At 40.9% G+C, this 144,179-nt stretch overlaps 1 protein-coding gene across 3 annotated transcripts; it reads right to left on the bottom strand.

Annotated features, from left to right (window-relative positions):
- Window positions 1-307: 307 nt before the first annotated feature.
- ABCA5 (ATP binding cassette subfamily A member 5) lies at window positions 308-62,124 on the bottom strand. Of its 3 annotated transcripts, none has more exons than XM_060763033.2 (40): window positions 61,966-62,124; window positions 53,464-53,570; window positions 51,954-52,071; window positions 49,399-49,603; window positions 48,175-48,336; window positions 46,415-46,512; window positions 45,333-45,562; window positions 41,013-41,154; window positions 39,812-40,000; window positions 38,516-38,663; window positions 35,054-35,222; window positions 32,934-32,992; window positions 32,346-32,456; window positions 30,982-31,157; window positions 30,609-30,728; window positions 29,258-29,396; window positions 28,918-29,008; window positions 28,429-28,568; window positions 27,045-27,164; window positions 25,425-25,626; window positions 24,597-24,766; window positions 23,322-23,494; window positions 21,590-21,727; window positions 20,575-20,688; window positions 19,943-20,113; window positions 18,379-18,492; window positions 17,667-17,804; window positions 16,092-16,157; window positions 14,714-14,805; window positions 13,455-13,578; window positions 11,800-11,917; window positions 11,617-11,708; window positions 9,307-9,482; window positions 8,810-8,885; window positions 5,147-5,241; window positions 4,613-4,732; window positions 4,348-4,497; window positions 3,177-3,256; window positions 2,286-2,341; window positions 308-2,068 (listed from the first exon to the last, which is right to left on the bottom strand). In XM_060763033.2, the coding sequence occupies exons 3-40, from the start codon at window positions 52,056-52,058 to the stop codon at window positions 1,964-1,966; spliced, it is 4,974 nt and encodes a 1,657-aa protein (XP_060619016.2). In that variant the 5' UTR covers window positions 52,059-52,071; window positions 53,464-53,570; window positions 61,966-62,124; the 3' UTR covers window positions 308-1,963. The 3 variants fall into 3 exon arrangements, with proteins under 3 accessions (XP_060619016.2, XP_060619017.2, XP_067320330.1); XM_060763034.2 differs by having other exon boundaries at window positions 61,925-62,124; XM_067464229.1 differs by lacking the exon at window positions 61,966-62,124 and adding an exon at window positions 59,163-59,210.
- Window positions 62,125-144,179: the final 82,055 nt, after the last annotated feature.

Here is a 144,179-nt window from a genome sequence, read left to right on the forward strand (position 1 = left end):
GTTCTCGAGCAGCCTTACAGAAGTGGAATTCTAGCAAAGCAAAACAATAGAGTTTTATCTTTGGGTGCATTATTGTTGGACCTTAGCTGCACAGGGATTTTATTTGCATGTACAGTCAACCCTTCACATTTGTAAGGGTTAGGGGTACAGGATCCCTATGCAGACAGTCAACTTGTGCTGGAAACTAGCCACAAAATTGCACTGAATTGCACTTCCAAAATAGAAGAATGTAAATGTGGTCTCTACTTTCGCCTTTTAAGGGGCTCCATTCTCTTTACATCTTAGTTTGAAATGAATTACGTACAAATTTGACTATATCAAACATAAACTTTTATTTCATCTCTCAACGATGATGGAACAGATTCATTATAGTTTTCCTATATTTAGTTATCAACACCACAAAACTAAATACAAGGTTCTGCTGCATGTAGCTACTATTTCAGTCCAAGAAAGAACTTGGAAATGGAACACGGAAAAGGACAACCCATCAAAGATATGGCAGATCTTTGTTATATGGAAATTCCACAAAAACTAACCATATGATGCAATGGGTTTACATGCTATACATGATTAAGGCATGTATACAGGGATTTACATGTTTGGTTTCCACAATTTGCATTTGTAAAAATGGAAGAAGAGCATTTGTGCAAACTTTTCAAATATACCTGTGCATGCAGTATAGTCTTCTGTGCAACTCGCAACCATGACACAACATAACCTTACCATTCAGAACAAACAACTATATAGTTGGTAGTCTCAGTATATTTTACATTAATGGGCTTGTATTTGGAGTCTGTCCAGTGACAAGCAGGAATTCCAAGTGGCTTAAAGTGCATGTACAATGTATGTTTGTGATTTCACTCTGGCAAAAGTATGTGTTTGAACTTAGAGAAATGCTGATTATATATTTTACTTCTAAAATTGAAAAATATGTGATTAGCGTTAGGACCATATAAGATTAAATGGAAGGGTCTTGGTAAGGAGGAATACAGGATAAATGCATTAAGTCACTTATTCTCATGCACAATTGCTTCAAAAAAACATTGCAGCAAGTAAGTTGACAAGTACTTCAAATATTGACTCCAACTCAAATAATGCATAGCCTCATTAAAAAGTATACAAAGGAAATCCCCATTAAAATTTCCACCAAATTTTGATTAAAGTTTCAAAATGAAACATACAGATTAAATTCAAAGTATACTATTTAATGTCTCATTAAAGTTAAAGTGTACCTAAACTTTGAGCCATCTAAATAGTGATTTCTAAAAGACAGGTAGTTTCAAGTTAAACATATATAAACGCATTATGACATAAAATTTATGATTAAACCTACATAAAAATTGTGATAAAATTTGTAGGGTAACTGTAAAACATGACCTTTCGCAAAATGTTATTGTGGAATATATCCATAATGAACCAATTATTATAAAGCTGCAAATATCTGTTAAGTGATATCACAAGATAGTCTTCCTGTTATGTTCCCTGAAACTCCATAAAATGCAGCACATATAAAGATATGTAATACGATTATTGAACCAGTTGTAGGTTTATTTAGTAATAATATTGATGCCACACACTGTGTGCCAATGAAATATACTACATGAGTTCCTAGGATAGAAAACATATATTGCCTTCAAAATCAAATCCTATGCTGCCCTCTTTCTGCTATTATTACAAAATGTTGTACCTAAAAAGAGCAAGTCAGAAACCAAAACTATTTACTATGTTGGTGTATGTAAGGCAAATTAGGTGAACAGGCTCAGTTTTGTTTTTGTTTTTTTTTGTTCTTAGATGGTGGAATTAGTGTCATTATACTCTGCATTGCTTGGGAATATGTTTCTATAATTCATAGTGCTCAGTGCACACAAAACAAAAAGAAAACAATTGGAAATAACAAAAAAATATTCTGGGGAAAAAAACTGTAGAATGAATCAATTTAATCCTACAACAGAAAACAGACCAATCAGAAAACAACTCTCTCTCCCTGGGCTCGTTCCCACCAAAGTGTGCTGTTTAGGGTTCCAAAATTGTCGTCTTCTTCCTGCTCTTTAGCAAGCTCCACAAATACCTAAAATGAGCAAAGATTTCATTAAAAATTTATAAAATGAGCAGTCCTGGTAAAGTCTGCTGAGCTGCAGACAATTTAGAAAAATATTTCAAAAATTAACAACAGTTATAAATCAGAAATGTAATTCAATATAGGATATAATATAAACTGGGAACTTAGATGCTAATGACAAACAATTTAAAAATATAAGACTTAGAATTATGTTCTGTGAAATTACCTGTTCAAGTGTTGCTTGGGAGAAGCTGTATTCCTCAATATCAAAGGCATGCTTTGCTATTAAAAACACCAGAAAGAACTGTTAAAAGAACTCTCAACAGTACAGGTGCAACTATATGTTGTTATCTTAGCATAAATTTTAAAATAGGGAATTATTCATCCTGATAATGTCAGTAAAAACTATTCTGCCTGGTGCTCTGCAGGCATTGTAATTTAGCATTAAATTGCTTATTTTCTTATAGGGTGAATGTCCTGATGGAGCTGTGTTTCGGCCTTTTGGCAGGCCTCATACTGCAGCTTTTCTAGAAAAAGCCATTTTGATTTATACTGCTCTCTTGTAATCCTTTCTGTCTGTATACTATCATCTTGTAGTTGCATCTGCATGCGCTCTCTCTCTAAAATATTTGGGAGCCCCTGCCCAAAAACAGGGTGGTTTTTTTAGTTGAAATTCCACAAGTAATTTAAGTTGGATAATTAAGAATAAGTGTGCCAAGTTTGGTTCAAAACCACCAAGCCACGTAGGAGGCTTTGTGGTACAAATAAACAAACAAACATATTTTGATTTTTATATATAGAATCATAGAATCAAAGAGTTGGAAGAGACCTCATGGGCCATCCAGTCCAACCCCCTGCCAAGAAGCAGGAAAATTACACTCAAAGCATGCCCGACAAATGGACATCCAGTCTCTGTTTAAGAGCCTCCAAAGAAGGAGCCTCCACCACACTCTAGGGCAGAGAGTTCCACTGCTGAACAGCTACCATAGTCTAAACTAGACAATTATGAGATGTGAAGTGATAAGGTGCAGAATATAGGAGAATTGAATGATTAATTGAGAAACCTGATAAAGGAGATTTTGCAAAGATCAATTCACTTAGGAAATTAGCATCTCACCTTCCTCTAGTTTAGAAAAACACAGTGCAAGAGAATGGACATCCTCCTTTGGAATTTTATATGCCAAAATTGAGGCAAAACTGCAACATGAAACAAAGTACACATTAGTGCAAAAATGCTTCTTTCATGGTAATTGCAAGTGTTGTAGAGTAATGTTACAGGAGATTGGCATTTTTACATCATGTAATTTTACAGGTGAACAAACATTATTTCTTTGTATCTGACGAGAGATTTTACACACTCGATATAGTAGGGATTTAAGAAGGATCTAAATATTTTAAAGCAGCACCAGCCATGGGAGGAAAGTTGTAACATTCAACATTGTGTGATGGGGTATCTGATTATTCACTAATATTTGAACAATTCCTCCCCCAAATATTAAGTTTATTTTACAGAAATGTTCTCGGAGGAAATCACAAACCATCACAAATGGTAGCATCTGTTCCTTTAAAACACAGGAAAATAATCAGTGAAAAAAGGTGAATCTCCCATTGAGAACTGAGTTTAAAAGTGAGCAAATTTATTGTATTAATTCTGAATACTTTTAGCTAAAGTTGTTCATCTACATGTACAGTTCTGATTTTTGTAAATTTGATTACTCATACATTTCAAGAAAAATGTCCTTGCTAGCAATCTCTAGATCAGGCATGGGCAAACCCTCTTGGGTTCTTTCCTCCAGTCCTCATATGTCTCGGCCCTCCTGTGGCCCCAGGCTTAGAGGAGGGCCAAGGCAGAGACACGTGGCTGCCAAGTGCTCCCTGGAGAGCTCTCGGTAGCCCCATGTCTCTCTATCCTCTCAGCCTGGACTTGTGGCAGGCCACCACCTCTCTCTCCTGCTCCACTCCGCCTGGCCAGGACTGCACCCCCTTACGTAAAAAGTTTGCTCATGCCTCTTCTAGATCCTCCAGTGTGACTCTATGGGCAAAATCCTCCAGTCATACTGGCGGACCTACAGATTTCTACACAGGATACTTTTCTAGGAATCTTTAGATCCTCCAGTGTGAGTCTATGGTCCACTTCCAGCATAAGTAGACCACAGAGCTATACTGAAACTTCTAGAGGGGTATTCTTCCAATGTCTTTATTCACAATTTTTCATTTTCATGGGGGTCCTGGGCCCTTACCCTCATCAAATGTGGAGGGTTGACTGAATTGCTATATATATTTTTTACCTTTCCTGGTGACTTCCATTTGGAAAAATACGCATTATCTCCCTCTGAAAATACTCCTTCTTCTGCATATCAGGAACTTCTTTTAATTTCATTTCTAAGAAATATCCTTTGCCAAATTTACTCTTGAGATGCTGAACTGTCCCAATACACCTGAGTTGTTGAGGTGATAAAAAGGGAGAGGCATGGTGGGAAAAGGTCACTTTAACAGAAAAATCTGTACAGTAGTTTTGAAGTTTAACATAAATACTGCAATCTGAAAAGGTACCTTAATTTTCCAGAGACCAGGATTGCTACCCGATCACACACAGCTTCTGCTTCTTCCATATAATGAGTTGTCAGAATAGCTGCTCTCTGTTTACTTTTAAAGGCTGCTCGAATTGCTTTCCTATGAAATGTAACAAACAATAATTCAGAAAATTATACTGGATAGATCACGTTACCTCTAGTTTCTGATACAGAACATATGCCATCCAGTAGTCACCATCTGCTCACGCACAGAAAACCATATTTAATAATCTAGAACTGATGTGGTAGTAGTAATCTTTTGTGGATAGTCAGCCTCTCCCTCCCAACATCCCCATTGCCTCTGCAGTATAAGAGGATTGAGCAAGACAAGTTGCACTCATTGCTGCATGGTTTCAAAGCAACAGACCATATTTTCATTCTTCTGTTGTAAATTTTCACTAGATATATATATATATATATTTCACTGGATATATATAATTATTTAAATAAAAATGATATTGTTAAGATATTTTACACCGAAAAGACTGTCCCCAAATTATTTGGTGGAACTCACCACATGTGCTGTTTTGCTTTAGGGTCCATTCCAGTAGATGGCTCATCCAACAAGGTAATATAAGGGTTCCCAAGCATACTTAAGGCGAAACATAACTATAAAAGATTTTTTTAGAAACACATTAATTTGATAATATTCTGAAGAAGAGCAAGCAGATACTTTGTAGTCCAATATGCTTTGTAGTCCATGGGGATTAAATGTGAATGCTCAGCAATCTGATATCTCATCTCCTTCATCCAGAGATATATTTAAGCATAGGAAAGTGAGAACACATAATGAGCAGCAAGGGGCTTCAAGAAATAAAAACACAAGTTCGTATGTGCTGGAATGTTTCTGGGACTTTCACATTTTCTGAAGATCTTAATGGAGCTTTCGTAGTCCAGAGGGGAAAAAAAAACATGTAGAAAGCCTAATTACAAGCACTTAAATCATTGCAGGAGTCTCTGTCAATTGAGAGGCTTGGGTTCTTGTATCACCTGACCTCCCTTCTCAAAGTCACAGAAGTTTACACTCAACCCTCTTGTCAATCTTCTCTCTTGCATGTTAATTTCTCAGATACGATAACTATGGCCCATATTCAGTTTCTACAATTCTGTATTGAAACGTTTTCCCATGCATTTACTATTTCCATCCTTGCAGCGCAAACCCAAACTAGTATGAGGTCTTTGTTCATTAGTTTCTTATTTTTGTAAAATCAATGGTAAGAACAAACAAGGCATCTCAGAATACTGAACCACTTGCCAACACTGTAGAGAAATCTTAGAGAATGGTTTAAGTACCAAAGGACTAGAGCTGAGCCAACATCATTTCCTTCTTTCAAAAGGGAAAAAACCCAAAACGATCCAGAGAACTACACACAGGACAATCAGCCTGATTGCAATACCAGGAAAAATACTGAACTGGATTATACAAGAGTCTGTTTGCAACGGTATTGTTAACAATGCAGTAATTAGCGAGTGCCAGCATGGGTATCTCCACAGCAAACTAATCTAGTCACAACATTTAATGAGTTAATCAGTTATAACTGTGATATTATGTGTTAAATTTGTGTATTGTATATTGCATTGTATGTTGTAATTGTTAGGCATCGAATTGTGCCTTTTGTAAGCCGCCCTGAGTCCCCCCCTAGGGGGTTGAGAAGGGTGGGGTAGAAGCACCCCAAATAAATAAATAATAATAAATAAATTTAACTGGGTTACTACTTTAGTAAATGGTTGAAATAACATGGATGTAACTTATTTGAATTTCAGCAAAGCATTTGATAATGCTATTTCTGATAATGATATTTTGATAAACTAACTAATGATGAAAGAGATGAAACACTATCTGGTAGATGGATAATTGTTGAAAAATCATGTACAAATAATTATCATCACTGCTTCGAACTGGAAAGAGGTTTCAAGTAGAGTGCTGAAGGGTTTTGTCCTGGGGCCAGTGCTCTGCAATATTTTTATCCATGATCCCCACAACCATGAAGAGGATGTCACCCTGGTTACGTGAGATGGATGAGATTTCTTGGCAAATGGATGTGTCAAACTGATAAGATCAATCACACATTTGAACACACTCTCTGTGGACACCAGGAGGCTTGTCCCTCTGTTCTCCATAGTAGATAAGCAGTTCGGAGAAGTGATGGAGAGGCCCAGCACCAGGGGTGGTCCCGGGGGGCGGGGGGCGGGGGGGGGGAGATATTGGTGTTTTGCCATGTCATGTTTAAACTAATAAAACAATGTTCAAACACTCTGATGTAACATATAAATAGCCCAGTGCTAAGTCCTTGGGTTTTCATAATAAAGAACACACCAACTGTTGAAAGTAATACAAACTCTCAGTTCCAGGTCCAATCACCATAGTTATGCTGAGAGACTTCCAGCAAAGCCAGTCAAGTTGAAGATAGAGTCCAAGGTTAAAGCAAAATCCAAACACAGAAGTCAAGATACAGTCCAGAGTCCACAAAACTGATAATTCAAAGTATCCAGATTTTCACCGCGAAACGAGACATTGCCTCCAGCAACAGGACTGCAAACTTGAGAAATGTTTATTCTCAGGCATTGCTTGTTTGAACCCAATTTCTTTGCTAATTGCACAGACATACAATTAGCAGCACACTCCCATCTAAACCCACTTAACCCTTCATCAGTGTGCCGTGATATATGGGCCTCTGCTTGCACCTCCTGCTGGGAGGTTGGCAAATTCTGTTGAAGGCTCTTCTGCATTGACTAGGGAATGTTGAGAGGGTTGCTGAAGACTTCTGGTCTCCAAATCCAACACTGGCTCTTCTGACAACCTCTCGCCGTCATTGTGAGAGCTGTCCAGGATACTTTTGAAGGGAAACAATGATGTGTAAATCAAGAACTGCAGCTACTACACAGGGACTGAAAGTGGCAAGCAGACCAGGATGTCTTGATTTTGGTGGTCTCAGAGAGAGGTGTGGAGGCTGAGGAACAGGTACGGATTATTCTGCAAAGCCTGCAGAGGTGGGCTGATTGTGGAAGGCTATCCCATCAAGTGTTGGTCAGTTTGGAACATTCTTCTGTAACCAGCATCTTCTGGACTGTTCTTCTGTGTGGCTATGCTTATTAATAGCAAGCAAGGATGAAGAGCTAGGCAAGACTGATTGTCAGACCAAGGAAGTCACTGGCACCTCTCTGAGGTGCAGACTTGTCCTTAGCCTCTTTACCTTAGAAACAGCCACTGAAGCAGCCATGCTCTTCTTGTGCCCCTTACTTGACTTCGACTGAATGGAGAGGGATCTGTTAAGAACTTACACCATTTCCAAGCTAACTTGGGCTTCTGCAGTGGCATCAAAGGTATAAGCCAAGCTAATGGTAAGGTATAGCAATTGAAGACATAAATAGGATAGTGAGAAGCACTGAAAGTGGCTGTTGCTTACAAATAGCGACAGACAGTTTAAAGCAGCTGATTGTATGCTGCAATGTTAGTGGCTTTCAAAGGCTGCACCAAAAAGTACATAAAAAAACACAATACAGTTTTTAAGTCCTTGACTGCTCTGCAAATAGAACAGGACTCACATTGTGCCCCTAACCAAGGGAAAAATAAACTCAATCGATAGAATTTCACTCCCTCAGGATATAACGATTCTGAAACAGAACCTTGGAAACCATACAAAAACTAATGGAGTTAGGAAAGAAGCTGTAAGACAATGGTTCTCAACCTATGGGTTCCCAGAAGTTTTGGCCTTCAACTCCCAGAAATCCTAACAGCTGGTAACCTGGCTGGGATTTCTGGGAGTTGTAGGTCCAAACACCTGGGGACCCACAGGTTGAGAACCACTGCTGTAAGGGAGAAGCAACTTTCTGCTATCAGCTCAACCACTATTTTAAAAATGTTGACAAGGAAAAAGACAAGACAGAAAACCAAAAAGGCACTTGAAGGGCTAGTCAGCACCAGTTATCTGAGGAGTGGCTGTTGGTCCTATTTATATTGGTGAGATGTTCTGGAACAGTCCAGAAGGCACAAAACCCAATTGTGTGAGAAACAGAGACAGTAAGGGAAAACCTGCATTGAGTAGAGAAGTGGGCCCAATGATCCAACTCTATAATTCTATGCAAAGCTAGGGAAAGATGGCTGAAAAAGAAACTACCGAGGAAGGAACTGCTGCTACAAACAATGACAAAACCATATGCACAACAATAGAATTACCTTCCTTTTGATGCCTGCCCCAAGTTTCTTTGTTCTTTTCTGAAGATGTTCCTTAAAGTCAAGGGCACTAGAAACGCTGTAGAGAACCAAATTTGAATTTTGTCATCTTGAAAAGGAATGTATTAAGCTTGTACCACAATGCAACTTTAAAATCTCAGTATTTACTTCACTTCAAGGTGCTAATGTATTTATGATTTACATGTACAGAAGATATAGAATAGTAGATGGTGAAAAGGAAGAAGCGAAGAAGTGGCATGTTTAGCAACTTTTAGTGAATCCTCTCTCTTTTGCCTAGAGAAAAACCCAAGTCTTCTCCCTAAGTCTTCCTTCCAGGCACAGCAACCTTTACTTCTAGTATTCTTCCAGGTAATTATAGCACTTGACACCACTGCCCTAGACATAAGGATCTGCACTCTAAGGAATTTGATATGTAATCTGTACAGTACGAAATTCTATAATGAAAAATGTAAGCAAGACTGTAAATATGAAATACTAACCATTTTACGATTTCCTTCATGTCCGGTTCACTCATTCCTTTGATCGCTCCAAAAATTTCAAAATGCTCCTGCAATGTGATATCAGGCCAAAGAGGATTTGTCTGTGGACAATATCCCACAAATCTCATGGAATTCTCCTCATTATTCTCACCTAAAGAATAATCTCCCATCAGCACCTGTGAATATACCAGTCCTTACTCAATATTTTTACACACATTTTGCAGTGAACGTGTAGGAAAAATGGTTACAATTATTTAGCAAACCTACACTGAAATAATGACAAGAAACACCAGCTTAAGAATTTTAGTTTGCTGTTACTACATAGTTAGGCTTTCATATCACCACCTCTTTCTTATTTAGTAAGGTCTGTTGGAACACTTCAGTGTACATTGTCAGAAATATTAAAAATTAACTGGGCATTTTGGATTACAAAAATGTGAGTCAAGCACTGAGTTAGTAGGTCGAAGCCTGCTAGAGTTAATGGGCAAAGCTAGTGTTGTCCTGAGGAGTGTGTGGTAAACCTCTGTGTGAGAGAAGCCTTGTGTGAGAAAGCTCCAGTGTTAAGGGTGCTGCGTGTAAAGCTACTGTGTATTTGTTTATTTGTGTTGTGGAAACCTTGTTGTTGTAAACAATGCAACTATATTATTTTACTACAAAGAAAAGCCTCCTGTGGAATAGGTAAAATTGATCTGTGTGTTTTTGTTCTTTGTGTCACTTTGGTCTACACTGCTGCTTATAAGTTACTCTGCTGTACATTTATAAGGAAGGTCTTTTGTTATTAAGCCCACTCACCCAACATACATTCCTGATATTAAAGCAGCCATCATATAGTTCAGATTTATTTCAAAGACTACATGCAGGAACAAAAAGATTGCACCTAAACATTAGGAAGAATTTCCTGGTGGTAAGAGCTCTTTGGCAATGGAATTGGTTGCCTTGGGGTCTCCTTCCCTGGAGGTTTGAAAGCAAAAGCTGGATGGTCATCTGTCAAGAGTGCTTGTGTGTTCCTGCATAGTTGGACTGGATGGCTCTTGGGGTCTCTTCCAACTCTATGATTGTGCTCTAAGTTATATACTGTGTAATCTACATTATATAGTGTGAATATTCTAATTTGTGTTAAACTCCACTGCAACTTTCTTTTCCAAAGCTGTCTACATCAAAATGAACATGAATCTGTTCATAATACTTAATGCAACTTGATTCAGTGTATTAAAAACAATTTTGCAGTAATGTTATATTATACAGGGTGAGGCAGCATAACTTCTTTTTTTTAAAATGCGCGCCATTCAGTCGGTTGAAGACGTAGCGGAGTGCTAGTGGTCTCGTTCGAGCGGCAGGAGTATAAAGCTTTGTCCTGACACAGTTCAGTCGCCATCATGCGTTGGAACAGTGAGGAGCGTGCTTTTGCCGTTGAGGTCTACTTTTTGAGCGGATTTGGAGTGGCCGGCCCGCTCTCCAGATTTGGCCCCTTGTGATTTTTTTCTATGGGTTTTTTTTGAAATCCTGTGTTTTTAAGTGAACCATCCAAGGACCCTACAAGATTTGAAGATCAACATTCAGGAACAAATTGTCAACATAACGCCTGCTACGCTGGCAAGAGTCATGGGAAATGCCAGAAATCGGTTTACTCAGTGTACGGAGACTGGGAGACATCACCTACATAATTTGATCTTCAAATCTACGTAAAACAAAACTTTAGGTATGCACCTACATTATATAAAAAAATCTGATTCATACAATGGGTTTTATTAAGTTTTGAAAAAAGGAAGTTATGCTGCCTCACCATATACATTTTTCCCATTCACATAAATGCCTATTCAACTCAAAACATTGATAACTTATATGCAAAGACATTTCCAAAATAGAAATACTATTCCATTTGTATGGTTTTTGCCATGTACATGATGATTATTTGATCACTTATGTTTCCCTGATAACGACTTTGTTATTCTGCAACTACAAACAGCATTCAGTAAAATAGAAGTCCCTTCAAGTCATTCTTGATGTATGATAACCTAAAGCAAACCTATCATGGGGCCTTCTGGGCACGAGAGTTCACAGGGGGTTTGACTTTGCCTTCTGCTAAGAGTGTGACATCACCCAAGATCACCCATTGTTTTCCATGACTGACTCTCTTTTACACTGCACTATCTCTCTTTTATGCAAAACATCAATTTCATTTTGATTTATGTGAACAGCAAGACTCTGCCTGGACTGGGAAATCTTTTCTAATGAAAACTCTTGCAATGGTTATGTAAAAAAAGAAAAAAGAAAAAAAGGGACAATGGAGCTACATTTCAATTTGAATACCTGGCCTGAGGTTGGTTCCACCTCTCCCGCCAGAATATTAATTAGTGTGCTCTTCCCAGCTCCATTGGGACCTAGCACTCCCAGGATTTCTCCTGAAAAACAGAAAATAAAATGCCAAATCATCACACAATGATCCATTTTTTAAAAATGTACAGATTATCTAGTAAACAATTTAACACCAACCTCTTTTTACACAAAGAGAGACATGATTAGTTGCCACTTTCTTTATTTTTCTTCCGAGAAGAAAATCTTTCTTTTCATCGTATTCTTTATGTAAACTGCTGACCAAAATCGCTGGTTTCTAAGAGAACAAAAGATGACATTTATCTTAACACTGTCATAGTTTTATTATATAATTCAAAAATAGCCCTATGACGGTAAAAAATTCTATCAATCAATATCGAATAGACTTCCCTTGACTATTTCCATGGCACATATCTCCATTTAAAAGAATGCACAGAGAACCTTCCCACAGAGGATCATGTGGATCAGGGCTGTAAAACTAATTTTCATCAAGGGCACTTCAGACTTATGATTCATTGAATCCATGGCTGGAGAATTTGTGGATCAGAGGGTCAACTATATTGTATTTTCCATAGCAATTGATAAAAAAGTAAAGGTAAAGGCTTCCCCTTGACATTACATCAGGTCGTGTCTGACTCTCAAGCATGTTGCTCATCTCCATTTCTAAGTCGAAGAGACAGCATCGTCCTTAGCCGCCTCCAAGGTCATGTGGCCAGCATGACTGCATAGAGTGCCGCTACCTTCCCTCAGAAGCTGTACTTATTGATCTACTCACATTTACATGTTTCTGAATTGCTAGCTCGGCAGAAGCTGGGACTAACAGCGTTAGTTCACCCCACTCCCTGGATTCAAACCATTGATTTTTTGGTCAACAAGTTCAGCAGCTCAGCAGTTTAACCTGCTGCGCCACAGGGGCCCCCATAGCAATCGGTACTCTTCAGTTTTTACTCAATTTGGATCCCCAGATGTTATTGAACAACAACTTCCATCATTTTTCATTATCTGCCAGGTGAACTGGGGATAATGGTAATTACAACTCAACAGAACTTGTGGCTGAGGACAGGTTAAAGGATATTTTAAAGTCAGGTGTCATATCCACAAGGCAGTTCCTAATTTACAGACATCCGACCTATATCTGATTCATGGTCAATAACGGGGGTGAGACAACAGGAATAGAGAAATCTGCCCCTCAGAAGTGAAATCCACTCCTGAAGGAGTTATCATGGGAAACAAGTGTCTACAGTGAACTTCACCACCAATCTGTTTCCATAACAAGCCAGATTTTTCAAAGTCCAACTGTTACTTGGATAGTAAATGAGGTGAAATCTTCTGAAGAGGAGCACAGACAGCAAAACAAACATTATGGGGATGTTAACCCTCCCCTATATTATCCAAAACTAAAAATAAATATTTTTGGTTGGATTTAATCTTTAAAAATGTACCAGTTCTGATGTACATATGAATTCAATTTAAGAATAACCTTACAAAACCTATATTTTCTGTAACGCAGGGACTGCCAAACTCCACTATCTTGACTAAAGAGAACAAGCTGCAGTCTTCCAGGTGTTACTGTATTACAACTCCCACCAGCTCTAACCATGATGTCTAATGATGAGGAATATAGGAGTCATAGTCTTAACATCCGGAGGGCCACATATAACGATATGGAGGGCAAGATTCAGCCCATGGGTCTTGAGTTTGACATATGTGATGTAGAGAACCTCACTGCAACACAACCTATACATCTAGGAAGATCTAATGACAGTACACACACAGGTTTAAAACACAAGGCTGAAAGCAAAGGAAGAATTTACCTCCTCACAACTTTGGCAGGTTGTCATCTCTTTAACTCTCAACCTTTCGGCCATAACATCTTCATCCTCATCCTCATCATGTGGCACATCTGGAAATTTCCAGGGCTTAAGTTTCACAGGACTTCTGAAGACACAGGAATAAGTTCTTTTTGAGAGACCTCTGGGACATGCAACAGCAACTATGGTACACTGGAAAAGGCCACTCATGTCAATGGGTGTATCTAAACTGTGCAATTAATAAAGGTTGTCACCACTATAACTGCCTTGGTGCAATGCTATGGATTCATGAGAGTTGCAGTTTTACAAAGGTTTTAGTTTTCTAGGATGACTGGTACCTCACCAAATTTCCTGGATTCCTTAGCATTGAGTAACAGCAGTTGAAATGGTGTCAGGATGTATTAGTTCTGCAGTGTAGATGCACCCAAAGTCAGTGGAAACCCTTCCTATCTTTCTATGCTCTTTACACATCTGCTCAAGGGTGTTGTCAAACGGAGGGCTATAGTGGGTAGCAAAGAAAGGACACAATTCTTGGATCATAGATGTCATATTATAAGGGATTTTAAAGCATAACTGAAAAATTTAATGTGGCTCCACTAGCACTTTGAAAATAGACCTTTTCTAAGTGACTCTTCTGCGGTCAAAATCTTAACTATCGGCGTGCTGTAAAGACACCTCTTTTCTCCATGGACCAAAGAGTATTAAGTTATTTCAGTATAGTAATGGTTGGAGGGTAGGGATCAATACACTTTGGAGGGTAGGGATCAATTTGACTGCATCCTCGCCCAGACCATTTTAGGTTAGGGAAATGCCATATTTTGAAAACAGGAAGCAAATTGCAAGCTGATTTTTCAGTTTTTTCCCATCCCTAGTTGATTTTATTCTGGTATGTAAGAATAATTTCAAAAGTTTTATATTAGCTGATGATTTTAATGATTACATTTTTTTTCATTTGGGGGGATTCCAGTGAAAAATTCTGTTGTGCAGCAAACCTCAGTGGTTTGGACAGAAAATGTGTAAAATATGCAGCTTTCTATGAAAAAAATGTGATATTTCACAAAGCTCTGGAATGTGAAAAATATAATATGTGGCACCTTGATCATAAGCTCTACAGAGTGTCTCAGAATGTTCTAACCAAAAGCAAGGAAATTTGCAAATATTCTTAATATTGCTCAAAAAGTGTCACGAGTCAGGAATGTCTTGGTGCATTTTATTGTTGGTGACTCTGCCTTGATGTAGTCATGCAGTACAAACATGCTGACCTGAAAAATGGGTCTTCTCTCATTGATCTGCCTCCACATTTCACCTCAAGATAGCGCAGAAGAAAGAGCCAAATCACACATTGTAAATAAGGCTAAAATGAAGAGAAGGAAGGTATACTGATTACGTTAAAACAGTTCTGCTGCTCTTCTAACTGTATTTGCAAAAGACTGAAAATTGGCTCAATGCTGCAGATAAATGCTTGCAACTCCTTATTAGAACACATGGCATCATGCCAACAATATAGTTATGATACTATGACACTGCCAGGCAAATATATTACTATAAACCTTTATGAGTAGGACATAGTGTTTACAGTAAATAAATATACCGAGGCAATCTGGCAGTGGAACAGAAATTCCTGATTTCTAGTTTCTCACAAGCTTTTCAATTATTTTGAAATGCAAACCCCAGAATCAGTGGGTCCCCGGGTGTTTTGGCCTACAACTCCCAGAAATCCCAGCCAGTTTACCAGCTGTTAGGATTTCTGGGAGTTGAAGGCCAAAACATCTGGGGACCCAGAGGTTGAGGACCATTGCCCTAGATGATTTGGGACTGACATTATTGAAAGATTTGTCCTCCTACGGTAACCTCTTAATGGTTTACTTCAATTATTGGAGCCCCTGTTATGTGCCCAGCAAGCTAGAATTTGGTAAGTTATTTGGGACTATGGAGAGTACTATTTTGCTAGTAGTACACTTATTCTGACACTCCTTTCGAAGTGAGGATAAGAGGGATCCTTCACGATTATTCTTTAGACAGGTACAAAAGAGTTCCTTATTCTATCTCAGTCTTAATATTGTTTGACATCATTTTTGACTGAGTCCTACAATTGGCAAATGCCTAACTATTATATGACCTCTCCAAACTCACCTTTTCTTTTCTGCAGCCTGGTAGTTGTGTGTTTGGTACAGCTAAAGGGTGAATTAGGATGGTGTAACTCTTCACCATTGTAACTCACTAATCATCGTATTATTATATCCCCCCTTTCCTCCAGTTAGCTCAAGGAAGTATACATGGTTCTCCATCTTTTTATCCCTTTAAAATCCAGTGAACTAGATGAAGCTGAAAGTGAGTGTTTGGTCAAAGACTACCCACTGAGTTATGTGGTAATTCAAACTTGAATTATCTCAAATTTCAGTCCAGCAATCCAATCATTATCCCACAATGGATCTTTACATGACATTATAAAACAAAAAAAGATTGTTGGGCTCCTGCCAGTCAGGAATCTAACATGGATTGGTCCTCCCATCCATCCTAAGAATGCTTCTACACTATCTTTTGTTTCAAGAATGCACATGGACAGTCTTTAAAAAGATGTATGCAAATTTATATGAACAACAACACTTTGGCATTGCTTTCAGTCAACATGATGCTTACCGCTACTACTGAGACCAACAATCTTTCTGAATTTCTTTCCATCTTGTGATCAAGCTTCCGGGCTATCTAACAAAATAATAAAGATTAATTTCTACACTTTTTTCTCACTGGTGATTATGACACTAAAATTGAAAAAAAAATGCACCTACAACAGGTAACAGTCAAACTGAATACAGTTAACGATGCTAGTTTATTAAGGATTATTTGGAAGTACAGAATCATAAAATCCTAGAGTTGAAAGAGACCTCATGGGCCATCCAGTCCAACCGCCTGCTAAGAAGCAGGAATATTGCATTCAAAGCACCCGACAGATGGCCATCCAGCCTCTGTTTAAATGCTTCCAAAGAAGGAGCCTCCACCACACTCCAGGGCAGAGAGTTCGACTGCTGAACGGCTCTCACAGTCAGGAAGTTCTTCCTAATGTTCAGATGGAATCTCCTTTCTTGTAGTTTGAAGCCATTGTTCCGCATCCTAGTTATTTATAAATAATTTCAGCCACAAATCCTGATAAGGGAGAGGGGGAAAAAAGCTTCTGAATGAAATATGCCAGCATGAAGCTCAGAATAATAATCTACCCCTCTTTTTGTGAAGGTATTTCTGATTGGGTGAAGTTTGGAAAGGGCAGGATGGAGCGAAGGAGAGTAATTCTGCTTATCGGCAAATGAATGGATTGTCAAAAAGCAGGGGGTGCTACCAGGTGGCATCCAGTGGCAAATCCATGTTACACTGAATTACATGAACCTTACTTAATAAACCTTTTCCATGTTTTTATGATAGAACCAATTAGGAAATTGCATTTATAACCCAAGAACAGAAATTGTGTTACATAGTGAAATTGCCTTTCCCACAGCAATTTCATAAATCATTCCACCCATAAAACCATTGCTCAAAAGACATCTCACCCTCATCTGAAGCCAGTCATCTAAAGCAGGGCAGAGTCTCTTAAACATTTTCCCTTATCGACCCCATTCCACCCATGGAACTTTTACATGACCCCAGGTATATAAAGCATGTATAAAATCAAATACTTGCTGAAAATAAATCAGCATTTTCAAGGTTTGCTAAATAAGCCCGTTTTCCTTTTTATTAAGTACAGCTGAAGCATTTTCTGCAGAGTTATCTGTAAACCAGTAGTTCCCAACCCTTGGCCCTCCAGGTGTTTTGGACTTCAACTCCCAGAAATCCCAGCCAGCTTACCAGGTGTCATGAATTGTGGGAGCTGAAGTCCAAAACACCTGGAGGACCAAAGGTTGGGAACCACTGCTGTAAATGCTGCATGATGTTGCTAAAAGATTCATGTAAATGTCAAAAACAGCCCATTTCTTCATGAGTCCAGGACTGATCTAACGGGACCCCATTTGGAGTTGGGACCCAAAGTTTAAGAAGCAGTACTGCTGCTACAAGGTATTTCTTCTTTTCTTTGTGGTTAGTGCTGCTGCTGGCTTTTGCTTCATGTCACTGCCACCAACATCAGAATAATAAGAACTTTACTAATATCTTTGAACTCTCCCACCCATCCCTACAACAGAGGCGACATACAAAATCTATTCACTTTTCAACTTTGTGCAAACCTACCTTTATAAAAGAAATCAGGCATCCAATAAGAGGATAAATTGGAATAAAGATTGAAAAACAGGTATGTAGAATAGCAGCTGCTGTATAGTGCCACATAAAGAAAGCTATTTCGATGACAATTGAACAAACCAAGGCTGCCTGAAAAAGAAATCAAAATTATCAATTGTGATTTGGAGTCATTCAGGGGTTTCCCATCCCGATGGAGGAACACTATCTGCATATATGTGGTGCCTCTTATGCTGACACTAAACACATGGTGACTGGTCATGAGGACAGATATTTATTTATTTATACTATATTTATACCCCGCCCTTCTCAACCCCAAAGAGGATTCAAGGAGGTTTACATATATAGGCAGCAAGTCAATGTCATGAAAACACACATAATAAAAACATATAAAACCTTAAAACCACTTATTTAAAATCATGCAATCCAATATCATAGTCTGGGCCATTCCAATTTGTCACTGCACTATTCCATATTTTCTTACTGCACTGATAGATTACTCATTTAATGCTTGGTCATATATCCACATCTAGATAGCCACATATTTTTACTAGTCCTTTAATGAATTTAGTACAAGTGTGTAGAATACCTGAATAAGGGCTATGTGTTTGCAAAAATGAGCCATCCGAACTGAGAAGAGAAATATAATGGAAAAATATTTCTTCATACAACCATTGCTAATCGTATAATTGATATTTTAACTTACCACTGAAAAAACAAATGACCAAAATTCTTTTGTGTTCTGTATAGTGTTGAAGGTGAAGGAGACAACGTAATTGAACAGAACTACTGATGGTACGTAGCCAATAAGGCAAAAAACCTACAGGAAAAACAATGACATTGTTCACTGTTTGCAGTGCTGCCATGTAACTGTTATGGTTACTGCCCCACTGAAGATACACTTCGTTTCTGTTAATTATATCAAGTGCTTTGTTTAAGATCAGAAATGGAAGTTCTCATTTATTTAATTCTTGCATGAAATAATCAATTTCCGTTTTCTTCCCATGGAATAAGTTTACATGACTTTTTTATGCATTTTCAGAGAAGTTTTTGCCACTAGAATTTTTTTCCAGCTTGAGGATGAATATTATTAGACACTTTAAGCATATCTCACCACCTCTGATATCATAAGGAGGCAGAAAGGATATTTCTCGGGAATTTTTTAAGGGTCCACCAGTTGAGGACTTGATAGATCTGAGTACCTCCAGTGATTAACCATTATGTTTTATATTTTATCTAAGAAAATACCTAATAAACTCTCATCTTCAGTAATTCTCTTTAATGCTAATTGGGATAACTTTTCACAAACTGATGATAGAAAGAATATTTTTGGGGACATTTATGAGAAAAATTAACACTGCTAGACAGTTGTGATACTGCCTCAAAGCAGGATCAATAGATGGCTCCATTAAGGCAAGGTTTCCTGGTGGAGTTCTTAAGGGATAATTATCACCAGAAAATCATATGGAGCCTCCGGTGGCGCAATCGGTTAAACCAGTGGTTTTCACCCTGTGGGTCCCCAGATGTTTTGGCCTTCAACTCCCAGAAATCCTAACAACTGGTAAACTGGCGGGGATTTCTGGGACTTGTGGGCCAAAACATCTGGTTGAGAACCACTGGGTTAAACCTTTGTGCCAGCTGAACATCTGACCGAAAGATCGGTGGTTCGAATACGGCAAGCGGGGTGAAATCCCATCTGTCAGCTCCAGCTTCCCATGCGGGAACATGAGAGAAGATGGTAAAACATCCGGGTGTCCCCTGGGCAACATCCTTGCAGACGGACACTTCTCTCTCACAGCAGAAGCAACTTGCAGTTTCTCAAATCGCTTCTGACATGAAAAAAATTGGAACTTCATAATGTCATCAGTCAAAAAACTATGAAGGTATGTTGAGGTATGACGAGAAAGATTTTTGTTCCTGGATTATAAATGTCATTTCCTAACTGGGTCTATCAAAAAACATGGGAAATGTTTATTAAACTGCAAAAACTTTGTTTTTTACGTGACATCCTGCAGCATATTTTGCTATTGTTTTTCAATGATTATCTCATAAAGTCTCAACCAATTCAATATAGTTTGTGGCAACCACAAAAATGAAGTTTTTGGAATAGAACAAATACTTTCAAAGTAAGTATAACACAATTAAATTAAATTAAAATTTATTCTTCTGTAGTTTGCAATTCTGGGGAGAGACGATTAAAATCCATATACATTAACAACAAAAAGGCAGGAGAACAATAGGAAATCTATCTGTAATTCCAAAAGACTTACCACAGCAAGAAACTTCTCAGGAAAAAGATAAACTCCATAGTGGAATACAAACAAGCTTCCTATCATCAGGAGAAGAATGAAGTAAAACAATGGAATGTCAACTAGTGCCTGTCCACACCAGTAAGCGGAAGGATAAAGGCCCGAAATCTTCAACTGAGTGTAGGCTTTGATCTGCAAAATGGCAAAATCAAATAATTCAAACACATGCCAATTACAGATACACACAACAAACCTAACATTTCTCTCTTTTCAGTTGGTTGAAACAGTAATAGACAGGTTAAAGATTTCTTAGGTTAAAAGGGTGCAAAATGACACTTCCCTACTCTAAATCACAATGAAATTGTCAAACAGGAATTTTTCATCTTCGGCATCTGGAGACTGTCCTCCCCACCAAAGCGGTACTTATTGATCTACTCACATTTTGTTTTCGAACTGCTAGGTTGGCAGAAGCTAGGGCGAAGAGTGGGAGCTTACCCCAACTTGCGGTCAGCAAGTTTTTTTGCAGCTGGTGGTTTGACCTGCTGTGCTACCATGGCCCCAGTAACAAAATAACATATTTTGGGCAAAGAAACAATTGTGGTGATCCACTATTGCTACTCTTTCTTTTTGAATGTTATGATTTGATACATTACCTTATGATTCTCCGCATTCTCCATGGCAAAATATGGTGGCATCCCAGTTACAATGACTCCTAGTAACAGTGCTTCAATGTATAGTACTAATGTGAAGACTATATCTGTAATTTCCTGAAAAATTATAAATTTTAATATGAGAAAAAATTTTAAAATCCCACAAAAAACCAATTTGAACTTGAGATATAAAGCTTACGAATATTGCGAAACCAAATAAAAATGATTTCCCTGGTATTTTGTAAACATGAGATGTCTGGGGAAACTCTTATATTGAAAACCACTTTGTACAATTAAGTACATACAGTGCATTATTTATTTATTTACCATGTTTATATACTGCCTCTCTCAGCCTGAAGGCGACTCGAGGCGGTTTACAATCAGCAATCAATGCCACCAACAACATAAAAAATATTATTAAAAAGATTAACATATAATACTTTGTTTTGCATAAAACTATCATGCTTGACATATTAAAATATTTGGTCTTCATGAGTTCTCCATAGTATGGACATATTGTATTCATTCCCATACAGAGATCTCCGAAACGGAAACCAAGACATGGTACTTTACGTAGTCTTAAATAAGAAATGTCCACTTACATGCATTTTAGAAATAATTAGGGGTAAGTGGGTGGAAATTTAAATATGTTACCATTATGCCTTATAATTAATTCATCATTTGAAAATATTCATTAATCAATTTTCTTTAACTACTATGGAGGTAAAATTTCCAATGGAGTAATATGGAACCCCTCCCCCCTCCTTCTACTCTTAATATAGAGGGAACAGAGCCTCATGAATAGAGATTGATAATGGACTCAATAACTGTCTTTTTCTTTTACTTTTCTCTATTTTTGGCCTTTAAGAAAATGCAAAAAATAGTGAGATTATCTTATCAGTCATAATAAAGGGTCCCTCAGTTGTCATAATTTTGTATATATGCATTGAAAAACAATACAATCTCAGAATCCTCCCTAATTCAATTTCTCGTCAATTGGGCTTTACATTCTACTTACTTGAAAAAAAGGGTTACTCCAGACATGGATACTTTCAGTCACATTTAAACTGTGCAGATACAGGTTGCTAATGATATTCATCATGACAGGTAATGAATGGACCATGGTGCGGTTAAAAGCAGCTGTAAAAACATAGTTCTGTAAGAACAAATAATATTTCATAAATAAGATTCCAGAATCAAAATTACACATTTTGGAATTTCTATAAAAACACAAATATTCAGAGGGCATCAGGCACACAGCTTTTCCTAAAGTACAAATAGCTTACTAAATTAGATGTTAAAATTCCTGAAATAACACTGAGAGTAAATAATGGAACAGAACTGCATAATTATCTATGGTTAATAACTCTAAAAGTAGTCGCTGGCTATAACAATATTCCCTGTGTTCCTTTCAAGCAGTGATGTCTCTTATTTGGGCTACTCTACGAAAACCAACTAACTATAAAGAAATGCCTAAAGTTGGTAAGCGTCATACAGACAGCAGTAGTGATAGAAGCACAGGTTCTTTCAGAATAGTGAGAAACAGACTAGAGGAAAAGAAAAGGGCTGGTGTAGATATATAAATACTTGTTTCTCTCATTCTTGCATGTCAAAACAAAAAACAAACCACATATGTTGTCAAAGGCTCTCATGGCCGGAATCACTGGGTAGTTGTAGGTTTTTTCAGGCTATATGGCCATGTTCTAGGAGCATTTTCTCCTGATGTTTCACCTGCATCTATGGCAGTGGTTCTCAACCTGGGGTCCCCAGATGTTTTTGGCCTACAACTCCCAGAAATCCCAGCCAGTTTACCAGCTGTTAGGATTTCTGGGAGTTGAAGGCTAAAAACATCTGGGGACCCTAGGTTGAGAACCACTGATCTATGGCAAGCATCCTCAGAGGTAGTGAGGTCTGTTGGAACTAGGAAAATGGGTTTATATATCTGTGGAATGACCAGGGTGGGACAAAGGACTCTTGTCTGCTGGAGCTAGGTGTGAATGTTTCAACTCACTACCTTGATTAGCATTTGATGGCCTGGCAGTGCCTGGAGCAATCTTTTGTTGAGAGGTGATTAGATGTCCTTGTTTATTTCCCCTCTGTTTTTTTTGCTGTTGTAATTTTAGAGTTTTTTTAATACTGGTAGCCAGATTTTGTTCATTTTCATGGTTTCCTCCTTTCTGTTGAAATTGTCCACATTATAGCTCCAACAGACCTCACTACCTCTGAGGATGCTTGCCATAGAGGCAGGCGAAACATCAGGAGAAAATGCCTCTAGAACATGGCCATATAGCCCGAAAAAACCTACAACAACCCAAACCACATGTTTTTTCTCACTAGCAAAAATGCTTCCTGACTTTTGGACAGAAGCTACCATCTTAGTGATTGTCTGTTGCCATATACACTAGTGTGCTCCTATTCCTATGACATTATTTTGAACATATTGTTCACAGAACCTGATATACTGAGGCACACTTTTGTATGGGTGCTAGCTATATGAAGAATATCTTCCTGAGTAGATTCTCCCAGCATCTTCTTTGATATCCATAATCCAACATGTCAAGACATTCATATTTCAGAAGGTTTTTTCAGATACACAAAACCTTGTGTGCTTTACCTTCTTAGCTGCTAGTAATATTGGTCTATATATACTTCATTGGGACACTCTACCACCAGACATACCTAACCAAACTACATGAACAACAGCTTGTAGGAGTCCTTTATATTTCCAGAACATAAATATCTCTTCTTACCTTGTCTATGTTTAACACTTTCAGTGCTGCACTGTGTGGGGCAAATGACACATAACCACTGCTATTTAATACTGTACTCGGGGAATCGGCTGATCCATAATCACTGCCATTGACTATCTCTGTCCGTATGTTCTGGTTCCTGAGAGAGCTGATGATATCATCTATGTTGGCTTCTGCATTAAGATAGTGAGAAAATGGCATGTGAGAATCATAAAATGAGACTCCTCACATTCAAATGTATTTTAGTGAACATAAAACACATCAAAATGCAGGAAAAAAACATTTTATTTGCTAAATCAGAAGAAACCCTATAAATATAAACCCTTTGTGTTTGTGCATATGTATATGTTCCTCAAGTGGCCTATTGACTTATGGGAACTGTGTGGATTCTATAGGGTTTCTCCTAAGGAAAGAATGCTCAGAGGTGGTTCTGAAATATAGCCTTCAGCTCCAGGTATTAGTACTAACCAGGGCTGACTTTGCTTAACTACCAAGATCAGACAGGATCTGCTATCTGAAAGGAACTGAAAATGGAGGCCTCTGATAAACAATAGGCCCAATAACATCCTGGAATATATACATCGTATATTGGATTGCGTTCATATAATTATTCTATCATTTATTTCACTTTAATTTTAACTCAGAATATATATTTTCCATAAATAATACATACATAAAAGGTAAAGGTTTCCCCTGACATTAAGTCCAGCCGTGTCTGACTCTGGGGGGTGGTGCTCATCTCCATTTTTTAAGCTAAAGGGTCGGCATTGTTCATAGATGCCTCCAAGATCATGCATGGAGTGCTGTTACTTTCCCGCTAAAGTGGTACCTATTGATCTATTTATCTACTCACATTTCCAGGTTTTCAAACTGCTAGGTTGGCAGAAGCTGGAGCTAAAAGCGGGAGCTCACCCTGCTCCCCAAATTCGAACTGCCGACCTTTCGGTCACCAAGTTCTGCAGCTCAGCGGTTTAACCTGTTGCACCACCGGGGGCTCCAATACATGCATGGGCACAATAAATTAAAGTAGAAGTCACTGGAAACTTCTTGACGAACTTAATGGATCTCATTTTACTATACTTCCAGAGAAGGCTGGGTTATCTTTGCTGTATTGGCCATATAAAAGCCTGACCATTTCTCAACCTGTGTGCACAGATTATACTTTCAATGTATTCCTCTGTATAATACATGACATAAATTTGGAAATGTGAGAAATTGAAATAAATAAAACTGATATATTGTAGTTAACATGTACTTGCCATTTTAGCTACTTACCAGTGGTGTTTTGAACGAGGAGGCTAGTTTTGTACTTATGATGAGTTTCATTAGATTTAAGAAAATATAGGTCTGGGGAGAGTTTTATAGGAACCACAGCATTTTTGAAGTAATTATGTATAATAAACATAGAAATCTGCATAACAAGAAATATTGTGAATAGCAAGAACCTGAAAGAAAAGAAAAAGCATAAGAAAAGCTGGTATAAATTTTATATGAAAGACCATTTAAGGTCTGTCCTTTGGGTCATTGTTGAACTAATTGCCTTGAACAGTCTTGAATCACAACAGTTCACCAATCTGTAAATATGAGTACACAGGCTCAGTTAAAAGCTAAGGTATATCTAAAGACAGCAGTTCTGATAGTTGTAATGTGTACATCACAAACATAACTCTAATAGGAAAAAAAATTAAAATCATGGTTTTGGGATCAGGTCTTCAGGCAGTAGAAGTAAATGTATGCAGCATTTCGGAAAGACAATGACTGGAATGGCAATTCGACAGACAAGACTGTTTTATTGTTTTAATGATTGTTTTATTGCTCATTGATGTATTTTTTAATTTGATTTATGTCTAACTGTAGTGTATAATTGTAATTGTTTGTACTGGCTTTGAATTTTTGCCATTACTTATGTGTAAACTGCTTTGAGACCCTCTTGGGGTGAGAAAAGCGGTATACAAATACTGTAAATAAATAAATAATAAATATTATTGAGTATTTTGATCACTCAGGCTATAAAATAAAGTACTATATGTTTTCCCCTGCCTTAGTGTAGCAAACTACTTTCCAATATTTTGTTTAAAATAAACACAAATAAAAGATACTTACACAGCTGTCACTGACTTAATTTCACGTTTCAAGTTAAGGAAATGAACCTTTGCCATTGTAAAGACCTGCTTTTTCCAAAGGGATTTATTGCTCAGTGCAGCAGATTTTGTCCCAGACAGCATGAGTAAGCTTTGCTCTAATTCATCAATAGATGTGGTATCCATTTCCTCTCCAGCTTGCTCTGGGCTAAATACACTGAAATCTAGAAAACAGATGAGGATAGATTGGACAATTTAGAATGCATTCCTTCTGACTAGATCAATGATCTATAAAAGCTTGTTGATATTTTTTCTGCAGTTGTCAGGGAAGTGTGCCGCAGACGTTTTGGGGATATAAACTCTTCATGGTAGCACCAAATACAAAAATAAATTGAGAAAAAGAAAATGTACAATGACTGTGTTGTCGAAGGCTTTCATGGCCAGAATCACTGGGTTGCTGTGAGTTTGTCCAGGGTGGGAAAAAGAATGCTTGTCTATTGGAGGAAAGTCTGAATGGTGCAACTGGCCACCTTGATTACCATTGAATGGCCTTGCAGCTTCAAAGCCTGGGGGGAATCATTTGTTGGGAGGTGTTAGTTGGCCCTGATTGTTTCATGCCAGGAAATTCCCCTTTTTTTTAGTGTTTCTCTTTATTTACTGTCCTGATTTTAGAGTTTTTAAATACTGGTAGCCAGATTTTGTTAATTTTCATGGTTTCCTCCTTTCTGTTGAAATTGTCCTTTTGTTTTATTTTCATAAACAAATAGAGGAGAGAAAATGTGTTTAATAGTGACTTAGTAGAAAGCCAAGTTTATCCAGAGGAGCATCAGTGTCAGTGGTCTCCCATTGGCTCTTAGACTCAAGCTACACTGCCATGTAATCCATTTTCTGAATCCAGATCAGGCCTGTAAACAGGGGGGGCTTAAGGGGCTTCAGCCCCTCCCCCCCGAAATTCTCAGGGTGTCCGCGAGAAGGCCTTACTGGTACATTATTTTAACTGTTATGTTTTATCATGATCTGATCCCCATGCTCAATATATCCCATATGCATGGGGGTATTGAGATAATGATACAAAAGGCTTTCTAGGGTAGATCCTGACCCCCCCCCCCACCGAACCAAACTCAGACCCCCTCCCCAAATCAAAATCCTGGCTACGGGCCTGATCCAGATTATCTGCTTTTAATTTGATTTTATGAGTCTACACTACCATATAATCCAGTTCAAATCAGATAATCTGGATTCAGAAACTGGATTAAATGGTAGTGTAGATGCGGCCACATTCTGAAATCCTCAGCTATCTTGTTGCTTACATGGGTCTTACTTGATAACAAGTCTCTTTAGCAGGCATCCTCAAACTGTGGCCCTCCAGCTGATTGGGCCTTCAACTCGCAGAATTCCTGACAATCGAACAAGCTCGTTAGGGTTTCTGGGAGTTGGAGGCCCAAACAGTTGGAGGGTCGCAGTCTGAGGATGCCTGCTCTTTAGCATGGTGGTCTTAAATATCTCCCATTGCACGTACTTCATTAACGTGATCTTTAACCAACAGTATTTTAAAAGTTTCATTATGATTTTAAGTAACATTATTATGATTATTACATCGTTTGAGGAAACATCTTCAGGAGATTATGTAATGGCTTCTCACCTGCTTGGTCAATTTCAGCTTCAGCTTCCAGCTTGAGAAACACATCCTCCAAGGTTGTCATGGAAACTCCGTAAGAAATAACACCCAAATGGGAATGAATGTCTAGATCAGCAAATAGTGCTAGAAGAACAAAGTTAAATAACTGTTGATAAACACAGTTATATTTATTTATTTATTTATTTATTTTATGCGCTTGTATACCGCTAATATCTCAGCCTAAGTCGGCGACTCATTGCGGTTTACAACACTTAAAAAACAGTATTCAGTTTAAAAGCATAAAACACATATACAATACAAATTATTGGGCCACCATATCCTGCTGCTCATGAAACTGGCTAGGATTTCTGGGAGTTGTAAGCCAAAACACTTGGGGACCCACAGGTTGAGCACCATTGTGTTAAGGGGAAGGAAACTGCAAGCCTCCTCTGAATGACTCTTGCCAGGACAATCCTATGACAGGACCATGCCAAATCAGAGTCATTTTGAATGCACATAACAGCAACAAGCTTACAAATTTCAAAGTACCCCTCATCCCAATTTTCTTTTCAATCACATTGGAAACAAAATGTTCCATTGAATTTTTTCTAAGGTTAAGATTTTCTTTCCCTTCCCAAAACTTACTTGTAAAGAAGGGAAATAATAATGTTCATTTAATGTCAATATACAGAAACATCAGCTTGCCCCCGGTGATGCAATGGGTTAAACCCTTGTGCCGGCCAGACTACTGACTGAAAAGTCAGTGGTTCGAATCCGGGGAGCGGGGTGAGCTCCCATCTGTCAGCTCCAGCTTCTCATGTGGGGACATGAGAGAAGCCTCTCACAGGATGGTAAAACATCCAGGCATCCCCTGGGCAATGTCCTTCAAGATGGACAATTCCCTCACACCAGAAGTGACTTGCAGTTTCTCAAGTCGCTCTTGACATGAAAAAACCCGACTTGCTGTCAAGTTATTTCAGAAGATTCTTTTATTCCACATATTACAACTGACTATACGGATCATTATTTGCAGTCAAAAAAGAAGAAAGCAAACACAAATATAAAAAATCTTGAGATGTATCAAGTCCTCATTATTACAGTAGTATTTTTTTACAACTTAGAAATCCCATGGATGCCAAGTTAACTATTATGATTATGTTTTATCAAAATATATGCTGATCTTTAATTATCTGTCAATAGTTTTTAAAAAAGCAGACCTCTAGAATCTCATACAGAAAACTGGGATATAGATTAACACAAAATTAAGATCAACGTATATTTTGAAAAAAACAGATAAAGGTAACACCTTCTTTAATTTATGCCTCTTCAACTTTGTCTCTCTTTGCTGTCACTGCTTTCCCCATCTGCTCCCCACTTTTATTCATGTTCATAAAGAGATTACTTGTACCTGAAAACTTGTCCATGTCTTTGAAAGGTAAGGCATATACAAGTTGCTCTTCATTCTGCTTTAACAAGCTGGCTTCAGGAATGTGCTGCCTGATCAAAGAGGCTGTGCCTTCGATGTTACAGTACCTGTCTATGTGCATACTAAGAGAGGGACAGACAAAAATAAAAAAACAAGGTTATACGTGTGTATACATAGGCACATCCATTGATATCAATCAAGGCTTTTAAAAATAGTGTGATAGAGAAGTTCTCACGGGGTGAAGCTAGCACTTGAGCTAGAGTTTCCCTAATTCGGATTTATAGGAACAAGAATCAGTTTAAAGATTAATTTATAAGTACAAGTTCATATTTGATTTTTTTCCAACAGAATACACCTATATGTTGGTCACAAGTAATTGATTTCAATGACTTTGAGAGAACCTCACACTTTAATGAGATTTTGGGCATTATAACATATAATGAAATGGTTCTGCAGATGACAAAAAGATACCTCAAGCGGTAGCCAATTCCCCATTTTGATTTAAGGAAGAGTGAAGAGCCAAGACATTTCAGCATTCCTTGTGAAATCACAGCTTTCCGATCTAGAAACAGCAGAAAGAAAGACACTTTTAATCATTTCAGTTGTAGAAAAGAAGTGGAAAACAGAGTCCTCTAGATGTTGGATTGCAACTCTCAACAAGCATCACCATAGGATACAGTGGCTCAGTTTGCAGGAATCTGTAACCCAAAAATATAAAAGAACTCCAAAATGTCTATACCTCCCAAGTATTTTTTTTCATGCTACCTATGACTATGATACATTTAGCAGGTAAGCGCCTAACTGAACTTGCCTGCAATAATGTCTGCTTCGTCCATGAAATGGGTACTGAACACTGTGACTCGATTGGCTTTTCTGTTTTTCAGGAGGTTCCAAACTGTATGTCGAGAGCATGGATCCATGCCAGCCGTTGGTTCATCCAAGAGTAATACCTATATATTTCACAAGGAAAATAAAAAAATACAACGCTAAGTAACCCTTTCGACCAATACAAATACTCTTTGGCTGTGAGATTATTGGAAGTGCAAACTTAGCCAACTGTAATATCACTGTTGTCACTTTAAAAATACAGATTAAAATAATTCTGAAGCAATCTACCTATTCTTATGTACACTACAATCCACACACAATAATAATAATATACTGAGAGGACTCGGAATGGATTACAGGTACACATATGGCAAGCATTCAATGCCGTTATACAATTGACAATTGAGAGGGGCAGACAGTACATAAACAGAGGCAAGGCTTCCCTTTTTTTCATCTCTGGCATCCGGCTGTGCTTGACTTAGCCATGGGGAGGTGCTGTTGTTTCATTTTCCACACTGAGGAGTCTGTCATCCATGGACGCCTCTCCTGGTCGGATTTTTGGTGACATGTTTTTTCAGGGAGCCTTTTACCTCCCTGCCAAAGCGGTATCTATTTATGTCCTTACATTGGTTTCGAACTGCTAGGTGAGCAGAAGCTAGGGCTGACGGCCAGGAGCTCACCCTGACCTGAGCTTGAAAAGCCAACTTTTCAGTCAGTGGAATCTTCTATAGCAGGCAGTTTAAGCTGCTGTGCTAATTTGGCCTAACAGAAGGCTATGTCATAGAACAGGTGTCTGTGCCGCCAACTTCCAGAAGCTCTTGCCAGCTTGTCCAATTGCTAGGAATACTGTGAGCTGAAGTCCAAAACCTCTGGAGAGCCACAAGTTTGACATCACTACCATAGAAGATAATTCAAGGCTGGGTAGCTTGAGTAATCTGTCTGTACCTCAGCAGTCTGTCAGTAAATCTGTGTCCAGTGAGTAATGAGTGCACTCAAGAGATTTCTCAGTAGTGGACACAGAATACTACCTGAATGCTGAAGAGAACAGAAAATTCTAATCTAAGGGATGTTGTATGTATGGGAAACAGGGCTGAATGGATTGACTGGTTAATTCTTTCCATGTAACAAACAGCAAATTGTCTCTTTACACTTGAAAGCTGGAATATGGATCCAACAATCTCCAAAGCACAGTCTGGATTTTAAAACATGAAAAAGTAGTACAAAATACAGGGTTAGTCAAAATGCATAGGCCAAACATACATACAATTGTATGTATGATTGGCCTATGCATTTTGACTAACCCTGTATTATATCACCAACCAAGTGCAGTTTACCTTTGGATCTCCAAGAATTGCCATTCCAATTGACAGTTTTCTTTTCTGTCCTCCACTTAGCTTCTTTGCTTGGTTATCTCTAATGGGCTGCATATCCAAATCTAGCAAAACCTTCTGAACCTTGTATGAACACAAGATATATTTAAATGTAATTAAATAAAGTCATATTTTAATTTACTTAGTTAATAATCATGATATGGTCTTGAAGTTTTTAATGGATTAAAACATTTGTATATCCTCTGGATATTTAATAGATTAATAGATAATAGACAGGACCCAGAATTCCAACTATATCGGTTTCAAAAAATAATTTGGGGATTTCAAATTTTAAAAATTACACGAACAGTATAGAATTATTATCTGATTTACTCACTTCTTGTATCATATCATTAGGAGGTATCCCTTTAATTGAAGCAACTATTGATAGATTTTCTTGTACTGTTAGGACATCAAAATATATGTCTAACTGCTGGCACACTCCTGTTATCTTTCTTGCATCTAGCATTTCATCTATTTCAGAAACTTTATATCCATAGATTGATGCAAATCCTAATGGGGGGAAAAGATTACCACTAAGATATTTGAAAGAGACATCAGATAAAAAAAATAAACATAACCATAACCCAATGACAGAAATGTCAATATCAAATAGCCACTTAGATAAGGTGATAAAAAGCATCCTTATGTATATACTAGGAATTCTTAATATATTATTCCCTGTTTCACTATGTTAGTGAAACATTTCAGGACATTTTAAAAATCTAAATGGCACCTCCAACACTAGAATCTGTTCCTCTCAATCTGTAATTTCACAATTTGCATAGAAGATAGAAACCATATAGATATGCTAGCACCCTCCAAAAAAGACGACAAAAGGAGAATGCAAGTATTTATTCTGCTTTTGAAGAAACTGGATTTTGTTTTTAATCCCCCCCCCCCTCCCATTCTGTATGGTATACCAATGCAAAAAGACACAGTTTTAAACATTCAGATGGAGAATAAAGATAGTAAGGAAGGTGAGGTGGAAAAATCCATTATTAATATCATGGAATTATATTTTCTTTCTGGAAAAGAATTGCAAAGGGAACAAAAGAACTGTGTGCACATTGTATCCACAGTCTTAGGCTCTGCAGATTCAACCCATTGCAGATTAAAATGTGCAATAGTAATAATAATAACTTTATTTATAGACCGCCCTCTCTTAACGAGGGGACTCAGAGCGGTTTACATACAAAAAGGAAAACATTCAATGTAACAGTCAACAAAGACACAAAAATAAAAAAAATACAAACTAACACTGGTGAACTCACATCAAAAGGAAAAATACGAATATTTAAATAAAACATAATTACATATCGCACTAGAGGAAAAAAATCAATTTAAAATTCAGTTTCGGTGTCCTGCAGAATTCTGGGGTTTGTAGTTTAATGAGGCTGTTAAAGGCTCCTCCCTAAACTACAAACCCCAGAATTCTGCAGGAGGCAGAAACCGGATTTTAAGTGGATTTTTTCTCTAGTGTGATGAGGCCCATAGATACACATGTGCCCCAAAATGCATAAAAAAGTGCCTAACATATCAGTAATGATTTAAAATGTACCATAGTGGCTTATAAGATGAGAGTAGATGTGCCAGTCTCCCCTATGATGAATGAAGGGCACTCTCCTCCCACCAAGACAGCTGGAACTTCCCATTCAAGAGGAGCAATTTGACTAACTGAATATATTTGATGCTATTTACCATCGGAAGGTGGGCACAATCCACAAAGAATGTTCATTAATGTTGTTTTTCCTGTTCCACTATGTCCGAGCAAGGCTGTGATCTGACCTTCATATATGTCAAATGTTAAACCTAGCAGAAGAATGAAGTGATAATGGGGTGAGAGAAATCAACATTAGAAAGTGCTGATACAACAACATAGTCATGAGGCATATGAAGGATTAAGCAATTTATAACAGCATGAATTTTAGGTATTATTATATAAACCCATATTATGAGAAACATATTAGTTTTGTTAGACTATTTCTTGTTTTTGCTACAAACAGAATTATCTCTGTAGATCTAGTTTAAGCATTGCTATCAAATACTCATAAAAAGCATATTTCACCTTTAAAGAGTTATCATTGCTTTATATGATATTTTATACCTCATATAACAAAACACTGAAATGAATACACACTCACACACACACATATATATAGGGAGAGGTAATAGAAAAGTGCACACATGGTACACCGAAACGGCCAATCAGAAAGCAATAAACAGGCAACACTTGAAGTACAAGAACTCCCACTTGTGGCAGATAGTTGAAAAGCTCAAAATTCTTACTTTTCAGAGCCTCCACAGTTTCACTCTTTTTAACAAAAGATTTCTGGACACCATTGATTCTGAAAGAAGATAAACTAATTTTATTTTTTTTAAGTGATGCGGCAATCTGACAGAATTTCCCTGGCAAAATGACATCATACAACCTGCAGCAATTACATACTTATATTAACATAAAATAATACAATGGGGGAAGGAATGAAAGAACATATGCTTTAAGGCTTATTGTTCACAAACATAGGGCAGAATATTTTTCCTCAACAATAATTTATTTATTTATTCATCTGAAACATTTATATTCCGCCTTTCTTACTCCGAAGGGGACTCAGGGCAGAGCACAACATATATACGGCAAGCATTCCATGCCAGGATATCAATAACATAAATATTATCTCTTCAATACTGAAATTTTCTTATGTTTATGATACATTTTTCACATTCCAATCATTACAAATATGCATTTGTGCACTAATCCAACAGAACCATTGTAGTGAAATGAAACAACCAGGATCAGATAAGCCTTGCATAACTAAAGAAAAACAACATCTGGAGGCCAGCATGACACCTACCCCTGTTGCAAAATATACAACATAAGAGAGCTTCCAAGATATCTATACCTCCCAAGTGTTTTATTCATGCTAACTATGACTATGACACATTTAGTAGGTAAGCCCCTAACAGAATTTGCCTGTAAAAATGTCCACTGGAAAGGTTTTTTTCCTCCCTAAAATGTGTCATGGTATTATTGTTTCATCAACTGCCACTTTTTTACAATATCCATTTTTCCATCTATACTTTTTTTTAAAAAAATGTGCTAGAGGGAGTTGGTAAGGCAGACATGCCCTTTAAAGAATTCTAGAGGCAAGTGCCGTTTACTTTTTCCATTCTAAAAGATTTGCAAAGCTGGAGTAAAATTGGCTACAGCAAGATGACTTTTGTCACATTTTAAGCTTTATTGTAGTGTTTACTGAAGACACAATACTTTCCTCTAATATTAAAAGTCTTTCTCCATCTCTCCTTCATCATCCTCAAAGTGCTGATCCTAATAAAAAGAATTTCAACTAGACAGGGCAAAGTGAGTAAAAAGAAAAAGGACCATATTAACTGAGAAATGCTTGTGAGTTTCTAATATTTCTTGGCTCCAATAAATATTCCCATGTCTCCCCTGAATAGGAACAATCTAGTGACAAAAAGAACACATTGTTCTGCTTCATTAGATTGTGGCTCACTGAAAAACAGAATCACCTTTCCTTGATAAAAAGCATTAGTTTTTCTTTCTTTTTGTCCCATCTAATTTTGGTTTGATAAAAACATGTCTGTACTTTGCAAGTGGATAGAATTTAAGGAAACTGTTTACTACAATGCAGCATAATGTCTTAATCTGTAGATATTTTGCCGTGTTAATTCTACAACAAAATATGACTCTGGGAGAGTAAAGTGTCCCATTCTAGTGTGGGACGGTTAAGTTTATCTAAAAGTGTCTACTCCAAGCATGACTAAATCTGGGTCAACACATTGTTACAACTAAAAACACAGAATGTAAACAATAACTTTTCCTAATTATACTTTTTTTGCCTCTATGAATATTGTACAAAGTATGGCTTCAAAAGAAATGGCCTATACCAGGGGTCCTCAAACTAAGGCCCGGGGGCAGGATGCAGCCCTCCAAGGTCATTTACCCGGCCCTCGCTCAGGGTCAACCTAAGTCTGAAACAACTTGAAACCACACAATAACAACAACAATCCTATCTCATCAGCCAAAAGTAGGCCCACACTTCCCATTGAAATACTAATAAATTTATATTTATTAAAATTGTTCTTTATTTTAATTATTGTATTGTTTTTAAGTGTCTTTTGCACTACAAATAAGATATGTGCCATGTGACCTGGCCCTCTGTTTAAAAAGTTTGAGGACCCCTGGCCTATACTGTACTATATGACAAACATTATTTCACACCACATTACTTGAACATGCAGATTATTACAACATATAATTGTTGCATATACAAGACATAGTGAATTATTACTACTTGAAACATTCCCCCTTACATTGCACTACATATTTTAATAGCTGAGATGATATAACACTAATTATTGAGACTATATAACATAAACAACCATACCTGATAGCTTCCTTTCCCTGGAATTCGGAAGATACAGGTTCAATTATCTCACTGAAATCTAAGTTTCCATTAATGCTGCTCTCATTTAATTCCTTATAATTCCTGGTTCGTTTTGCCCAAAATGAAGGCTTTAGGAAGAAGAAAATACTTCGCCGCAATCCATATTCTCCTGAATAACAAAAGAAAGATTTGTAATGTTTTAATAGTCATGTTTTGCTGATATTGGATTGCTAGGGAAAGTCAACATAGGAGAATAATTCTGCCAGTACAGGTCCTAACAAGAGTCTAGTCACCCAGAGTGGAATCTGAATGTGAAGATACTAGACTAAGATGAAATAGCAGCCACGTTAACAGAATATAACTAAAAATACTAATGTTCAGCGAAGTGGAGAAGCTCAAGGAGGAAACGAATTTGGGGGGCAGCAACAATGTGGGATGCCACTGGCAGACGATCTCTTACAGAGTACATGAGTGGTACTTTAGCTACTGTGTCTTAATGCTGCACAAAATGAAGCATTGGTAAACATTCATGGAAGCATTTTTGTATTGTATTGAAAACCCTATGATACAAACCAACTGAAACAAACTTTAGTCCTGGGAGATGAATGAGACTCCAGTTACTGGAGAAGATCAAAGGAAAAGAATGAATATTGCTGTGTCTAATGGACTCAAGCCAAAAGGATGCTCGGTTACTGATAAATGCAGATGTGAACAGAAAGTATGGAGTACCAAAACACAAACACTAAGAACATGAAATGTGAGAAGCATGAAGAGAGGAAACTAGACATTGTAAAACAAGGAATGGGATGCATAAATATTGCAGTACTTGGTGAACTAAAGTAGGTGGGTATAGGAAATGTTCAATCAAATGATGTCAAAAAGGAATGGAGTGAGTGGTATTAATAGTGAGTCATAATGTAACAAAACAGTCAGAAGCTATAATTCAAAGTCTGACTGAATAATAGCACTGCATAAAAACGTATCAGAATAAGCAAATTCCAGTTTATGCTTCTACTAGAGAGGTAGAAAAAAAGCAATTGAAATTCTATGCTGACATCTAAGAAGTGCAAGAGCAGAGTGAAATGGATAACACAGAACACCAAACAATTGGTTAGAGATCAATGCAAGCCTGACTTCTCATTAGAAATGACATGACTAAACTGAAGCTATTGAACTATGACCATATTGTGACACAAAGTGACTCAGTAGAAATGATAGTTAATAAAGCTGAAGCTAACTAGGAAAAGAGGAAGATCACATTACAAATGAATTGACTCAGTGAAGCTTGCAAGACCCTGAGAACAGCAAGATATCTTGGGGGTGTGGGAGTGGGAAGCTCTCATTGATAGGGTTATCATAAGTCAAAAGTAACTTCACAGCACATAACAACTGCAATAAAGACTGTGTATTCGGACTCTGATTAAGACTATTCCCTTAAATATCAGCATACGTTGAAACATATTCACTTTGCTAAAAAATACCAGTAGTGATAGTTGGCCTAACTACTATTTCTGAATCTAAACAGTATAACTTAATACAACTTTGGAGACTGATTTTGAACAGAGGCCCAGGACATTTTGGTCACAATTTTCAAATTATTGATAGTTTTTTATAAACAAAACAGACTGGCTTGGTTCAGATGCAACACAAAAACCAAAATTGACAGTATATTAAGTAACATTACCCTGAAGCAAGGAATTATACGTGCAATACACATACACATACTTCAGTCCTATGTTCTCACCAAATATTGTATTTAAACTAGTTTATTTCATTTTGGACAAAATAGTAGATTCTGATCAACTGAATGTCTAGAATTTTTAAAGAGGTACACTAGAATATGTGAAGGAAAGGAGTGCAGTTGATAATTGCCATTATGTCTGTGCCAATCCACTGTGTGAAAAACTATTAACTACAACAGACATGCAACTGTTGCTTTTCAAATCAACAGCTTCAAATACAAGAGAGATGATACAGAAAGCAGACATACATTTATGGGCTGAAATGTATGAAAATCCATGTCACCAGTACATGTGTGGGAGTGCTTCATATATTTGGAATGCTTCATATACTTGTTTTGCCTTATGTAGCCATAAAATAACCACATTTGCCATGCCCCCATGCTTTGTGTAAAATTAAGGTTTAACACAGGTTTAAACCATGTTGTTACTCCAGATTAAAGGATTGCCTTTGAATTGGTTAGATTTGCCTATGAGGTGATCCAAAAGATCTTGGAGTCCTCGTGGACAACAAGTTAAACATGAGCCAACAATGTGATGTGGCGGCAAAAAAAGCCAATGGGATTTTGGCCTGCATCAAGAGGAGCATAGTGTCTAGATCTAAGGAAGTAATGCTACCCCTCTATTCTGCTTTGGTTAGACCACACCTGGAATATTGTGTCCAATTCTGGGCGCCACAATTCAAGAGAGATATTGACAAGCTGGAATGTGTCCAGAGGAGGGCGACTAAAATGATCAAGGGTCTGGAGAACAAGCCCTATGAGGAGCGGCTTAGGGAACTGGGCATGTTTAGCCTGAAGAAGAGAAGGCTGAGAGGAGATATGATAGCCATGTATAAATATGTGAGAGGAAGCCACAGGGAGGAGGGAGCAAGCTTGTTTTCTGCTTCCTTGGAGACTAGGACGCGGAACAATGGCTTCAAACTACAGGAGAGGAGATTCCATCTGAACATGAGGAAGAACTTCCTGACTGTGAGAGCCGTTCAGCAGTGGAACTCTCTGCCCCGGAGTGTGGTGGAGGCTCCTTCTTTGGAATCTTTTAAACAGAGGCTGGATGGCCATCTGTCAGGGGTGATTTGAATGCAATATTCCTGCTTCTTGGCAGGGGGTTGGACTGGATGGCCCATGAGGTCTCTTCCAACTCTTTGATTCTATGATTCTATGATTCTATGATTCTATCATTGAGCTCTTCCAGATAGGTCCAAAAACATGGGACATATTGTGCTTTTACCTGAGACATCCAAATACCGCCTCAGGTAAAATCAAATTAATTTGGAACAAAGCAGGGTTTACCTGCTTTGTTCCAAATTACCTGCTTTGTTTACTGTGTTGCTTTGTTAACTTGTTCCAAATTACCTGCTTTGTTTACTGTGTTAAGATCAACTTCTCAGCCTATACAGTATTTTCTTGGGGGCTAAGGGGATTGTATCAGCAGGAATTGGCACGAGTATCAATGTGTAAATGTCAATACTAAAACAGCCAATCACATTGTATTGTTTTCATATTTGAATTTGAATTGTTTTCATATTTGAATTTACTTTTTAAAACACTTGAATGTATTAACCTACTTAAACATGAGAATGGAAACACCTGTGCAGAAAGACACTGAGCCATCATGATTTTGTCCAGTTGCACGATTCTTTTGACTTTTGTATTTAATGTACTTAACAGACTCTGAATGTTAAATACTTAATTATTTTTCTATTACAGAAATACAAGCATACCTGGAATAACCTGATCCAGATATATTGCCAGGAGCAGGTAAAGCATACTATCAAGGGCCAGTAGCATAAGAGCAATAACTAATGGATATGGACCATGAGTTAAATTTGAGAAAACAGCTCCTTCCTCATAATCTTCTAGATGCATAACCTGTGAACAAATATGAAAATTGTAATTACATTACCTTATAAAAATAAGAGTTGGGGGGGGGGGGAAATCTAATAATACCAAGATAATTCTTACCAAAAAACAGAATTTACTTGATGTAGTTTGCATGGCAGGCATGGATTTTATGGACACTCTGCCATTTATTATACATTCTAAAATGTATTTACAAGAAGCAAAAAAAAAAAAAAGGAAAAGGAAAATAAGGTCTCACCTGAACTAATGAAGGCAGACAAGAAAACAAAGAAGGTTAAAGAAAAGGTTATGTACTTGTAAGTCACTTTACTATAACACCAGTATTTATGTAGTGGATGGATGCATGAATATGGATGCTAATTAGTAATCTATTAATAGTAAAGAACATTACTACTAAAACAAAACATAGATTCATGAAATCTTTCATAATATGTTTCAATTCAAGCTCTTCCTTAATGGGAAAATAAAACACATACTTAACGGGAAAATAAAAATGCTACACATTTCAAACAAGATAAATATTTGTGATATATTTTTTATTCTGGGATGAAATTTTTTACATTATAACATTAAGTGGTTTGAGCCAGGGCCGTAGCCAGAAAAAAAATTCAGGGAGGGTTGAATTTTTTTGGGGGGGGGGGAGAGAGTTTTGAATTTTTTGGGGGGGGGGGTTGAAATTTTGGGGGGGGGGGAGTTAAAACCTGCCCCTTAGCTCACGCTGAAGCAAAGAGCACAGCAGGGGCAGAGCAGCCTTTAATAGCCTGCAGCTCCACTTCTGTCAACCACCTCCACCAAGTTTGGCCTCCTTAATGAGAGCATTCAAATCCCCCCCCCAACTTGGTTGCTTCGCTACATCTGCTATTGCTGCAAGTAATGACAGTGTGAATAAATTGTCAATATTTGCTTGAGATAGTGCTTGCAGTTCTGGAGGGACTCTCAATTTTTTGCGTCTCATAGACTTAGCATGGGGATTTGGTTAACAATTAAAATTCATGAGTAAACCAGGTTTTTTTTTTTACCTGAAATTTTTCAGGGGGGGGGGTGTTGAACACCCCCCCCCCCCCCCCCAGCTACAGGCCTGGTTTGAGCTACAGTGGAATTATTGTTCTTAGAATCCTGTACGCAATAACAGTAAGTAAGTAAGACTCTTTACTGACCTGTGCAACACCAACTAAAAACGTGCATTGACACAGAGGGCTTAGGAACCACACAAATGACTTTGGGAAATCCTCCATTAGGACAATTGTCAGGCCCACGAAACCAAAAGCCAAGGTTGACAAAAATTCCACCGTACCAACATGTTTTGATCTTTTAAAAAGAGGAGTCAACATAAATGCAAACAAAACCTAAAAATGAAGAGAACAATCATTTCAATGCACAGCAATGATTCATAATGCTGAAATCAATCTTTACACAGAACATTTTTGTTATCACAATAAAAAAAATTCTGATGTAGGAAACCAAAAACCTTTCTGGGAATGCTTTGATCTGATACACTGTCTCATTTTGGCCATGAGACCAGAAAAAGACAATAAGGAGTATATTAGATGTGGCAATAATGAAAAACTGTTTGTCTTTGCAAATGTAACATTTGCATAAAGACTCTAGGTCAGAAAACAAATAATGTAAATTACTGCGACACAATCTGAGTCACATAATTTCAAGTGTATGAAATGTTACAGAAATACACATGCCTAGAGAAGATGCTCTGGAACGATATCATTCGTTTGGAGAACCGAGAATCATAATTAATGGACAAGAAATGGTGGACAAAAGAATTCAGATCAGAGAACTAGATTGCACAGGAATACAGATCTTAAGTGCCATGGATTTGTCTAAAATATCCTCATGGCATTACAGTAACTGGGTTACTTAGTACCCAAAAGACTGCAAGCAGCTGCTCAATCGCTCACATAATGGACTGCCTGAAATCATCATGAAGCATTAACTGCCTGAAGTCAAAAGACTGAGATTTTTTAAAAACTCTTATGAGCCTCTCAGTCCACTAATCAGTGTAATTTTGCTGAGATGAACTACAGCCTTGTTACTGCTGGAGAAAAAAAATTAGAACTTTTAAATATAGAAAAGGAAGGACACAATCAGCATTGTGGTTAAAGCTGGAACTAATAGAAAATATAATGCTGCTAACAGTTATTTCATTATATTCGATGTTAAAATCATAAATAAATATCTGCTAAAATGTAGTGACATTTTTGTGTGGTATCCACTACTACTCAAGTGCAAACAGAAAAGGATCAGAAATTAGATATGCCAATGTTTAAGTCCAAATGTCTAAAACACAATACTCTGAGTACCAACAGTATACTGACAATGATACACAAACACGCACACACTTACGGAGGATGTTCCATATAGGAAAAAAAGAAGAAAGATCACAAAGCTGCTACTTTTGGGAAAGAGCCAAGAGTATGTTGCAATGACCGACATGAGAAGGGACATGACAAATATCAGACTGGTGTACAGTAGGACCCAAGAAAGCCTAGAAAAAGGGAAAACACCATGAAGATTCAAAGTTATCTCTGCAGCTAAAGACAGATTATTTGCAGGCTATTTTGGAAACAGTATAGTCTCACAACTGGATCCTGCACACAAGAAGATTAAGAACACAAACCTAACTGGCCAAGATGGCCATGGATCAGTTAAGTCAATGTTAAATGGATCAGTTAAGTCAATGTTAAAACAGCTGAAGCTGTGTGAATCCAGTGTCTCGGCTGTGAATTGCTTTGCTGAACCTTGGTCTAAGATGTGCTATGTCCCTGGGAAAGGTAACAGAAGATATCTAAATCTAACATAATCCTTCTCAAATCTACCCCTTTTTCTCAAATCTACCCCATCACTGCAGCTTTGTGGACTTTTCTACCAGTAGACCAGTAGCCACTCAAGGAGATCAAGTATTAGTTGGTCCCTTTGAGTGGCTAGTAGAAGAAAGTTCTGCCAGCAGAAGAGGGATCTTTGTTAGGTTTGTGAATGGATGACATCACGCATCAGACAAAGTCAACTCTAGTTAACATAACATTATGTGATTAAAAAGCTTAGATTTTAAAGCTACATAAGAGTCTTGGCTATTTGTTCATTGCTGTAGACCGGGGGTCCTCAAACTAAGGCCCGGGGGCCGGATACGGCCCTTCAAGGTCATTTACCCAGCCCTCGCTCAGGGTCAACCTAAGTCTGAAATGACTTAAAAGCACACAACAACAACAATCCTATCTCAGCAACCAAAAGCAGGCCCACACTTCCCATTGAAATACTAATACGTTTATATTTGTTAACACTGTTATTCAAATTGTTTTAAAATGTATTGTTTTAAAATGTTTTTGCATTGCAAATAAGATATGTACAGTATGCATAGGAATTCATTCATGTTTTTTTTTTCAAATTATAATCCGGCCATCCAACAATTTGAGGGATTGTGACCTGGCCCTCTGTTTAAAAAGTTTGAGGACCCCTGCTGTAGACTTTTGGCAGTCTCTGATGTGTGACTCTGGATCATTACAGTGGCATTTATGTCCCAGCATTTCCTCTTGTGGATCAATGCAATGAAAATATCAGCCAGACGGACAAATCTGTAAATTTCAGCTACCATCAATTTGCTTGTTTTCCAGTTGTAAATTTACCCTATCCAGTTTACGCATCAGACTTCAAACAAATGTATACTTCTGACTGTGTCTTTCCCAATATTCATTTTATGTCTCTCATTCATATATATATATATATATATATATATATATATATATATATTCTATGTTGTTTTAACTAGTATGAACAGTTTTATGCACCTGTTAAAATATGCACATTTTGTATGAGAACTGAATTAATAAGTGATAAAAGTGTTCCATTTATTTATCGTACAGGAAATTTCAACTGGATAGATCCCAATTAAAATACAAACAAACCAAATTTATCTTCCAGACATATTGAATGAATCTCTCTCTCTCTCTCTCTCTTTTGTGGGTGGAAAAGAGGAAGAAAGATGATAGTCTGGGAATTACTCCAGCTATCTACTGGGAGACTAGGAGACACAGACAATCCTGATTAATCAATGTGAGAAACATACTATCAAAGGAATAGTACTTAAAAAAAGAAAACCCACAGTGCCTCAGACATGCAAGAAAACAAAACCAGAAAAGTAACACAAACAGGGGGAGGGGGGATGGCAAAATAAAATAACTGTAGTACAGCCAGATAAACCATGTATGGGCAAACTTCAGTCACCCAGGTGTTTTGGACTTCAACTCCCACAATTCCTAACAGCTAGTAGGCTGTTAGAAATTGTGGGAGTTGAAGTCCAAAACACCTGGAAGGCTGAAGTTTGCCCGTGCCTGAGATAAATCAATAGAAAAAGGAAAGAATCTCTCCCATATTAGAAAGTCAAAGATTACGGGTTCACTCGCTATGCCCACTAACCCTATGACGGGTTCACTCGCTATGCCCACTAACCCTATGACCTATGTTCCATGGAACAAAATGGGACTTATTTACAAGTAAACACGCATAGGGTTGTAGGAAGAAGTATCAGTTTCTCCCATAAAACTCTGGAAGATTCTGAATGCGCTATACATTCACTGCACCTAACAGACCATGAAAAGGAGTAAGATAAAGCCAATTGTATTAAATGTCATTCAGTGCTGTATGAATGAGCCCTTGTATGAATTTGCAAGTGAATGGAATACAGAAGTACAGCACAAATCCTAAAATAAATTCCTTAAAAATGTTATGCATATGATTAACCAAAACCCTGCAGAAATAGCAATCGCAGTAATTATATCAATTTTGCCATAGGATTCAAGACTCTGGAGAAAGTGAAAAACATGGTATATTTCAGGTTTATTGTCACAAGGGAGCATGAATACTCACAATCACCAACAGCCAGTGGATCAAGGGAGGGGGTGGGGGATCTTCCTAACTATTTTGCAGTAAAGGTCCTTGCTGGTCTATTGTATCAACTAGAAATGGATTCATAATGTACCAAGAAAATAACAATCTTCTGAAAATACTGCTTGAGTATGGAGGGCGCAATTCTTCCTTTAAAATCATGCCCAATATGTAGTAATGTGAACGTATGTAAGAAGAGATTGAAATACTGTATTTACTTGAGCCTAAAACGCCATGGTATTTAAAGCGCACCCCAATTTTCAAAACTTAGAGACCTCCAGCATCTTAGGGTGCTTCCAGACAGAGCCAAAATCTGCATTTTAAAAGTGTGTTTAAAAATCTTGGGACTGACAACGGGTCCACACATAGAACTGTCCCCGGGATTTAGCCCCCTACTGTCCTCACAGTCTTCTTTTGAAACGGATCGAGATAATGGGCAGACGGGGTACAACTGGCAGAAGTTTTTTTTTAATCACTCTGCTATGTGTTGGATTGTATATGCACACATGAAAATATCTTAATATATGCAGATTTGCATGTGCACATTTACAGTCCAATGCATAACAGAGAGTTAAAAAATTGTGGGATCCTTCTCTTTCCCCAAATTGTTAATTCAACCTCTACTTAAGATTATAAAGTATAAAAGAAAAAGTTTCAGAGAGTTTCAGAGATATAGTGTCCCTTAAGTAAATTAATTGCCCATCCTCAACAGCGAGAAAAATGCTCGCCCTGGCAATTTGGTCTTGCTTTTTTACCTCTTACTTGAAGCTGCTGTAGGTGGGGTCTCAACCACAGACCATAAATCTTCTTTTGCCCATCCAAGCTTTACAATAACCAGTGATGACAGAAATTCAGTTTTAAAAAAGAAAACAGCTGCCATTTTTATCTCAAGAATGCTGCAGTTATAATATGACTTCTGGGTCATTCTGTGATGAGAACACGGGGTTGCCATGTGTAATTCAAACCACCAACACTGACCAACCCCCTGTGTGTGATATCAGGTGGGGGACTAACTCTCCCCAGTGAGTGGCCACTGAGGGAAATTCCATCAGAAATTAATCAACATATTTTAAAAAGAAAAAGTGCTACCTCATCAACAATCAGACCAGACTGTAAAGGCCTCACTCTCCACAGAACATGAAAAATTTCAGGATCTCATTTTCAAGCATGTTCTCATGTTTGACATAGAAAAAATACCACTAGTTCTTATGTCATCATCTTTGGGAGAACTGAAAACACCCTCAAAAGGGATCCTAACAAGCTCAACACACCCGGACAAAACATATCAAAGACACCAAGAAAATTAGATGGCAACGAAAAGGTCTATGGGCATGAAAGAAAATATATACAATTGTATGAAGAAAGCACCCTAAGTAAAGTGTTGTAGCATAATGTAAAACACATGCAAGCGGATACTTAAATATTTAACCTCCACTGCTATGCAAAACTTTACACACATTAAAAAGCTTACTGTAACCAACACATATACATACAGTAAATATGATTAGTGAACAAGCACTGCAGGGTGCATGATAACCTTTTCAAAAGAAGTGCAGAAGCTAGGCCCATTTACTGCTGCATGAGAACCCATTTTTTTAAAAGAGGTAAGACTAGCAGATGTCTCTCAAAATAACATCTTGCATTGCTTTAACAATAAGGCTGTTACAACATGATGTGCTTTCTTCCCCCATAACTAACACAGCAATTAGTGAAGTAAACAGATAGTGTTATGAGACAATATATGCTTTGTTTATGTAACATCAAAGAAGCAGTGCACATACTTACCAAAAGGCAGTGTCATGAAGCCCCATAATCATTAAAAATTCTTTCAACTTCTTTTCTTTCTCTGCCACAATATGAATTGCCAAATAACAGCCAAAGGGTGAAAAGGCAATTACAAGATAAATTAAAATGATAGCCCGAGGAGAATTATCTATTTCCATAATGGCAGATTCTCCCATCATGATAGCTTTTGTTTGTTCCAGGTCTTCCAAAACTGAGTGATTAGTTTTCAACTAAAAAGAGGAAAATAGTTTAAATGTGATTTTGTACTTTTCTTGCTATCATGCAGAAATTATTTCCAAGATCACAATGACATATACTCCTTACCTAGATTACATTACTAATCTAAACAAATGTTTAAGAAAACATTCTTCCAAATGCTTGCTTGTTTTTTTTAAATTTAAATTGATTTAATTTTGTTGTTGGCAGTTGAGTGTTCTTCAAGGAGAAGAGATGGAGTCATATAAAACATGGCCAGATTCCAAATTGTAATGTCCTGCTTTCATTAAAGATTCCAAGAGGCATGTTAGAACAAATTATTTTCACTATATAAAGTAGCTTCATCAATTAGGGTTTTTTTGTGTGCCAGGAGAAACTGCAAATCGCTTCTGGTGTGAGAGAATTGGCTGTCTGCAAGGACGTTACTCAGGGGATGCCTGGATGTTTGACATCCTGTGGGAGGCTTCTCTCATGACCCTGAATGGGGAGCTGGAGCTGACACAGGGAGCTCAACCCTGTCTCCGCGGATTCAAACCACTGACCTATCGGTCAGAAGTCCTTTCAGCACAAGGGTTTAACCCATTGCACCACCAAGTTAAAAAATCCATTTGTTAATTATATTCAGATAAATATTAGTATTGATAATTATTACATATCAGTCACAAAGGCAACTATTGTTGCAATTACTATTGGAAAAAACATAATGAAAACGACACCTCTTTCTTTGTATTGTATCATCTCCATTCCAAACCTAAACATCCCCCTCTCTTTTCTAAATTCCTTATCAAGCCTTTGGTGGCATGTATACAGTCCGTCTATTATAATTCCAACATATTTCAGTTTCCTTTCTGATTGTTTACATATACCTGTATTATTGCTGCATCAATGCACATCTGTAGAGCTGTGAATCCATAGTGCCAGTATTTTTCAGCTTCACATATCTTGGAAGGCCTTGGACAACTAGCTGAAGAAAATCAAGTAATAAAAGGACAACCTAAACTTAATTTTGCTTGATAATTCTTCACAAGCATTAAGCCTGAGTTTACATTAGATCTTTGTACTACAAATTCAGCTAACCAGGCTACTGGCTATGCTGGCGTAGATCATTTGCCCTACAATTTTGTGCAAGAGGTCAAGAATGTAGTGTCCAGACAGTATGGAGGATGGGACGGAAGGGGAGGAGGTGAGGAAGGTTATAATTCAGGCAATTTTAATAGAAATGCACAAAATCAAAAAAGCTTGTCAACACAAATTAGCAACCTATGCTATACTACAGTTTGCTTTGTCAAACAAATTTAAGTATTTAACATTTTAGGTACTTAGTGAACTGCACTACCAAACTAGAGGGCCTCAAACCAGAGGCGGCCCTAGGTAAGTTTCAATGGTAAGCAAACAGTATTTTGGCACCCCCCCCCCCAAAACCAATCACTGATAAAATATTTTCTGTTCGTCATGGGAGTTCTGTGTGCCATATTTGGTTCAATTCCATCATTGGTGGAGTTCAGAATGCTCTTTGATTTTAGGTGAACTATACATCCCAGTAACTACAACTAGCGTATGTCAAGGTCTATTTTCCCCCAAGAGCACGTCAAGAGCGCCCCTGGGCAAAATCAACTATACTGCAAATGCTTACTTCACGTAATGGGTTGAGCCGCCCCTGCCTCAAACTTAAGGAGAAGGCTAGTTCAGTCATGCTTGCAAGGGGGGTGGGACCAAGAGCAGGACCACCCCCAACTATTCTAACCTCCACGACAATTCATAGAGGGAGATAGGTTCAAAAAATGTACGTACAATTGTTGCATACAGCAAGTTCCCAACCACAGCATTTTCAAGGAAGAAAATAATACAGGTTTGCCACCTGATCAGTACTTGTGAGTGATCAAGTGTTTCAATTTGGAATGAAAGCTAAACAAGTGCAGACCTATCACTGAAGTGTTAGTATCAAAGATGAATTAACTGATTATGCATTTCGTTGGTTTCAAGTGGGGAGGGTGTTAGGTTCAAAAGTATTGTTTTCTATTCCACATCTGTTATTATTGGGCATCAATACACTCTAGTTATTGTCTTATTTAGTTCACTTGATGCGTATTGAAATTTGACCATTACCTGAAATAAATTCTTATACTGTGAGTCAAGAATAGGAAGTAGAGAAGCACAGGCTAGAAACATGTAATTACACATAGCAATAAAAAAATGTCCAATATACAGTGATGCTTAGAGACACATATCGTCGCACAGTAGTATCAACACAATGAGGTTGTATAATCAAGTGTGGTCTTGATCTGATGAATGGCTGTATCAATACATTGTCAGTGGTTGAATGGACCTGAGTCACAGAATGTTGAAGATAACTGCCTTAGAAAGTGGGGAAGAAAACGAAAAATGCCTACTCTTTCTGGAGATGTGTGGGAAGGAGCATATCCTCTTAGTTACGAAACACTCCCACCACTCACAGTGTATATGTAGCAGTAAAATGCTACTTCAAGGTTTTTCAGCATAGCACTGTAGGAAAGGAAAAGTTGCATTTTGCAATGTTCTTTTACAAACTGGCTGGCATCCTGAATTAGATAATTGCTGGATAGGGGTATATGCCACAATTTTCTTTTAGTACAGACATAGAGATTACCTCTCGATTCCACATGAATTGCAGATACAGGAACCTTTTCAGGAGGAAACCTGAGCTGGTAGGACGTAGAATCCATGAAAATTACACCCACAAAGTTTCGAGGGCTACGGACACTAGCTTCTTGCATTTCTTGCTCACTTAGAAATTCTTCTGTAATTATTCCTAGAAAAAAAGAATTTTGCTTAATTACTCTATTTTCTGAAGATTTGTATCAAGAAAAGTACAATCCTATATTTTAGATACCTCCTCATAGATTAGCCCTGTTTATGCTTTTGTCCTAGGTAGATATATATGCCTGTTTTGCTAAATGGATGGGAGGTTATAAAATTATTTCTGCACAGCAATGTTAAAATAATAAAGGATATCAAGTCCTATGAATTAACATAGTTATAATATATTTCAACACTAGGAAGCTTTATTTGTTATTTTACCCTTTTTTGGAGCCTAATCCTATTGATTACAGCTCTCTGCTCTCCATGCACTCTGCTTACCACTCAGTAAGTCAATTAGCGGGAGTAATCTTTACCCAGTTGCAATGGTAAGTGAGTCAAACAAATCCTGAGCTTATTTTCTTATTCTTGGAAAGTATAAATCCCATCTTGCTTATTCCTGTGATTAAGGCAGTGGCAATGTCAATGAAGATGCCTGGCTTGTTATAAAAAAAATACTGCTCAATGGAAAGATCTATGCTTTGACCTCTAACCCTTTTTCTCATATCAAAGCCAGGATGGGCTGTGGAAATGAGCTTTTAACCAGTCACCAGTTATAGGCAAAATAGGAGTTAAGTTCTATTAAGACAACTGAAGTTTCCCTACTTGGACAAGAATAAGTGTCTATGTGTTGCACAAATGAAAAAGGCACCCCTTTCTTTGTACTGTATTCTCTCCTTTACAAACCTAAATATCCTCCTCTCTTTTCTAAATTCCTTATCAAGCCTTTGATGGCATCTGTTAGAAAGACAATGAATTCAGGAGGAATCAAATGTCCTTATGTGACCAGATGCTTGTGATTAAGGCAGTGGCAGTGGAATGTCAATGAAGACTCCTGGCCTACAACAAAATAGGAATAAAAAGTCTTTGAAAAGGAAAATATTTTCCTTATAGGGAACATATTAGATCATTGATTCCAATATCTATATTTCAAATGAGTGTCAGTAAAAGGAACACACTTCTAGTAAAAAGAACACACTTCTAGAAAGACAGAACAGCATAAAATTCACAATACCTTCTGTAAAATATTCTGCAGACATCTTGTGCATGATTTTTCTCGTCATTTCGCTCGCTGGTGTATAACCAACAATAAACTCAGATATACTGGAATGGTCCACAGAATAAGCATCAGAATCAGGAACCTCATCATATTTCTTATTTGGATACATCATGCTCATTAATATTAGCCAAAACAAGAAGAAAAGTGGAAGCAAGACTTCCTGTGTAAAATAAATGCATAAGTTACACAGTTAATAGCAAAAAAAGAAAAAGAAAGAAAGAAAGATCTATCTAAGGATGTATTTGTGCAAGAAGAATAACCACCACAAACTCCAGATGGCAACTTTGTTGCTAATTTTAAAATGTAAATATAAATGAGATTTTACATCATGCACTGTAATTTAACTGCTTATGCTAAGAAACCAATATTGGCATTAGATAAGCCTCCACTTTTGCTTCTATGATGGGAAAGGGGCAGTTTTCCATTATCCAAAGTAAAGTCTGAAGAGAAACCAAACAACCTTCTGCCTTAACCCTATATAAGATGATACTGCCTTCACACAGAAATATGTTTATATGCTATTCCATATATATATATATATATATATATGCAATTCCTGAGTCCCCTTTGGGGTTGAGAAGGGCATGATTTAAAATTGAAAAATAAATAAATAAATAGTCTGGCATTTTAACTGTACTCATCATTTTATATCACTCAGATTCGATACCATATTATCATACATTAACATATACAAATATATTATGCAGTTTTGACATACTTACAGTCTGTACAAATAATGCATTTTAAAAAGAACTGAAAGTTTTACTGATGCAAGTCTGACCTATCAGGTAAGGGCATCAAGCACAGGTCAAAGGGCAACCTTCTCCCAATCCTGACTCATTTTTCTATTAATCTTTGGTTTAGGCATCGAGAGCTCACCCCAAGTGGAAAATCTAAATGTGTGATAAATATGTGTGGATTGAATGAAATTGGATAAAAGATGTATGACTGATGCCTATATAACCTGAAGATATACCTCACTACCTCTGAGGATGCTTGCCATAGATGCAAGCGAAACGTCATGAGATAATGCCTCTTGAACATGGCCATATAGCCTGAAAAAACCTACAACAACCCAGTGATTCCAGCCATGAAAGCCTTGGACAATACATGTGTCAACAATAATTGTGATTTTCCATCTACACAGAGATAGCTCATAGATCCACAATGGAAACAGCTCCCAAAGTAGTAGTATCACTATACCAAAAGCACAGTGGAATACTTCTACATTACATCAACCGTAATGGCACAGCCAGCAGCAACACTGTTACCCTCCAGTTCACACCTCCTTAGCATCAACAACAACAAATCTTGTAGGGTCCTTGGACGGTTCACATAAACACGGGATTTCAAAAAACCCCATAGAAAAACATCACAAGGGGCCAAATCTGGAGAGCGGGCCGGCCACTCCAAATCCGCTCGAAAAGTAGGCCTCAACGGCAAAAGCACGCTCCTCACTGTTCCAACGCATGATGGCGACTGAACTGTGTCAGGACAAAACTTTATACTCCCGCCTCTCGAATGAGACCACTAATGCTCCACTACATCTTCAACCAACTGAATGGCGCACATTTTAAAAAAGGAAGTTATGCTGCCTCACCCTGTATATTATTTCAGTCAACGTCCAACATTGTACCACAACTTTTCTCCTTCAGTTCTTGGCTATGCTCCCATCAATGGCCAAAGACTGAAGGCAAAAGGGTATGATGTCAGGTGTGCATCTCCCCTCCACATTTCAGCTATCCTGAAAGCTTATTTTTACTAGTGGAGGAACCACACCAGTGGCATGAATCTCAGTGGCAGCTTCCAAGTCAATGGGACAATGAATCTGTACTGGATTGCAGTTTGAATTTTAAAGAAATTATTCAAGATGATAAATATAAACCTAAAAAAATATTCAGTATCTTGGATAGCCCCCCTAAAATTCAGACTAAAACTTGGAATCACCATCATCACTGATATGGAAGCCACCAGCGGTCTCTCATTTACCTGTCTGATGCTATAAATGTGGGATTTCTGGCAAATTCTATGGTCCAACACTTTGCAAATGACAAGTTCAGGATTCTACTCTAAATGAATCCTAAAGTTAGTACTACCAATAATAAAATGAAGAACATTAGCAGTACAAGCAAAGGAGCATCTCACTCTTTTGGAATGTGACAATAAGGAAATGATGCCACAACTGGAGCAATGATCAAGATCAAGCTGTTTCATGCCAAGCTAATTCTAACTGTTCTATATAGTCTCTACATTTTCAACTATTCTATTTAGAGGAATACACATCATGTAGAATGGAGGTAAATAATTAATCACACTTATAAATTCAGTTTTTGATAAAAGAGTGCAAGCATATTATAATTCGAAAAGGTCTAACAGACCACCAAATAACATTTTGTATAAATACATTAATGTTCTCCCAGCATCCATTTTTTTAAAATGCTGTTTTTTTCCAAATTAAACTGCTTTTTACATTCCAAATACAAAGGTTGGAATACAGCCAGTTAACTTACCTGAACACTGCTCTTTTTAGTCCTCCATTTTACTAGGCAATTCTTATATAAAAGAGCTCTGGTTTGTCGCCACACACCTTTTTGTCTTGAAGTTTCTGGAGACATTTTTCACACGTAACTTGAGAAATCAAGTCAAATATAGGAAAGAGAGAGAAAGAAAGTAGAAAACTAGAAAATACTGAAATCAAAATGGCTCTAACATACAATTAAATCAGGGCTGTCCACTATTTATAGATTTGATTTGCCTTAAATGTCCATTTGAGACACCTATTGAAGCATGAATAATGAATGAAAGGATACCTTTACTATTGTTATTCATGACTAAAATAACAAACTAGGATATTTTTTTAACTCTCAACAAATAAATGTGCAATCTAAACTCTCTGGCCCTCACCAAGTAACTCAAGAGGAGACATGTAAGTAGGCATCTAATAATGTCTTAATTTTATATTAAAACAATGTATTTGAAAGCCTTATCAATACTGGTCCTGTGACACATTCTGTGATAGTTCTTTCATTGGTCAGAAGAACTGGTGAAAATCACAACTCATAAAATTAATGCTGAAACTGGTTTGTGTAACAAACTTCCCATTTGAGGCTAACACAATTCAAATGGGGTATCTTTAACTCAGTCCACATTACAGTGAGGAATAGTTAAATTCATTTTCTTATTTGCTGTGATTCCACTTCAAATCCTTCCCTCTGTCTTTTATAAGTAAGTTAAATACCACTAGAAAGTCATGTATGCATTAAAATGCATCAGCTAGTACAGCCCTCAATCTGAAAATCTAGAAATTCAGGCCACAACCATGTGTCCACTTATTTGAGAATACACTCAAATAACACAAAGGGACTTGACTCTAAATAGATCTTTACAGAACTGTGCTGAAATCAAGTAAAACTTTCAGTAGGAAGTGAATCCTTATTACCTTCATAGTTATGTGATTATACACACATAATCTTGTAAATTTGTACACATGTACATATATAACTAATAAAGCAGCCCAGGGCCCTATCACACAGCCATATAACCCAGAATATCAAGGCAGAAAATCTCACAACAGGCCCATAGCCAGGATTTTGATTTGGGGGGGGGGGGGGGGTGAGTTTGATTCGGGGAGGGGGGCTCAGGATCTACCCTAGCAAACCTTTTGTATCATTATCCCAATACCCCCATGCATATGGGATATACTGAGCATGGTGATCAGATCATGATATGAATAAACGTAACAGTTTAAATAATGTACCACTAAGGCCTTCTTGTGGACCACCCTGAGAATTTGGGGGTGGGGGGGTGAGGCTGAAGCCGCTCAAGCCCCCCCCCCCTTCAGCTACAGGCCTGTCTCACAATGTGTGCTTTGAACTGGTTATCTGAGTCTGCACTGCCATATCCAGTTCAAAGTAGAAAATGCAGGATTTTATTCAGCTGTGTGGAAGGCGCCACAGCAACGTCACCTTAAAAACTGTAGCCAGTTTACTATGATAGGCCTGAGAGAGAATGGACAAGTACCTGTGTGGGCTTCAACTGCTATACTAGCAGGAAAATTATCGCTTTTGTTCCATTATTGTGCTGTGCAGAAGGTAAATCCTTATTTTCATTTAATCCAATTGCTGCCACTGCAGTAAAACACAAGAAAAGACAAGAGAAAGAAACTATTATTTTTCACACATGAAAAATGAGGATCTCACCATCGACACAAGCAGACAATACGTTAAAACTGTAACAGATGTGAGTCATACTTTTTGCCTTGGTTCAGTAGATGTGGTGGAAAAGTTTTACTAGTGGAAAGGATGCATATCTGAGTGTGTGTTAAAAAGGGTATCTCATTCAAAGCAATGTCTGAAGGATGAACTACACTGGCACTCATAAATCTGGTACCTGAGAAACACCTAATTAAATATAAGTATACCAAAATAATCATGCAAACATCTCCTTCTCTAGGCTGAATATTATATGTTAAAATATATAAAGCCATCATATGTATACATTTAGCATTTGCATGGATCAAAAATAATCATCTAAAGAACTAACATGTAAATCTATATAGAAAGATTACCCCATCTATAGAGAAACAACATTACTGTATTTGCTGAGTAATCTTTCTTCCTTTCTTTGTTATTATATTTTTAAACATTTATAGAATGGGGGGCTATTTATGTCTGAAACGCACTTGAGTTATCTGACAGACATTCCCACCCTGTCAGGATCTAGCCTGTCACATAACTCAATACAGGATAATGAAAGGGTTGAACTGCCCAAACTGTCAACACTGGCTGTGTTATACTTTAAGAAAGAGAAAGAACACCCAACTGTCTGTCACCCCAACAGCAATGCAGTGGATCAGAAAGATATGATGAGATAAGCATGTATGAAATGCATCTTATGAGTCGCCCTCACTGATAATGTTTTAGAAATCCAGATATAATGTCATGGGCAATTTACAAGTTCATATTATGAAATAGCAGTTTCATCAGTAGAAGCATCACAGCATATTTTCCAATTTCTCAGTTCTACAGAAATTGACTCTCTGAAACAGGAGTCCTCAAACATTTTAAGCAGAGGGCCAGTTCATGGTTTCCCAGGCTGCTGAGGGGCTAGACCATAGTTTGAAAAAAACATGAACGAATTCCCATGCACACTGCACATAACTTATTTGTAGTGCAAAAAAGATGAAAGAAATATACAATGCTTAAAATGAAGAATTTTGGCTGATGAGATAGTTAATTAGGATTGTTGTTGTGTGCCTTCAAGTACGAGGCCTTTGCAGAATGATGGGTGAGACCGATAATCGGCCAAAGTATTGACCACAACACATGGACTGAATATACGGACTGAGTTGAACATGTTTTTTATCTTGGCGAATGGATTTTGTGTATTTATTTTATATGTATTGTTAATTTACTGTTGTTATATGTTGTTTTAGATTTTTACTGTTTAGCATTGAATTCTTGCTGTCAGCTGGTCTGAGTCCCTCTACGGAGGTAGAGAAGATCGGGATATAAAAGTTATAAATAAATAATAATAATTAATAATATAATTTCAGACTTAGAGTGATCCTAAGTCTAAAGTTTAGGGTTGGAGTCAGATAAATGACCCTGGAGGGCTGCATCCAATATGCGGGCCTTAGTTTGGGCACCCCTGCTCTAACACTTAATCTAGGCCAACACACTACACAAAACAGATAATAACTATCAAGAGCTAACATATTTCCCAAAAGGCTAACCATGCTAGTCTTCTGTAGGAAAAACAATGAGATCTTGTAGTATCTTAATGATGAATATATTGGGGCCTATGCTTTCACAGTCACAATCAAATGTGTGTAACACACAAGGCTATAAGCAAGGAGCTTAAAATGAAAAGAACCAAAATAAATACAAACATGAACATACTTGTGGAATGTAATGTAATTTATAACCATTTTAATGATTAAAATGTTATAGTAAATAGACAAAATGCAATGGAGATGATAATACAAAACCCTAAGCATGCTACTTTCACACAATGTCCTTTTATTCTTCCAGTACAATCCTATCTACATTTACCTTATGACCTGCACCAGTGGAAAAGTGGAACACTGATTCATGACTTGACATGCTAATGCAGAGAAACGAGTGAGAACATTCATATATTTTCCCTTAGGGTCCGTTTTGTAGCCTCTCTTTACCATAAACACTGTTAAACTCTTACAGCACAAATATTTAGTTACATAACTATTTAAATGAAAACTAACTAAACTAGCTACATAAACCAGCTATGTGAAAATTAAGAGCAAATTGTAGCTCCTTTTTCAGATTGAACAAAACCCTTCACAGAGGTAAAGACACCTGTTTCTATTTTCAAAAAATCAATTTGTACCGCACGAATGCATTCAGAAATGACGTACAAATGCATCCATAATAATCTAAGAACAACAGCTACTTGCAGTAGCCCTTTTAGGCAAAGTCTGAAGCTTTGTTACGGACAAAGCATTTTATTATTGGTCATATCTCAACTGCAAGTCACACTCGTCATCTTGTAATCAAACTGAGGCCTCTGGAAGGTACATTTGTTATTCAAGCAGCACCTGATACAAAAACCTTCCCTCTTGGATGTATTTCGGCATTTTCTTTCTCTTCCCCCAGTCAACCCCCACCGATGCAATGCACATTTCATTGTCTGTAGAATTGAAACAATATCAGCTTTTTGTCTAATAATATATAGCACAATAACATTCTGGAAAGATAAATACTGACTCTGCAAATGATGAGTACAAAAGGCACTCTACTGTCTATGCATGAATGCACAAAAACAAAAGTACTCTGTTTCAACAATCAGCTATAGAGAAATATGTTTGTGTGAAAGTATGTGCCTTCCAGACACTTGTCACCATGTATTTCATAGGGTTTCCTGAGGCAGGAAATATTCAGATGTGGTTTTGGTACTATATCCTTTGAAATAAAGCCTAAAGAAGTGAGTATGTAGACATATGTATGCATATGCGCCTGTCAAATTATGGCGTTGCCATTAATTTCACATGGCTTTCTTAGGCAAGGAATACTTAGAAAAGAGACCACAATGACTCCCCTACAACTCCCCCAATACACCCTTCCCCCATAACAGCAAAAGGCAAGGAACCAACAGGCAAAGAAATCAGATACTGTTTGGCTTTCTTCTAAATTATTGACAGCTCCGGGTTCATGCACCTGCACCCAACCTTTATCCAAGCGGCTGTCACCTAGATAGGAAAGGTATGTGCTATCATGTCTCCATCATCATCCAAACATGAAGAAGCCACTCAGCTTCCTGACACACACATTACCCATCTTTTTCAAGTCAAGGAGGATGGCATCTTGGGGAGAGAAAGAGGAGGATGAGAAGAAAGTGATGCCAGACAGAAACAAATTATATTCTCTGACATAAACATATTCCATATATTCAGGGCTCCCAAGTCAAGGTGGCTGGCCTTTTGGGGAGAGGAGGAGGAGGTACTCGAAGGAGGCAGCTTACATTCTTTCTTGCGTATACATACCCCATATATACAGTGCTCCTCAAGCCAGGGAGGATGGCATCTTAGGGAGAAGAAGAGGATTATATTCTTCTTCTCGCAAACACAAATATCTCATCCATCCAGGACTTCTCAAGCCAAAAAGAATAGCATCTAGGGCAGGGGTCCACAAACTTTTTAAACAGAGGGCCAGATCACAGCCCCTCAAACTGTTGGAGGGCCGGATTATAATTTGAAAAAAACCATGAATGAATTCCTATGCACACTGCACATATCTTATTTGTAGTGCAAAAACCTTTTAAAAACAATACAATAATTAAATTGAAGAACAATTTTAACAAATATAAATTTATTAGTATTTCAATGGGAAGTGTGGGCCTGCATTTGGCTGATGAGATAGGATTGTTGTTGTTGTTCTGTGCTTTCAAGTCATTACAAACTTAGGTTGACCCTAAGCAAGGGCCGGATAAATGACCTTGGAGGGCCGCATTCGGCTCCCGGGCCTTAGTTTGAGGACCCCTGATCTAGGGGAAGAGGAAGGAGAAGACAAAGAAGACCCTAGAACAGTTTTTCTCAACCTGGGGGTTGGGACCCCTGGGGGGGTCGTGAGGGGGTGTCAGGGGGGTTGCCAAAGACCATCAGAAAACACAGTATTTTCTGTTGGTCATGGGGGTTTTGTGTAGGAAGTTTGGCCCAATTTGGTCATTGGTGGGGTTCAGAATGCTCTTTGATTGTAGGTGAACTATAAACCCCAGCAACTGCAACTCCCAAATGTCATGTCTATTTTCCCCAAACTCCACCTTTGTTCACATTTGGGCATATTGAGATTTTGTGCCATGTTTGCTCCAGATCCATCATTGTTTGAGTCCACAGTGCTCTCTGGATGTAGGTGAACTACAACTCTAAAACTCAAGGTCAATGCCCACCAAACCCTTCCAGTATTTTCTGTTGGTCACGGGAGTTCTGTGTGCCAATTCCATTGTTGGTGGAGTTCAGAATGCTCTTTGATTGTAAGTGAACTATACATCCCAGCAACTACCACTCCCAAATGACAAAATCAATCCCCCCCAACCCTAACAGTACTCAAATTTGGGCATATCATATATTTGTGCCAAATTTGATCCAGTGAATGAAAATACATCCTCCATATCTAATATTTACATTACAATTCAAACAGTAGCAGAATTACAGTTATGAAGTAGCAATGAAAATAATTTTATGGTTGGGGGTCATCACACCATGAGGAACTGTATTATGGGGTCGCAGCATTAGGAAGATTGGGAATCACTGCCCTAGAAGAAGGCAGGTTATATTTTCTCTCAACACAGACATACCCCATATATTTAGTGCCCCAAGCCAAGGGGGATAGAGAGGAAGGTGGTAATGCTAGGAGGCACGTTACACTGCAGACACATAAATATTCCATATGTCCACGACTACTCAAGCCAAGGAGGCTGTCACCTTGAGGGGAAGAGGATGAGGAAGAGGTGGTACTTTAAGAAAGCAGGTTATATTTCTTCTGAAATACACATACCCCATGTATCCAGGGCTCCCTAAGCCAAAGAGACTGGCACCTTAGGGGGGGGGGAGGGTGGTGCTAGGACCACCCTCCTCACGCACACATTGCCTATCTATCCAGGACTTCCTATGCTAAGGGGCCTGGTATCTTTGGGAAGAAAAGATAGAGAAGAAGGAGGGCAATGTATTTGTCTTATACACAAATACCCCTTATATCCAGGACTTCCCAAGTCAAAGAGTCTGGCATGTTTGGGAAGAGGAGGCAGAGAAGGAGGAGGAGGTGCTAGATGGAGGCAAGTTATATTCTCCCCCACACAGACAAATACCCCTTATACACAGGGCTCCCCGTGGCAAGAAGGCTGGCATCTTGGGGGGGGGGGGAGGGAGGTGAAAGATGTCGAGTGAAAAGAAGGCATATTTATATTATCTCTCATACACACATTCCCTATGTATCCAAGGCTCCCCAAGCAAAGGGGCCTGACATGTTGGGGAAGAGGAGATATTGAAGAAGGAGATGCTAAAAGAAGATATGTTTCTCCTTTCCCTCACACGCAGGCAAATACAGATCATATTTTCTCCCAATTCTGAATCTCTCTCACACACATACACACAAATACTCCCCATATCCAAAGCTTTTGAGACCTCTTTGGCAGAAAAGGAGAAGGGGGTGACGTTAAAAGGAGGCAGGTTATAGTTTCATACATACATTCCCTATGTATCCAGGGCTTCCCAAGCCAAGGAGTCTGGCATCTTGGGGAGAGGGGATAGAGAAGAAGGAGGTGGTGCTAGAAGGAGGCAGGTCATATTATCTCTCATGCATACATTCCCTATGTATCCGGGGCTCCCTAAGTCAAACAGCGCAGCATCTTGGGGAAAAGGCGATAGAGAGGAAGGCAGTGGTGTTTAAAAGGAGGCATGTTTCTATTCTCTCTCATACACAAGCAAATACAGATCACATTTTCTTCCAACCCTGAATCTCTCTCACACACACTCATACACACAAATACTATATCAATGACTCCCTAAGCCAAGGAGAACTGGGATCTTGGGGAGAAAAGGAGATTGAGGTGGTGTTAAGAGAAGACAGGTTATATTCGCTCTCATACATATATTTCCTATGTATCCAGGGATTCCAAAGCCAAGGAGCCTGGCATCTTGGAGAAATGAGATAGAGGGCCCTTCCACACAGCCCCTATCTCCTCTCCACAAATATCCCTTATAGCCAGGGCTCCCCAAGTCAAAGAGTCTGGCATATTTGGGAAGAGGAGATAGAGAAGGAGGAGGTGGTGCTAGAAGGTCCTCTCTCAGCCCCCTTCCACACAGCTGAATAAAATTCCACATTATCTGCTTTAAACTGGAATATATGGCAGTGTGGACTCAGATAACCCAGTTCAAAACAGATATTGTAGGATTTTCTGCTTTGATATTCTGGGATATAGGGCTGTGTGGAACCCTCATACATACATTCTCTACATATCCAGGGTTTCCCAAACTATGAGGTCTGGCATCATTGGGAAGAGGAGATAGAGGAGGAGGAAGTGGTGCCAGGAAGCAGGTTACATCCCCAGTCATACATACATTCTCTACTTATCCAGGGCTTCCCAAACTAAGGGGTCTGGCATGTTTGGGAAGAGGAGATAGAGAAGGAGGATGTGATGCTAGAACAGTGGTTCTCAACATGTGGGTTCGCAGGTGTTTTGGCCTACAACTCCCAGAAATCCCAGCCAGTTTACCAGCTGTTAGGATTTCTGGGAGTTGAAGGCCAAAACATCTGGGGACCCACAGGCTGAGAACCACTGTGCTAGAAGGAGGCAGGTTATATTTGCTCTCAAACATATATTCCCCATGTATCCAGGGCTTCCCAAGCCAAGGAGCCCGACATGTTGTGGAGATGAGCTAGAGGGCCCTTCCACACAGTGCCTATCTTCTATCCACAAATACCCCTTAGATCCAGGGCTCCTCAAGTCAAAGCATCTGACAGGCCCGTAGCCAGGATTTTGAATTGGGGGGGGGGGGCTGAGTCTGAGTGAAAGAGGGTCTACCCTAGCAAACCTTTTGTATTGTTACCCCAATACCCCCATGAATATGAGATATATTGAGCATGGTGATCAGATCATGATATGAATAAACATAACAGTCTAAATAATGTACCAGTAAGGCCTTTTCGCAGACCACCATGAGAATTTGGGGGGGGGGGCTGAAGCCCCCAAAGCCCCCTCCCCCCGGCTGCATGTCTGGCATCTGACATCTTTGGGAAGAGGAGATAAGAGGAGGAGGTGGTGGTGCTAGAAGGAGGCAGGTTACATCCCCTCTCATACATACATTCTCTCAGTATCCAGGGCTCCCCAAACTAAGGGATCTGGTATGTTTTGGAAGAGGAGATAGAGAAGGAGGAAGTGGTGCTAGAAGAAGGCAGGTTATATTCTCCCTCACACAGACAAATACCCCTTATACCCAGGGCTCCCCATGACAAGAAGGCTGGCATGTTGGTGAGAAAAGTAGGCGAAGGATATGGTGTTTAAAAAAGGCATATTTATATTTGCCTCCATAGACACATTCCCTATGTATGTATCCAAGGCTCTCAAAGCCAATGAGCCTGGCATCTTGGGGAAAAGTAGATAGAGAATGAGGAGGCAGGTCATATTATCTCTCATGCACACATTCCCTATGTATCTGGGGCTCCCTAAGTCAAACAGTCTGGCATCTTGGAGATGAGGCAATAGAGAAGAAGGCAGTGATGTTTTAAAAAAGACATGTTTCTCTTCTCCCTCACACACAGGCAAATAAAGATCACATTTTCTCCCAATCCTGAATCTCTCTCACGCACGGACATACATACAAATGCTCTCCCTTCCACACAGCCCTATATAACAGAATATCAAGGCAGAAAATCCCACATTATCGGAGTGTGGACTCAGATAACACAGTTCAAAGCAGATATTGTGGGATTTTCTGCCAAGATATTCCGGGATATAGGGCTGTGTGGAAGGGCCCCTATATTTATACCCCCCTTCTCCCCCCTTCCCACAATATTTGCTTTGAATATCTGAATATTCGAATATCCCAGAATATCTTGGAGCCCATTTGGGCAGAAAATAAGGTGGTGCTTAAAGGAAGCAGGCTATATCCTCCCTCATACATACATTCCCTGTTTCCAGGGCTCTCTTCTCCCTCTCACACAGGTAAATACAGATCACATCTATACACTATCTAAGGCTTCCATGCAAAGGAGCCTGGCTTCTTGAGGGGAAGATGGTGGGGCTAGAAAGGGGCAGATCCTATTTTCTACCCCTTCTCTCTCTCCTCCTCACACAAATATTCCCAAGGCTTCCCAAAATCAAGGAGACTGGGCTCTTGGGGAGAGAGAAAAAGGAGAAGGTGGTGGTGCTAGGAGGAGGAGGCAGGTGATAATTCTCCCTCACAGAAACAGACACACACATACACAAGCAAGCAAGAGCGCGCGCACACCACTACCCGGTGTCTCGAGGGAGGAATCTCCCGTTCCTCACCCTCAGCTCGCCCGGTTCCCTCTCCTCGCGCGAGACGTCTTCGCCAAAGAGAAGACGAGGAGGAGGAGAAGCCTTGGCGGCCCTCCCTGAATCCCGAGGAGGCGTGGACCACGACGACGACGACGACGCAGCAACTTTGCCTCAGGCCGGAGAGAGGGAGGAGGGAAGGAAGGAAGGAGGCGCGTCTTGTTCCTGAGGCGCCAGGCCCAGCTAGAGCCGCCGCCTCCTCCTCCTCTCGTTCCTGTCAAAAGCCTGGTTTGGCTCTCAAAAACCGTGTCACATATGTACAATAAGGGCCCTTTCCACACAGCTGAATACAATCCCACATTTTCTTCTTTGAACTGGAATATATGGCACTATGGACTCAGATAACCCAGTTCAGAGCAGATATGGTTGATTATATGCCCAGATATTCTGGGTTATAGGGCTGTGTGGAAAGGCCCTAGATCAGTGTTTCTCAACCTGAGGGTTGGGATCCCTGTGGGGGTCTTAAGGGGGTGTCAGAGGGGTCACCAAAGACCATCAGAAAACAGTATTTTCTCTTTGTCATGGGTGTTCTGTGTGGGAAGTTTGGTCCAAATCTATAATGGGGTTCAGAATGCTATTTCATTGTGGGTGAACTATGAATCCCAACAATTACAACTCCCAAATGACAAGGTCAGGCCTGTCATGGTCTGGGGGTGGGGGAGGGGGTTGAACCTGACCAAATGGCAAGGTCAGGTTCAACCCCCCCCCCCCCCCCCCGAAATATTTCAGATTTTTTAAAAACCTGGTTTACACATGAATTTTAACTGGTTAACCCAATCCCCATGCTAAGTCTATGAGATGCAAAAAATTAAGAGTCCCTCCAGAACTGCAAGTACTATCTCAAGCAAATATTGACAATTTATTCACACTGTCATTACTTAGCCGGGGGGGGGGGGGGGGGGGCTTGAGGGGCTTCAGCCCCCCCCCCCCCCGAAATTCTCATGGTGGTTCGCGAAAAGGCCTTACTTGTGCATTATTTAAACTGTTTATTTATTTATTTATTAAAAATTCAGTGCTACAGTATAGAAACGGTTAACAACCTAACACATTACACAATTAATAAACAGTTACTACAATACCCATTCACTGTCGTCTCGTCATCAAAAACATGTTCCAGATTCGTCATCCATTGTTCCATTCCAGTGTTCATTAACCAATCATTGCACTAATTATTCGAACGCCTGCTCAAACAGCCAGGTCTTCACTTTTTTGCGGAATACCATTAGAGATGGTGCTAGTCTAATGTCCATAGGAAGGGTGTTCCAGAGCCGAGGAGCCACCACCGAGAAGGCCCTATCTCTCGTCCCCGCCAGCCGAGCTTGAGAAGCAGGCGGGATCGAGAGCAGGGTCTCCCCGGAAGATCTCAAAGTCCTGGTGGGTTCATAGGCAGAGATGCAGTCAGATAGGTAGCTTCTATGTTATGTTTATTCATATCATGATCTGATCACCATACTCAAGATATCCCATATGCATGGGGGTATTGGGCTAATGATACAAAAGGTTTGCTAGGCTAGACCCTCTTTCACTCAGACTCAGCCCCCCCCCCCTGAAACTCAGGCCCCCCGAAACCCCCCCTGAAAAAAATTCCGCCCCCCCCCCCCCGAAACGAAATCCTGGCTACGGGCCAGCTTACAGCAATAGCCGATGTAGTGAAGCAACCAAGTTGGGTTGGGGGGGGGGGGGTGGTGAAGTTGAATGCTCTCATTAAGGAGGCCAGACTTGGTGGAGGTGGTTGACAGGGGCGGAGCTGCAGGCTATTGAAGGCTGCTCTGCCCCCTGCTGTGCTCTTTGCTTCAGCGTGAGCTAGGAGGCAGGTTTCAACCACCCCCCATGAAATTTTCACCACCCCCCCCCCGAAAATTTCAACCCCTCCCGTAATTTTTTTCTGGCTACGGCCCTGGACAAGGTCTATTTTCTCCATATTGGGCATATTGAGTATTTGTGCCAAGTTTGATCCAGATCCAGGCATGTAGCCAGGGGGAGGGGGGGCTTGAGGGGCTTCAGCCCCCTCCCCCCGAAATTCTCAGGGTGGTCTGCAAGAAGGCCTTACTGGTACATTATTTAAACTGTTATGTTTATTCATATCATGATCTGATCATGCTCATTATATCCCATATGCATGGAGCTATTGGGAATGCAGATTCAAACTGCATGATATGGTCAGTGTAGATTCATATAATGCAATTGAGTGCAGGTAAGCTGCATTATATGGCAGTGTAGATCCAGCCTCAGATTTTCCTGCCTGCCATTAGGCTTTATCCTCTGGGGGTTGGACTGGATGGCCCTCTTCCAACTCTATGATTCCATGAAAAACAAAAATAAAGGGAGAACCTCAGCTCTAAGTACATTTGTCACTGATCCACATATATACCCCCTTTCTCTCTCTGTGTGTGTGTGTGTGTACAAAACTGGATTGACCTTTTATTTGTGTATGTGTGTGTGTATATATATATAGGCATTCATACAGGAAGTGTGTTGTCAGGACAGTTCCACTGCCATCAGTTGTTCACAAGGCAGAAATTTCAACACATCAGACAATCTTGCATACAAAGCAAAATTTAGAAACCCTTTTATAGCTATGGTGATTATTTGAAAGCTAAGTATGTATATATGTATATATATGTAGAAGTATTTTAGATTTCAGGTTTTTTTGGGGATTTTGGAACTATCTGTTTTTACAATAACCACACAAAATGAGATCTCATGGAGATAGCGGCCAAGTCTAAACATGGCATTCACTTATGTTTCAAATAATATATACTCATATATGTATATATATGCACACACATACACATATATAGACACACACATCTTATACACATAGCCTGAAGACAATTTTATACAATATTTCAAATAATTTTGTGCATAAAACGTTTTTTACTCTGAATCATCAAAAAGCAAACCACATAAGTGGATTTTGTTTCACTCTTTAGAATTCCAGATAATGCATTCTCAAACCTGTAATAATGATTTCTTCCAAGTTACAAATGCAATCTTAAATCACAATTTTATGTAAAGGGTTCCAATGGTTATCCCTCTGTGGACCCTTTAAAACCAATAGTGCCTATTGTTATAATTTGAAGGTTAAGTATATTTACAGTGAACTATCTATTTGCTGGCACACATAGGAATTGATAGTTCCTGGCTGCTTGAGAGTTACTATTAAAAATTGAGCCCCCTGTGGCTCAATGGGTTAAATCCTTGTGCCAGCAGGACTGAAGTCCAGGTCGCAGGTTTGAATCCGGGGAAAGCGCGGATGAGCTCCCTCTATCAGCTCCAGCTCCCAATTGCGGGGACATGAGAGAAGCCTCCCATAAGGATGATAAAACATCAAAACGTCCGAGCATCCCCTGGGCAACATCCTTGCAGATGGCCAATTCTCTCACACCAGAAGCAACTTGCAGTTTCTCTAGTTGCTCCTGACACACACACAAAACCTATTAAAAATAGGCCTAATCAGCACTATATATCATACTATACTATTCTATGCCCATAACTCTGTATTGAATTTGCACAGGAATGTCTAAAGTCAACCCTGATGGTTCTTGCTCCCATATAAGTATGATTCAACTTTACTTTTTCCCTTCATGTCCTGTGGTACTGTCCTATCTTCTGCAATTTTTTGTGCTTATTTGTTTTAAAGCATTCACAAGTTTACAGTTTAAGACTTGCTAACCAACCCAGATCCATCTGACAACATAACCAGGACAGGCTTCTACTAAAATATTGTGCACAGAACAAAAGCCTCCTTGTTTTCTCCTTAATCTGAATCCAGGCTCTTCCCTTTCAGTTTCCATCCAGTCATACAGGTCACCCCTCTGCCCTTCTAGTTTGTTGGTTTTTCAATACAGTTTTGATTTTAAAAAAACTTTTTTCTAAAATGCTGAAGGAAGACTTTTTTTGACTGTAAGAAAACTCCTGGCCTAAGGATGTTTTGTGAGAAAGATGAACCTAAACTGGGCTCTGCAGGCCAATGGATACTCCACCACAGACATCAGAAGAGCTGCAGGACCAAGAACAAGCCATGAGAGTAAAGACAAATAACCACCCAGGGGAAAAGTGTTCTTACCATACATCAAGGGAAGCTGATGAAGAAACACAACCTACAAACTATCTACAGACCCACTAAGAAAATTCAACAAATGCTACATCTAACAAAGGACAAGAGGGTTCCTCTCAACTCTACAGGAGTCTACCGTATACCCTGCAGCTATGGACAAAGTCTACAGAGGGACCACCAAGCACCACTCAAGGAACATGAAAGGCACTGCAAACTAATTCAGCTTGAGAAGTCAGCCATAGCAGAGCACTTGATAAATGAATCTGGACATAGAATATTATTTGAGAACACAGAAATGCTGGACCACTCTAAAAACTACCATGTCAGACTACACAGAGAAGCCATTGAAATCCACAAGCATGTGGGCAATTTCCACAGAAAGGAGGAAACCATGAAAATGAACAAAATCTGGCTACCAATATTTGAAAACTCTAAAATCAGGAGACTAAATGAAGAACAACACTCAGAAAACAGAGGAATTCCGGACATGAAATAACCAGGCCAGCTAACACCTCCCAACAAAGAATTCCCTCAGGAAGGAAGCAGCCAGGCTTTGAAGCTGCAAGGCTATTCAGTGCTAATCAAAGTGGTCAATTACAATATTCACACTTGCCTCAAACAGACAAGAGTTCTTTCTCCCAACCTGGACATTCCACATATACATAAACCCCACTTTCCTCATTTCCAACAGACCTCTGAACAAACCTCTAAGGATGTCTGCCATAGATGTGGGCAAAACATCAGAATTAGAATGCTTCTGGAACATGGCCATACAGTCCGGAAAACTCACAGCAACCCAGTGATTCTGGCCTCAAAAGCCTTTGACAACACATAGATATGTTAGACTATGGCTTCGTAAACTTTTTCCACATACAATCCCTTTCCGACTGAGACATTTTTACGTAACACCAGATATATAGGTATATAAAACAGGTATATAAATCAAACATTTACTGACAATAAACCAGCATTTGCATGCTAAACAAACAAACCGATTTTCATTTTTATGAATTAAAGCTGAAGCATTTTCAGCAGTGTCCTCTATAATCACTGCATATTGTTGCTAATGGATTCATGTAAATGGATGACATTCAGAAACCTTTACTGTTACCAAATGTTTTGCGACCCCAGCATTGTGCTAAGGTGGATCCTGACCATTTGTGGTCAGGATCCACAGTTTAAGAAATAATATGTTACTACAGTCATATAATTCGATGTAGTCCAGCCCATATAGAAGACACCAGGTTGGGGAAGGTTTGCTTATGCCAACACAAACATGTTAGATTTTAAAGTGCTATTAGAGTCTTTTTGCTTTATGTGCAACTGAGATATATCTGTTTTCCCAACAATCCAATGAATGTTCACTGCATAAACATCCTAGCAGAAGTTGTAGTGAGGGGAAAATAAATTTAAGGGAAACGATTCCTGGTTTCAGTGCCAGGAATTGCAACTATATCTATATCTTTCAATAAATTACATGCTGGCAGAGGGCATATTTTGTACTCTTTACTTCTTCCAAGAAATTGTAAGTATCTTCATAGTTACGTTAAGATGACATCAAAATATCTCTTGCAACCACCACCCAAATGAAGTCTAAAATTAAAAGTCAGTTCATTTCTGTAAATTGGAAAACCATCCCTATAGCACAGTTTTTAAATGATTGTTAAATAAACCCTTAACACTTAAGTGTTTCAAATATAAACCAGGAAGAGTAGACATTATTTAATCTGAAGCAAAGTAAGAGGCTGGAGGACTGCTATTTAATAATTCAATTTGCTAAATGCAATTTGTAATTGTATAAATGCTAGCTTGGGTGCCTGGTGTTTCCTGGGTTATTTGAAAAAGTCAATTTTTAAATTGTACAAAATGCATAAGGTTGTGAGTAAACTACAACTCACATCATGCCAGGTTAACCCAGAAAAACTCCATCAGTACTTAAAGTTTGCTATGCTGGGAAAGTTTGCTCTAGATGCATCATTGGTATGCTCTCTGGCTGTAGGGTAAACCACAGCCAGTCCCCTCAAATCCTTCCAGTAGACTTAGCTGGTCATGGGGGTTTTGTGTGCCAAGTTTGGTCCATCATCGGCGGAGGTCACAGTTTCTCTGGTTGTGGGTGAACTACAACTGACAGAAAGGAAGTTAGTCCCCCCCCTCCAAAAAAACCCCCTCCAGTAATCAAATTTCAGCATATCAGATATGTGTGCCAAGTTTGGTCCAGATCCATCAGTGTTTAGGTTCACTGTGATCTCTGGATGTAGATGAACTACAACACCCCCAATTCAAGGTGAATTTTCCCCGAAGACCTCCAGTATTTTTTGCTGGTCATGGGGGCTGTGTGTGCCAAATTTGGTCCAATTCCCTCTTTGGTGGAGTTCAAAGTGCTCATTGATTGCAGGGGAACTAGAAACACCAGTGCCCACAACTCGAAAATGTCCAGGACAATTCCCCTCAAAACCCACCAGTTTTCAAATTTGGGCATATCGGGTATGCATGCTAAGTTTGGTCCAGAACCATCATTGTTTGGATTCATAGTGCACTCTGGATGTAGGTGAACTACAACTCATATAAATCCCTCCACAGATCTCCAGTATGTTTTGTTGGTTAGGGGACTTCTCTGTGTAAGTGGATACCCCAGCCACACACATAATACGTATTTTCACTTTTATTATGGATATAGATATAGATTTCATTGATCACAGGAAGCTTAATGTTCTACATAAGTGCTTCAAGAAGCTGTGTCCAAGTGCCGATATTATCTTTTATATTATAGGTGAATATAAAAGGCTTTCAAGGCTATCCCTACCAGGACTATCCTTACCAGGCCTGGGTAACAACGCAAACATTTGTTTCTAAAATCGATTTGTAATTGGGGTGTTTTTTTGTTTCAATATTTAAAATAATTACAAAATTTTCCAAAAAAAAAAGTTCGGTATTTACGAAATTTCGTAAATATTTACAAAACATTTTGTAAAGATGGCGCCCTTTTTTTTTCAATATTTTTTCAATATTTTTTAAATTTAATTATTAATTTAGTAGAATAGGGAGGAGAAATTATTATTGAGGGAAGGCAGGCACTCACTCTGGCGGGCACTCACTCTGGCGGGCCCTCTCGCCACTCGCCCTCTCGCTCGCCCTCTCGCTGGGATGGGTTCCTTCCAGGAGGGGCTCTTTTTCCCAGGCTGCCAAACTACAACTCCCAGGATGCTACAGCATTGAGCCAATGAAAGAAAGAGGAGACCTCCCTCTCGCCCTCTCGCTCGCCCTCTCGCTCGCCCTCTCACTCTCCCTCTCGCTCGCCGCTCGCCCTCGCCCTCTCGCTCGCCCTCTCGCTCGCCGCTCGCCCTTGCCCTCTCGCTCGCCGCTCGCCCTTGCCCTCTCGCTCGCCGCTCGCCCTTGCCCTCTTGCTCGCCGCTCGCCCTCTCACTCGCCCTCTCGCTCGCCGCTCGCCCTTGCCCTCTCGCTCACCGCTCGCCCTCTCACTCGCCCTCTCGCTCGCCGCTTGCCCTCGCCCTCTTGCTCGCCGCTCGCCCTCTCACTCGCCCTCTCGCTCACCGCTCACCCTCGCCCTCTCACTCGCCGCTCGCCCTCTCACTCGCCCTCTCGCTCGCCGCTCGCCCTCGCCCTCTTGCTCGCCCTCGCCCTCTCGCTCGCCGCTCGCCCTCTCACTCGCCCTCTCGCTCGCCGCTTGCCCTCGCCCTCTCGCTCGCCGCTCGCCCTCTCACTCGCCCTCTCGCTCGCCACTCGCCCTCTCGCTCGCCACTCGCCCTCTCACTCGCCCTCTCGCTCGCCGCTCGCCCTCGCCCTCTCGCTCGCCGCTCGCACTCTCACTCGCCCTCTCGCTCGCCGCTCGCCCTCTCGCTCACCCTCTCTCTTGATCAGCCGGCGCCGAGAGAGGAGAGCTCCCAGCAAGCCAGGCGGCCATCTTACGTATTTCCGAAATGGACGGAAATACAAAATTTTTTGGCGCCTGCCGTTTCGATATTTAAAAAGACTTCCAGGTTTAAAAATAAGTTTTGTAATCGTTTCGTAATTCAAAAATTAACGAATTTTTTAACGAATTACAAATTAACGAAATGAATTGCCCAGCCCTAATCCTTACCCTTTCTACCCTCCCCCACCCCATTTACCCTTTCTACTATCCCCCCCCGATCACTTTAAAGGCTATGACCCTCATCCTCCAGACCCCAGATAATCACACCCTCAACCTCCACGTGCGCTGCCTATGGCCACACTCTCTCGCCCCCCACCTCAACCCATTCCAACCCAAGATGGGCTCCCTCCTCAGGATCCTCCTCAGCTCCCTCACCCAGATTCTGAGACCATCGATCTTGAGTCTACCAACGACACTCCCATCATCTTCGATCTACAACCTCAGCTCAACAGATAGACGACTTCAAGAAATTCTCTGCCCTTTTGATCAGATTATCCAGAGCTCTAAACCTCTCCACTCCAGAACCCTCTGATACTGTCCAAAATCCATGTTTTACTTCCTCTGAACAACAACCACCTACATCTACCACTCTACCCACCCTGCTTTACCTCCTTAAAATATTAAAAACAACCGGAGTTGCTCCAGCCCTTGTGCCAGCAACCCCCCAAAAGAGCACAAAAATTATACTTTATTGACCTTATCTCAACTTCTTGGCTAGCTAAGATGCCTAAAGCAAATTCAGTAGTAACAGATGCTCACCCAAAACCCATACAAAGAAACCAAACTTCTCCTTCTGACAAAGAGGGAAAAAAGCTGGATGCTATGGCCAAAAAATTCTATTCCTCAGCATGCCTCTGCTCGCATGGCTCACTATGGGGTTTATATGAGTGTTTACCAGACCTTTCTATGGAACAAACTCACCCCTTATTTAGAACTCTTACCATCAACTGACCAACCTTTGGCCAGAGGCTTTAAACAAGAGGGACTCCTTCTATCCAGCCTCCAAAAATATCTTGCAAAGCACACTGCCTGGATCCTTGACATAATAGATAGAGGCTATACCATAGAATTCCACACATACCCCTTCCTGGGAAAATCCTCCTCACTCAACCCTCCCCAACTCTGGGAAGAGGTCCACTCCTTACTACACAAAGGGGCCATTTCCCCTGTCCCCCTCCATGAAGCATCCTCATGCTTTTTCTCCCACTGCTTTCTAGTAGACAAAAGTAGACAACATTCTCGATCTTCACAAAGTCAATATCTTCATCACACAGCGGAAATTTTGCATGGTCACACTCCCCACTATCCTTCCCTTTATTCCTAAAGCGTCATGACTGGCCATGGTGGACCTCCGTGATGCATATTTCCCTTGACAGTTGATGTCCCTCAATGGTCAGGTCCCTTGATGATCAGGTCCTTGACGGTCGGTGACCCTTGACTGCCAGTATCTCTTGACAGTTAGGTTGCTTGGCGGTTGAGGTCCCACTTCTTGCTGGGCACCTCCAATCCAGGCCTTGTGACCTCAATGAAGTTGGTAACCAAGGCAAGCAGAAACTCCAGGAACCACATCTCTAGGCAAGTGCTGTCTCTGATGTGGCTGACGATCCCGCAGAAGGCCCACATTGCTCTTGCCTATGCATTGAAAGAAGGAGGTTTGGGCTTCAGTGCAAGGAGGGCTCCTGTTGATGGCCATGAAACAAGGCCCCTCTGCTTCCTCAGCGCCACAAAGACAGAATGGTTTAGAAATAGGCCCTCTTGGAAACTATCCGGAGGAAGGGACCTTTCATAGGCCCCTTCCCTTCCTCACTTATGTGCTGGAAGAGCCCTCCACAATGTAGGTCTGTTTCATCTCTGGTGGCTTCCTATCCCTTCCCTTTTTTGCACTTAGGGGTCTTAATAGCAAGCAGAATCCCAGACTTTTCCTTCTCTTTATTTTTCATGTGACTCACATTGACCAAAGAAAAGGAGGCAGGAGGGCACCACTGTGCCATTTGGCTCAGATAGCAGAAGGCCTTGGTGTGGCCCTGGGTTTAAAGCCATTTCCGTAAATAAGGACAGTAGAAAGAGTCCTTTTCCTTTTCCTCCAGGCCGCTCATTTTGTCTATGGTGTCACCCTCTGATTCCTAGGCATTACAGCTGTGTGGTGAAATAGTGGGTAAGAGTTCCTGATCATGTGGCCTGTGGGTCCTGCACACTTGGACTGCCCCCTGTGCCCTTCCTAGCCTCTTCCCTTCCTTCTGGACCCCAGGAAGAAGAAGAGCCCACAGTCCCAAGGTCAGAGCAGAAGCTCAGCCTGAGTCCTAGCCAGCCCCCCCCCCCCCCCCCCGTGCTACAAGCCACCAAGACCAGACCAGTCCCTCCAAACAGATTGTATGCCCCCTGATCCCAGGCCCAGAGCTCCCAAAACACCTCAGAGGGCTTTGGTTTGGCTGTGACCCTGCCTACAAAACTGACCTGTTTGTTAATAATGCCAGTCCCCCAATGTAAATGAACATAAATGTCACTGTATGTCTCTTACTAGTCTAGCAAACCTGCTGAAGCCTGCTGAGTTATGCTATTAGGTACTGTTTCGCCTGCTATGCCATGTTTTTTTCTTTTGACTTAGAGCTATGTTTTCACGCTGCATATTGTATGCTGCCTTTTCTGTGCATGAGATGTGGTTACATAAGTTTTTGTAACAGATAGGTCAGTAAGGAAGCATCAGTAGCCACTGCAAATAGTGTCCTTGTACGATTGGAGGCTGTACTCAGCTGCCAGGCAGATGGTTTTAGGAGACCTTCTTCCCCTCATAGCCAGCTTTCTGATGACAAGGCAGGCTTCATTTGTATTAGGGAGCTTTCTTGATCCCTTTTGTACTTACTTTGCAATCTGAGGCTGGAAAGAGATGTGAAAGGTCAGGGGTGTGGATGTTTCTCTGTTGCTCTACCATGGACAGTTCTCATAACTGTAGGAGTGAAAGGAGTGTAGCTGGAACCAGGTGCCCAATACATCTCAGCAAAAATGTGATCTTATTGATGGCTCCTTTTTTAAGTCGGGGGGTGGGGGGGGGGTTACTTTTCTCTGTATGGGATGATATTCTTTTGTATCATGTGCTGCATCATTTTCCACCAATAAACCTTATGCTATAGAAATGAAATGTGTTGTCGGTTTCTGACAACAAAAGAGCGCTTGAAGAGGTGGGAGGTGCACATTGTGTGGGAGAGGGAGAAGGGGGTGCCCCAAACTCCTGGCCCCATGCTCCCTCCCCACCTTCCTGAACCAAGAAAGTTGAAGGCATGGTCTAATCTGAAGGGCAGGATGGAGTGAAGATAATGGAAGCCTGCTAAGGGAAGAGAGTCCAAAGGGTATAGGATCATGAAATTATAGAGTTGGAAGAGACCACAACCCCATACCTCAGACATTGGTGATGTCAGTGCCATAGAAAGGGCAAAGTTCTTCCCTGATTCTTATTTCCTTCTCTTTTTCTTTCCCTCCTTCCCCTCCTCTTTCTTCTTCTTCCTCCTCCTCCTGTTGGGATTCTCAATGGCTATGTTGTATGGAGATGTTTCCTTGCTCTTTGGCCAGAAATCTGTAGATTGGGGTGGAGAAGGAAACCAAAAAAGAGACATTAGAGACAAAAGAGAAATTAAAATGGACACCCTCTCAGAGACAAAGGATGCACAGCTGACTAGTGGTCATTGGGTTGCCCCAAGAGAACCCGAACTGAGGAATAGGCCCAAGCTGGCAAAACACCAAGATCCTCTGCTGGTCCCAGTCTTCCCTGCAGCCCTGAGGGAGGCACTGAAGGGTCAAGGGCAGCTGGGAGCCTTGAGAAGAGAGACCCAAGAGCCAAGCCCAGGGAGCCATGACCTGTGCCAGGATTATCTCACGTGAGGCTCAGAACTCCCTTGTCTCCTGGGCAACCATGTCAACACACATGGCTCTGGAATCCGGGGTAAAAACAGACTCTGGAAGGGAATAAGCCTGGAACTTGTCTTGAAAAGGGGTTGGCCAGGGAAGGTTGCCACCTGCTCTTCTGGCCAGGTTGCTGTAATAATTATTTTGTTTATTCATACCCTGCTTTTTCTCTCCACAAGGAGACTCAAAATAGGTTGAAGCCCATGGAATCATGAAGAATAGGAGTCCTTTAGGAAAGCTATTTGACATTTTCTTGAAATATGGTATTCCCCCCCCCCCCCCCCTCTATTAGGCCTTGGATGCCTTCACGAGTCACTCCCCAGGCCAGAGGTGTAGTGCTCTCAAGGAGTTGCTGGAAACCTCTTAGTGAGAAAAATGTTTTCAGGTCAAATCCAATGGCTTTTTCAGTGTCATCTGACAAAAACCGGGTTTGCCATGACATGTGATCCAAATGCCAAGGATGACCTTGACTGAGAAGTGAAAAGCAAGATCTCCCTTTGCAGAAGTTTTGAACTCTATCTCCTATCATCCAATGTGCCAAGGTTTGTTGTGGTCTTGGATGACTTTCTGGAGGGTATATATATGCACCCATAATTCTAAGATGTACCCCATTTTTAGCAATATTTATATCAGGGAAACAGTTTATCTTAGAATTGAAGAAATACAGTATAACCACCTGGCTAGGTTAATTTTGTCATTTTAGCCTATTTTCCCTGTGAAATCTGTGTGGATTGAGCCTTATGTGTAATATTCAGTATAGCAGTATGCGAATTCCTTCTACCATGGGGTTTTTAATGGATTCCCAAATAGTAAGGAAAATGAGAATTTCAATGTTGATATAGCATGGAATAATACAGTTGTTCCACTAGGTGGCATCAGAGACTAAAATATTGTACTGATGATAACCCACATGGCACTTCCTAATTCAGTATAAATAATCACAGTACTCAATTAGTATTTTTGTTCTTTTTAAGATGTTCCATAGAACACTGGAAATTTTGCCACATGCATTTTTAAGTAGTGTAAAACCAAATCTGTTCTCAGCATGAAAAGAACTGACCAGGAGATCTGGAGGTATAAGAAAATATCTGTCCAGGATATGCCTTAAAAGCTTGAGTCTCTCTTGTGGATTATGACAGCATGCAGACATACTGTATTTCATTCATTAGAAGACATCATAGATTGTATAACGCAGCCCAATTTCTGAACTCCAATTAGGGGGAGTGTTGAAACCAATGTTTAGAGCCATGGTATGGGCTCCTATTTAAACACCCTCATAGAAATTTGCATTTTGGCTCAAATACAAATAACATTAGCAAATTGTAATCTATTTCTTTGAATCTTACTTTATTGCTTGATTTTTCTTTATTCTTTATATTTTGTGGGACTGAGAGCTGGAACGTGTGGGTGGGGTGGGTGCACACGTGTTTGGGGAGAAAGAGCATCTCTTGGGTGCGTGAGTGTGTTTTGTTTTAAAAATATTAGGGTGGCTGTAAGCCTTGACTCACCCAACTATCTTGCTTCTCCCCTCTCATGTTCATCCCTCCTCTCTCCCTCCTTCAGAAATACTTTTTAAAAAAAACCAAACAAACAAAGCCTCCTGACTCACAGAAACCCATTCCCTCCTTTGCCAATTTCATAAAGTTTTCTCAGTTGTTTAATTTAATCAATAGGTTATCTTTCATTCTTTCTATTTTATTTTCATTATATTTCATTTATTTTAATTTAATTGGGAAAAGTGGTGGTGTGGGTGGGTGAAGAAGGCAGAACACCTCTTTATCTTGACTGGAGTGCTTTAAAAATATTAGGCTGAACTTGATTGTTTAAGCCTAGATTTGACTCTCTCAGAACACACAGCATCCAGGCTTCCCTTCTCTCATACCATCAGAAATACTTCTTTTAAAAATAACCCAACTAAGCCTGCCTATCACCACCAGGCTTTTGTGTGTGTGCGCACCCTCTTGTGTAGCTGCACCAGTCTAGTCGTCGTCCTCAAAAACATTAAAAATCAATTGTGTATTCCTTTGACTCTAGTCTTTTTCTTGTGGCTGCAGTGTGTGTGCGCTTCTCTCACACAAGAAGCCTGAGCTTATCCCTCCACTCAATTTTTAAAAAGCAGTACTACACCAATCATCATCATAATATTATACATTACATAATAAATCTATATAAACAAAAAATGTAATGTTTGTGGGATTAACATAACTCAAAAACCGCTGGACGAATTGACACTGGACGAATGGACACAATAAACCTATTAGGCCAATGATTGACCAGCACCCATAAAAACACTGAAAAACACAGCAGAAGGGACTTTCAAAGCCAAAAAAGCAAAAAGACGCTACAGCGCATGCACAAAAACGACTCCCCCAACAAACAAAACACACAATAGCATATCCACACTCTCTTCCAGACTACAGCTCCCAGCATCCCCTAAACCAGTGGTTCTCAACCTATGGGTCCCCAGATGTTTTGGCCTTCAACTCCCAGAAATTCTAACAGCTGGTGAACTGGCTGGGATTTCTGGGAGTTGTAGGCCAGAACACCCGGGGACCCACAGGTTGAGAATCACTGCCCTAAACCATGCCCTTTAGGATAGGAGGATGATCCAAATGCACTGCCTCCAAGATGCAAGCTTTCTTCTCCTTGGATTTCTTTGAGAGCATCCCAATCCCTGCACATTTCCAATTTCCTATTCCTGGACTATAACTCCCAGAAATCCTCCAGATAGATAAGATAGAGATAGATAGGTAGATCGATCAGGAAGACTACTGGGAGTTGCAGTCCAAGAATAGGAAGAGAAGAAAGGGGGAGAAAGAGGAAAGGAAAGGAAAGGAAAAGAAGGAGAGAAGGAAAGAAAAAAAGGGAAGGAGAGAAAGAAAGAAGGAGAGAAAGGGGGAGGGAAGGTTGGTCACAGCTAGTTATATATATAAATAACACACACACACACACATATATATAATAAATAGGGCTGGGCGGTTTCGTTTCGTTAATTCGTAATTCGTTAAAAATTCGTTAATTTTTTCGTAACGAAGCGATAACAAACCATTCTGGAGCAACTTAAAAATGAAACGAATTTTTAAATACGTTTTGTAAATGCTTCGTATTTCGTTATGTATTCGTTTCGTTATTGGTTTGAGGTCGTTTCGTTATTATTTCCGCATGTCTGGGGCAAGTTTTATAGTTGTTTTTTGTTTAATTAGTGAAAAAAATTATAATATCACACCAACAGTCAACAACAGAGGGAGAGGGAAGCTTCAGAAGTTTTTTTAGCGTATTGCGCGATCGCAGCCGCCATTAACGAATCGATTCGTTATTGTTTCGTTATTGTTTTGTAATTTTTTTACCATTTACGAAATTTAGTAAATATCGAACTTTTTTAAAGGAAAATTTTGTAATTATTTTAAATAACGAAACGCAAAAAAACCCAAAAAACGAATCGATTTTAGAAACAAATTTTTCCGTTGTTACCCAGGCCTAATAATAAAATATATACTAGTAATAAATTAGAAATAATAATGCAGTGTGGTGGCTGACATGGGTCAGGGTCAAATATCTGTTCCCAGGTTTTCAGAGGAGCCAGAGGGAGAGGGAGAGGGGGGACTACAGCTGAACCTCAATCGGATCCTCCCATGACACCCACCAAAAGTTCTAAGTACATCTCTTTTGGGGGCTGATGCTGCTGCTCAGCCTCATGCCCTCGAGGAAGCCTCTGAGATACCACTCCCAGTAGTATTTCAAATTCCCAGTAGTCCCAGTGAGGAGTCAGTTGAACTTGTGTTGGAATAGAAGTGTAGAGGATGTAGTAGAAGTATAGAGAGACGGGGGGGGGGGCATAAAGCAGACGGGGTGAAATTGTCTTCTGAGTTCCAGATGCAGCTGGGCAGGTGGTCTGTTAATGCTCCTTCAGACAGGGTGGGACCCATTGAAAGAAGTGTTTCAAAGGGGTTCCTTAACATTCCTTTCTAGTAGTCTTTAGGGCAAATGACTACAAGGAAAGTGATCTTAAGAATGATACCTTAAGAAAAGTGCCTCAGTAGAGGGATCTTGAGGGCAAACGACCTCAGGGAAAGTGGCATCTTAAAAAGGATGTCTGTTTTAGAAAATATGTTGGTATCCTTGAAATGAGAGAAAAATTATGGTAGGAATTAAGTGGATATAGTTGAGTTAGAAGTTCGGAGGAGGTGAACTTGTGTGATGGGGTGAGTCAGTTCTTCATCTTCTTTAAAGGTGGAACCCCATGAAACACTATGTAACAAAGACAAATTCCCCCGTTTCCCCAGTTCCATATGATGAAGTGCATAGTAATACTATGTGCCTGTCACATGAGTGGCTGCTTAAAATACACTTTAAATTTTGTGTTTTAGGGAATTACCACATATTAAAACCTGATACCGCTTATTTATACTTAGGGAGATGATAAGCCTTTGACCTTCCATTTTCCAGATCCCAACCATTCTTGCCAAATAGTAATTTCATTGGAGAGTAAGCATTGTGTAGCGGTTTGAGTGCTAGAGTCGAATCCTGGAAGATCAGGACTTAAATCCCCTCTTGGCTGTGGAAACCATTTGAGCAAGTCTCACTCTCAGAAGAAGACAATAACAAGTCACCTCTGAATAAATCTAGCCAAGGAAACCCCAACGTCAGGTCAACATAGGTTGGATTTAAAGATACATAACAATTTTACTGGCCTACTGAGTTTATTGCATGCATGCTCTGCAGTTGTGGAGTTATGAGGGATATGGACATACACTTGGGGTAAAAATAACAAAGTCACAGCCCTCCTGTGGATAAATATCCCTTACATTTATAAACACAGGCCAGATTTTATCTTAAGCAATAAAAAGCAATAAAAGAACAGCAGTTTACCATGTAACAATGACAGTTTTTAACTTTGAAACCTTTGGTGTGCCCTGTCTCTGGCTCGTGAATCAACAGACGTGGATGCTTTTACCATGACTTCATTATTATTGATTTAATACTGGTTTTTTTTTTAATTTAAATATGGTGGCTCTGCATGTTACAAGTCTCACCTGCACGATGTGGCTGACAGATTATTCACACTCTCTCACCTTACAACCCAGCTGCATGAGGTAATTGCATTGGAGGTAATGATACTTTCCCCCAAATAGCAGATGGGGTAGAGTGGATATTTTAAAATGCAGTTGGCATGACATAGCCTTCGTTCTGTTAACTTATCCCTGTGCTGGAATACAGTGTAGTGATATAACTTCTCATCCATAGGTTTTCAGCAGGAAAATTATTTCCATGGGAGCATTCCTATCTCCTGAAACATAGTAAGTGGAGATGCATTGCAATAGGGACCTCATTGTTCAGTAAGACATGAACTTGGCCTGACCCTTTATGTTTTAACCAGGGAGTACAAAAGCAATGAAATAATGGAGAGAAAAAAGAAGCTATTTATTTTTTTGTACTTATTTTGAAAAATAAAACCTATTCCGTATGGTTCTACTGGGAAAGCCAATATGGCATAGTGATTTGAGTATTGGCTATGACCCTAGAAACCAAGGTTTGAATGCCATCTCAATGCCGGAAACCCACTAGGTGACCTTGTGCAAGTCACACACGCTTAGCCGCAGAGCGAAGGCAATGAAAAACCACCTCTGAACAAATCATTCCAAGAAAACCCATGGTAGGTCCAACTTAGGATTGTTATAAGTCCAAAAACAACTTAAAGGTACACAACAACATTTTTTAAGCTTCCAATTTTGAAGGATCTTGGTGCTTTTTTGCCGTTTTCCAGTGTACTACTTTGAATGTGTTCTTAGTGCTTTGTTTGCCGTTTACCAATTTATTACTTTGAATGTGTTATCAAATATAATGTGGTGTAGTGCTCTAAGCATTGCAGTAGGACTTTAGAGTCGAGGGTTTGAATCCGAGCTTGGCCATGGAAACCACCTGGTTGACCTTGGACAAGTCATAGGGCTCTATAACCCAAGGTCTGATCCCAGGTTTTCTGATTTAAACTGGATTATATGAGTCTGCAATGCCAGATAATCTGGGATAAACAGAAAACCTGGGATCAGATCCTGGAATATAGAGCCTGTCTGGAAGGTCCCTTATTCTCTTGACCAAGAAGAAGGCAAAGTATAGGCCAACTATAGGAACTATGAAAAACCATCTCTGAACAAATCATGCCAAGAAAACCCCATGGTAGGTTCACTTTAGGATTGTTATAAGTCCAAAAACATCTTGAAGTAACACAACATTTTTTTTAAACTTCCAGTTTTGGGGGAATCCATCTCTCAGTCATTATATCAGAAAAAGACTATGACTTCGAAGGACAGCCATGAAGGAACTTCGCAAGATTCTGAAATATAAGAATATATAATTGAATATTAACATTAGGAATGTTCTGGCCCAGCTTACTTGTCCAAACGCATCTCCCTCTACATCCCGCCTCGCAGTTTAAGATAATCCGAGGAGGCCCTGCTCTCGCTCCTGCCAGCATCCCAAATATGTCTTCCGGAGATGAGAGACAGGGCCTTCTCGGCTGTGGCCCCCTGCCTGTGGAACTCGCTTCCCACTGAAGTAAGATCGGCACTGTCCCTCCTGTCATTTAGGAAGAAATTGAAGTCATGGTTCTGGGACCAGGCTTTTGGACAACAGACATAGATAGCACTTTGGACATGGAATTGGATATGGAATTGACTGGAATGGTAATACAGCTATTAATACTGTTTTTTACTGCTTTAATGAATGTTTTATTTATTGTTTTAATTGTTATTATATTGCTCTGTTATATGTAGTGGCATCGAATTGCTGCCAAATGTAAGCCGCCCTGAGTCCCCCTTCGGGGGTTGAGAAGGAACAGGATAGAAATACTGGAAATAAATTGAATAAATAAATATGTCCATGCAGTCGTATTTCCAATTTGTGTATGTGGTTGTGAAAGTTGATAGGAAAGAAATCAACTCTTTTGAAATGTGGTGCTGAGCTGAACTCTCAGGCCCCTTCTACATGCTATATAATCCAGATTATCCAAGCAGATAATCTACATTATCTGCTTTAAACTGGATTATATGAATCTACACTACCATATACTCCAGTTCAAAGCAGCTAATATTGGTCAGTGTAGGAAGGATCTGAGTCTGCAAGGGCTGAAGGTCATTTAAAGGCCTCTCATTCATTTTGTATTATTTATAAAATCAATAAAAGCATGTCAAAGCATTTCACAGGCACTTCTTAGTTATGATCATTAGGACTACTCTCTTAAGACATGGATCTCAAATGCTGGCTCTCCAGATGTTTTGAACTTCAGCTCTCAGGGGACCCAGATAGCATGGCCAACAGTTCTGGGAGTTGAAGTATAAAACATCTGGAGAATCAAAGACTGAAAGACAAAAACAAATCGGCACTATTATCCCCCATGTTACTGATGGTAGGAGCTGAGGCTAAGAGGAGCTGGGGCTTCCTCTTTTCATATTAGATTATCTTTTTATAGAGCCTTAATAATATAACATTGCTTAGCTCAGCTTCCCAGGTTACAAGCTAGTTATGTGTGGAAATTTTTCCAATGCTATGTTTTCATGGCAATTTTTCCTTTGTCTCTCTTGCACACACAGCTGCATATGTATCTATGATCTGCTTCAAGTCCATAGTTATCAGGGCTGTTGTATTACTTTCAGTTGTGTTATGTGGGCTATAGGATGTGAAGTTCTTAGTGCTTTGTTTGCCATTTTCCAATTTACTACTTTGAATGTGATATCAAATATAATGTGGTGTAGTGCTCTAAGCTTTGAAATAGGACTTTGGAGTTGAGGGTTTGAATCTGAGCTTGGCCATAGAAACCACATGGTTGACCTTGGACAAGTCATAGGGTCCTTCCAGACAGGTCCTATAACCCAAGGTCTAATCCCAGGTTTTCTGATTCAAACTAGATTATATGGGTCTGCACTGCCAAATAATCTGGGATAAACAGAAAACCTGGGATCAGATCCTGGGATATAGAGCCTGTCTGGAAGGTTCCTTATTCTTTTGACCAAGAGGAAGGCAAAGTAAAACTCCAGAGCAAATCTTGCTCCCCATTGCTTCCCATGATATGCCTGCCTTAAGGTTGCCATAAGTCAGAAATGATTTGAAGTCATACAACAACAACAGAGAATGAAGAAACATGGCTGGCTCCTTTTCACAGCACCTGTATGCTCTGATGTAATAGATACACCAGCATTTCTTTCTCCAAATCTTTTATTTAAGTGGCCCTGAGAAAGTCACATTATCTTCTGTTTTAGCCTCTGCATATTTTGTGTAAAATGTGGGCTGATAATAGGAGTACACCTCTCCAGCTGGTGCTTAAATAAGCTTTCTAACTGCCTCAAATGGCCAATACACCCCACAGTGAGCAAATATAGCAGATAAAACTCCATGGAACCAAAATAAGTCCTTTTGAGTAATTAAGGAACTAGAATGTTAAGTTCTACATGGAGAAAGGGAAAGGCCTGTGTACTTTATCTTATTTATATTTTGACAGCTGCTTGAGAACTTGGAAAGCCCTTGTTGCTTCCACGGACATATTTAGTGTGGCATCACAAAGGAAAAGAAACCTTTCTGATGACGAGTATTTTTTTTTTTTTACAATTAAGGGCCAATCAAGGATCTTGGAGACATAGTATTGCCTCTCTGGAACATAGTGACGGTGAGTACAGTTCTTTCAATTATGCACTTTTAACGAAATTTTCATTTTTCATTGTCATAAAATGTTCCGAGAGAAAACACAGGCAAAATGGCAACTCAATTTGTCATTTCATTTCAAACCAGTCATGCAGTAGTGCTGCAATTCTATATCTAACCTTACCTCTCAATAGGAATGCATAAGGTAAATGAATATTGTGAATCATGTGAGTTAAACATATCCCCAGTTGACTGCTGTGTTCATCCATAACTTTTGTTCATGGCCCTTGACAAGTAACATGAATGTGAAAACAAGCCTTGAAATTCCTGAAATCTTTTGGCGGTTGTTAAGTCTTGTGATCTCATGTGTTAAAGAAGCACATGAGATCATACGATGCTTCCCACTTTCATAAATGCTGTCACTGATGTTTTGCAGTTCACTCCCTTTCCCTCTAGATCAGATTCCTAGTGCATCTGCTGGGAGAAGAAGAAAGTGAGTAGGTGGTGGCAGCTGCTCCTTCTCCTTCCCTCCTTCTCTCTCAGGACCTTTCCACACAGCCTTATAACCCAAGGCAGAAAATCCCACAATACCTGCTTTGAATTGAGTTATCTGAGTCCACACTGCCAAATATTCCAGTTCAAAGCAGATGATGTGGGATTTTATTCAGTTGTGTGGAAGGGCCATCGGTTCATACTTTTCCTCTAGTCTAGACAGAAAGATAGGGCACCAGATCCTGACTGATATTAGAAGCTAAGCAGGAGCATGTGCACTGGATAGTACTTAGATTGAAAACCATCAATTAAGACCAGGTACTGTAGGCTCTATTTCAGAGGAAGGAACTAGTAAAAACTCTTCTGAGGGCTCTTACACACAGCCCAATATCCCAAAATATCAAGGCAGAAAATCTCACAATATCTGCTTTGAACTGGGATATATGGCAGCGTGGACTCAGATAACCCAGTTCAAAGCAGATATTATGGGATTGATAATTCTGCCTTGATATTCTGGGATATAGGGCTGTGTGGAAGGGCCCTGAGTATTCCTTACTGTCGTGTCCCAGGGCTATCCTGGTGATAAGGGCTGAGTTTAATCAAGCAAACATGGGATGAGCCCAGAAGACCATATTTACTTGAACCAAAAAAACTAAAGCCTTGAGTCTTTCAAAAGTCTGTGTAACAAAACAGAATTACAGCACACAGCTGGAGTAACACAAATCAAGGTCAAAAGTCCAATTAATGTAGAGAGTACATTAAAAAAGCCAGGTCAGGATTAAAAACAAAATCACTTTAGCTGAGAATGGACTTAGCATAGATAAAACATTGACCTCAATTCCTTTGGTCTTAGGAAGCCCATTGAATCAATGTGTGTGTGTATATGTTTTGACTCATCAACAAATGTTTTTAATGTGTTTGATAGAGGGACTGCGAGTACAACTTAGGTCACTGAGTACGCATTAAGCCTAGTTTTTATTACAATTTTTGTTTACTGGCACTTTGGGGAATTGGCAGATGCTGGATAACTGTAACTTCTGGTTGCTTGAGAATTCCTCTTAAAATAGTTCTAATACTATACCCCATACTATACTGTATCGTAAACTTTTTGTCGTGTCAGGAGCGACCTGAGAAACTGCAAGCCGCTTCTAGTGTGATAGAAATGGCCATCTGCAAGGACGTTGCCCAGGGGATGCCCGGATGATTTGATGTTTTATCATCCTTGTGGGAGGCTTCTCTCATGTCCCCGCATGTGGAGCTGGAGCTGATAGAGGGAGCTCATCCGCCTCTCCCCGGATTCGAACTTGTGACCTTCAATCCTGCCAGCACAGGGGTTTAACTCACTGCGCCACCGGAGGCTCCGTATTGTAAACTGACTTAATATTAATATAGAAATACAGTAAGTAAGTCGTTTCCAACAGACCGCACAACATCTGAGGATGCCTACCATAGATGTGGGCGAAACATCAGGAGAGAATACTTCTGGAACATGGCCATACAGCCCAGAAAACTCACAGCAACCCAGTGATTCTGGCCAAGAAATCCTTCGACAACACAGTTTTTGAGCTTGACTTCTCTCTCATTCTCCTTGGATGATGAAATAAATATACAGGTTCACATGGGCTAAGGGGTAAGGAACACACATCTCAGTTTCCAAGGGATGAGTCAGGAATGAGAACAGGACGGCCACCATGATGCTATATTGACTGAAGACCTATGCACTGATTGGGGAAGTCTACCACCAAGACACCAAGGATGGTACTGCAGGATTTAAAAGGGAGAAGATAATAATAAATAATAAACCTTTATTTATACCCCGCTATCATCTCCCGCAGGACTCGGTGCAGCTTGAAAGAGACCGAGCCCAAATACATCAATAAAACACAACAACAACAACAATACAACAACAAATAACTCATAACAAAGCAAAACAATAACAATAATATCATGACAATAACAATAATATCATAATATCATGACAATAACAATAATATCATTACATTTAGCCCCTGTGGCAGGGCTAAATGTAATGATTAAAATTTTAAATTGCTGGGCATGTTCAAGAGAAATAAGATGGATATTTTAGGGATAGGTGGGTGTGCAAACAATTCTAAATCTCTCGTAAAGTACATTTGGGACCTATTTCTTGGGATTCCTTATTCTGGGAAGGCATTGCAATAGCAGATTCCCAGATTAATTTAGTGTTTACACCTTATTTTATTTTTCTGGTCATTTAATATTTAATGTTTATTTTACTTAAGTGATATTTGTCTTGACTGTTCTAATGTAGCACAAATCCTATGTAAAATCATACTACGTATTTTTGACATTAATATTGAAATCTGAAATATATACAGAAAGTCTTTACTTTTGATATTGATAGTTTCTCTGGAGACTATGAGCTAATTAAATTGTAATTATTTTGCTTTAAGAAAAGGAATGAGAACAGGAGAGAAGGGAGAAGAAAAAAATGGTATGACAACACCCCCCCCCACCCCCAGTCAACAGAATAGACATATATTTGGATGTCAATGGATAACTATATACACTGCCTTGAGTATATGGCTATCCATTCAACAAGAGTCTGTTGAAATCTGGGCCTTCCTTTGCTTGACTTTTCTGTTTCCAATTATTATGATACCTTTGTCCAGTTTTATAAACCTGGAAGATTCTTGAAATACACAGGGTCACCAGAAGTTGACGGTATTGATGTTATTGCCAGTAAAGCACTTTGTTGCTTTCCCCTTTACCTCCTTCTGCTATATATTACTTTATAGATTCTTGGCCCCTTTCTGCCGAGGTCCCTCTTCTTCTACACGCTTTAGTTTCTTATTAAATGGTCTCCCATCTTATCCTTAATAATAAGTCTTTTTCTCTTGGTGTGTAGGGGGTAGAGTGGGGTGTTAATCCTTTCCAGCATTCCTCTCCTTCTCCAGGATTTGGAACCAAAGCCTAGGACTGGCTGGGTTGGAATTGTTTCCCTACAGCTGCATAGAAGCCTTGGGAAAAGATGGAGCTTAATGGCCTTCATTTCAGTTTAGCCTGATTGAGCAGGAATTGAAAGCCGAGGTACTACTTAAGTCCAACCATAGGTGACACTGTAACACTATATTCCATCTGTATAGGTTAGAGTTAGATGCCTCAACTTAAAAACTGCTTGATGAGAAAGTATACAAAAATACCCTAGGGCAGTGGTTCTCAACCTGTGAGTCCCCAGATGTTTTGGCCTTCAATTCCCAAAAATCCTAATAGCTGGGATTTCTGGGAGTTGTAGGCCAAAACACCCGGGAGCCCACAGGTTGGAAACCACTGCCCTAAGAGTGCAAAACCCCATCTGATCTTGGAAGTTAAGCAATACTTGGATGGGAAGGGGTGTCAAATTCATTTTCACCAAGGGCCACACCAGTGTTATTGATTTATTTCCTATATTTATACCCTGCCTTTCTCCCCCCCAAAAGGGGACTCAGGGCGGCCTAACAAAGGCATCATAAGATGCTAGCATCATAAAAACAACCACAGTACAATCAAAATATTAAACATTAAAACAACAATTAAAACAATTAAGACACATCCATTAAACCCAAAATCTAAAAACCAGTCCAGGTCAATTCATTGCCATAAATTGTGTGATCTCCTTCCACTTGCTGCTCACTGATCAAACGCTTGGTCCCATAACCAGGTCTTGATTTTTCTTCTAAAAGACAAGAGGGAGGTGGTCAATCTGATATCTCTAGGGAGGGTGCTCCATAGGTGGGGGGCCACTGCTGAGAAGGTCTGGTCTCTCATCCCCATCAACCGTGTTTGCGATAATGGTGGGATCGAGAACAGGGCCTCTCCTGAAGATCTTAAGCTTCATAATGGTTCGTGGCAGGAGATACGTTCAGACAGGTAATTTGGGCCAGAACCATTTAGGGATTTAAAGGTTAAAACCAGCACTTTGTGCTTGGAAGCTGATTGGTAGCCAGTGGAGTTGGTGTAACAAAGGAGTTATATGTTCCCATCCCTGTACGTCGCTCCGGTGAGCAACCTGGCTGCTGACCATTGGACTAGTTGAAGCTTCCAGGCAGTCTTCAAAGGCAGCCCCACATAGAGTGTGTTGCAGTAGTCTATTCAGGATGTAATAAGAGCATATTATGGTTGTCTTCAAAGGGTTGTTTGTAAGGGTTCTTTGCTCCAGTTGTGTTGCTAAGAGGCTTAGTCTTCTCTTGAAAGAATACACCAAGACGCACAGGGGCTGAAGATACTATACATCTTTATTGTTTGGAATACAAGAGTCTAGCACTACTGCCAATCTATATAGGGCAGCATTTCTCAACTTGGGGGTCAGAACTTCTGGAGGGGTCATGAGAGGGAGTCAGAGGGGTCACCAAAGACCCTAAGAAAACACAGTATTTTCCGTTGGTCATGGGGTTTCTGTGTGGGAAGTTTGGTCCAATTCTATCATTGGTGGGGTGCAGAATGCTCTTTGACTGTAGGTAAACTACAAATCACAGCAACTACAACTCTCAAATGTCAAGGTCTGTTTTCTCCAAACTCCACCAGTATTCACATTTGGGTGTATTCGTACCAAGTTTGGTCCAGATCCATCATTGTTTGTGTCCACAGTGCTCCTTGGATGTAGATGAACAGCAACTCCAAAACTCAAGGTCAATGCCAACCCTTCCAGTATTTTCTGTTTGTCATGGAGTTCTGTGTGCTAATTCCATCGTTGGTGGAGTTCAGTATGCTCTTTGATTGTAGGTGAACTATAAATCCCAGCAACTACAACTCCCAAATGTCAAGGTATATTTTCCCCAAATTCCACCAGTTTTCACGTTTGAGCCCAGCAACTGCAACTCCCAAATGAGAAAATCAATCCCTCACCACCAGTATTCAAATTTGGGCGTATAGGGTATTTGTGAATGGAAATACATCCTGCATATCAGATATTTACATTACGATTCATAGCAGTAGCAAAATGATAGTTATGAAGTAGCAATAAAAATAATGTTATGGTTGGGGGTCACCACAACTTGAAGAACCGTATTAAGGGGTTGCAGCATTAGGAAGGTTGAGAAACACTGATATAGGGCCTTAGCTACAATGTTATCAGTCACCCGAAACCTTTGCTGCCTGCCCTTTCCCACATACCAGAGCCCATCTTCTCACACCTCAGGGCAATTGACTTTTATGGCCAGTTCATATGTCCTTGCAGCATCCTGTCCTTCCTTTCGGTCGTCAGCCATGTGCTCTATGTCAGTACCAGGGAGATGATAGTTGCGTGGCATGAGTGATCATGACATCGTTGAATCCATGGATGGAGAATCTGTGGCCACAGAGGACCAATTATAATTTTACATACTCTTCAATGCTCTTTAGTTTTTACCCAATTAAAATTCCCAGCAGCTACTGAACAGCACTTGTGATTATCTGCCACGTGGATAATGGGAATAACAGCACTTGTGGCTCTGAGGTTAAGGAAAAGTTAAAGGGCATTTTTAAGTCAGACATCATATCCACAAGCCTTGTATCTAAATGGGCTAAGCAGAACAAACTGCAGTCTTCCAGGTGTTACTGTATTACAACTCCCATCATCTCTAATATCATGATGCCTAATGATGAGGAATATGGGACTTGTGGTCCAGCATCTTTAGGTTCACATAAAATGACAGTCCAGCCTGTGAGTAGGACACAATGGTCTAAGGGGCAAAATGCATTCTTCTCTCAAATATGGACAAATTTGATGTTGTGCTTGTTGGGTCTCATGAAGTTATTTCTGGCTTTTGAGAAACATATAATGGAGTTTTCTTGGCAAAATGTGTACAAAGTTTGTGTTGTCTGCTCTGAGGCTGAGACAGTGTGACTTGGCTAGAATCACCCAGTGGATCTCCATGGCTCAAACCACAACTGTGTGGACAATCATACTTGAAGGTCAGCTGCTGTCCTCTCAATTTCCCTTGTATTTTATTCATGTTGTATTTTGAAATGGTCATATGACTAGTCAAATTAAATTATTATTATTATTATTATTATTATTATTATTATTATTATTATTACAACAGTGTGGAGGGGGGTGTCTCTTATAATCTGGTCTGATTTTTTGCAGGGAAAGTTGGAAAGATGAATACCTAGCTTCATGTCAGTGGCATAGATGTGTTTATGGTGAGAAAAAGCATGGCTGGTGAACGCCTGCAGATGGATTCAAAGTGTAGGAGGAAGAGGAAGAAAGGAAATAATGGGTGAACATGGCTCCTGAGTATCAACTTAAGTGATTTTCTCTCTCTCTACCCCCATGCACACATGCCTTTAATCGAGTTGCTGATCACACAGCTCTGATGCGTGAAGGTCAAGCTTGTGGCTCCATAAAAAGACTAGGAATGTTTTTCTTCTGATTCAGGGATGCAAGTTTTGCCAGCTCATTGGTGTTTTGGGAACTGGGATGGGGGAATATTACACAGCATTTTCCTGCACATCCAGAAAGAATTCCCACAGTGACCTCACTTGTTGGCCAGCTCCAAGTGTAGGTGGTTCTAGCCTCCCACAATGATGTGTCTGGCTTGTGGGAAGGCCCGGGGCTCTGGAGTTTCGTGGTTGAGCAGTTCATCCACCAGGGAATTGACTATGGCCAGGGGTTGATTGTCTGGTCTCTATTTTAAGAAGGCTGCTATGGTTTCAGAACATCCTGGCTGTTTTCCCGCTGTACCATAATGCTGCTCAGTAAAGAGCCAGCAGAGAGAAAGGGAAGCGAAGCTATTCCAAATCAGTACAGTAACATGAAAATTGCAATAGGTATGTCTTTTGGGGAGGAGAGGGGAATATGACGTAATATTATATTCATTGGCTGTGGCTCCTTACGTAGCCAAAACGGGATTACCAAACAGGAGACCCCCAATTGTCCATTTTTGTGTGTGTCAGGAGAGACTTGAGAAATTGCAAGTCGGAAGTGTTTAATGTACATTTCCTGTCCTTTTCAAATTCATTGAAATGTCATAATTTCTGCCTACATCTTGCATGGGACCAACCTAACCTAGTGACAACCAGAGTGTGTTATATCTGTTAAAGAAAGAAAGACAGACAGACAGACAGACAGAAAGACAGAAAGACAGAAAGACAAAAAAAGAAATGGCATGGAACATGTTTTGGCCCAAGACAAAATAGTAATTCGACAACATAATACAACACATTTGTTGGGACTGGTTTTGTTGCAGCCTGTGCTTCATTTTGCTTTTTTAAAAAGTTGACGTGGCAAGTCTTGGGAGCTTTGTTTACAGCTCTTTAAATGACAAATGCCATAGAATGATTCCCTTATTGATCTACATCTGCGTGCCTTGTGCAACTAAACATTATGGAAAAAAGGACCAAGAGTCATGCTATCCCTCTATTCTGCCTTGGTCAGACCACACCTGGAATCACACTGTGTCCAATTCTGGGCGCCACAAGGGAGATGTTGACAAGTTGGAATGTGTCCAGAGGAGGGTGACTAAAGCAATCAAGGGTCTGGAGAACAAGCCCTATGAGGAGAAGCTTAAAAAGCTGGGCACATTTAGCCTGAAGAAGAGAAGGCTGTGAGGAGACATGATGAGAGCCATGTATAAATATGTGAGAAGAAGTCACAGGGAGGTGGGAGGAGGTTTGTTTTCTTCTGCACTGGAGACTAGGATGCAGAACAATGGCTTCAAACTACAGGAAAGGAAATTCCACCTGAACATGAGGGAAAACTTCCTGACTGTGAGACCTGTTCAGCAGTGGAACTCTCTGCCCCGAAGTGTGGTGGAAGCTTCTTCTTTGGAGGCTTTTAAACAGAGGCTGGATGGCCATCTGTTGGGGTGCTTTGAATGCAAATTTCCTGCTCCTTGGCAGGGGGTTGGACTGGATGGCCCATGAAGCCTCTTCCAACCCTAGGATTCTATGAGTCTGTACTGCCATATAGTCCACTTCAAAGCAGATCATCTGAATTTTATATGGCAGTGTAGAAGGGGCCTGAGGCAAGGTCTCTTACAACTCTATGATTCTATGACACATAAGGATTTTCCAGAAAATTTTCATTGTTCTCCACTGGTGCCAATTAAAGCTTTTTCAAAAAGGTCTGAATATTGCAGAAAGCGGCAGTGGTAGGAAATGGGGAGAGAGATGCAGAAAGGCAAGAGAGAGGAAGAGGACAGAGAGAATGAAGCCAGGGTTTGAATCTCCACTCAGACCTGGGAGCCAACTGGACAAAGGAAGAATTCTTGTCAAGAAAACCCTGTGAGAGGGCACATCACAACGCTCAACAATCAAGAAAACAGAAGAGGGAGAGGTAGGCACAGAATGAGCAAAGAGAGAAGGAAAATAAAAGTAAAACAGAGAAGAAATGAGAGAAAGAGGAGGAGAGAAAGGAAAAAAGAAAACTGTGAAACAAGTATTTAGAAGAAAAATGGAAGGGGAAAGGAAAGGAAAGAGGAGAAAAGGCACAGAAGAGAAATGAGAAAAGTCGGGGGGAAAGGAGATAGAAAAGAGGGAAGGAGAAAGATAAGAGTGAACCTTAAAACTTCAAAGCTATTTTGTCTCAAAATGCTCCCAAATTCGTATTAGATAACACTGAGTGCATTTCAACCACATATTGCTGGTCACCTGATCCAATTTAAGTCCAGAAGAGACCTTTTTTGAAACACGAAATGGGGGCGGGGGCTGAGGATCCTCAATGCCTAGAGCAGTGGTTCCCAATCTGTGGCCCATGGACCACCAATGGTCCACAAGAACTAAAATACGGTCCATGGCCTCACCATTACTACACTGTCAACAAAAGTGACTGGTCTTGCGAAACCCTCTTATAGTGCTGAAGCTTATCAAATATGGCTTTCTGTAGGCAAGCAGATGGTGACTACTGGATGGCATATATTCTGTATCAGAAACTAGAGCTGATGTGGTCTATCTAATGTTTTCTGAATCAGCACCCCAATAACCAAACTGAATCTAAAGTTAACCAAAAACGGATTCATACTAATGGTACTAATGTTGGAGAGTGGTCCCTGGACAAAGTGGTTCCTGGTTAAGTGGTCACTGGTCAAAAACGGGTTGGGAACCACTGGTCTAGAGGCATTCAAGGGCAAAGCATATGATTTTTTTTTCAAGAACAAGTAAGGTCCTCCAAGGTCTCCTGGGGACTAACATGACCCCTTAGCCTTCCACGGTTGCCCTCCATCCCTGTATGGAAAGCTCTCAAAATTGTAGTTCATCACAAGTCAAGCATGAGTCAGTTGCAATGCAATTGGAAAGGAAGACTAATGCAATTTTAGGTCACATGAAAGGAATCATAGCTTCCAAGTCACAAGAAGTAACAGTGCTTTGTTCTGTTTACTTCATTCAGTACAAGGCCAACCTTATCTGGCATACTGTGTTCATTTCTGGGCACCATGCTTAAAGAAGGGTGTGAGCACATTGAATTGGTTTCAGAGGAGAACAACAAAGATGGTCTGAGTTCTGGAAAATAAGTGCTACAGTATGTGGAAATACTGAAGAAACCGAATAGAGTTAGCCTGTAGAAAAGGAGAGTGAATAGCTGTAGGATCTTAGAGAACTCTCAAAAAGAAGAAAGTTTTCTCTGCTGTCTCAGAGGCCAAATACATATGTGTTTGCATATGTGCCTTCAAGTCTACTGTCAACTTATGGTGACCCCATAAACCTTGAAAGAAATACTGAGAGATGGTTTTGCCTTCCTCTGAAATGTATCCCACAGTATATGATATTTCTTGGCAGTCTCCAATCCAAGTGCTAACCAGTGCTGGCCCTGCTTAGCTTCCAAGATCAGACAGGAGTTGGTGTCTTCAGGGTATTTAGGTTTCAGGCCAAAGGGTAGGAATAGGGCTGAACAGCTGTAAAGGGTGTTTGTTGTTCATTCATTCAGTTGCTTCCGACTCTTTGTGACTTCATGAACCAGCCCATGCCAGAGCTCCCTGTCAGCCGTCACCATCCCCAGCTCCTTCAAGGTCAGTCCAGTCACTTCAAGGATCCCATCCATCCATCTTGCCCTTGGTCGGCCCCTCTTCCTTTTTCCTTCCATTTTCCCCAGCATCATTGTCCTCTCTAAGATTTTCTGTCTTCTCATTATGTGGCCAAAATACTTCATCTTTGCCTCTACTATCCTTCCCTCCAATGAGCAGTCGGGTTTTATTTCCTGAAGTATGGATTGGTTGGATATTCTGGTGGTCCAAGGCACTCTCAGAACTTTCCTCCAACACCACAGTTCAAAAGCATCTATCTTCCTTCGCTCAGCCTTCCCTATGGTCCAGCTCTCACAACTATAGGTGACTACGGGGAATACCATTGCTTTGACTATGCAGATCTTCATTGCCAATGTGATGTCTCTACTCTCCACTATTTTATCGAGATTGGTCATTGCTCTCCTCCCAGAAGTAAGCATCCTCTGATTTCCTAGCTGCAGTCTGCGTCTGCAGTAATCTTTGCACCTAGAAATACAAAGTCCGTCACTGACTCCACATTTTCTCCCTCTATTTGCCAGTTATCAATCAGTATTGTTGCCATAACCTTGGGGTTTTTTTTATGTTTAGCTGCAATCCAGCTTTTGCACTTTCTTCTTTCACGTTGATTAGAAGGCTCCTCAGCTCCTCCTCGCTTTTGGCCATCAAAGTGGTATCATCTGCATATCTAAGGTTGTTAATGTTTCTTCCAGCCATTTTTACCTCAGCATTGTATTCATCTAGTCCTGCACATCACATGATATGTTCTGCCTACAAGTTGAATAGGTTGGGTGAGAGTATACAACCCTGCTGTACGCCTTTCCCAATCTTGAACCAGTCTGTTGTTCCATGGTCAGTTCTGACTGTTGCTACTTGGTCCTTATACAGATTCCTCAGGAGAGAGACAAGGTGATTTGGTATGCCCATACCAGCAAGAACTTACCACAATTTCTTATGATCCACACAATCAAAGGCTTTAGAATAGTCAATAAAACAGAAATAGATGTTTTTCTGAAAATCCGTGCCTTTCTCCATTATTCAGTGGATATTCATAATTTGGTCTCTCGTTCCTCTGCTTTTCCTAAATCCAGCTTGTACATCTGGCAACTCTCTCTCCATGAATTGCTGGAGTCTTCCTTGCAGGATCTTGACAGGATCTTGAGCATTACCTTACTAGCATGAGAAATAAGGGCCACTGTACAAATTTTGAGCAGTCTTTAGCATTTCCCTTTTTTGGTATGGGGATATAAGTTGATTTTTTTCTGGTCTGATGGCCATTCTTGTGTTTTCCATATTTGCTGGCATATGGCTGAAAAGGGTAGATATTGGTTAATGATCAGTGAATTTTCTTGACAGAATCCTTTCACAACAGAACAATTTACTTTTAAGGGTGGGTGATCTCTATCTAATGGGCTGTCTTCAGGTAGAGGTTGAGTGTCCATCTTTTTGGGGTGCCTTACACCTCCGTTTTCTGCACTGAATATAGTTGACTATCATGGTCTTCCTCAAAGCCTCCCTCAAGTTCTGGCAGTCTGTGCCACAAATGGACAGCCTATACTACTTCAGATGTTGTTGGACTACAAGTCCCCTCATCCCCCTCTGTTGGCTAGGCTGGCTAGAGTTTATTGGGAATTGCGTTCTAACTGCATTTAAGGGCCTATGGTTGTTGAACTCTGTTCTAAGCCCAACACAGATGCCTGTTTGGAAAGAGCAAGGGCATTTAGTGGATTTGGCTTCATGCGGACAGTTGCAGTGGAAAATTAATCTCACTATAACATGCATAGCGTTAAACAAGGCAATGCAATCTGCTCAGTTTCTCCTCTTGATGGCTAAAGGCCAGACTACAACTCATTGCCATATAAGCAGAATGCTAAGAAACCTGGCTGGCTAGATCAGGATTCTTATCTTAAGAGCTTGATTTATTGATAAGTCATCAAGCATATATCAACTCTATCAACAGTTACATCTGCTTTCTTGATCTCAGGCTATAATTGTTTCTTGAAAGTCATATACTACACTGTTCTCAAGGGGCATACACAATTAGTAAAGGGTTCTTTTAATTCTGTTCTTTTCAGACTGAAGTGGAATTTGCACATTCAGGTTAAATATCCCTAAATGTGTGGTGCCAGAAGTATTTTGGTTTCAGGTTATTATTTTTGGGGATTTTCGAATATCTGTATTTACATAATTATACATAATGAGATATCTTGGGGATAGGATCCATGTCTAAACACAAAATCTATGTATATTTCATATACCTTTTATACACTTAGGGCCCTTCCACATGACTAAAATCCGCACCAAAACGAGTTCTAGTCTCCACCCATCTACCCAAAACCAGGCTTTCTCAGGGATGCGGGGTGGCTACATGCCATCCCGACTGAAAAACAATTAACCAGTACTGTATGTGTCAAGTTCAAAATAAGTTAAAATACAATAAATACAATTAAAATACAGTTTAAAACATCCAATCCCCCCTAAAATCCCCCCACAGCCTCCCCAGCAATGTGCCGCTTACCCTTCTCCAAACTCCTGCCTGCAGAAAAAAGTTTTGACTTGCTTGCCGGAGGGCAACAGGGATGGGGACATCCTGGTCTTGAAGGAAAATATTATCCGATGTTGCCTTAATTTTCTGTGTGTAATGCAAATGTTATTATGGGTTATTTTCATAAATAATTGGAATTTTATAATTTCAAGCTTCATGGTGTCTTATTTTCAGCAATGTCTTTCTTTACTATGTTGTAGAGTAAAGAAATATAAATACATAAAAGGATGCAAATTTGTCACTGTGACTTTCTGTTTGGCTATGGTGGTTCATTTCTTGGTTACATCCAGATTGGATTATTGCAACGCACTCTACGTGGAGCTGCCTTTGAAGATGGCCTGGAAACTGCAACTGTTACAAAGGTTGGCAGCCATATTTTAATTGGAGCTAATTAAAGGGAGTGCACAACGCCTCTATTAAAGCAGTTCCACTGGCTGCCGATAGGTTTCTGCTCACAATTCAAGATGCAGGTAATGACCTACGAAGCCTTAAATGGTTCAGGCCCCGACTATCTTCATGATTGCATCACCCCCTATGAACCAGCTCAGGCTCTAAGATCCACTGGGGAGGCCCTCCTCTCACTACCACCATGGCTGGTGGGGACGAGGGAGAGGGCCTTATCACTGGTGGCCCCCTGACTTTGGAACTCCCTCCGCAGGGAGATTACGCAAGCCCCTTCACTGCCCTCCTTTTGTAGGGATCTGAAAACCCGTATGTTCCAATAATAATAATAATAATAATAATAATAATAATAATAATCTTTATTTATACCCTGCCCCATCTTCCAACAAGGGATTCAAAGCGGCTTACAGTCATAAAAACACAGTAGATAAACATAAAACAAAATACCGTATATTCCGGCATATTAGACGACTGGGCGTATAAGACGACCCCCAACTTTTCCAGTTAAAATATAGAGTTAAGACGACTCCCATGCATAAGACTGCACCTGCGTATAAGACGACCCCTGACTTTTGAGAAGATTTTCTTGGGTTAAAAAGTAGTCTTATACGCCAGAATATACTGTAAGTAACATATCAAATTATTATACAAAACAAAATGAACATTTATTGTTAAGTGATTTTAGGTCGGGGTGCTCTAGGTTAGTGTGTTCTAGACCAGGAGTCTCTAGATTTGAAGGTTCTAAACTGAGAAGAGCCCTTTCTACAGCTCTTTTTTCAGATTGACACACAAAGAATCTTTTTTGTTTTAGGTTATAATGATCTAAGTTGGGATGTTCTAGGTCATGGGGCTCTAGACCAGAAGGCTCTAGGTTAGAAGGTTCTGAGAAGAGCCCTTTCCTTGCCTTTTCTTTTCGGACCACCGCATGAAGAATATTCAAAGTTTGAGGTTAGAATGTTATTGGTTAGAGTCTAGGCCACTGTGGTCTAGGTTGGTGTGTTCTAGATCAGGATATAGGCTAGAAGGTTCTAAGCTAGAAGAGCATTTGAGAATGACTCTCCCTACTTATAAATTCCCAGTCGCTAGCTTGCCAGATAGTACTCTGTTCTCTGCACTTCATCCACTTCCCTGGCGCTACGGTACGCTGTTGGCACTATCCCTTGCCTGGCCCTTTTATAGCTTGGTCATGCCCATTTTAATAATCCATTTTAATAATTTTAATAATCCATTTTCATAATAATTGTGTTTTTGTTTTAATGCACTGTTTTTGCTTTTAAGTATTGCGGACACTATGTAAACTGCCCTGAGTCCCTTTGGAGAGATGGTGACGGGTATAAGAATAAAGTTGTTGTTGTTGTTGTTGTTGTTGTTGTTGTTGTTGTTGTGATGGGTTTTTTTATTCACTTTAAAATGTAGATTTTCAGGGTGGCAGTGAGCAATTATTTTTTTCTAAAAAGGTGCAGTAGGTCAAATAAGTTTGGGAGCCTCTGCTTTAAAGTAATGATTTTATTTTTAAAGTCTTAAGCTCTGCTCATGTTACACGATCCGGGACTGTAGTAATTGGCACTGCATATGGAGAACCAAATTGTGCATTAAGCAGGAAACCAAAGATTGCATTTCTTGACATTTTTGCTTTTCTTGTCACAGTTCTGCAACAACAAAGGGTAGGTTCTGCAATATGAATACACCCAGTCTATTTGCGTGCTTCCTGCTTAGTATCACTTTTTAATCACTCTCTTCATTGCACCAAAACAAAGAATATTGTTTTCAGCTGTTTTATGAGGACTGGTAAAAAGATGGGGAAAGTAGGGTTGGTTCAGCCCTCTCGAGGCATTGGCCAGCTTGTTCCAAGAGGAAGTGGTTCCTAGAGCAGCTGAGCAATGGCCCGTTCAACCTTAGATAGCATCATCCCCCTGGGGTGATAACACTGGGTTTGTTTAGAGCAGAGGCCAAGCAGTGACTCCATTTACCACTTCCACCCCAGCTTGATTCTCTGAGGTAGGAAATCCTTTCCTCATGTATCAGTGTGGGAACGTCTGATCAAGATTTAGCAATCTGACATTGGGCAGACCTCCTTTCCCCACCGGAATTGAAAAGCTGAAAGTTTTTCATAGGCATCTGCAAGCCAAAGCTTTATCCATTCTGCAGCCACATGATTGGAAGCTTTAAACATTTTATACCCTTCCTATCATTCAAAAATGTAAAGGAGATGTATACATTCAAAAGTAGTAAATACCCATATCCAAAAATTACAATAGCACAAGTTAAAATCCCAGAAGTAGCAATGTTGATGTTATTTGCCTTCAAGTCAACTTTGACTCATGGCAACCCTATGTTCTGGGAGCCTCCAAGGACCATTTCTAGCCCTGCTTAGATCTTGGAGACAGAGGAAAGCTTTAGCTTCCTTGATTGAGTCACTCAACATGCACTATATCAGTGGTTCTCAACCTTCCTAATGCCATGACCCCTTAATACAGTTTCTCGTGTTGTGGTGACCCCCAACCATAACATTATTTTTGTTGCTACTTCATAACTGTAATTTTGCAACTGTTGTGAATCATAATGTAAATATTTGATATGCAGGATGTATTTTCATTCACCAGACCAAATTTGGCACAAATACCCCAAACACCCAAATTTGAATACTGGTGAGGTTGAGGGGGATTGATTTTGTCATTTGGGAGTTGTATTGGTTCAGATTTATAGTTTACCTACAATCAAAGAACATTCTGAACTCCACTAATGATGGAATTGAACCAAACTTGGCACATAGAACTCCCATGACCAACAGAAAATACTGTGTTTTCTGATGGTGTTTGGTGACCCCTCTGACACCCCCTCGTGACCCCTCCAGGGGACCCGACTCCCAGGTTGAGAAACGCTGCACTATATCTTATCACTTTTCCTACTACCTTGTCCTTTGTTGTTCTTATGTGCCTTCAGATCATTTCTGACTTATGGTGATCCAAAAGTGAACCTTTCGTGGGGTTTTGTTGGCAAAATTTGTTCCAGAAGGGATTTGCCTTCTTCTAGGGATGAGAGAGTGTGTCTTTCAAGGGTCACCCAGTAGGTTTCCATAGCTAAGTAAGTGAACTGTAGTCTCTAAGATTATACCAGCTGGTTCAATATTCTACTTTACCAAGAAGAATAGCCATTTCCTGTGAGTTTTGTTGTCCCACAATATTCCCAAAATACAATAGATTTGGCTTAGTCATTATTGCTTCTTGTGAAGGTTCTGCCTTGACTTGCTTGACTTGACTTGCTCAAAGGACTTCATCAGATGGAGCAGGGCAAAGAGAAGCCACCATCTCACCCCGTTCCCTCCAGTCCTTATTTATTTATTTATTTACTTTATTTGTATACCGCTCTTCTCAGTCCTTAGGCGACTCAGAGCAGTTTACAACAATTTAGGTATACACAATACAAAATCATTAAGCATTTAAAAGCAATAGCATCACAAATCATTAAACATCACTACATCAATATCAATACATCAATACAGTCCTTCCCCATTTTGAGAGATGGCCAGCCATTCCATTTCCCCCGCTTTCTCCTGTTTTAAGGGTGTTTGTAGTCGGGTAACACCCGACTCCTGAAGATGGGTGTCAGGCTGCATTTCCATGTGCTGCAGAAATGGAGCCTCATGAAGTCCCACCGGAAGTGCCCTTATGTCATGTGATGGCCTTCGTCGGACTCCTGTGTGGCCCCATTTCTGCCGCTCATGGAAACAGAGCCCCATATCCATCTGTTATGATCCTAAGACTCTTTCATCCATCTTTTTAGCTGTCCATTTTATCTGCAGAACCTTCCGCCAGCATCATATTTCAATTGAGTTGATTTTCTTCCTATCAGCTTTCCATACTATTCAGTGTTCACCACCAAACCTGAGGGATGCAGAGGCACAAGGTGCTCACACATAAAACATATCTGAGTGTTATGTTTTTGCATTTGCAAAACCTATCAGCACTTGTACAGTAGTTGAAACGGTGCATATGCATACACGTTTCTGAAGACCGTGTGCCTCATGCTTTTGTTGTTTTAACCTTGCTCTTTAAAACCAGAAGACTCATTAGTGGCATGATGGAAAAGGACAGGGGTGCAATGTTTTTCCTTTTGGGCTGCCACCTCCACAGCTGGCTGGGCTCTTTGTTCCACTCCTTTCTGAAACCAACTCTGAAGGCCTTGGAGCAGGCAAGCCAAAAGGAGACTGAGAACATTAGGATGGAAAAGTTGGGGGAGGAACTGCAGAGGTCTGAGAAATTATATTATTGAAATAGCTAGGCGTATGCATCACCATCCATTCTCCCTCTGGCTGTGCCAAATTATTCACATGTACCAGAAGGGATGAAAGTCCTTGTGAAATCTCCTCCCCATTGCCTGGCTCCATCAATAACCATTGGGTGTGGTTCTCCCTTTGGGCCCCTTCAGTTTCCCTCCTCCATAAAATGGCATAGCAACCGTGATCTGTATGAACTACATGTCTACGAAGAGGGATGTCGGAGATCAAACCTGCCAAGAAGAAAAACTTTCTGATTTGGAAGTCCTTCTCTTCGGACATCTCTGCAGTGAATGATAGACCCTTTGAATTTCAGAGACCTTTTCACCTATTCTTGTCATATAACATTTATGATTGAAGCCCAGCATGGAAGACAGAAGAAACAGAATAAACAAAATCCTTTTCAACCCCTCCCCCTGCCCCCCCCCAAAAAAACCCTATAGTAAAGGTAAAGGATTTCCCCTGACTTTAAGCCTAGTTGTGTCCAACTCTGGGAGTTGGTGCTCATCTCCATTTCTAAGCCGAAGAGCCAGCATTGTTTGTAGACACCTCCAAGTTCATGTGGCCAGCATGACTGCATGGAGCGCCGTTACCTTCCCACTGGTGTGGTATCTATTGAGTCCCTGTTGGGAAGATGGTGGTGGGGTATAAATTAAGTTTATTAGTATTATTACTCACATTGCATGTTTTCAAATTGCTAGGTTGGCAGAAGCTGGGCTTAACATAGGGACCTCTCACGGCTCCCCGGATTTGAACCTGCGACCTTTTGGTCAGCAAGTTCATTAGCTCAGCACTTCAACCCATTGTGCCACTGGGGGCTCCAAAACCCCGTAACTCCCTGAATTTTAACTAGGAATGAGCCATGGATTTTGGGAGCTATCGTTCAAAAATAACTTTTCCGACAGCTTTGGATACTTATTTGAGTTCACTCTGACCCCACATATGTATATTAAACAAATACATGGGCCAAATTCCTGTTTGTTTCTTGTTTTACCAACATCTGCACATTCCTGCGAGGTCTTACAGTACACTCAGCACCTTTTTTATAGGGAACATTGTCTGCAGCCATGTTTCCTTGCCCGCTAGTAGGCACACACATACTCTCAAAAGCAGATTTGCTTACAACTTCTGGCTCTTTATAAGGCCAAGGAAAGACACTGCTCCCCACCAGGGCCACTACGACAGGCTGGATTTATACTCCTTGTTCTGCTGGGGAAGTAGTGCAAACCAGATGGGGAAGCTGGCAAGCTGTGTGCCTTTTGCTCCATCCCGTTCTCTCTTCCCTTTGCAAACAGTTCTTTGCATACTCCCTGGAAATCCAGCTAGTGGACAAAGTGACCAGGTTTGCTAAGGAGTGACAGGAAATAGAAATAGGAACTATTAGTACATACATGACACAAGGATTCCTTATGTTGTCCTTATGTCCGTCAGGGGGTTGAAGATGCATTTTTGGCACACATCCCCCTCTGCTGTGCCGAACAATTGTAGCAAATCCAGGTGCACTGTAGGAAATAGCATTGGCCAACAGGGAAACAGCAAATAAATCTCCCACTCAGCAGGGTGGAAAATTGCACTTTCTTTTCCAAAGAAATAAATGCAATCTTCCCATTCCTGACTCCAGTTTCTTATTTGCCAATTGTATCCATGCGTAGGTAGGCCCTTAGCAAGCATAAACCATGATTCACCTGACTGCCACACAATTCAGATGCCTTGTGTCACCAGGCCAGGAAAACATCATGCTCTTTTTTCTGCAGCAGAGACAGAGGACAGTTAGCCCTCCACATTCGGTTGGATCATAGTTCCTATTGTTCTTTACAATTGGTTGTGTTGTTCTGGGGCTGATTGATATTGGGGAGTTGCTATTGAACAAATCTGGAAATCCAGTTTCTACCTTTGAGCTAGGAACTATGGGCACTTCCTACAATTTATATAAAGCAAGAAAGCAAGAGAAACACCTAAATCATGGTAAGGAAGCTATGGCACTCCAGATGTTGTTGACCACCAGCTCCCATAACCTCTAATTGCTAGACATACCTATGGGGCTAATGAGACCTGGATTTTGGCAACACATAAAGGGTCATAGCTTGTCTACTCCTAATCTGGAATTTCTGTTGGAAATAGCAACCTTCTTCAAGTTATTTGCTATGTATATAATTTAGATTGCTTACTATATTGTATGTGTGTGTTTTGGTAACTTACCTTTTGGTTGGGAAGAGGCTGAAGATCATGTGATCATAACTGGGATTGTTCAGGAGTCAGACTCCATGTTAGAAATAGTATGCTTTCAGACACCAGCAGGAAATATATGCTTAGAGATTTCAGTAGGAATAGTATTCTTTTGACTTCAGTAGGAACAGCATATGCTTAGAGACTCCATTGACATTCAGACTAAACAAAGACGTTATTAGACTCTCAGAAAAGAGAAATGCTTTAGATTATGGACTGTTGATTCTAAGAATGATGTGCTCTGTTACCTGCACAGAGAAACTACTTCAAAACCTTTTTGTAACTGGACTGATAAGCAAAGTACCTGTATGTTTAATACATGAAGTTTGTGAGTAAATAAACTATGTTACTTATAAAGAAGTCTACTGATTTTTGTCTCTTGAAAGCATGATTTAAAGCAGGGGTCCTCAAACTACAGCCCGCGGGCCGGCCCCGGCCCCCGAGGGCATTTATCTGACCCGCGGAGTGTGGAGAAGGGTGAGAGGTGGCTTGCGAATTGGCTTTGGGGCCGCTTCACCCACCGCCTCCCTGGGCCCAGCCTGCTCTTCTCCTGCCTTCGAGATGAGGCCTGGCCTCATCCTGAAGGCAGGAGAAGAGGGGGAGGAGACCTGGCCTCATCCCAAAGGGAGGAGAAGAGCAGGCTGAGCCCAAGGAGGCGGCGGGCAAAGCTACCTCAAAGCTGCTTCTCCCGCCACCCCCCCCCTCTTCTCCTCCCTTTAGGGTCGCTTCACCCGCCGCCTCCCCAAGTTTATATTTTAAGTGTGGGGGGGGGGGGGGGGGTTGGACTGCAAATAAGATATGTGCAGTGTGCATAGGAATTCATTCATTTTTATTTTTCAAATTATAATCCGGCCCTCCAACAGTTTGAGGGACTGTGACCCAGCCCTCTGTTCAAAGTTTGAGGACTCCTGATTTAAAGGAAGAGTAGATGTTTTGGGGCAACAAAAATAACAAAATTGCTGAATATATATAAGTTTGTGCATTGACATATCTTTGTTCCTAACAGTTCAAATACATATTTAGGTACATCAGTTAAACAGCTGAGAAATCTAATTGTTTTGCATGAATTTCATTTTCCCAAAAGGTTATGTCTCTACAGGTCATGCTTTTACCAAGAGGTTATGGCATAATTTTTCAAAAGTTTATGACTTCCAAGAAGGTCATGCCTTTCCAAAGATCATAAAATCTCCAAAAGGTTATAGAGCTTTCTATTTTCAAAAAAAAAAAAATCCACAGGAACAACAGGAGGGCTGAGTATAATCATTTATTTTAAACAGCCATTTACACCAAGCTTGATGAAGCAAATACCCTTATTAGCAATCAGTGGGGCAGTAAATCTGCTTTGGTTTTAATCCAAACTTTAAAAGAGTGGTGCAAAGTGCTGAGCCTGCTTTGGGGACTAGAGCTCAACACATTAGATGGCTTCTTTAATCTTCATATTAAATTTGCAAATAGATTCAATGCTTCATGAGCAATGGAACCCACAGCCACCTTTGCTCACTAGGTAATTAATTGCAAGCCAACCACCTTATAAATACCAGTTGCAGTCGAACTGAACTGCTTGCTGAAGTCACCAGGTTGTGAAGGTCGATTTTATAATCTTTTAGACTGATCTACTTCAGAGAAGGGTTATTACGCTAATGTCTGAGCTTCTTAGGAAGATATGTTGCACAAAAATGTCAAACAGTTTTAATTCGGTTCTTGTGGGTTTTTCGGGCTATATGGCCATGTTCTAGAGGCATTTCTCCTGACGTTTCGCCTGCATCTATGGCAGGCTTCCTCAGAGGTCTGCTGGAGCTGGGAAAAAAGGGGTTTATATATCTGTGGACTGACCAGGGTGAGACAAAAGGCTTTTGTAAGTTGGGCTAGGTGTGAATCTTTTCAACTGACCACCTTGATTAGCATACAATGGGCTGACTGTGCCTGGAGCAAACTCTTAATGAAAGGTGCTTAGATGTCCCTGCCTGTTTTTCTCTCTGCTGTTTTAATTTTAGAATTTTTTAATACTGGTAGCCAGATTTTGTTCATTTTCATGGTTTCTTCCTTTCTGTTGAAATTGTCCACATGTTTGTGGATTTCAATGGCTTCTCTGTGTAGTCTGACATGGTGGTTGTGAGAGTGGTCCAGCATTTTTGTGTTCTCAAATAAAATGCTGTGTCCAGGTTGGTTCATCAGGTGCTCTGCTATGGCTGATTTCTCTGGTTGGAGTAGTCTGCAGTGCCTTTCATGTTCCTGGATTCTTGTTTGGGCGCTGCGTTTGGTGGTCCCTATGTAGACTTGTCCACAGCTGCATGGTATACGGTAGACTCCTGCAGAGGTGAGAGGATCCCTCTTGTCCTTTGCTGAACGTAGCATTTGTTGGATTTTCTTGGTGGGTTTGTATTCGTTTTTTTTTTTTTTGTGAAATACCAAGACATTGCTGGGTGAAGGTTGAGTAATACCTTAGTTTTTGCAGTCAAATGGAACAGTTAAACCACTTTACTCTCTAGATATTTACTCATTTTCCAAATATGGATGATTTACAAAGAATTCCATAACTCTTCTACACAGGATAGCTTCAGATGTTTCAAAATGTTTATACATTTGAGTTTATACATTTATCCTGAAGATTACAAAACTAAAAAACAAAAGTTGTCCCGAGAGTATCTTCTTTATTGTGGGCCCTTCAGCAGACCTGACAAGAACGTCTAAGGAAATGGGAAGGAAATTGTGCAAATTCCTCAGTCACAATAGTGAAGGAGCCATTCAAAGGGGAGAGTTGATTGTTGGCTCTAGCATTTTCTTGTGTCAGGACACTTCCGACTTGGAAATGACCTCTGAGAGAATCCTAATTTTCTGTTACTGATCTTTTCACAGAAGATTTCCTGAGATATGTCTCAGGAATTCTTAGGTTCCGTAGAAAACACTTTGAGAACCCTTGATTACTCCATGTGTTTGTACCTTCAAGTTGCTTATCTCATGAATTTCATAGGGTTTTTTAAGGTAAGGAATACTCTGAGGTTGTTTTGCCAGGTCATTCCCTTGAAAAAGAGCCTACAGGAATGGTATCTGCCCTTGCGCTTTGCTACTGAACATGCCTGCCCAGTATGGAATGCATCTCATCATGTTAGAACAGTGGATATGGCTCTTAATGAGATATATTGCATTATCACAGGATATCTACACCCTACACCACCGGAGAAATTATACTGTTTATCTGGTATCACACCACCTAGCATCCATCGAGAAGCAGCAGCCAGTAACAAAAGGACCAAGGAATTGACATCTCTAACCCATCCTCTGTTCAGATATCAGCCAGCACAGCAACGTCTTAAATCAAGAAATAGCTACCTAAGATCTACAGAGATACTTGCAGGAACATCTCAGCAAGCGAGAGTCCAAAAGTGGCAGGTAAAAACCCGGAACCTCAATCATTGGCTAATACCAGATGAGAAACTCCCTCCTGAGCACATAGAAGGCTGTGTGACTTGGAAGGCTCTGAACAGACTGCGCTCTGGCACCACGAGATGCAGAGCCAACCTTAAGAAATGGGGTCACAAAGTGGATTCCACAACATGCAAGTGTGGAGAAGAGCAAACCACAGACCACCTATTACAATGCAGTCTGAACCCTGCTACACGCACAATGGAGGACCTTCTCACAGAAACACCAGAGGCACTCCAAGTGGCCATCTTCTGGTAAAAGGCAATTTAGCATAATGCCAAGTTTTTAACTTTGTTTGTGTTTTTTAAATATTCTATATACACGTTATAACTGTATTCTCAATTTGTTTCTGACATGATAAATAAACCTTATTTTAACAAAACTGCTGACGAAGAAGCCTTTACTGTTAGACATAATACCCAGGAACACACTGATTTTGTTAACTGAGGCGTACCTTTACTTTCTGCCGTATCTATGAAAGCAGTTTTCTTCCATTTAAGCATTTAGAAGGAATAAGTCATTTATTGTTTGGCAATTCCTTCACCCCACTTTGGTTACACATATATGTTTCTTATATATTTGTTGACATGCTATACTAATTAAAAAAGATTTCAAACAAAATTGGATTGACGGAGTGCGTGTGTGTCTAAAATGAGCCAAAAGCTGTTTCCATTAGTGTTTTTACTTAATTTCATTGGCTGACTCCCCACACTGGCATATTGATCTAATTAATTATCATATGTATATTGTACATATTTGGCTACCCACTGGCACAATCTGTTCTGAAAATATTTGTTCTTGAAATACAAAATGGATGAAGTAATTTTTTTTTTTATTTCATTCTCTTTTGTTGTTGGAGGAATGTACAAGACCATAAACCCTATTTTGATCAGGGCAAATCAGAATGATGGAGTGGAAGCTAAGGATAGAACCCTCATTTAGCCTGCCTTTTGCAAAAGACTGGAGTAACTAAAAAAATTAGAAGTGAGTTGCTGTGAGTTTTCCAGACTATATGGCCATGTTCCAGAAGCATTCCCTCCTGATGTTTCACTCACACCTATGGCAGGCATCCTCAGATAATAATAATAATAATAATAATAATAATAATAATAATACTTTATTTGTACCCCGCTACCATCTCCCCAAGGGACTCGGTGCGACTTACATGAGGCCGAGCCCAAACACAACAATACAAGCAATAACAACACAGTACAAGCAATTGAAAACACATAGATAATAAGATACACAACATTATCAATAAAACAGCACATAATTAAAAACAGTGGGAAGGCCAAATGTAGAGTTAAAATTGGAAACAATGTTGGGACATGAATGGAAGGTGATACTGGTGTTTCTGGAAGGGCATACGAACAGACTTAAAGAAATGTAAAATGCTTTGGTGGACAAAGTGCTATGGGTCCGGTAGATGAATGGCAGCCAGTGGAGCTCCTTGAACAGGAGGAATGACTCAGAGGTTGTGAGGTCTGTTGGAAATTAGGCAAGTGAGGTTTATATATCCGTTGAATGTCCAGGCTGGGAGAAAGAACTCTTGTCTGTTTGGGCAAAATGTCAGGAGAGAATGCTTCTGGAACATGGCCATACAGTCCAGAAAACTCACAACAACCCAGCGATTCCAGCCATGAAAGCCTTCGACAACACAAAAAAACAGAAGTTTTTTTGACAAGTCAAGTTGGTACATGGACATAGCAACTTTAAAGTAGTGGTTCCCAACCTCTTTTTTTTGACCAGGGACCATTTTGACCAGGGAACACTCTTTAACATTAATTCCAAAAAGCTTATGAATCAATTTTTGGTCAACTTTAGATTCAGTTTGATTATTTGGGGCGCTGATTCAAAAAATTGCTTTGGATAGACCACATCAGCTCTAGTTTCTGATACAGAACATATGCCATCCAGTAGTTGTCATCTGCTCACCCACTGAAAACCATATTTAATAATCTAGAGCTGATGTGGTCTATCTAGTGCAATGTTCTGAATCAGCACTCCAAATAACCCCAGGGACCGGCCTAAAAACGAAGACACCAAGGTATTGCCAACGGCTTTCATGGCGGGAATCACTGGGTTGTTGTAGGTTTTTTCAGGCTATATGGCCATTCTCCCCTGACATTTCGCCTGCATCTACGGCAAGCATCCTCAGAGGTAGTGAGGCCACTGACCTCACTATCTCTGAGGATGCTTGCCATAGATGCAGGCGAAAGGTCAGGAGAGAATGCCTCTAGACCATGGCCATATAGCCCGAAAAAAACCTACAACAACCCAGAAGACACCTAGGCTTCTAGGTACCACATGGATCGGTTCCACTCAGAGGGAGGGAGGAGGAGAAGAAAGCAGTCAGGAGGCTTGTTGTTGTGCCTTCCGTGGGTAGTCAGCCTCTCCCGACATCACTGTTTCCTTGGCATTATAAGAGGGTTTTACGAGCCCAGTTGCCCTTGTTGCGATGTATAGTAACGGTGAGACGACAGACCATATTTTAGGTCTTGGGGACCACTGGTGGTCCACGGACCATAGGTTGGGAACCACTGCTTTAAAGGTACAGTAAAAATATGCAATGCAATTCCACCTATGCATGCTCACTTGGAAACGGTTGGATGGGTATGAAAGAATTCCAGTTTAAAGTTCAGAAAGTTTGTATGCTGCAATGGTATGCAAAAGCACTCCAGGATCCCCAAGTCCCAGCTTTCCAGTCCTAAAACGTCAGCGCACATGAGGGAAAGGTTAGCCTGTGCTGAAGACGCAATAGACACCAGATTCTACTGGCAGGGCTGGAAGAAGTTTAAGCCAAGTAAACAGAAACAAAGCCAGACAATCCAGCAAGGGGTGGGGTGGAGGAGAATTGAACAAGGACCCTTTCCAAGGTTTACACACAAAGGAATCCAAGCCGGAAACCTAAGACGAGAAGAAAACAACATCATTAGGGAAGTAACTACGCTTGATAAAACACCCTTGGAAAACAACAACTAAGCTGCCTCCTGGGCATCCCAAAACAAAGGAGCCTGCCTCCTGGAGCGCCCCTTCTCAGCCCAACATGAAATGTAAAACCAAGTGGTTTGAGGCATTCCAGAATGTTCTGGGATGCTGGAAGATCACATTTGGATGCTTTCAAGGTGCTCTTGAGAAAATAATGCATTGGCTTTTCAGTGCATTGTTTTGTAGCCTGGGCATGATACACTACCAGGCAGACCTATAATATCAATTATGGTTACTTCTCGATAGGATATTTTTAAACAAATTGTACCTGATCATTATTTAAATGAACCTCATTTGGTTTGCATATTATTTCAAATATTTCAAATCACATTCTATCTGTAGGAAATTCAAGCCGATATGAATAGTTTCCTTCAGAACTTAAGAAGAAAATAATTATAAAGTAGGTACAACAACCAGTCCTTTACCATTTATTTCTTTTTCAAACAAGGAAGAATAATGAAAGCTTTCACTGCTTAGTCCTAGATAACATTTCATGGACCACATAAAGAGTAAATATCAATTGGGGTCTTTTGTGTTTGTATTGTGTACATGTCATGTTTTATGGATGCACACTGATTTGAAGGGGCCACGGTGGTGCAGCGGATTAAACAGCTAAGCTGCAGAACTTGCTGATCGGAATGTTGGTAGTGCGAATCCACGGACAGGGTGAGCTCCCATTGTTAGCCTCAGCTTCTGCCAACCTAGCAGTTTGAAAACATACAAATGATTGATAGGCACCACTTCAGTGGGAAGGTAACGGCACTCCTTGCAGTCATGCTGGTCACATGACCTAAGAGGTGTCTATGGACAACACCGGCTCTTTGGCTTAGAAATTGAGATGAGCACCACCCCCCAGAGTTGGACACAACTAGATTTAATGTCAAGGGGAAATCTTTAACTTTACTAATTCGAAATTCTTGGAACTAAGGATATACTGTACCTGTTAGTTTTATTAGCATTGCAACCTAATAAGGTAGGGCTCATTATTTAATCAATTTACTGAAATAATTAAATTGTTGTTGAACATGGACAAGGGAGATCTGTATTCAAATACCTCTAAAGAATGTTCCAAGTTTTCAGCTTTTCTCAGGAAGAGAAAAATCCAACAATATTGACCAGCTATATACTATTACACATGATCGATTGTAAAAGAGGATGGTTCCTTTCTGTTTAAGGCGAAAGTCATCCCATGGTATAATGGCTTGAACATGGAGCTATGATCCTGGAGACTATTTATTTATTTACGACATGTCACCCTTCTCAACCAAAAAGGGGATTCACCAAAAACTCAGCAGATGATCTTGGGTAAAGCATATTCTCCCAGCCTCAGAGGAAAACAAAGGCAAACCTTATATGAACAATTGTCTCAGAAAAAACAACAATAAGAGTTGTCATAAGAAAAAAAATGTCTTGAAGGCACACAACAAGAAGATCAGTGGTCTGAAAGGGGGAAGGTTCTGAGATTCATTCAATGACAATTTACCACTAGAGGGCAACCATGTGTTAATTGGATTTGGGTTCCTTCACCCCAAAGTAGAAAATGAATGGCGAATCTTGAGATTTGAAAACTTGTGGAAATGCTGACTCAGCACTGCTTCCAAAAGTGAAACAGCCCCTCAGAATTTAAAAAGAGCATATTTAATAATCAGGATGCAATCCTTTGAATACATGTAATGCTCAATGAACTCAGTGGAGTCTTCTTCCATGAGCTCAGTGTTTCACATATGAAAACCAGAACACATACAGCTCTCCAGATAATTATTCACCATTGTCTATACTGTCTAGTGCTGCTGGGACTTAGTGCCTAATGAAATATTGAACGCAGTCAATACCCACCCTTATTTATTTGTTTGTTTGTTTGTTTACTATATTTGTATACCCCTCTTCTCAGCCCTGGGGCGACTCAGAGCGGTTAACAATAGTGAAATTAAATGCTCAAGAACATCATAAAACAGTTAAAAACAATTAAAAACAGTAGCATAATAAACAGTCAATATAAATCAATAAAACATCTCATTAGAGTCTCACAGTTAAAATCAAGATCCAGTCTCATCATCTTGTTGTTGTTGTTCATTCATTCAGTCGTCTCTGACTCTTCGTGACCTCATGGACCAGCCCACGCCAGAGCTCCCTGTCGGCCGTCACCACGCCTATCTCCTTCAAGGTCAATCCAGTCACTTCAAGGATGCCATCCATCCATCTTGCCCTTGGTCGGCCCCTCTTCCTTTTACCTTCCACTTTCCCCAGCATAATTGTCTTCTCTAGGCTTTCCTGTCTCTCATGATGTGGCCAAAGAACTTCAACTTTGTCTCTAGTATCCTTCCCTTCAATGAGCAGTCGGGCTTTATTTCCTGGAGGATGGACTGGTTGAACCTTCTTGCGGTCCAAGGCACTCTCAGAACTTTCCTCCAACACCACAGTTCAAAAGCATCTATCTTCCTTCGCTCAGCCTTCCCTATGGTCCAGCTCTCACATCCATAGGTTACTATGGCGAATACCATACAATGCTAATTGTATGATGCCAAATATCTGCCTCTATTGTCTTCTGGAAATTCTGAAAAGTCAGACTTCCAAATGACTGACAATTAAGAATAAGGTTGAGACAACAGGAAATGAGAGAAATCTACTCATTGGAAGAGAAAATCACTCCTGGAAGTTATCATGGAAGTTATCATGGAACGGTGTCTCCACTGAAGCTTTCTCACCAATCCTTGTTTCCACAACAAGCCATTTTTTTTTCAAAATCCAATTATCACAAGGACAGAAAGTGAGATGAAATCTTCTGAACAGGGACATCAAACATTAAAAAGGTTTTAACTCTTTCCTATACCATCCAAAGCTGCTCTCTCTCTCTATATATATATGTATGTATGTATGTATGTATGTATATGTATATGTATATGTATATATATATATATATATATATATATATATATATATACACTAGCCCCCCCTGCCATGCATTGCTGTGGCCCACATGGGGGTTCTGTGTGGGAGGTTTGGCCCAATTCTATCATTTGTGGCGTTCGGAATGCTCTGTGATTGTAGGTGAACTATAAATCCCAGCAACTACAACTCCTGAATGTCAAGATTCTATTTTCCCCAAACTCCACCAGTGTTCCCATTTGGGCATATTGAGTATTCGTGTAGAGTTTGGTCCAGATCCATCATTGTTTGAGTCCACAGTGATCTCTGGATGTAGGTGAACTACAACTCCAAAACTCAAGGTCAATGCCTACCAAACCCTTCTAGTGTTTTCTGTTGGTCAGGGGAGTCCTGTGTGCCAAGTTTGGTTCAATTCCACCATTGGTGGAGTCCAGCATGCTCTTTGATTATAGGTGAACTATAAATCCCAGCAACTACAACTCCCAAATGACAAAATCATAATTTTTGAGTGATGGTCACTCCCTGTGTTGTGAGGCGTTTTGTTGCCCAATTTGGTGTGTTTTCGTGCATTGGTTCTTTTGTTTTTAAGGTACTCATTATGCACAGAGCATATATATATATATAGATATAGATATAGTTATATATGGCTGGCGTTACACTTAAAAATGAATCTGTTTCAACTTACATACACGGTTGACTTAAGAGCAAACCTACAACACCTATCTTGTTCGTAACTTGGGAACTGCCTGTACATTGAACTCATTTTCTAGCAGAATAAATAATTTGAGGACAAAGGTTGAAAATGGGAGGAAGGGGGAGAAGCTGGGTCATTTTGAAAGCAGCTGAAAAAAGTAGGATTAATTGAGAGTCTTTCTGCCATTTTGTGACAGTTGTAGGATATCTTTCTTCCCAGTAGCCATGTATAACACTGCAGTCTTAAATGCTGACATTGTGGGATAAATCCTGCAAATGAGTTGGTTGGGGCACCCTGAGTTCTGATCATTGGGAAAGAGAGAGCAGTTTTTTTGTTCCCTCCTCCCATCTCATGCATAATGTTAATGACTGAAAAGAAGCAGCACAAACAGTTGCTGAAACAAACAGTCCCACAATATAGGCACGCAGAAAGAATGCACTTCCCTCTGCTCCAGACCAATTCCTGGAGACGAAATGTCGTGCCCTTGGCAAAATCGCAGGAAACACCTTGTTCCCTGGAAAGCAGTGGGTGGCGGGATTGGTGCAGGGGCCTCTTCCTTCTACTGTATTGTTTATATCCAAGCAGCGTGGGTTTCCTTTTCCACCATAAAACTGAGTCTTGTGTAATGCAAGCAGCAGGGGCAAAGAGGAGTGGGATACCAAACATGGATATGTTGGTAAGAACTAAGGCATCGATTCTGCCTGTGAACACTTACCCATGGTACATTGTGAAACTTCACATCTCCAGCTGAGAATGTAACTCAGATCTGCTTACTTCAGAGACATAAATGTGTTGTACTCTAAATAGAGGATAGCACTGTGAGCGCCACTGCAAGCAATGGGATTTGTTTTACTAGGTTTGGTGAGACAAAGCACACAGGCCTATGCTTTGCATGCAAATGTAAGTGCCACTGTGTTAAGTGGGGCGGTTTGGGACTTATTTATTTTGCGCATTTCTACCCCGCCCTTCTCAACCCCCAAGGGGGGACTCAGGGTGGCTTACAAAGGCACAATTCGATGCCAACATAAACATAACAATGGATAAAACATGTAAACAGCAATTATAACAATTAAGACAGTCAGTCCATACATTAAAATCAATAAAAACAATCTAATGCTCAGCGTTCGCCATCTCATAGTCCGTAAATTCATTCCACTTGTCAAGTACTCTCGATTCTGGTCATCATTGTCCTTCTCTAACCGCCAGATTGCCCGAAAGCCTGGTCCCATAACCATGTTTTTAATTTCCTTCTGAAGGAGTGGAGGGACGTCGATGACCTAATTTCCCCAGGGAGTGAATTCCACAGGTGAGGGGCCACCACTGAGAAAGCCCTGCTCCTCGTCCCCACCAATCTCACTTGTGATAGAGGTGGGACGTAGAGGGAGATGCATTCAGACAGATACGCTGGGCCGGAGCCATATAGGGTTTTGTAGGTCAAAACCAGCACTTTGAATTGTGCTCGGAACTGGATCGGCAGCCAGTGGAGCTGACATAACAGAGGGGTGGTATGCTCCCTGTATGACGCTCCGGTGACTAATCCGGTGACTCGCCTACCTTTGTGACTGCATTTCCTTTTACAATCTTGCACGATCTCTTCGATCTTCGGGGAGGCCCTCCTCTCACTCCCACCTCCATCCCAAGTGTGACTTGGGACAAGGGAGTGTGACTTGGGACAAGGGAGAGAGCCTTCTCCGTTGTGGCCCCTTGGCTTTGGAACTCGCTACCTAGTGAGATTAGGCAAGCCCCCACCCTGGCAGCCTTTAAGAAAGACCTAAAAACCTGGCTCTTCCAGTGTGCCTTTGACGAGTGAACACATATCCCCATATCATGTCTGTCCAACTATAGTTCTGTCCTCATGATGCACTTTCCCTTGTCTTTAATGAAGGCCTAATCCCATTGTTCGCCCCTTCTGACCTCCCCCACGAGCACATATTTCTCATTTACTTATCTCACCCAGGGTTTTATCAATCTTATTCTGTGCATTTAGCCAGCCCACCATGCTTTTATTTTATTTCTTCATCACATTATTTTGCATCTGTTATTTCATTTTCTGTTATTTTATGTATTTTATTTTGATTATTTGCTGTTTGTATTTTATTTTATTTTGTTGTACTGTAATTTTGGGCTTGGGCTCATGTTAGCTGCCCTAAGTCCTCTTTGAAGAGAAGGGCCAGGAAGGCAGTTCCATCTTGTCTCCTATTTTGTTTGATTTTTTTTGTCGTGTCAGGAGCGACTTGAGAAACTGCAAGTCGCTTCTGAGAGAATTGGTCGTCTGCAATTGAGAGAATTGGCCGTCTTCTGAGAGAATTGGCCGTGAGAGAATTGGCCGTCTGCAAGGACATTGCCCAGGGGACGCCTGGATGATTTGATGTTTTTATCATCCTTATGGGAGGCTTCTCTCATGGCCCCACATGAGAATCTGGAGTTGATAGATGGAGCTCATCCGCCTCTCCCAGGATTCGAACCTGCAATCTGTCGGTCTTCAGTCCTGCCAGCACAGGGGTTTAACCCACTGCGCCACCAGGGGTTCCATTGCACTGTGGTTATAATATAATATAATATAATATAATATAATATAATATATTGTATATACATATAATATTGATAATATTATAATGTAATACAATATACTACTACTAATAAAATAATATTATAATTATATATTTTATATTAAATGTAATATTACTAATAATATTACAGTATAATGTTATAGTACAATGTAATATAATATTAATATTATGCTATGATAATAATATAATATATTGTATTTATTTTTACTTGTAAGCCGCTCTGAGTCCCCTTCGCGGTGAGAAGGGCAGCATATAAATGTCGTAAATAAATAAATAAATAAATGGTGGCAAAGTATAAATAAAGTTTATTATAGTTTATTTTTTGCAGTATATATATTCTGCTCTTCTCACCCTGAAGGAAACTCGGGGTGGATCACAGAACACATGTACAGCAAACATTCAATGCCAATTGTACAGTGACAAGACAGACAACAGATAGAGGTATATATAGGTTTTTCCATCTTTCGGCATCTTGGAGGCTGTGCTCGGATCCGGCCATGGGGAGATGCTGTCGCTCCAGCTCCCTGCCGAAGAGCTTTCTTTGTTCATAAACTTTCTCCTTTTTCTGATTGAAATGCCATGCCTGAATACCTCCCTGCTTTAACGTGGTACCTATTTATATACTCACTTTTTTTTGAACTGCTAGATAGGCAGGTGCTGAGCTAAAAGTCAAGAGCTCGCCCTGACCCAGGCTTCAAATTGTCAACCTTCCGGTTGGCAAGATTTATTGCAGCTGGTTATTAACCTGCTGTGCTAAAACCGGGCTTACTTCTAAACAAGCTTGGAAAACTTATATTTTAAAAAACAATCAAAGAAACTCATGTCCAATGGCCATACTGGCCAAGGAATGCTGGGATTTGTAGTCCAAAAGAATAATATTTCAAAATTTCATTGCTAGACAAACGGGCATAGGAAATCAGCCAACGCTATGATAACAACTCTAGTCCCCAGCATCGGTTATTTGGGAGTGTACTTCGCTGAAATCAACCGAACTGGTTTCTGAACATAATGCGCTGAATTATTCTATAGACTTTAGTGCAGTGTATCTGAGAAACAGATCTTGATGGATATGGATTTTATCAGACCTCGTGGGATGGCTCCAGTGCAATGAATGTCTAATGTACAGAGGGCTAAGGACTGTGCCAAGATGTGAAATAAATTATTTGTAGCCAGGTTGAGATCATAAGTCAGCAGGCAACTTGAAGTCACATACATAGAGAGCTGTAGGCTAGGCAAGGAGAGTGAATTTGCAGTACCTGCTTGGCTTTCTGCCACTTCTGTGATGTTTAAGGTTGGGTCAATCATAGAGTATTTTATTTCCTCTGTTTGTCATCTATGTTGTGGGAACAACAGTTTGTAAAATAAGAATGGATGGTTTTAATCAGGCCCGTAGCCAGGATTTCGTTTCGGGGGGGGGGGTGAATTTTTTTTCAGGGGGGGTTTCGGGGGGGCTGAGTTTCGGGGGGGCTGAGTCTGAGTGAAAGAGGGTCTAGCCTAGCAAACCTTTTGTATCATTACCCCAATACCCCCATGCATATGGGATATATTGAGTATGGTGATCAAATCATGATATGAATAAACATAACAGTTTAAATAATGCACCAATAAGGCCTTTTTGCGAACCACCATGAAAATTTGGGGGGGGGGGGGGCTGAAGCCCCCCGAGGCCCCCCCCCCCCCCCGGCTACATGCCTGGTTTTAATCAGTCGTTCGAAAGCTAACACAAAGAAGAGCTGTCACCGACTCTGGGGTGTGGTGCTCATTTCCATTTCTAAGCCGAAGAGCCGGCGTTGTCCGTAGACACCTCCAAAGTCATGTGGCCAGTATGACTGCATGGAGTGCCATTACCTTCCCACTGGAGTGGTACCTATTGATCTACTCACATTTGCATGTTTTCGAACTGCTAGGTTGGCAGAAGCTGGGGCTGACAGTGGAAGCTCACACCACTGCGCCCGCAGGGGCTTCCACTGTATCAGAGATCAAACGAAAATAGTGGCAGTGGAAAATAGGAGTAACCATTTGAACCCAGGAAAATGAGTATGGGCACTTTAAAAACAATTCTACGTATATTTTACTCGGCTCATGATCATTACGGCCCCTTCTACACTGCAATATAAAATCCAGATTATTTGCTTTGAACTGGATTATATTGCAGTGTAGACTCATAATCCAGTTCAAAGAAGATAATGTGAATTATCTGATTTTATAATCTGGATTATATGGCAATATAGAAGGGGCCTTAGAAGACAAAATGTGTACACACACACCCAAACTGAATGTTAGGAGGTCACTCTTCATGAAGTCCTTTTGTTTCAACAATTTGTTGACAGGAAAGCAAAAGGAAGCTTGCTGTGAATTTTTCATCACTTCCAGCTGAGTCTCGGCTGTGTGTCGGGAACTTTGAAATGCTAATAAATTGTCCTCTCAACCCCCCCCCCCTTCCTCCCGTCCCTCCCACAGTTGGATGTTTTCTCCTTCCTTTTATCATTCTGCTGTTGTCTGAAGAAGTGTGCGTTTTCAAGGCTCTCTTGCAACTTTGCTAGGTCATTAACAAACTGTTGTAACAAAAGATAACCAAAGTGGCGTTAAATAAAGACACCCTGCAATAAAAAAGTTTGTTTATTTGATGAAATACTCCAACAGGACTGGGGGTTCATTTCTATTTTATGACAAGAGGTCTTATTTAGAGGTTTTCTATACCGGCCTTCTCACCTCGAAGAGGGACTCAGGTCTTACTCAGAATTTGGAGAAATTACATGTTTGAACTATAATTGCCAGAATTTTCCAACCGACATGGATTCTGGGTATACTCCAAAAAAACTAACTTTCCCAATTCAGGTCCTGAGGGTCAAATAGCCTTTTATGCAGCCTTATATCTCAGAATAGCAAGGCAGAAAATCCCACAATATCTGCTTTGAAATGGGTTATCTGAGTCCATACTCATATAATGTGGGATTTTCTGCCTTGATATTCTGGGATATAGGGCTGTGTGGAAGGGCCCCAGATCAGTTTCCTGATTATGGATGCTTTTACACTATGGAATTAATGCAGTTTGACATAACTTGAACTGCCATGACTTAATGTTATGGAATCATGGGAGCTATAGTTTAGCAAGATCTTTAGCCTTTCCTGCCAGAGTCCTGGTGCCTCACCGAGTACACTCCCATTGAGCCATGGCAGTTAAAGGGGTCAAACTGCATTCATGCTACAGTGTAGATGCTTCCTTATCACATTGATACGGGAAAGCACAGTTGACTATCCTTTTAGCGTATCGTTAGCAGCCCCATTTTGAGTTCTGCCTTCCCATCACAATCACATGTGGAAACTTGAGAGCTGGTAACACATTCATCTCACATTCATCACTTGGCCAATATTACCTTTTTAAAAAAAATCAGGAGAAATAGCAATACCCAAAAGCCAAGAGATGCCTTGCCCTGCCCAAAGGAGACTGACACCAGTTTAAACCCATTTCCTTCCATGGGATAAAATTGTACTGCACCAAACCCCACATGATACAAGAGCCAGCGCTCCAGGTTAAAACCTTTTCTTTCTAGGGGATATCTTTAGTGCTCCCCACCCAGTGTTTATCGTTATAACAAATGGTAGGGAAAAGTAGGGAACTTTATTTGATAATAAAAATCCCAACGCTGCTTCACCAAATTATAACAACCACACAGCAGCCTACCGAATTATAACGTAGACACCACCACTACAGTCTAGCTCACCAAAATATAGAGGGAGTATGGTTGTTGAACCAACTGAAAATTTAGGAACTGGGAACCACTGGAACTGAGAGACTTAAAATGATTCTTTAAAAGGTTTCCGCTGCCACCATATTACTAAAGAACAGGCTGAGGTATTATTGAGAGGTTGTCCAGTAACGCACTCTGTGTTACTCTAGAGTTTCTTAGAGGCTGATAAAAAGCTGACTTGAATAACACTTTTACCACAAAGGTATTCACACTGAGGCTGGTAAAAATAACAAGAATGTTTATTGAACAGGCTTGAAATATTCAGGTACAAATGCTTAATGGTTTCAGTAAACTTCTGGCATACAATGCTTGTGGTTTCATTTGAGTAAAGATCTTAGAAACTTCTGGGTTACAACTCTTAAAGGTTTCAACACAGAAAATTACTTCAGAAAATGAATCTCTGAAAGTAACTCCCACAAAAATCCCCCTTAGGAATCTAGCCAAAAACCGGAACTAGCTTCCTTAAGGAAAAGAACAGACCACTAATGGGGTGCTGCTCCCCACAGTATTCTAGCTATACTTCTCTATAGCTACCCTGAATACTAAACAAAAGACTGATCCAAAGTTCTTCTTCAAAACCCCAAACTGTTCTCCCTAACACCCAACGTCTTCGCTCTACCCTTTCCAAGCTCCAACTCCCAACTCCCAACTGGCAAACTGGGAACTCAAGCCTCGGTTTAAAAGTCACTTTTTCCTTCAGATCACTTAGGCTCCACCCCCATCTTCCTAACCAATCCTAGCCTTCTGATTTTCCCTCCAAGACTAGAACTTGCCCCCTTAAGGCAAACCTATCTTAAGATGGCGTCTCCCTGTATCCCTTCTCCAAAATGGATGCCGTGGCTTTGCCAGGCCCACTCTCTTAGGCTTAAGCTAGCTTGCCAAGGTAAGGGATTCATTACACCCCTCTTATCAATCTCTCCCCCCCCCCCCCGCCTCAGTTCCATACCTGTTACAATAACCTGTGTTTTAAAATGTGATTTCAAACTGTTTGCTAATCTACTTTTAAATAACTGCTTCATTGGGAAGTTGTCCTTCCCCTCCCAGGGTGCTTGTGGCCCACTTTATGCTAGTCAGTGACCATAATAAAATGTTGTTGTTCTAGGGGATATTGTTCTGCACTAAACCTTATAGGATACAAGCGACTGCTGATGGTTGGGCAATGAAACAGGATGGGAAACTTTGATGGTTCCCATCCCACTTGTTTCTCAGTTGGAACCATGGGAGTAAAGAACAATAAGAGGTAGGAGCTCTGAGTACAATTGCTGGCCATGTTCAGAGTTCCCTCCTTTCAGGACATTTCTGCCTTTTCCCAACCCTGGAACGTGTGATGAGCTCCGTGCCTCTCCTTGCTACGAAAGAGGCTGAAGTGTTCTACCAGGGGGAAATTCCTCAGTGTGATGAGGTTCCCTTCTTTCATGACACTTCTGCCTCTTTTCAACCCCGGAGGGTTATGCATGACAGTCGGAAGTAGTTTAATTCATATGATGAGCTCAGTGCCTCTCCATGCTTGAAAAGAGGCTGAAGTGTCATATGAGGGGGAAATATCTCAATGTGATAAGGTGTACATCTCAAAAACCGCTCAGCAGTGCTGTCAAGCTGAGACAGATCCATTCTGGCTTTCCTCCTGATGAGCGAATTCAATAAAGAGTCCTTTGCTACCTTAAAGTCTCAAGAATCCATTTGAGCATGCACTTTCCTGGGCTATGTTTCCCTTGGCTATTCGACCATGAAAACGCATGCCTTAATATATTTGTTAGTCTTCAAGGTGCCAAGGATTCTCCCTTCCCTCCCTCTTTCTTTCAGCTGGAGCAGACTGAAAGACCTTCCTGTTTGGAAAGCTGTCAAGCAAAGGACACATTCCAAACTCGTGAAACAAAGGCTCACTGGCTGTTGCCAATGGCCTATTAGTGTCCATTGTCAACCGCCAATGACTAGATCATGCCAGAGCCAAAAGGTTCCCACTCTTTCTTCTTTGCTAGTTTATGTAACTGTTTTGCTCTGAAACTAGAAGGGTTTTTATGATATGTACAGTATGCATATCAACAGGCACCAACTTTTGCCTGATCTTTTCCTGCTATTATGCTATTATTCTCAGTCTAGGAAAACCCTATGAAATGCATAGTTAAGAAAATGGGTGAGACAACAGGAAATGAGAGAAATCTACCCTTTGGAAGGGAAATTTGCTGAAGTTGTATCACCAATCCTTGTTTCCATAAGAAGTCACATTTTTCAAAATCCAATAATCACACAAACAGAAAGTGAGGTGAAATCTTCAAGGGAACAGACACCACAGGGATGTTAACCATTCGCCATGCTATCCAAAACTATATATATGGCTGGAATTACACTTTAAAGAATTACCTGTTCCAACTTACATACAAATTCAACTTAAGAACAAACCCACAGAACCTATCTTGTTCAGAAATATATATTCTCTAGGAATCTTTAGGTCCTCCAGGGTGACTATATGATCAGCTCCACAAGAAGTTGATTTGTGCTGGAGGATCTAGAAATTCCTAGAGAAAACACTGTTTTAGGCATTTATAGATCCTTCACTGCAATTCTATGGTCAGTTTTTGCTGGAAGTTGACCCTAGAGTTGCACTGGAAAAACTCAGAGATTCCTAAAAGGGTATTCTCTCAGATTTTAAAGAATGTGTTTTTTTATTCACAGTCTTTGCATTTTTGCAAGAGCCCTGCACTTCTAACATTAGCAAATAGAGAGGGCTGACTCTCTGTCTCTCTCTCTCTCTGGTCCCATCTAGACTGCCATATAATGCATTTTGAACTGTATTATAATGGTCAGTGTAGACTCCTATAATGCAGAGTAAACTGCATTGTACTGTATTGAATGAGACCTTTTATACACAACTGTATAAAATCCAGATTATCTATTTTGAACTGTATTAAATGGCAGTGTAGACTCAGACAATCCAGTTCAGAGCCGATAAAGTAAATTATTTGTTTTGATATTCTGGATTATATGACAGTGTTGAAGGGGTCTGAGTCTACACTGCCATATAATCCAGTTACATGCAGTTAATCCACATTCCAAAACTGCATTATATGGCAATGTAGATGGGGCCTGTGTGTGTGTGTGTGTCTCAACATCATTTGGGTCTTCAGACTTCTTTTTCCTGTGTTCTTTTCCTCACCTAGGGATTCATCTACACTGCCATATAATGTAGTTTCAGAATGCACTGGATTATATGACAGTATACACTTGTACAAGGGGTATTTTTTAAGTAAGGTCCGTTTTGTTGTAGACACTAGTAGTTCGCACGCATACCGCAATGAGCGCGTGTGTCGTGTACCGGCATGCCTCGGGAACTACTGTGCTCAGTTTCCACTCTGTAGCTAACCTGTACGGTTCTGTTCTGTGCTTTAAAAATGTTTAAGACTATCAACTCACCCTCCGCATGTGAGGTTCGCTCAGTGATACGATTTTTGTCAGTAAGGAACCTGACTGCTGCAGAAATTCATCGACAGATTTGTGAAGTGTACGGTGATACTGTTATGAGTGAAAACAAAGTGCGTAAGTGGGTATGACAATTCAAAGATGGCCGTGACAACGTCCATGATGATAACCGCTCCGGTCGCCCTTCTTTGATTACAGACGACTTGGTGGCTTCAGTTGAAGCGAGGATTTGTGAAGAGGTATTAAAATTGGTTCAGAGGTATGATAAGTGTTTGAACAAACTTGGCAACTATGTCAAAAAATAGAGTGAAGTAAGTACTTTCTGAAAATAAATTTACTTTTTTGAAATAAACTTTCGTTGTGTACTTACGTTCAAACGGACCTTACTTAAAAAAATACCCCTCGTACAATTCTGTCCCGTGTAATTCAGCCTGCATTGCATGAGTCTACACTGCATTATATGGCAGTTTAGTTGGGTCCTAGGCCTCTCTGAGTCTGATGCCCAAATCAGCCCCCACATCACAATCTCCCGTTCTACTCTAGTCAGTCAACAACACACATTAGAAACAAATGTCAAGGATCATGTCTCTGCCACAGCGCCTCACACTCTGTGGCAGAAAGGATGTTGACTTTGCAGCGGCAGCATGGGGGCCAAAAGCCACGGGGACAGCCTGTGTTTGTCTGGGATCTACAGGGATCTGGATAGATGCCCAGTGACATGTGCTGCCAAAGGGCAGAAAGAGCCAGAGTGACGGCTGAAGGAGCCAGCTGCTCCGCCAAATACCAACGTCCCTGCAGAAGCTGCATCACATGGAGGCCAAACTTCAGCCAAAAAAAGAGACCATTGAGTCTCCCCCTCTTTCCCTCTCTGCAATGGCTTAGCCTTTTCTGGGCAGAAATGAATAAAGCCAAGAAACACGTGCTAATCCTATGCCATTTGACTAAGCTGTGAGCATGTACAGTTGAAATTGTGGACTGTTTCACACATTACAAAATGTTTACCAAAAAATGCTTACGTACATACGTAATCTCCACAGCTTCTCAAATGAAGGTCTGGCCATCCCCTTGCCCCCTCCCCAAATTTTAGAAGGGCTATTCTGAATTTTTTTTTCCCCATATCACAGAGAACCAGAAGTAAACTAATCCATAGTGGTGTTATCAAAATGCCCTGCTTATCTTTTTGAGATGCACTTGATATTCAGTCCTATGGAGATTCTAAACCAGCTGCTGTGCCAAAAATAATTGCTAATTTTGGGAAATCTGTCAGCTTCAGTTACTTTCACATATAAAAAAAGCTCCTGTTCTTTTGGGAGTATATACAAACTTAAATAATCTATATAAATAAAAATGTAATGTTCGTTTGTGGGATTAACAATGGGAAAACAATGTTTTTGGTCCCTCATATCAGATAGCCTAGGAAGCCATTTCTGACTTATGGTGACCCCAAGACAAGTCTATACAGACACTCTCTGAGCTATAGAAGCATCAAGGAAGTCACTTCCCAAGCTCTGCCCACACATCTTGTCTAGTATGATCTTCGGCAATGACTTGATATGTGAGGCAATATGCCTAGTAGTCATCTGATGAAATGGTAGTTATCAGCATGAATTGTACTCCAGACAGACATGATTCATTACTCCAAAATATATCATAATTTGAACTCATAATCAAGAGGTTAACATTCTTACCACAAGCCACATATTGACCTTTGCATCACACCAATGTGCCTCTGCCTCACTTTTTCTGGATGTTGTATTAGTCACCGCAACAAAATCCAGGTTTTCTGAAAGCAAAATACATGCATGGGAAGGAGCATTCAGAGAACATTGGGCTGCTTATAATAATGGAGTCTTTAAGTCTGTGTGACTTACCTTACAACATTTTGCAGGTGAAAACTTGGTCAGAGTAGGAGAGAAAAACCTGGACATTTTGAAAAACAACTGAAAAAAATGGGACAACAGAATGCCATTCATGGCATATTGAGACTGTTGGAAGCTGTGACGGTCCCTTGATCCACTTCTATTCTATCACCAGCTGTTCTGCAATATCCAATTATAGAACTCCAGAAATCTGATGACAACGTCATATGTGCACATTCAGAAGAAGACCTACAAGCCACTCTAAACACCTTTGCAGAAGCATACGACAAGCTTGGCCTGTCATTAAACATCGAGAAAACCAAAGTGCTCTTCCAGCAGTCACCAGCCAATCCATCTCCAATGCCAGAAATACAGCTTAATGGTGTAACATTAGAAAACATTGACCATTTCTGCTACCTTGGCAGCCATCTCTCCACAAATATCAACATTGACACTGAAATACAACACTGCCCGAGCTCTGCGAGTGCAGCATTTTTCCGAATGAAGCAGAGAGTGTTTGAGGACTAGGACACCCGTAGGGATACCAAGGTGCTTGTTTATAAAGCTATTGTCCTCCCAACCCTGCTATACACGTGGACTGTCTACAGACGTCACATGCAACTCCTGGAACGATTCCATCAGCGCTGCATCCGGAAAATCTTGCAAATCTCTTGGGAAGACAAGCGGACAAATGTCAGCATGCTGGAAGAAGCAAAGACCACCAGTGTTGAAGCGATGGTCCTCCGCCATCAACTCTGCTGGATTGGCCAAGTTGTCCGGATGCCCGACCACCATCTCCCAAAGCAGTTGCTCTATTCCTAACTCAAGGACGGAAAACAGAATGTTGGTGGACAGGAAAAAGAGATTTAAAGATGGGCTCAAAGCCAACTTTAAAAATTCTATCATAGAACTGGGAAGCCCTGGCCCTTGAGCACTCCAGCTGAAGGTCAGCTGTGACCAGCAGTGCTGCAGAATTTGAAGAGGCATGAATGGAGGGCGAAAGAGAAATGTGCCAAGAGGAAGGCGCGTCAAGCCAATCCCGACCGGGACCGCCTTCCACCTGGAAACTGTTGCCCTCACTGTGGGAGAAGATGCAGATCAAGAATGGGGCTCCACAGTCACCTACGGACCCACCCCCAGGATACTACTCTTGAAGGACCACCATCCTCGGACTACGAGGGATTGCCTAAGAAAGTAAATATCCAATTTGATTCAGAATACTGTACACTGTAACCAGAAATTAGGAAGAAGCTATTACACTAGTACCAGCCTTTTTAATAACACGCTTTCCACCATTGTCAAAATCATGTGAGCTCTTTCCAGTGCTTATGCTAAACACATGTAAAATGCTATGTATGCATTCAATGTGTTTACTAGGGAAACGGTTTCATGTGAGGGTAACAAATTGTAGTCTTATATTATTGTTGTTATTGGATTTTTACTGCCAGGAAATATATTGAGGAAAGACTTGTAGGATTTACTGGATTGTGGTGCCAAAAAAGCTTGGCTGGGTTTGGGAAGGATACACTGGTACATGTTGATTTGGATTAGGAGATGGGGGCAGAGTGCCATGGACTGCTGTGCCTCAGGCAGCAAAATACCTTGGATCAGCCCTGACTGACAGCAGCAAGAATGCAATTCATTTCAGTATTTACTTAAGTAAATAAGTAAAATGCTGAGGAAAAATAATCTTTGAAATCTAGATGACTATAACGCATTAGCCAAGCTCTGGGGAAAAATCAGGCTTCCCTTCTCCACTGCAAAATTAATTCTTCCTAATTGTATGTGATTTTCATGCTTCTTGACAAGGGGTTGGGCTGGGTGGCCCACAAAGTCTTTTCCACAAAGTCTCTTCCAATAGTTGATTTTATGAAAATCAACTATTAGCATTTTTTAAATAGTGTCAGAAGCAGCTTGGTAATACACTGCAAGTCACTTCTGGTATGAGAGAATTGGCTGTCTGCAAGGACATTACCCAGGGGACCCCTGGATGTGTTACCATACTGTGGGAAGCTTCTCTCATGTCCCTGCATGGGAAGCTGGAGCTGACAGACAGAAGCTCTTCCCATCTCATGGACCTTCATGTCTCCAGGTCTTCAAGCCAACACAAGGATTTAACCCATTGTGCCACTTGTCTCTGGGCAAATTCTACAAAGACACTATAATACATTTTGAAGCTAGCTCAAATGTGGGGTGTCTACAAAACAGTCAGATCCCAATACATGCTGCATCCACATCGAGCCAGAAACAGCATGTTAAAGAAACTTTCCAGAAAGCTACAAACGACACAACTCACTGTAGCTGATTACACTGTATCCTATGCAAGTCTCGAAACCAGAATTGGAAAATGCAGAGTGCTTGTCAGGACACCGCTAGTGTTGGAACATTTTTTAAAATGCCCAAACACAGTTGGCTGGAGGTAAACAAGTGTTCCCTCAGGAAGGGAAACCACATAATTCTCATGATAACTCTCACTTTCTACTATTCTGTTCTCATTTCCACCCTGCCATGGTCCAGCGCTGATCCAAAACAGATATAGATATGCACATCAGCGTATTTCAATGGATTGATTAAGAAAGAAAAACAAAACAGCGTTTTCCAGCAGCTGTCTAGACACAAATACTGCAGTTCCTGGGTTTGGTTCCGATTCACATTTAGCAGATATCCCAGCCCAAAATAGTTCCTGCCTTGTTTATGTAGGTGCTGTGTCATAAAATTGGTTCATTTTAATTCACTCCCAAATTGGACCATCGTTTCTGTGAACTTTCCTCCCTTCATGCCAATATTACCTCTTTGGTGCCCCCTACTATTATATTATTTTACTCCCATTTGGCCATCTTGCGAGTAGCATTTCCAAAAAAAAAAAAAAGAAAGAAAGAAAGAAAGAAAGAAAGAAAGAAAGAAAGAAAGAAAAGAAAAAGAAAGGGTACATAGCCTGGAATCACTAGTCAAATCGGATGCATGAAAAATAATTCCCTGGTCTCTAAGTGTGCAATAATAGCCTTTCTGAATTTGCTGCTGTCTGCCTGTAGGTGAACTTATCACAAGGCAAAATTTGTCCAAAAGAAATTTGCCATTAATTTCCTCTAAGGCTGAGAATGTGTGTCTTGCCCAAGGTCACCCAGTAGGTTTCATAGACGAGCAGGGATTTGAACCCCAGTATCCAGAGTAATAGTCCCACACTCAAGCTTCTGAACCTTCTAGAGAACACAAGAGAACAGCTTCTTCTAAAATAGATCGAGTTAATTTTATATTTAATCAGTATCCAGGTTCTTAATGACTTTAGTTTCAAAATGATAGATCGATGCTTTTTTAATATGCTGTATCTAGTGAGGAAGACTGCTCTGCTCTCCTCACCCTTTCTATTTGCTGTTCACACATGCTCTGTAAGGGATACTGAGGTCACCTGTTGATTAGCTTGACTGTTGTACATAAGCCCACGCAGCTACAGTAGGATTGACTAGAGTAGAATCCCACTCTTTTCCAGTTTGAGCTTCTCATTACACTAGAGAAAAAATCCACTTAAAATCCGATTTCTGTCTCCTGCAGAATTCTGGGGTTTGTAGTTTAGGGAGAGATCTTGAACAGCCTCACTAAACTACAAACCCCAGAATTCTGCAGGAGGCAGAAACCAGATTTTAAGTAGATTTTCCTCTAGTGTGATGAGGTCTTCAGTCCCCAGACATGCCCACTGTTTGCTGCAAAAACACCACTGCAACTTGACAACAGCTTTCCTTTATCATCTTCCCAATGCCGATGCTACTTAAAAAACAACTTTGAGCTATACAGTGGATAGAAGAAAAGGAAAGCTGAGCAGGTGTAAAAAGATTGATTCGTTAACTGAAGAATGCCTCTAGTCCAGGGGTCCTCAAACTAAGATCCAAGGGCCGCATACGGCCCTCCAAGGTCATTTACCCGGCCCTCGCTCAGGGTCAACCTAAGTCTGAAATGACTTGAAAGCATACAACAACAACAACAACAACAACAACAACAACAACAACAAAAATCATATCTCATCAGGCAAAAGCAGACCCACACTTCCCATTGAAATACTAATAAGTTTATATTTGTTACAATTGTTCTTTATTTCAATTATTGTATTGTTTTAAAGTGTTTTTTGCACTACAAATAAGCTTTGTGCAGTGTGCATAGGAATTCATTCATTTTTATTTCAAATTATAATCTGGTCCTCCAACAGTTTGAGGGACTGTGACCTGGCCCTCTGTTTAAAAACTTTGAGGACCCCTGGTCTAGTCTGTGCTCACTGAAAAAGCTCATTCCACATTGGGCTGTTTTATTTCAGAGATGAAGGCCTACATTTATGACCTAAACCTTTTTTTCTTTGCTTTTTTTTAGAGAGAAAGGTTCTTTTGCAAGACATGACAGTATTCTTGTTTCTGCTGTACACTGCTGGCCAAATAAGGGTCCACACTTTTATTTGTATTTTGAAAATAGAACATTATAACTCTGTTAAAGAATGTGAATAGTCTCTGTCTGTATTGAGATTTCTCCAAACCAACTGATCAAACAACAGAAACAAGATCTGATATACGGAGACTCTAACGTCATCACTTTTTCTCTCCTGGTTGTTTTTTAAACATGTGTTGCCTGATGAATAAACCAGGGGAGCTTCGAAAGCTTTCACAATATATTTTGTACATTTTGGTTGGCCAATAAAGGTATCACTCTTTCATGGAGAGGAAAAGATTGATGCTGTGTATGTGCGCAACTGGGTGCAGAAGCAAGCCTGCTAATCTGCTTGGTTTATTCTGTTATTCTGTTTCTTTGATCTGCTTGGAATGAGGCTGAGGAGTGAGGAAGGGGAAAGGATCGGAAAACTAGTGTCAGCAAGGACTGAGTTGGAGGAAAAATTAAGGATGCAACTGTTGGACTTTGTTGTGCTATTAGGATAAAGAGAAATGCCAAGAACTGGAACTCGTGCCCCTTGAGAAACCAAGTCCTCTTCTGCACCCCAGTGCCTGCAAAAACTTCCAGCATCACCACATTTTTATTTTTGCAGTCATAAGGGCTAGAAACATGAGGTTGTTTTTTTTTTTTCAAAGTTGGGTCTATATATATATGCAAGAAAACTAGATGCTGTTATTGAAAGGGCATTTTACCAACTTACTCACACTTCAGCAACTGAACTGCTCCTCAGAATACCCAAATATACTGCAGGATTTCTAGAGAATGTTTATTTTTGTATGCCTGTTCTGCCTAAGTCAGTTTTTTTCTCATGTCAGGAGCAACTTGAGAAACTGCAAGGAGCTTCTGGTGTGAGAGAATCTGGCATCTGCAAGGACGTTGCCCAGGGGACACCAGGATGTTTTGATGTTTTACCATCCTTGTGGGAGGCTTCTCTCATGTCCCCACATAGAGAGCTTGAGCTGACAGAGGAAATCAGTGAAACTTCTCTAGTTGGCTGTTCTGTACATTGCTAGTCTATTACTCTCTTGCATCAGACCCAGAACAGTGCAACAGGTAATCCTGTGAGTGGTGATTCTTTCCATGTCTCCCACTTTCATTAACCTACATTGGTCTGATGTAGGGATGGGGGCATGAAGCCATCTGGAGGCATCATCCATCATCCCTTTCTATTATCTATGCTGCCTTGGCATGGCAAAGATGCAGCTGAGCCATATTTGAAAGGCTATATGTGTCTCCCACCCCTGCTCAACTATAGGTTCAACACATGCCCCATTTATACTACAACTCCCAAATCTCTAGGCTTGTCTTCCAACTGTTTTCCCTGCATTGCTTCGGATGCAGCCCTTCTAAAGACTTGGAATATATGAGTATGTTGCTTGCCCATATATAGTTGCAGTCTGCTTCTCCTGGCCAGGGATTGGGAGACCTGGACTAACGCCCAGCAATAGGGCTATGATTCTGGGAGACTCCTAATTTGGGCATCCCCAAGTACCGTTCTATCATGCCTGTTGGGATGGTCTCTTCACACAGCAAAGCCACCTCTCAGGCACTTATACCCCACCATGTGGAACATCTCTATTCCTCCTAAATCAGACATCTAAGGGACGTGTTGTTTGCTTCCTTGCTTACTCTGATCCTCCAAGCAATGGAACTGGGAAATGGAGTGTGAGGCCCATATATTACGAATTACAAAGGAAAGTCATTCTTTTGGAAGTGTGTTGGAGGGTTCCGGATGCTGTTGCATTGCAGCTCTCCACATCTTTAGCCAGTTAAAAGGTTAAACAGTCACATTTCCTTTAGAAAATTCAAGATAACCCCCCCCCCCTCCCCCAACTATTAAGGGGTTCTAAAGTTGGTCATCAGAGCATTTAACATCTGGACAACAGACCTTGCAAGCCCTTTTTTGGACCACAATTCCTCATGATGGCTGAGGAATTCTGGAAGTTATAGTTCAAATATGACTTATTTATTTATTTGTCCTATTTATACCCCACCTTTCTCAACTCCAAAGGGAACTCAAGGAGGCCTACATATAGGCAATTATTCAATGCCTTAAGCAACATACAATTCCAATGAACATTAAAATTAAAATTAATACATACTAAACATTTAAAAACATTACATGCAGTATTAAAACCATGGCATCGATAATCATAGTCCAGGCCCATTCCAATAGTCATTGCACATAATCCATATCTCATAGTCTTAGCTCAGAGTCTTCTATGGCAAGTCTTAGCTCAAAGTTTTCTTTCCGTGGGGGGTGCGGGTGGTTACATACCATCCCGATTAAAACTGGGATGGCATGAAGCCACTTCAAAGCCCCCCAATTTTCACCTAAAATTTAATTAAAAGGTACCTGAGATGATGGGTGGGGTGAGGACGAAAATCTCTCCTTGCCCATTTCCTTGCCTGACACCTTGCCCATCATTTCCTTGCTCCACGGGGATGTGAGAAGGGAAGCTATGGCAGCCAGGTACCTTTTAATTAACTTTTAAAGGCTAAATTGGAGGTTTGTGGGGAGGGGTGGGCACCATCCTGCACCTTTAGGCTCCAGGAGCCTAAAGGTGCAGTGTGGGATGGCAGTGGAGACTCACTCCCGAGTGGTCCCGGGAGCTGGAAGTGAGTCTCAACAGGACCAATACCCCATTAAACTCAGGCTTTCAGGAAGGCCCGAATCTAATGGGGTATCTCATTAATTTGGAACAAAGCAAGAAAACCTTGGTTTGTTCCAAATTAATTCATTTTTATCGGAGGCATCATTTGGATACCTCTGATAAAAACTGAGGCAGGTCCCAGTTTTAGGGCCTGTCTAGATGGCCCCTGAGACTGAGAGAGTGACTTGCCCAAGCACATCCAGTAGGTTTCCATGGTTCAACAAGGATTCCAGTTCAAGTCTCCAGATCTTATCACACAATGATTTTTAACATCCTAGGATGCTGCTGCCCAAATTGATAGGCAGAGCCCCATGCCACCCATCACACAATATAGCCTCACTTCCAGTGGGGCTCAATTGCTTAAATGGGATGGCAGTGTGGTAGAGCAGTGCACCGCCAATACGGGAGCCTCCCCGTGTTCCATTGGGAACAACAGGCCTAGTGCAGGGACAAGCCATGCAGTGACGCTGCCCCATGTGTGATGGCGAAGCATCACTGCCAACTGGGTAGAATGCTGGGTGCTGGGATTGCCCCGCTGTCCTGCCAATTCACTAATCTGTGGTGGTCCCTCAGCTGTGGAACTCCCTCCCAAATGAAATTAGATCTGCTACATCCCTCTTGACCTTTCAGAAACAAGTGAAATCCTGGCTATGGGATCAGGCCTTCGTAGATTAGGTTGACCTGCTGATGGTGACAGCTTTTATGAAACTGACTGCTGGTTTAAGTCATGGAAGATGACTTAAACCAGCAATTGTTGACTGTTTGATTGTTTTTATTCAATTTTATTCAGTTTTATATGTTTTGGGTTGTTGTAGGTTTTTCCGGGCTATATGGCCATGTTCTGAAGGCAATTTTACTCCTGACGTTTCGCCTGCATCTATGGCAAGCATCCTCAGAAGTAATGAGGTCTGTTGGAACTAGGAAAAATGGGTTTTATATATCTGTGGAATGATGTATATCTGTGCAATATGTTTTATTGCTATATTGTTATTTAAATTGTATATTTATGTTTCGGTTGTGAGCACCATGGGGTGCCAGGTTGTTAGCTTCCCTGAGTCCCTCTGTGGAGGTCATGGGGAACAAATGCCCGGAATAAATAAATAAATAATAGGGGACCTCATCAATGTGATGGGGTCCTAAGTCTAACATTCAAACCACTGCTGAATCTTTGAAACCTATTCCTGATTTAAAATAGAAAGGAGAGCAAGAAGGTGACAAGACAATGATAAGGAGAAGGGGTGGCCAACTAACATCTTTGTAGAGAAGCTTCCAAAAGGGTTCCTTGGTCCTGTTAAATATCCTATGGTAGGGATACATGCACAGAACACACTGCAATCTGTGTCTTTTCTCATTGCAGATATACAAACTCTCTCTCTCTACAAACACAGCACTGCCTTAAAATGGGCATTTTTATTTTATTGGCTAGTTATTTGTATCAAGCAATAGTAGCAGCAAAATCTGCTAGAACACTGTCAAGTTGATATATGCCTCTCCTTTGGCTCGCTCTCTTGGCCAACGGCTTCCCTCCACATTGCAGACGGTCAAAGATAACCCATAGCTGCAGCATTCAGTCTCCCTCTTTGCTAAGCAGAAACTCCAGTTACTTATCCTTACTATACCCATGTATCTGTCTACTATGGCTGAGGCTTGGATGGACCTATGCTAGCCACTTTTTCTCCACATCCAACTTCTCCAACAAACGTCCAACTTCTCCAACAAATCATGGGCATAGTTAGTTAGGTATAAAAACCCAGGAAGTTTATGCAGTTGTTTCCTCATGTTTCTCACCCCATTTGTGGCACAGAGCTGGGAGGAAGATTTTAGAAAAGGATTACAATTTCTTTAAAATGCAAATTTCCTGTGACCCGGAAACCACATCCTGTGCGATCAGTGGGTGAGATGGAAATATTTATAAACATTTGGTCACAGTTGTTTAATTCTTTATTCTACTGCGATTCAGGTTTATAAAAAATGCTGAATGGATTGGTGAAGGAATGTAATAAAGATGGGAACAGAGAGAGGGCAGGCAACAGAACTATTTCCAGAATTTTGTAGATTTCCGCGATGCCAACTTCCATACAGGATTTCAGATTTGGTAACTCTGGTTTGGCAAACCTGATAATGGTTCATCTGTCTATATTTCCTGAAACAGCCTGATTTGTTTGTATCACCCAGCAAGTGAAGCGTGTCTCTGCAAGTAGTACTTACTTACTTTACTTAGGCGATCCCTCGTAGTCTGAGGATGATGGTCCTCCAAGTTCGGTGTTCTGACAGTGGGTCCATAGGTGACTGTGGAGCCCTATTCTTGATCTTCATCTTCTCCCACAGTGAGGGCATCGGTTTCCAGGTGGAAGGCAATCCCGGTCAGGGTTGGCTTGATGCGCCTTCCTCTTGGCACGTTTCTCTCTTTCACCCTCCATTCGTGCCTCTTCAAATTCTGCAGCACTGCTGGTCACAGCTGACCTCCAACCAGAGCACTCAAGGACCAGGGATTCCCAGTTCTCAGTGTCTATGCCAGAGTTTTTAAGGTTGGCTTTGAGTCTGTCTTTAAATTTCTTTTTCTGCCCACTAACATTCCATTTTCCATTCTTGAGTTTGGAGTAGAGCAACTGCTTTGGGAGACGGTGGTTGGGCATCCGGACAACATAGCCAGCTTGTCACATTCCAGCTTGTCAATATCTCTCTTCAATTGTGGCGCCCAGAATTGAACACAATATTCCAGGTGTGGTTTAACCAAAGCGGAATAGAGGGGTAGCATTACTTCCCTATAACTAGACACTATGCTCCTATTGATACAGGCCAAAATCCCATTGGCTTTTTTTGCTGCCATATGACATTGTTGGTTCATGTTTAACTTGTCCACGAGGACTCCAAGATCTTTTTCACTTGTACTGCTCTCGAGCCAGGCATCCCCCATTCTGTATCTTTGCATTTCATTTTTTCTGCCTAAGTGGAGTATCTTGCATTTGTCCCTGTTGAACTTCATTTTGGCCCATCTCTCTAATCTGTCAAGATCGTTTTGAATTCTGCTCCTGTCCTCTGGAGTATTGATTATATCTCCCAATTTGGTGTCGTCTGCACACTTGATGATCATGCCTTCTAACCCTTCATCTAAGTCATTAATAAAGATGTTGAACAGGACCGGGCCCAGGACGGAACCCTGCTTGTGGCACTCCACTCGTCACTTCTTTCCAGGTTGAAGAGGAAGCATTGGTGAGCACCCTCTGGGTTCGTCCATTTAACCAATTACAGATCCACCTAACCGCAGTTTTGCCTAGCCCACATTGGACGAGTTTGTTTGCCAGAAGGTCATGGGGCACCTTGTCGAAGGCCTTACTGAAATCCAGGTATGCTACATCCACGGCATTCCCCGCATCTACCCAGCTTGTAACTCTATTAAAAAAAAGAGATCAGATTAGTCTGGCATGACTTGTTTTTGATAAATCCATGTTGACTATTAGTAATGCTACATTTCTAAGTGTTTGCAGACCACTTTCTTAACAATCTTTTCCAGAATCTTGCCTGGCATCGACATGAGGCTGACCGGACGATAATCGATACCAGGTAAGATTCTGGAAAAGATTGTTAAGGAAGTGGTCTGCAAACACTTAGAAACACTTAGATGGGGAGAAGGACTGTATATTTGTTTTACTCCAGTGGCCAGCAGAATAGTAAATCAATTGACTCAATTGAATAGTGACCGAACACACAGTCAATCCCACTGATATAAAAGAAAATGGTTAGGAGTATGAGTCACTGTAATATAGTGGTTTGAGTCTATCATACTTTGGACTTACCATAAGACAATATACCAACTGGAAACTACAATTCTCAGTAAAGGAGAAAGAAGCAGAAAAAGAAGGTCACATTAGAGTTGGATTCACTCAACCAAGGAAACCATGGCCAAGTTAGCAAGACTTGAATTGGGACAAGACTTGAGCTACAGACAGCTGGGGCTCTTAGAGGGCACTCATTCATAGCATTCAAACTGACACTTGACAGCTAATAACTTCATATTTCCTTTGAATTTTTCCGCCAGCTCTTTTGTTGGCTCTTACTTTTGTTTTAATGAATCTCAGAAATGTACACTGTCAGTCTTCTGAAACTCTTTCTGCTGTTCTGATTGGGAGGGAGTGGAAGGGACATGTTCTTATTCCACCTCTGTCACCAAGTCATTCGTTTTTTTTCTTTCTCAAAGAGCAGAATTAGGTCCTGTGTGTATGTATTTATTTATTTATTGATTGATTTGTTCAGTCAATCCATCTGCTTCTCCCTGGGCACGGTTTTTTGACATATAGCCACCAACTGAATAGAGGAACCTCACAGGAAGCCTCCTAGTTAATCTCTTGCTGGGAAACATTTGGCCCCCATTTCCGGTGTGAATTGGTGACATTTGTACTGGACAGGGCTTTGATGTTAAACAGATGTAAGGAGGGTCAAAAGGGAGAGCGGGTCATCATCCGCCAGTCCGTCTGACAGCATTCCTTGGCCTAGAAGTTCTTCCATCCAGCAGAAGGTTTCTAGGGTCCCATCTTCTATCTCTTTAGCAGAAACCTTGAGGGGGGGGGGGTCTATTTGTTTGTTTATTGTTTTTGTTTATTGTTTGCAGGCCATAAATACGAATGCAACTTGAAAACACACAGGCCTATTTATCTTTTACAGTTTTGCTAAGTGATTGGAATTTATCCTCCGTATTTTCTATGACTTACAGTGCAATTCTATGGTATGTTTGGGCCAGATGTCCTTTAGTTCAACAGGGTTCCCTATTAACTGCAGTCTTGAATATCCATATGACATCTGGGAATGCATCTCTGTGAAGATGGGACCATATTGTAGCTGGGAAACAATGGGGGATTAAAAATTGCTTTTAAAAATCATAGCGTTCAAAATTCCCCATCCAGCATGAACAGTGCTGTAGCTTGGCCTGATTGCACCCCAGTGCCTAGTTCGAATCTCCAATGACTGGTCAAATAAGACTGGGAATGTAAAAGCCAAATTGGGTCTAGTTCTTGCTAGACTATTCTGGAGAGCCAGCGAAGAAAATCCTAGCTCCACTCGGCTAGATCCTAACAGTTACCATAATGTAATTGGGTTTAGCATTATCAGTTCCGGAAATACAGAGCTCCAGCTAAGATCCATCCATGGAGTTTAGTGATTTTCTGAAGGCACAGCCTACAAGGGATGCTCTCATCAAGAGGACAGCTATTGAGCATTTTCAATTCTTTTGCCAATAAATTATAACTAGGCACTAATGAATCAGAACATGTTGGCAGTTCAGAAGGACCCTACGACCAGCACTTTTCATTTTGCTTAGGCCAATCAGGAGGTTCCATCTCACTCCTAAGACTCAAAGTACAGCTTAGAAAAGTTACTGTTGCTGACTACAACTCCCAGAATCCCCCAGCTACATGGATGGGGTGAGGAGCCAGGGTGGTGAAATGGGTTAAATCCTTGTGCTGGCTAAACTACTGACCTGGAGGTTGGTGGTTCAAATCTCTGAGTGGGGGTGAGCTCCCATCTGTCAGCTCCAGCTTTCCGTGCAGGGACATGAGAGAAGACTCCCACAAGATGGTAAAACATCTGGGCGTCCCCTGGGCAACGTCCTTGCAAACGGCCAATTCTCTCACACCAGAAGCGACTTGCAGTTTCTGACATACACACAAAAAAACCTGATGGGATGTGCATGGGAATTATCTTAAAAAATAATGGCCAGCGTTCTGCATCCAATACACATAGGTCCCTTCCATGTTGCCCTATATACACAAGATCTGATCCCAGGTTATATGCTTTAATCTGGATTATATGAGTCTCCACTGCCAAATAATCTGGGATAAGAAGATAATCTGAGGTCCGATTGTGGAAGGGGCCATAGTGTAAGTAATTTTACATTCATTAAATTTGGCCTTGGTTGCACTACGCCAGGGGTCCTCAAACAGAGGGTCAGGTCATAGTCCCTCAAACTGTTGGAGGGCTGGATTATAATTTGAAAAAAACATGAATTAATTCCTATGCACACTACACGCATCTTATTTGTAGTGCAAAAAACCCACTTTAAAACAATACAATAATTATTTTTGTCATGTCAGCAGTGACTTGAGAAGCTGCAAGTCGTTTCTGGTGTGAGAGAATTGGCCGTCTGCAAGGACATTGCCCAGGGGATGCCTGGATGATTTGATGTTTTTATCATCCTTGTGGGAGGCTTCTCTCATGTCCCCGCATGAGGAGCTGGAGCCGATAGAGGGAGCTCATCCGCCTCTCCCCGGATTCGAACCTGCGATCTGTTCGGCTTCAGTCCTGCCGACTCAGGGGTTTAACCCACTATGCCACCGGGGGCTCCTAATAATTAAAATGAAGAACAACTTATTAGTATTTCAATTGGAAGTGTGAACCTTCTTTTGGCTGATGAGATAGGATTGTTGTTGTTGTTGTTGTTGTGTGTTTTCAAGTCATTTCAGACCTAGGTTGACCCTGAGGGCCAGGTAAATGACATTGGAGTGCCGTATCCAGCTATCGGGCCTTAGTTTGAGGACCTCTGCACTATGCCATCTTTGTATTTATTTATTTATTTATTTATTGTTTAACCCTACTCCCGCCTTCCACCCTTTCCCCTTGGACATACCCTTTGTACAATAAACTACAGAAATTAAGCACCATGCCCAGGCCCGTAGCCAGGATTTCATTTCGGGGGGGTCGGGGGGGCTGAGTTTCGGGGGGGTGAGTCTGAGTGAAAGAGGGTCTAGCCTAGCAAACCTTTTGTATCATTACCCCAATACCCCCATGCATATGGGATATATTGAGTATGGTGATCAGATCATGATATGAATAAACATAACAGTTTAAATAATGCATCAGTAAGGCTTTTTCGCGAACCACCATGAGAATTTCGTGAGCCCCCCCCCCCCCCCCCCCCCGGCTACATGCCTGACCATGCCAACTCGTTGCAGAATTACAGCTGTAAAAAAAAGAAAAGAATACAACCGCATACATATGGTAACATATGCACTCCTAAATCAGCACAAGGATGCTGGCCAATCTTTCCAGACCTTGACTTGGAGTGGAGAAGCTGTAATAAAATTCACCCCATGCTATATCTAATTTGGCAATTATACAATGATAAACCATGGTGCTCCTAAATGTGATTCTTTCCTATCATGCTTTTATTTTGGTGGTTGTTTCTTGGCTCTGATCATGGAAATTGGCTGAGGCAGGGTTTTATTTGGTTGTATTTTTGAAACAAGCGTTGGCCAAATTTGTAGGAAAAGTACACAACTTTGGAAGGGATCATATGGAGCCAGCACCATGTCCAGATGTGTGGGAGTGAAGGAGCCCCATAGCTGTGCATATGCTCAGTACAAAAGGGCAACTTGGCTCCTCCGCTCTTCACTGGCCAGCAATCTTGCCCTGGGCCATTTGGCTCCTCTTCTTGCCTCTCTGGAGTCTGTAGTACTGTTGCATCTTGCAGAGATGAAGGGAGCAGGGAAGGTGAAGCTGCAAGTGAAAGGAAGCTGGGGTCTCCCATGAGCCGCACCAGACCTCTTCTTTGGCATGATGTATGTTGTCAGCCATGTCAGGGAATACATCCTGGGAGAATGAGCATCAGCTTTGCACATTTCCGGTACAACAGTCCTTGGCTTCCGTTCTCATGAGGTCCCTCCGGAGATTCAGGATTTACGGCTCCCAGCTGGGGAGCATGTGCTGACTGACTGCCTGATTGCTCACACATTTCTTGTTTCCTTTTGGGAGATACAATCAATTACCTTTTGGGGGTCATTTCCTTGCTCCAGGAAAGGATGAGTGGAGGCAGCCAGTGGGAAATGGACTGGGCTTATGTTTAAATACTGCAGGATAGCCATCTCAGGACTGGTGCATCAAAGCGTAAGACTAAGCCCCAGAGCTTGTCTCTAGGATTGGACACCATACCTGAGACTTTTTTTAACCATGTCAGAAGCGAATTGAATATACTGCAAGCCACTTCTGAAGTGAGAGAATTGGCCATCTACAAAGACGTTGCTCGCGGGAGGCTCATGTGTTACCATCCTGTGGGAGGCTTCTCTCATGTCCCCGCATGGGAAGCTGGGGTTGACAGATGGGAACTCACCCCACTCCCTGGATTTGAACTGCCAACCTTCAGGTCTCAGCAAGCACAAGGATTTAACCCATTGCGTCATCCTGGCTGCTATCACACCTGAGACATAAGAAGCAAACAATGAGCACACATACAGAGTCTTTCCATTGAGAGCACACTCCTGTGTAGTTTGAAGGTTCAAAGGATAGAATCCAGGTCAGGCCCATAGCCGGGGGGGGTGGGGTGGGTTTGAGGGGCTTCCCCCCCCCCCCGAAATTCTCAGGGTGGTCCTTACTGGTACATTATTTAAACTGTTATGTTTATTCTTACCATGATATGATCACCATGCTCAATATATCCCATATGCATGAGGGTATTGGGATATTGATACAAAAGGTTTGCTACGGTAGATCCTGACCCCCCCCCCCCCGAATCAAACTCAGCCCCCCCCCCCCCCCCCCGGCCGAATCAAAATCCTGGCTATGGGCCTGCTTGGAGGTGTCTATGGATGACGCCGGCTCTTCGGCCTAGAAATAGAGATGAGCAGCACACCCCAGAGTCAGACATGACTGGACTTAATGTCAGGGGACAACCTTTATCTATTAAATGTTGACCTAACAGTTAGAAATTGATTCAATGGTTATATTCTAGTTGACGACAATAGTTGCTTATAGGTCCCAGGTATTTGTGATTGTTAGATGACTAATTTATTGTTGTTGTATGCCTTCAAGTCACTTCCAAGTCATCCCCTAAGTTAAACCTATCATGAAGTTTTCTTGGTAAAATATATTCAGAGGAGGTGTCTCCTTGTCTTCCTCTGAGGATGAGAGAGAGTGTGACTTGTCAAATATTGCACAGTGGATTTCTGTGACTGAGATAAGATTCAAATCCTGGTATCCCAGTGCCCTAGTTTAGTGTTTTGCAAACTTTTCTCTGGATGTTTTGGACTTCCAGATATTCCAATCATCTCAACAGCTGTTAGGAATTGTGGGAGCTGAAGTCCAAAACATCTGGAGAAGTAAGTTTGAGAAACTCTGCCCTAGTTCAACACTCAAACCATTACCCAGTGGTTCACTCAGCCTGTGGGTCCCCAGATATTTTGGCCTTCAACTCCCGGAAATCCTAACAGCTGGTAAACTGGCTGGGATTTCTGGGAGTTGTAGGTCAAAACACCTGTGGACCCACAGGTTGAGAACCACTGCTTAGACAATGCTGACTCTTAATCCGACTCTATTACTCATCATTCACTCATTTGTCTAGTCTGTTATACTTGCCTCCCATGCCCCTCCCTATACAGCTGAAGCTGGTATTACTATTTATTTTTATTATAATTCATATATGTCTCACCTTTGGGACTTGAGGCAGTTTAAATAATTTAGAAACCAGAACAAATTAAAAGTAGAGAAAAACATCAGACACACAAATACACATTTTAGTAAGCAATTCAACACTCTATAGCATTGAAACAGTTTAAAATGTTGTTAAAGGGCAAGGAGTGTGGTGGAAGCTCCATCCTTAGAGGCTATTAAATACGGTTGGATGGTCATCTGTTGGGAGTGCTTTGATTGTGCTTTTCCTGCATGGCAGGGGCTTGAAATCTGGAAGCCCCTAGTCACAGACTGGCACATGGGCGGTGGGTACGGACTCAGTCGTTCTACCTCAAGGTCCGAGGCAGTTGAGTAGTTCGGCAGCTGTATCCACGACTGAGCAGCCCTATTGAGGACCCACTCTGCTCACCCCACACGGGGAGGGGGCTAGAAAAGGTGCCCTAAACATAGTCTGCCTCACTTATCCCTGACTGAACTGCCGCGTCCAGTGGGGTCACCATCCTGCGGCCAAAAAAGAAAAATGAACTTCGGTACGTGGAACGTACGGACACTGATGGACAACAGTGACAGTGAACGCCCCGAACGCAGAACTGCCATCATCGCAAGGGAGCTGGGATGCTTCAACATCGACATAGCAGCCCTTCAGGAGACCCGGAGAGCAGGAGAGGGACAGCTGAAGGAAGAAAAAGGAGGCTACACCTTCTTCTGGAAGGGACTGCCCGAAGAAGACCAAAGAATGCACGGAGTTGGCTTCGCTATAAGAAATGATCTGATGAAACATCTGTCCGAAGCACCCACTGGCATCAACGAACGACTCTCCACCCTCCGAATTGATCTTGCCAAAAACCAACGGGCAACCATCATAAGTGCCTATGCACCAACACTAGATGCTGACGAAGACATCAAGGAGAAATTCTACTGTCAGCTGGACACCGTCCTATCGGGGATACCTAAGGAGGACAAAATCATTCTCCTGGGGGACTTCAATGCAAGAGTCGGGCGAGACTTCGACCTGTGGCCAGGCACCATAGGAAAAGACGGGGTTGGAAACAGCAACTCGAATGGCATCCTGCTTCTCACCAAATGTGCGGAGCACAACCTTGTCATCACCAACACGCTCTTCCGCCAGAAAAACAAGTTCAAGACATCATGGAAGCACCCCCGGTCAAAGCATTGGCACCTCTTAGACTATGTAATCACACGTGCCAGAGACCGCCGTGACGTACTCCTCACAAGAGCCATGACAGGTGCTGACGACTGCTGGACCGACCACAGGCTAATCCGATCCACGATGGCTATCAAGATCGCCCCCAAGCGCAGACTCCAAGGAAGAAAGACAAGGCGCAAAATGAACACCCAAGCCCTTCAGGAGCCCTCCAGGCGAGCCCATCTCCAAACAGCACTCAAGGACCATCTACCCACAGTACACCCCGAAAATGTTGAGGAACATTGGAACAAACTGAAGACCTCCATCATCCAAGCCTGCGAAGAAACTATTGGATACCAAGCCAAGAAACATCAAGACTGGTTTGACGAAAATGACATCGAGATCCAACAGCTAATCGACAAGAAAAGGAAAGCCTTCCAAACATGGCAGAGAGACATCAACTGTGCTGCTAAGAAAAAGATCTACGCCAGTGCAAAAGCTGAGGTCCAAAGAAGGACAAGAGAACTCAAGAACATCTGGTGGACAAAGAAGGCTGAAGAAATCCAACACCTGGCAGATACCCATAATGCTCAAGGATTTTTCAAAGCCACAAAGGTCATCTATGGGCCAAGAAACCATGGCATACAGCCTCTACGCTCATCAGACGGAACCAAACTCCTGAAGGACCAAAAGTCAATTGCACTACGTTGGAAAGAACATTACCAAAGCCTCCTAAACCACAGCTCCAGTGTGGCCGAAGAGGTCCTCTCACAAATCCCGCAACAACAAACCAGGGATGAGCTTGCAGCACTGCCTAGTTTGGAAGAAGTCAGCAATGCCATCAGCCAACAAAAGAACAACAAAGCCAGCGGACCGGATGGGATCCCTGCAGAAATCTTTAAAGAGGGAGGACCTGCGCTGACACACCAACTCCACCAGCTCATAGAAAAAGTGTGGGTGACCGAGAAAATCCCAGCAGACTTCAAGGATGCCACCATCATCACCCTCTTCAAAAAAGGGGAAAGAACAGACTGCGGAAACTATCGAGGTATCTCCCTTCTAACCTCTGCTGGAAAAATCCTCGCAAGAATCCTTGCAAACCGCCTTCTGCCCCTCTCAGAAGACACCCTCCCAGAATCCCAGAACGGCTTCCGCCCCTCCAGAGGAACTGTGGACATGATCTTCACTGCAAGACAGCTCCAAGAAAAATGCAGGGAACAAAACCAACCTCTGTACATGGCATTCATCGACCTTGCAAAGGCATTCGACACAGTGAATCGCAGCGCTCTCTGGACCATCCTCCAAAAAATCGGGTGCCCAAGCAAATTTGTGAACATCCTGCGGCTCCTCCACGATGACATGATGGCAACAGTCTTGGACAGCAATGGCTCCCAAAGTGACCCATTTAAGGTGGAATCGGGTGTCAAACAGGGATGTGTTATTGCCCCAACTTTATTCTCCATCTTCATCGCCATGATACTACACCTTGTTGATGGGAAGCTTCCCACCGGAGTGGAAACCATCTATCGGACAGACGGCAAGCTATTTAACCTCAGCAGACTGAAAGCCAAAACCAAGGTCACAACAACATCTGTTATAGAACTCCAGTATGCTGATGACAATGTCGTCTGTGCGCATACAGAAGAAGATCTACAAGCCACTCTCAACACCTTTGCAGAAGCATACACAAAGCTTGGCCTGTCACTGAACATCGAGAAAACCAAAGTGCTGTTCCAACAGTCACCAGCCGCCCCCTCTCCAATGCCAGAGATACAGCTTAATGGTGTCACACTAGAAAATGTCGACCATTTCCGCTACCTTGGCAGCCACCTCTCCACCAAAGTCAACATCGACGCCGAAATACAACACCGCCTGAGCTCTGCAAGTGCAGCATTTTCCCGAATGAAGCAGAGAGTGTTTGAGGACCGGGACATCCGTAGGGATACTAAGGTGCTTGTCTATAAAGCTATTGTCCTCCCAACCCTGCTATATGCCTGTGAGACGTGGACTGGCTACAGACGTCACATGCAGCTCCTGGAACGATTCCATCAGCGCTGCCTCCGGAAAATCCTGCAAATCTCCTGGGAAGACAAGCGGACAAACGTCAGCGTGCTGGAGGAAGCAAAGACCACCAGCATTGAAGCAATGGTCCTCCAACATCAACTCCGCTGGACAGGCCACGTTGTCCGGATGCCTGACCACCGTCTCCCAAAGCAGTTGCTCTACTCCGAACTCAAGAACGGAAAACGGAATGTTGGTGGACAGGAAAAGAGATTTAAAGATGGGCTCAAAGCCAACCTTAAAAACTCTGGCATAGACACTGAGAACTGGGAGGCCCTGGCCCTTGAGCGCTCCAGCTGGAGGTCAGCTGTGACCAGCAGTGCTGCAGAATTCGAGGAGGCACGAGTGGAGGGTGAAAGAGAGAAACGTGCCAGGAGGAAGGCGCGTCAAGCCAACCCCGACCGGGACCGCCTTCCACCTGGAAACCAATGCCCTCACTGCGGAAGAAGATGCAGAGCAAGAATAGGGCTCCACAGCCACATGCGGACCCACAAGGAAACCCATGATGGAAGACCATCTT

Source organism: Anolis sagrei, chromosome 2 (genome assembly GCF_037176765.1).
Source record: "Anolis sagrei isolate rAnoSag1 chromosome 2, rAnoSag1.mat, whole genome shotgun sequence".
NCBI lineage: Eukaryota > Metazoa > Chordata > Lepidosauria > Squamata > Dactyloidae > Anolis > Anolis sagrei.

Coding starts and splice junctions, on each gene's coding strand:
- ABCA5 (XM_060763033.2), bottom strand. CDS start 52,058: ATGTCTCCAGAAACTTCAAGACAAAAAGGTGTGTGGCGACAAACCAGA. Junction 32,457..32,933: donor AACTGTGGAGGCTCTGAAAA/GTAAGAATTTTG, acceptor TTCTTCTGCTAG/GTTTAACATTTGACATATAT. Junction 5,242..8,809: donor GGGCAGGCATCAAAAGGAAG/GTAATTCTATTG, acceptor AATCTTTTATAG/TTATGTTTCGCCTTAAGTAT.